Below are 132,779 nucleotides of genomic sequence, written 5' to 3'. Positions count from 1 at the left end.
AAGACCAAATATCATATATTTCATTATTTAACTGACGTCATCTTCCACCTCGATGAAATATTCTTGTGTTGAATTTCTTCTATTACTCATTTATCCATCAATTGCATAAACATGTGGTATTAGTCGTACTTGTATCAAATAAAATATTATCTTCATTTTTTTATTCATTATTAGTTGCTTATATTCTTTTTTTATTTTGAGAAACTATTATTTTAATTTTTAGTAGCTAGTTAATAGTTGAAAGGGATGTTAATTACAAAACACCCAATTCAGAGCTTTAAAGGTTTTCATCGGCAATTGATATTCTCTTTAAAAAATATCAGTGTAATAAAAGTTTTCTTATCAATTTCGTTCTACTTGATTAGTAATTATATTTTACCATTAATTTATGAGATTTTTGTGCTACAATGACCTTATTCTAAAATTTGCTTTCAGGAATAATGGGTCATATATTAAGTTAGGGGAATTTAAATTTCAAAATTGAATATCCCATCAAACAGAACAACAGTTTTATTAGGTAAAAATCAATAAAAATTATAATGGTAATATTTAAATATTACATTTTGTTTAACTAAATTATTGTAGGAAGTAGGAATTGAGATATGTTCGCTTTAATGTTAAAACTTAAGGTGCCTTTGATCTTTACAATGTAACAATAAAATAATCCTACATGAGGCTTCTTTGTTTGTTTTGTATTGCTAAATGTTGTATCTATGAAATGTAGGAGTGGAAAGATTGAGTTAGGGTACTCTATTGTGATATAAGTAAAAAAGTAAACTATGAAAATGATATAATTCCACTTGCTTTTATTTATTGAAAATATTAATCTTTATAAGATGACAAGTATATATACTTTGCTACTAAACTTTATCATCTTATATTAATAACTTAACATTGAGATGGAGATGAAATGTTTTTTTTTTTTCTATAAGATTTTTGAAGACAATTATCTACAGTATCTACTACTTTTTATTTTTTGAATCAAATTGTTCAAATAATAAAAAATATTATTTTCTTTAATTTTGTAATATAAGAAGTTTTTTCACCAAATACGGATATTTAAATATAAACAATAAAATAATTAAAATGAAAATGAAATTATATATTTTTAATTATGAATAATAATTTAATTAATTTGCATTTCATTATATTTTTAAGCATTATCAATTTTATATCCTTAAGCCTAGTAAAGTGTTTATTTTTCAAGACTTTCTATCATTTGTAAAGTTAAATGCATTATTTTCAAGTTTAAATTTGTTAATTACACAAAATTTGAAAACAGTTTATAAAGAGACCGATAATCCATTTTCACTTAAAAATTCAAAAAATAAGAAATTTAATATTTTTGAATAATATTTTTATATTTTGTTCATATATTTATTTAAAATTTAATATCATTTTATAATTATAATTATAATTTCAAAATAAATAAATTAATTAATTCATACATCGTACGGGTCACAAACTTGTTTTTTTTATAAAAAAATCACTATAAGATAATAAAATAAAAGTGATTATAGATATTGAATTTAAATTTTAAATTTATTGAATGACATTTATTAATGATAATTATATGAATAAATTTTTATTCATTTTAAGTAATCTCATAATAAAAAAATTATAAATATTGAAATTGAAATTTTTTATTTATTATTGCATGAATAAATTTTTATTAATTTAGTTAATTTAGTTGGAAAATGGACAATTAATCTCTTAACATCTTTTTGGTGATTTTCCTCTTACATCAATAATTCAATATCAATGATGAAACCAACGATGATCGCTCGCTTTCTACACCCACAACGCTCTCCAAATTATTGGTGGCTATTAACATTGGATCAATTGCCATTATAAAGTTTTTTTTTTTTTTTCACTGAAATTTGAATTTGATTCTTTTAATATCTTTAAGTCAGCAGTTCCAGTTCTTCTACTCTAACGATAATGAATTTAATCTTGCACTTTTATTAAAGGCTAATTTAAAAATAATTGATAATAATATTAAACTTTACAATTTAATTGAATCAAGTAATACTTTTTTTGTGACATGACATACCAATTAAAATTTTTTTATCATGCATTACATATTAGTATAAAAGCTTTTTTAGAATTTAAAAATATTAATTATTATTTAATTATAATAATAAAACATATTTTTTAAGATATGTTTAAAAGCTTATTTACCTTAGTTTTTGAGGCCATCACAACAGTGTCATATCATTCAAGTTATAGATAAAATTTTAATACTATCTTCAATTATTCTTAAATCAAATTTTAATAAAAATGCAGATTAAATTTATTAAAATTGAGATAAAAGTATTAAAATCATTTAAATATTAAAATTTAAAAACCAAATTCAAATTGACTTTTTAATATAATATTACGCGCATAAATAACTTGAAACTCGTAATTTTTATATATTAATTTTAATATTATATTAAATTGATCTAAGATAAACCTACTTATAACACATTTCTTATATTTTATTTTATAGATAACTTTCCTTACCAAAATTTTTTGAATTCTCACAATGGATGTAGCCAAACTCTTGAATATGATGACAAAACCATTGTCTACCAAAGTTAAAGTGAAGCAACAAAACAATCGTTTGCCTTGTCTTTGGGATTTTCTGGTGAAGTGTTACATTGCAAACTGAGGTTGCTCGTTATCCTTCTTTTCAAACCCATTCTTTCTGGAAAAAAAAAAAATGTACCTTGCATTAGTTGGATTTGGAAGTGTATCGATATGGGTAGATTTGGCAATTCGAGTACACGAATCGTATAAAACTTGATAATTTATGTTTTTATATTATATGTTATAATTTATATTGATATAAAAATATAAATTTTTTTTTATTTTATCAAATTTCTATATATATAATTTTGTTAAAATTTTAATTCATATCATTTTTTCATATCATATTTTAAATTATTAAATTTAAATATTAACTTTTGTTAAAATTATCTATGTATACTGATTTGTATTTCATTTTAGTGAATAATTCAATTTACTTTGGGTTATTTAAGATCCAATTATAAAACATAAATTCTGATATGGTAAAAGGATTTTCACCGCATATTCAAATCAAGCTTTAAAAATTATTCTTTTTTACATTGACAAATGTGACGATAAAAATATTTTTAACTTCACAAATAAATTCATATAATTCGGACACATTTATTTTTTATTTTATTTATAATCAATAGATATTTGATAATCTTATAAATTCATTTGTTAGGTTTAAAAATTTGATATGTACACCAACATTTTTCAAAGTGTTGATAGGATTTGATAAACTTGAACTACTATATTACGAAATTGTTAAAATAAAATGACCCATATGAATTATATTATAGCGATTAAATGAACTTCGAACAAGCAAAGAGATTAATTGCATAATCCGACCAAAATTTTATTATTCGTCAGGCCTATTGACACAAACCAAACAAAATATATACATATGAATATGATAGAAGAACAAAACAAAACAGGTAGCAGACTTTGTGATCTTCAGTCTACTTCCCACATCCTTCAGTCATGGGTTAAATCAATCTCAACCAGGAGGATATTTGATTTCAATGTGTATCTAACGAGCCATGAAATATTAAAACACTGTGAGAGAAATCATCTAAATTGTTGATACTTGAAAATGAAACGCTTCAAAAATATATTCATGACTCATCATCACACTCTACCTACGTACAGATCCCAATTCCAAGTATTAAACAAGAAATTTTGAAAAAAAAAAAAAGGACCCAATAAGAGAATTTTAGAGGTAACATACCCATTTTAGAGTTTTTGCAGAACTATCCTCTTGACTGGAGTGAAGATGAAGAAAACAATGAAGACACAGCAGCAATAACAGTCACCAAAGAAAGCAGTACTGGAAAGAAACCTATCAGATTATCGTATCCCTACGTCATTGGAGCGGTAAAAAGGTAGTGATTTTCAGGAGATTCAAGGATAACCTCACTGTCTATGTCGTTGCTTGTGTTCCTTTAACTGCAATAAGCTTTAGGTAAGACCAGAGAAACTGAAAAATAATCTGCCCAAGAATGCTCGGATACATTTCAAATAAGTTCGTATACAGTTCTTGCAACAGTGTTATCAGAACTCTCTTCATCATAAAAACCTTTTAAACATGTCAAATTTCGACACGAGACGCACTTACCCACAAGGAAAAAATGGTGTCCTCTTCTGAACATGGATGGTGCTTGTCGCTCAGAAAAATATGATTGACACACCCACTGTGAAGCATCCTACAGCCACCCAAGGACTTAAAGGTTCACCGGATTCAAGAAACATACATGTTAGTCCCACAGGTCGTGAACTGTAATGCATTGCTGATAAAAGGGTAACAGCAAGCTAATTTTGATTTTTTTTTTTCACTTGCCTAACATTCCAAAGTGGTTCTACATCATTTTTGTGCATGGATTCTCCGATCTTTCAGCATATAGATTACCTATCTTTGGGTTTTTTTCCGCAAGTCCCTTCGGTCTCCCTATAGCTCTGGTGGGCGTGGTTCAGTAGTTCTACTACAGAAAGACTACTGAAGCAACTTTACTACTTCTAGTCCGGAAATGAAAAATATATCTTCCGTTTTTGGCAAGAATTATGAGGTACAAAAGAAATATTTGGCCCACATAAATATTGACATTAATATTTATGTGTTCATGAAATAAAATGGCAGAATGCAACCCCATTACACAAATAGAACAGGAGAGCCCCGCTGGCTCAAATATGCAACATATTTCATCGTGGATTTCCAGCAAACAAAATCTGATATCAATTATTATAACAATCCTTGTTCATTCACACCAAATAAGGCTCTAACCTCGGAGTCAATGACATATCAGTTGGTATATATAACTAACACATGGTAAATGATTCAGTTGCTTCTGGCTAATGCAGCACCCAAGCATGCTATGCAACAAAGATGGAGCATTGTAGATGATAATGAATAATAAATAAACAGATATTTGTTATTATCCAATCCGTTCATGATAAATTCGGATAGTTAAAAACAGATAATTAATATATTTAAATAAAAAATTTATTATCCGTAATAGATTCAAAATGAATATAAATAGTATAATTGGATATTCAATATCCGAATTCATTTAAATTTTAATAAATAGTAATAAATATCTGAATCTATTATCCTTTTACATATGTAAAATATATAAAATTTTAAATTTGTAGAAGGTTTTGAACTTGAAAAATAACCGTTATTTATTATTAATTAAGATTAAACTTGAATTTTAAATTAAATTTTTATTTATTTTATATTTTAACAAAAAATTTAAATAAACAGATATTTTAATAAATTCAAATATTTAAATAATTAATGTTTATTTAATCGGATTCAAATTTGGATACTGATAATAAACTTAATCAAATGTACTGTATCTCTTGGTCTAATAACTAAGAAAGCTTTATGAAAACATAAATATTCTGTTTTCGAGTCAGAATCTCTTTTTCTCTTTTTTTTTTTTCTTGTAAAGATTATGCCCTCTTTTAAATAAATAAATAAATAAACTTAAACGAATATTTAAATATATTCAAATATTATAAATATTAAACAAAATCAAATATAAATATCTCAAAATAATAAATATTCACTTTGTTATCATTTCTAAGCATTAACATTCCTATTCTTAAGCTAAATACTCAATTTATAAATGAATAAACCAAAGCAGTGGGAATTCCTAGTTCTGTTCAAAGATTGTTGAAAATTGCATCTTTAAGTAATTGCAGGAGCAAATACCCAATAGCATTACTGTTAAGAATGAATGGAAATTAAAGTGCAGATTGAAATTTCAACTTATTCGAAAAATTAAAATAAGAAGAAGAAAGCAGCTATTTCTCAAACTTGGAAATTTTGAAAGTTGGGTTTTTTCTACCATGTTTTGGGATCGATTTATTGATTGTCCCACTTACAGACCAAAAAAAATCCTTTTGGTATGGTAGAAAATCATTTTTTTAGAGAGAGAAAAAGGATGTACTAATTTTTCGAATCAATATCTTCTGAAAGCCACTGACACACACTGGCATCAAGAAGAGGATGAAAATCCCGGTAAAACTCATGCGTTCCTTGCTAGGTTTCAATGGAAGCCATACCGTGAGAATTCACCTTCTGTACGATCTGGTGTGTCCAATTGTCAGCTCTATCCGACAAAAAAGGTACAAAATATCTGTTTTCTCTGGTGGATGGATCAACCTTATTATTTGCAGCAACTTTAATGTTGATGGCGACTCAAGCTGTACAAAGTGCAAGAATGAAGAGGGCACGTTCTGGATTCCTTGCAATTCTTTATGCCGTTATAGTAGATGTTGCCAAACGAAGGCCCCGCTTGGATGCAATCTCATCCACAGTGAGTGCTGATTGTATCATTTAATCTCATTGAAAATTTGTTTGAAAAACATAGCAGTGGTGTCATTAAATGTTCTCACTGCATTGGAGATTTTGTTTTTTTTTCACCGGAAGAAACAGTGGAGAGCAATGGAGGAATGGTGGGAACTTTAAATTTTTTTTTTTTTTTTTTGCTTTTACATTTGTATTATATTACAAAGATAATAATATTTTTATAATTTAATTTTTTCTTTTTTTATTTTTATTTTTATTTAAAAATTATAAAATATTTTTATTAGTTTAATATAATAATTATTTTATTAATTTTTAACACTATTTTTTGTTTTTAATTTTTATTAGCAAAACTATTACTTTATTTAAAAATAAATTAATATTTTTTAATAATTTATTAATTTTATAAATATTAAATAATATATTATTTTATTAATATAATTTTTACTCTATTATCTTTAATGATTATTTTTTTATTATAATTCATCTCATTATCACCATTGCTTTTACATCCAAAAATATTTCATTATTAATTTTAATTTTATCATTATAATATCTAATTTCGTTATCACAATAATTAATCTCACCGTTAGTATTATTTTTAATCTTATCGAAATTAATCTCATCAATCATCTGAACCTATTAAAGTATCTGTGAGGCCCACTATCTTTTTGGGCTCCTTGAGGCATCTGGTGTGACAGTTAGACCCAGATGCCTTCGAGTAGCCCTTCGGAGTTGTATTATGAAGTTTTATCACTTTTATTCTTTTTTTTAATCAATAATCTCTTATCTTTATATTTATTTTGATAAAGAGAAAATTACGTTTATAAAGTTTTTTTAAATTTTAAATTTTCAAGAATCAATTCCAACGTCATGCAAACTTGTTTTTTCACGTTATTTGATTGTATTACTTGCCACTATCATTGTATTATGGATTAAAAAAAAAAAAAAAAAAAAGAAAGAAATGTGGACTGAAATTTAAATTACAAGAATTTATATAGCTTACATATGGTCTCTTATAAGCATTTTAGAAACGGTTGAATTTTGAGCAAAAACTTGGGCCTAATTGAGAAGACTTTTTAGGGGAATGAATAGTTAATCTTGACAACCTTGCAAAATTTACTATGGCAAAAAAACGGAGAGCCCTTGCAAAAATCAATAGAACTTTGAACTTCCTACACCACCATGTTTTCGAACAGACAAAAACAAACGTATCTTCTTATGTTCCAATTCTTTCAAGATTCTCAGAAACAGTTTTCATCCTTGGTCGAATCTCAGGGTCTGCTTCAGTGCATGCAAGAGCTACGTGAAAAACTGCCAACACTTCCTTCTTGGCATGCACTTCTTGTAGCAACACTGGATCTACCATGTCTGGCAACGGGTTTTCTTCTTCAAATCCTTTCCTCACCCACCTTACAAGGTCTAGGACTGCCGTGGAAGTCGATATGGTTGGTAATAGCTCAGGAGACTTCCCAGTGAGCAGTTCAAGCAAGACGACTCCAAATGAATAGACATCACATTTTTGGGTTGGTCGGTTGTCAGGGACTCGAGCCTCTGGTGCTCGATAATTGTTGGTTCGATCCGTTTGCTTTGATTTGTAAGGGAGTCCCCCAATAAAGCCACCTGATGAATCGGGGTTATTACCCGTGATGTTAACGAGTCTGTTGAGGCCCAAATCAGAAATGTAAGGTTGGAACTCCTTGTCGAGGAGAATGTTTGATGGTTTGACATCTCCATGTACAAATTTTCTTGGACTGCATTCATGAATATAGGCCAAGCCACGGGCTGCTCCCTTTGCAATTTTCAGCCTTGTCGACCATGAGAGGCTCGTTGACGATTGACCATTTCTGCCTGTAAAAACAATTTTATTAGCTATAAACTACATAATTTCTGAGTTCAAGTGTTCGCAAAGATGAACATGGAAAACTATCACCCAAATGAAACTCTAAACGAGTTGATGTCAATAATTGTGCAAGATCTACCACTTTCATGTTATAGGGTTATTCCCCTGACCGTTCATAGCAAAGAAAAAAAGACTACTAAATAATGAATTTGCCAACAATTTTAAAGAACTAGTACTAGAATCAAGTGGCAATTGCAACCATTTGGGGTTAATGTACAAAGTTTGCATCAAAAGAGTTAGTACGAACTCTGTATTTTCAGCTCTCAGCAATGGCTGTGTTTTAGTCTTTCAGGCTAAACAGATAGGGTGCTAAATCCATTCTTCACAATCTTCCACTTTAGTAGTCAAATGTTCAATGCACTATGTGAGCACGGGGGGGAGACAAGAGTGCAGTAACAAGAAGACCAAAAGGTCCCCACCAGAGTGGTTTTTACAGAACAAAACAGTGGACCTTCATCTGGAAGAAAGCCAGGTACCCTTTTTGTTTGAGATAAAGAAAGGAGGAGAAAATGAACATGAAAATGGAATCAAAAGCAAAGTTTTTTTTGCCAAAAGTCTGTCTATGTTTTAAAGTCAAGGAGAAAGAAAACTATAGAGGTAGATACCCAGACCAAAGCCACATTAAGTAAAGTGTTAAATTGTTAGAAGACTGTTGTCGATCTAACAAGGCTGAAACCATTAGATGCTCAAAGTAAAAACTTACTTTAGATTAATATATTAAATGGTCACAAGCTCAAAGCATGCAAAGGAAAGCTCAGCATTTATTTTGATCAAAACTCAAATCCAAACTAAGATCGAGTGAGTCATGTTCTCGAGTTGTGACCCATCACCTTGAGATTGAAACCTTGAAATGCTCAAAGCCAAAATTATTTCCTCCCCATTACCTGTCAATGCTCTTTTTCTTTTCTTTTTTAATCATATGATGCATGACCAATTGTGAGGGACCTACCATCTGGTAGTACTCATTTAAAAGCAATAGAACCAACCTACTAGATAAGCCACTACAAACCTCTCTACCCCACAACAATTAGCCATTTTTTCACTCTCAGTAGAAATTCTACTGTGATTTACCACTAAATTTGTGTTAAACCGTAACTTTAGGATCAAAATCATCATCCTCTTGGGCTATTTCTTTTGTTTCTTTTCGATGGAAGTGACAAAATAACTACAGAAAAGTGAAGACTCTAACAAAAGTTCCGGCACTTCCACAGTACAAGGAAAGGGACTTCACTGTCAAGTGGCCAGGCCTAATGAATGCCCGTGTGGGCGTAATTGCAGTCGTAGTGGGTTGCCTACTTTGGACCACTTAATTTCTACATCATCATAAATATGATCAACGTCAGATTATTGCCATTTATGCTTCTAAAACTGCTACTTGAGGCAAAAAGAGAAGAAATTCTAAAGCTTGTTAACAAAATGACGACACGTTTGAAAGAAGAAAATGCTGCAAATAATGCGAGGAATGAACAGATTGAACATTCAACATCATATCCACATAAAAGATATCAAAAGCAGTAACTTGGATGAAATAATAATTAAAAAATAATAATAAAAAAAAACATTCCTACTATCTTCTCACTACTTGTTATCTTCATTTTTTTTTTTAATATTCTTTCTGTAATCATATTTGACTAAAATGACTGCTGAATGAATCGTGAGTGTGATGCTTGCTAGAATGATCCAAGCAGGAAATAGTAAAGTTGCAGAAGAAAGAAACTAACCTCGCATGGCATTGGCCAAATTGCCACCGGAGATAAAATCACTGATGAGAAGCTTCTCATCAGGAGCCCAATAGTAAGCTCTCAACTTCACAACATTGGGATGCTTAACCTTCCCAATAGCTTGAACTTCAGCCGCAAACTCCTTACACCTCTGCTCTCCACCCTCACCTAATCTCCGTACAGCTACCGGCACCCCATTTCCAAGCAGCACTTTGTACACTATCCCAAGCCCGCTCTTTCCCTGCACATAAGCTGAGGCTCTAAGCAGCTCGTCCAGCTCAAAGCTGAAGCCTTTATCGATGGCAACTAGCTCTCCTTCTCCTTTCCCTGATCCCTCTCCCTTTTCATGGTATTCGAATTCGGAGTCTTCGTTTCGAAACCCGTTGATGCAGGCACAGGAACATAGAGAACACAGCTTCCCTGTGTCGTTATGACCAAACTCGCCTTTTCCAGTGCAACTACAACTATTTGAAGAATCTTTCTTTTTCCAATAAATATAAACTATAATCAATCCTACCAAAGCTACACCAGCGGCATCAGCCGCAGATATTAATATAATTAACCCAGGGTTAAGCCCTTTTTTCTGGCTTTCAGCAGAATTTGGACCCGAATTTTGACTTCTTGAAGGACTTATATTGGAGTTTTTACAGGATTTTTGAAGAGGAAACCCACATAAAAGAGGATTGTTTAGAAATGCTGTTGGTCCTTGATTAGCAAACGACCCCGTTTCAGGTATTTCCCCACTTAAATTGTTGTTTCTAAGATCAAAACTGACAGTAACTGGCAAGTCACTTAAACTTTTCGGGAGCTTACCGGACAAGTGATTGTAAGATAAATTGAGAGCACCCGACAATGAGTTTAACTTTCCAATGGTACTAGGAATCGATCCGTTGAATTCATTGGAGGAAAGATCGAGTTGAACCAAGTTATCCAATTCCGGCCAAATTCCATCAGGAATTTCACCAGAAAACTTGTTTTGAGTTAGAATCAGCCTCTGTAACTGCTTGCAATTCTTAAGATTCTCAGGCAAAGGACCTGCCAGCGAATTGTTGGAGAGATCAAGGTTTTGTAACCTTGGAAGATTGCAGATCGACGGAGGCAGCAAGCCGGATAGATTGTTACCGTACAAAAACAAGCTGTGAAGTGATGTGGCATTGAACAGTTGGTCTGGTATTGAACCGTAAAAGTTGTTGTTGTGAAGATTTAACCTTCGGAGATAGCTTAATGTCCCAAGCTCTGACGGAATATAGCCCCGGAGATTCTTTCCGGAAACTGCGATCCCAATAACACGTGGGTCGGGGAAACCTGTTATGTTCATACAGGATATGCCGGACCAAGCACACGGCGTCGTGTCATTCTCGTTCCAGTCGGCTAACGCTGACTGGCCAGAAGGTTGGTCGACGGCGGACTTTAAAGAGAGAAGAGAAAGGCCATCAGGGGAAATAAAAAGGGCGGGTTTCAGGTTCTGGAAGAGAAGGAAGAGTAGAAAGAGAGCCAGCTTCTTCATGGTGAATAAAGGAAAGACTCTTTCTTTCTTTCTTTTCCTTTTTCGTGAGAATTAAAAATGTGAGTTTTAAAGAGAAGAGGGCAGAGTTGAGAAATGAGAAAGGATTTGTACGTTTAATGCTTTTTATTTTTTTTCTTTTTGCTGTTTTTGTTCTTACACTGAAGAGAAAGCAGCAGTGTTGTTGTGTGGAGACGAGGTATACATGGGAAAGAGGCTTGAGAAAGACGAAATTTGATTCGGATGCGATACATTTTAAAATAATATACAGTCATAGGATATAAAAATAATTATAAATATATATATAAAGGTCGCATCCGTTAATACAATAATATAAAAATTTTAACAAATTTTTTTATATCGATATAAATTATATTATATAATTTTTATATAAAATAAAATATAAATATAAAAATTATGAATATTTTATACTTTACACATATATGCATTATAAGATTTACATGCAACTTAAAAAAAAAAAGAGAGAACGGAGGTGAGACGAGGAGTTGTAAAAGAAAAGCAAAGTTGAAGGGAAGAACATGTGAAAATGGAATAGAAAAAAAAAACCAATTTATGGGCTTTGATGGTGATTTTTTTTTTTTTTGGCAAGAAAAAGGAAAGATTTAATTATAAAATAAAATGATACATAACATTGCCAATTTTATTAGCAATGACCAAACCTTTAACAAAAGAAGGAGATTTAATAAATATCACATAGTTGACCTTGTAACAATTAGAACTATTACAACAACTATTACTATCAAACCAGGCAAGAGTGTTAGCACACCTATTCCATTCTCTAAACACATACAGCATACGTTGATCTTCAAGATTTTTCATCAATTTCTTGCAATCAGAAACTAGAGGGAGTAACACGAGATTAGTCACCCGATGATTCTTAATCATGAAGATAACAGTAGTGGCCTCAAGTTCAATTTCTAACTTGTGGATGTTAAGCTTCTTCGCCAAAAATAATCCATCTTTAAGAGCCCACAACTCAGTCAAAATATTTGAACACACCCTAATATATCTAAAGGAACCAGCAATCCATTTGTCCTCACAATATCAAATAATGGTTCCAACTCTTACTTTCTCAGGGTTACCTAATGCCGAGCCATCTACGTTTAATTTATACCATCCCTTATTATAAAGGTTCCACCTGATAGAAACAAAAGACTGCAACGAAGCCTAAACTCTTCTCTGGTTCATTGTAAAAAATTCAACGGTCTTCGCAGTTACCAATTTCACCAAGTCAATGGTCTCACCATTTTGTCTAAAAATCTTCCTATTCTTTTCAAGCCAAATCTCCCATAAAGTATGGATAAACAACAGGTACCAAAGGATACCTTGCATGGATCGATGCTTGTTCAAAGCATTTTCTTTTATCTATAGTTTATAGTCTAGGATTTGATAGGATAAAGGCAGAAAGGCTCTTCATAAGACAGCCTATATGTTTCTAGTCCACTGACAATTGTAAAATAAGTGTGCCAAATTCTCCACATCATGCATGCAAAACACACAAGTAGTCGGGACATTTAACATTCTTCTAGTAAGCTCATTACGTGTAGGCAAGATACAGTGCATGTATTACCAGATGAAAAACTTATTTTTTGGCAGAGCCTGTAACTTCCATATCCACTCCCGTTGACCCTTATCCCCTTTCAGACTAATTCTTTTAGCAAGGTCATATGCAAATTGGATAGTGAATACCCCACTAAAAGATGCAGATCAGTATATACTATCTTGTCCCTATCCTACCAGTTGAGTAGGAATAGCATTTTTCTTATCTAAAACATCATCATTGAGTTGAAAAGAAATTAGAAGAGGTTGATTAGTTTTTATTGCATTCAGACACTGACTCACTGAAACTTGATCTTTTTGTTAATTAAAAGGGCCATGAATAGCATCTTTCAAACTCTTAGACCCCAACCAATTATCATACCAAAAGCTCATAGATGAGCCATCACCAATCACTTAGCCAATACATTTTTTAACAATTGAACCTGCCTATCTCATGGCTTTTCATGTTGTCGACACTTTAGAAGCTTTCCTCACAGTGCCATTTTCCTAGAGAAACTTCCCTTTCAATGTTTTAACCCACAAAGCATCTTTTTTATGAAGAAATCTCCAAACAAACTTAGCTAACCGTGTTTAGTTTTGTGCTTGAGTCTCTCTCAAATCCAGTCCACCTTCACTTTTTTTCTTAGTCACTTCACTCCAGTTAAGCAGGTGCAGTATCTTCTTATCCCCATTTTTTCTTCATAAAAAATTTATATTAACCCTATTCAACTCATTTAAAATGCTTACTAGAAGGGCTCTACTTTGCATATAATAACTGATGATACTTTTTATAGGAAACTTGATCAGCACCATTCTTTCTGCAAGAGAAAACAGATTTGCCTTCCAACCAACTAATTTTGTTCTAATCTTATTGACAATGAAAGCATAATCATTCTTACTAACTCTCCCTTTATAGATAGAAAACTCAGGTATCTTCCGAGATCAAGGGTTTCGTTAATGCCTTAAAGGTTAGTAATATCCCTTTTGTATACTTGTCTAGTGTTGGCAAAAAAAAAAAAACTCTACATTTTTTCAGATTGATGGTCTGTCCAAACTCACTACAAAATCTCATGAGTACCTTCTGTGATTTAGCAATTTTTTCTTCTGCTTTACCTAGAAGAATAATGTCATCCACGAATATGACATAAGATAGCACAAGGCCATTTTGTGAATTTTTAATAGGCTGTCATTTACGGTCTTCCACAGCTTCAAGAATTTTTAGACTTAAAAATTTCATGCACAAAATAAAAAGGTAAAGGGACAAAGGATCATCTTGTCTCAAACATCTAGAAAACTTGAATTTTTTTAACATTCCTCTATTTATCAAAATGAAAATAGATAAGGATGAGACACAACTCATGATTAGGAAAATCCAAGACTTTGGTAGATTGAAAAAAAAAGCATCTTCTTAATGATACCCCATTCAAGCTTATCATAGGCTTTTTTCAGGTCCAATTTGACTACATATATCTCAATCCTCTTTTCTTAGTTTTAAATGAGTGGACAACTTCCTAAATGATAATGCAGTTATCACATCCGTTTCTACCAGGAACAAAGCTAGCTTGGAGAGGTGAAATCAACTTGTTTAGAAAGGGCTTAGTCTCTGAACCATGATCTTTGAGATAACTTTATAGGGTATGTTACAAAAACTTATAGGCTTGAACTAGTCTATCCGAGAGGGATTAATACAATTGGGAACCAAGGAAATCAACATCTCATTCAAATCTTCAAGCATGGACACCACTTCAAAAATATGTTTGATAGTGGCATAAATTTTATCTTTCACAATAGTCCAGCAACGATGGCAGAAAAAAAGGTGGAGACCATCTAGGTCAGGTGTTTTGAAGAACTTGAAGCTCCAAAATATTTTTTTAAATCTTCAAATCTGAGATAGTTTTCAATAAATCATGTTGATCTTGTGTGCTAAGCTTAGCCCCAAATCGAGGCTCGGGAGTGACAAAACGGGAGCTTTGAGAGAATGAATAAGTATAAAGCTTCATGAAATGATCTTGGACCACTAGGCCAAGATCTCTAGGGTGAGTAATCCACACTCCATCTTTCATTAGGCTAGAAATTCTGTTATAACACCTCCGTAAATTGGTAAAGACATGAAAAAGTTGAGCATTTATTTCTCATTTAATAAGCCAGTTCACCCTAGACTTAAGAATCCAAATATCCTCTTCAGCTTTGAGGATGCCATTAAACTCCTCTAAAAAGGTTCTTTGAAGGTTCAAGAAAGATTGGTTCGGTGAATTTTCCAAGGTTTTCTCAATGCCCGACAATCGAGCAAGAATTCTTTTCTTCTTCCATAAAATACTACCAAAAGAGTTCAAGTTCCATTCATACATGTCCTTTCTCAAAGTTAGCAGAGATTAAGCTAATAATTCTTGGCCCTTAATCCAACTGTTGTGGATAAGGGGTAAAAACTTGGGGTGGTCAAACCATATCTTTTGAAGGCGAAAGGTTTAAGACCTACCCTAGGAACTATGTTTTACAAAAACAGTAAAATGGGGTAGTGATCAGAACAAGTTTTTGGCAAATGAGACACCCTTGCTTCAGGAAACTTAAGGCACCAAGCGGGGTTGGCAAAAACAAGGTCAATCCGTTCTTGGATCAAGTCCAACACATTCCTATTATTAAACCAAGTAAACCTAGGTTCAGAAAATCTAAGGTCCAAGGTGATGGTGATTGTTTTATTCGTCTCAATGTTGTTGTAATCTGAGAAACTCTAAAAAAAAAAGTTTCCCTTCTTGTTGGAGTCAAGTGTTTAAACTTGTTTTGTTGACATTTATGGACCATAGCTCCCAAAAGGCATCTGATTTCTTTCTTATTGGGCAAAAGAAAAATGAAATTATACTATAAATTTCCATTAAAAAAGAAAACACTTTATTTTTTAAGACATGTTTGATTTACAAATTTTAAATTTTTGAAAAAAAAAATATTTGAAAATGAATGATTTTTGTGTTTTATCGACAATATAAAAATATAAATTTTCTATATTTGGTTAGAAGAATATAATATTATCTAGTGAATCTTTTATTATACTATATTTAATTATACATGAAAAACACATTGCAAACATGAAAATATAAAAATAACACATGTTCTATAATTATATTTAAATGATTTTATTTATTTAACATGTTAAATTATTTATTTTATTTTATTTAGAGAGCAAATAATTTATATAATATTTTTGTCAAGTTAAAAAAATAGAAATTACTAAAATTGTTTATATGTTTCAAATAATACTTTCATAAATAATTATTGTCAAAATATTTATATATATATATATATATATATTCTATTAAGTTGCATGAAACCTAATTATTATCTTAACGTTAATTGTCTTCGTACACAGTAAACATGCAGATCAAGGGAGTGGTAAACCTTTTCCTAGGGATTTCAAGAGGTGAAGCCCTTATAACAAATTTTATAAGTAATAATATTAAGTAAAGGTATTTTAAGTTTTATATGTTATAATATTAAGTAAATGTATTTATGGTTTTATTTTGATTTTACTATGAGTAGCAAAAAGGAAATTTTTTTTTATTTTAAAAACAATGCATTTGTTGAAATTATAGAATTTTGAAGCAATAAGAATTAAATTTTAAAAAATAATTTATTATAATATATTTTTAGCAAGCATTACGTTTTTATCTTAAAACATAATCTTTATTGAAATTATAGAATTCATTTTTTATATAATATATTTTTAAAATGTACTATATTTTTTATCTTAAGAATATAAAATAGATATGTCGATTTATATATTTATGTCATATAAAATATTAAAATTTATATATTTATATTATATTTTATATAAAAATTACGTATCATAATTCGTGTCGACACGAAAATATAATATATAATTTTTTTTATTTTATTAAACATATTTATAGTTATTAATATAATTTTAAGTCATATTATTTTTATATTTTATTTGCGTATCATATTAATATCGTGTCATTATGTTATATTTTAAATTATTAAATTGATCAGATAAGATAATTTTTATTAATTCATTAAATAGAATGTAAATAAATGTGTGTGAATGAGTTCAAGAGAGCATACTTCACTTTTCCCATAAGCCCTTACCGCCAACCAAAAAACTATATATTATGTAAGAAATGAACCACAAACAATCCCTAGTTCCTAACTAGGCCATAATAGTTTGTTTATGGTTTGCTTGGATTAGCAATTAACAGTACTTAAGTAATTTTTACATCCCTAAATTAATTATACTGTTTTTTTTCACTGTGAAAGTAGAAAAGTTACAGCTCAAAATCTAGAATTTTTACCACAAACCGCAAAGCTAGGCCTTAGGCTAAGACCAAAATCCAGAACATATCAACCTGATGGAAAAGACAAAGGTCTCGTTTTTTCATATATATTTTCTTGAGACAAGCAAGTTTTTAATTGGTTTATTAATAATGGAGAATCTATTTGAGGATTAAAAATTTCAGTCATAAAATGTATATTTTAAAGCAGTGAGAGTCCTGTAATCGGGCTAGCAGATGGACCAAAAATCTAAGCAAAATTCTTGACATTGTCAAGTATTTAATGAAAGATGTTAACACTATAACTTATTGATAGCTTTCTGGGCTTTCATTGATTCATGATGGGAGCTGAAAATTGGAATTATAAGATTTACGAGTATTGATTATTAAGTGATTGATATTATTTTATATATATTTATAATTTTTATAATTAATAAATTTTTTTAATTTGTAAATGTAAATTAACTATATTAAATCACGTTAAATTATTATTTTTTATATAATTTTTTTATTACTCAATTTTTTTTACTGATATGATTGAATTAGAATTTCTTGATCTAACAATTTTTTGTTATAAAAACTTATAAAAAATTCAAGATTTTGTCAAAGTGGATATTTACATTTTTTTCAAGAAATTTTGAATGTATGATTATACATAAATCAAAATTAAATTTCACTTAACATCTTGAAAAATGTGAGATTAAAGGGAAATTATCTTCAATGTTGGATAAGGGATGTAGCTAGCCATGTCCACATCATTGTAGCAAGGACAGAGACATTGAACTCCTGTCTTCTTTTTTTTTGTTTGTTTGTTTGTTTAGGTATTCAAAGTTTCCAACGAATTTTCTTGCATTGTTTAGTGGGAAATATGGTGAATGGTGATGATCATATCTCACTTTCAATCATGAAAACATTCTTAGAAGCCAACAAAAGGATGAGAGAGAGAGAGAGAGAGATTTATTTTCTAGCTGCCATCATTGTTTGGTTTTTTATGTTTCCTTCTGTTTCGTTCCGTAGCAGTAGAAATGATTTCCTGATATTCTATCAGCTCTCCGTACTCATACTCCCATCAGACTTTCCTTATAATACGTACCTTCATATTCATATGAACAGGAAATAATAACAACATGAAATTACATAAAGTTATTTGTGCATGTCTGCTTTGAAAATGAGAAAAGTTGAGATAATTCATAATTTCGCATCGAATCTATTTTATATTAAATACATATAAAATATAAAAAAATATTATATTATAATTTATGTTAATATTTTTTATTGTGTCATATCTAATATTAGTCAAGTAAAAAAAATTAATTTTTTTGTTATAAAAATAATATAAAGAAATCTTTGCTTAATGAGAAATAGATATATTTTATGTTCTTTAACTTCTTGATCTACTGATTAAAAAGCTCAAAGACAGATTTTAATTTCAAAACAGAACCTCCACTCATCTTTCTTGACTCATGGGCTATATCCACCCTGTATATAAAATGGGTTGTAGTTTGTTTATTCAACTTTTCTCATGAGCACATGGGCCGATGTAACTCAAAATTCTATTTCAATTCCATTTTTTTTTTTTTTCCTTTCGGGGCATATCAAGTCTCACTTCCCATGTCATTGTTGGTTTTAAGTTTTAACTGTTCAGAAACGTTGAACCGATACATACAACAAACATCTACTCTCCAATTGAACTGGGTAAATGGGCTTAAAATATGGGATCACCTGTTAAAATCCATCTTCATCACCATAAGTAGCCCATTGCAATTGAAACCTTGCTTTCCTCGCTTGATTGATTCCGCAGTCCACTCATGGATTACAACTTGCTTAAGTAAGCTCTTACCGAGCTGATGACGAAGTACATGCATTCCTCCTTTTTTCACATTTTGCAGGGAACCAAACTTCGATGGGAAGTGGAAATACCACTAACCCATTTCCTAGCCAAATGACTTGTGGAGTAAGATCTGTAATCGTAATTCGTTACCATAATGCCAGACCCTAGAGAAAAAATAATTCAACATTTGGGGTAGCTAAAAGTAGAGATTCATTAAAAATTTTCAACATCGACAATGACAAACAGATGAAATGATCGAAATGATGGGAAGCATTCTTATAACATTAACTTGAACCCAGGTCTATCAGTAAAATTTCAGGCTAATTTCAAAGTAAATAGACGAAACTCTGTTTCATAGTATCAGAATCTATCCCATTGATTGATCTATGAATGAAAACACCTCAACTAGGTCTAGGTTGAGCAGACTCCTATGCCCCAGCTATTTCAACCATTTCCTGTTCTACCGTGCTTGGCATCACTGGATAGTATTTGTAGTGAAGTTCTCCAACATCATCTCCAGATAGCTTCTTCCAGCCATTTGGTCCCACATGGTAAACTGATTAAAAAGAAAAGTCATTAAAAGTAGTATACACACGTACATAAAACAGAATCATCTAGAGAATTTATTTTTTAAGACTTGAGAAAGAGACAGGGAGTACCGCTAGCAACACCACCACTGGCTCCATCTCGGAATGTGGCATGATAAATAGCTCTTCTGGCCAACTCTGCCGCTTCTTCAACTGACATATCATACCGATAGCTAGCACCAATGCCATCCAGAATAGAAATTATTAATTATGGATACATAGAGCTAAGCATAGTATAAGACAAAAACAGAAAGGTAAAGCATAATCTAATAAAATGGGCATGGAAGAAGAGAAAATCTTTTGATTTACTTGATAGGAGCCAAGCAAGTTGAAGTAAGACACAGTTTTAGAATTAGTGACAGGAACAGTGATGTTATCTTTGACTATGCCAATCAAAAAGAATCAATTGAGACAGAGTTACATTACAGATAAAGCTTTGATTAGGCAGCAAAGTATGCTTATTATCAAACCACAGACAAGACAACCAACGTTTTCAACCACAAGAATTGGAAGTAAATAGAGCCAGAACACAAATATAAAGCATTTAACAGGTTTCCTCTACATGTTCCTCCTCCATTGGTGTGTATGTTTCTTAATGTCTATTGAATGAACTTATTCTTAAATCTAACTTTACAAGGAGGAGACCATGATAACTTTTACATCATAATATTTGCATTTATCAAAGGAACAATTTCTATGAAAGAAAAGGGAGAAAAATGCATACCCATTATCCAGCACACCATATGCATATGGTGAACCAGATCCAACAGAGAAACGCATTCCCTTTAACCTTCCCCCTTCACTGTCCACATAGTACAGTCCAGGACCCTAGAATCCAAATTATGCAGCACGTCAAAACATGCAGGCATAAGCATAGAATGCAAGGGGGAAAAAGGAAAGGAAGGCAGGAAAATAGAGTAAAATTTAGTTTCGAATACCGTTTCATCCCATCCGGCAATCATGGTTCCAATTGACAGTCCCATTCCTCGGTAAGAATAGAGAATGTTTGCCAACAGTTTTGATGCCCCTGTAACAGAAATTCTACGCTTGTTTGCCAATTCATGCAGCCGGCACTAGATCATAACAAATGATTATCCATTAGCACTTCATATATGTAAGGGAAATTGGAAAATCACAATCATGGGGCATACGAGATTTTTAAGATAAACGAAAGTGAGGAAGGTTGTGCATTGTCTTGTGATATTGGCACCAAAGATAAGGCACACATCAGAATAACACCCGAGTGCTCCATTTTCTTTTCTAATTTGATAGCTAGGCAATTAGGCAAATAGAACGCATTAAATTTAACCACCTAATCAATCAGGAAGAATGCCTGAACTCATTTTAACAAACTTCATCCTCCAAAGTTTGTTTTAATAACTAGGGAAAAGACCTAATATTAGAAATCTACATTCACTTAGGCTACGAGTGCTCAAGTGCAAACACATATAGTCACAGTCATAGTCATAGATATCAATATCATGCATAAAAGTTTGCTTAGTTAGAACTTAAAAGGGTTAATCTCTATGTGCAAGTCACATTTAAAAAGGATGTTGAAACCAATTAGCCATTACTAGGCATTACTCTTTTATCAACTTCATTTGTTCTCATACATGTGTTTTAGGAAAAGCAGGACATCTGTAGTTTGATTTTAGAGCCAACGAAAATAATCATCTTAAGCCTTTGAAATGCAGGCTTACTCTCGCTATCCATGTTTTAGAAAAACTGCAATACACAAGTATCAATGAAAAAAGCAAGAATAGAATGTCAATATAGCCCATTCTGCATAAAGCCACCAATAGGCTACTTTTTCTCTATAATTCCTTACACAACAAGCAAATGCAAAAATACAAAAGTATATAGCAAACAATATGCACCTAACACAAAAAAAGAACCTAGACGGAGCCCACTGACAAGAGGGAAATTCTTTATTTCATTACCCTGATGCCTAAATTTCTGTGCCAAAACTGGCAGTCAGCAGCTCCACCAGCCATTGTGCCAAGCATGTAAGGATTGATTTCAATAATTTTCTTCACTGACTGTGATGCTGCCAACAATTAGGGGGGAAAATGGTAATCACAATTCAATATTAACATTGGAAAACAACGAAAAGAAATAGAAGATTGCAAAATATCTAGAAATTTTTAATTTCAAGGTTTAATCACAATGACCATAAATAAATTTTCCCTACAATGAAATTTCTGAACCAAAAAGATCCACCACGCAATTCAATTCAATAATTCTTGCAAATTAGTCATAACCAAAGTTAAAAAAAAAAAGATATACAGATATAGCCTCCCATGCTAGCTCTAGAATCAGCAGCAACCATGACACCTTCCTTAAAAATGAAGGCAAGCGTGGTGGTACCCTTAGCAGGTTTCACCATCTTAATAGCTTCTTTCTGAAAACCATCAAACTGCAATACAACAACCAAACATAAAAAAAGCCGTAAAGCTCCGTCTTTCTCTCAGAAAAAAAAAATAATACTACCAATTACAAGAGGATTTAACTCACATCAGTGGTATTTGGGACCTCGAACGCCGGAGCAGCCGAAAACCCATCAACAAGCTCATTAGGAGCACCCCAGACAGGCGCAGCCAATTCTAGACCGCTTGTGTCAAGCTTCATCTTTAGTTCTTAATAAAAAAACAATTCTACAGAACAGAGAGATTGAATTAGGAAATTCTATGAGTTTTATGATAATTAAACCCTAGGGTAGAAAAACATGCCCTGTCAAAACATTAATACCCAAAAAAAAAAATTTGCGATACAAGAAGATTACCTTCACTATCAGATTGCCGATGATCGGAAAACGAAAAAACAGAAGAAAGATCGAGTGAGATGCAGACGGAAAAATGTGCAGGACGAGAATTGGAGTTTTCTTTTGCGAATGGAAAGTGTGATTGGGTCGTCCCAGATGGGCCGAGATCCAATCCAAGAACCCTAAACTGAGATTGAAGTTTCTCCTTCCAAAGCCAGAGGGATCATCACCTTTCACCTATGAGCCACCAAGAGCAAATTGGGTTAAATGGACTGGGCTTTCAATTGGGTTAATCAATCTAATGATATGAATTAATATAAGCGTTTTTTTTTATCCCAAATTGTTTGAAATTCTTCAATTTTTACGGAATTTAAGAAAAAAAAATTAATGTGACGATTTGCTCTAATTCTTATACGCTTATATCAATCTATAGAATTTGATCTGTTAATCAGGTTAATAGATTAAAAAATTTTAAAAATATATTAAATGAATTAATTGATTTAATCAAGCTTACTTTTGAACTAAACCAAATTTCTCCGATTAATTTGGTTAATTCCGTTTTAACGAAATTGCCACCGCATTGTCTCATTAGTTGGTTTAAGATCATTCACTTGAGATGATTATGTCACCGGATCAAGGTTAAATATAGTAAATAAAAGTATTGGATTGAATGGTTATCGCAATAGCACACAAAAATTCGTCTATAATACTCTTGTTATCAGTGGAATTTTGTAGAAATTTCATAAAAATTAATGCATCAAAAGTACTAAAATGATGTCAAATTTTATCGATAGAATTCAGTTCCATTGATAAATTTTGACGTAATTGCCAAATGGGATTCCATTGAAATCTTCAAATTTTTTATTTCTCTTTTTCCGTTGAAATTTCATCAGTAAAAATGGGTTTTTAGTGACAAGACGTTAAACAGTTGTTTTCTTGTAATGTTTTATGAAATTAATTGCCATAAAGTAACCAAAAGTTAAATAGTTTTTGTTCCTTGTAACATTTGAATTTGAGATATTTTTAGTTATTACGTGGATTTTTATTTTGAAAAAGACTTTTGGTTATGGTTTTGGGGACAAAAGTTGGGGGTTTCTCTTATGATTTCCATTTCTTCAATCAATAGACCCAACTAAAAATCATCCCTCTTGAATCCTTGGAATGAGTGTGAGGTTTGAACGTTGAAAAAGAACCAATTAAACCAAACGAGAGTTATTCTTTTTTGGTCCAACTACGAACTTGCCCTTACAAACAGGACAGACAGGGCGGCCGAATTGAAGAAACAAAGCCTTTTAATCAGCCTCAGCCCTCCAAATCAAAGCAATGGAGGTTTTAAATGCTAAAGTAGTTTTCATGCAAAGAACGTGGACGATGCAACCAACATTTCCAGAACCACATGCAGCAGGTGATCACTGACCTACATAATCCCACTTTATCATTGCCTTGCATTGTTTGTACACAACCCATCCACTACCCTACCCTATAATCCATCGACACAGCTTGTTTCCAGCTTTATATTTGTTACCAGAAAAGCTTTTAAACAGAGATATGTGGTTAAAAAAAAAAAAAAAAAACCAACCGAACTATGTTTTACTTCGGGGAGTAAATCAGGGTTGCCCCAGACAATGTAATCATGAGAAAAACCAAACGGTAACTTGTTCCAAAATAAAGTAACTTAATACCCCTTGGTTGATGCAGATTGGTGAACCAGATTAGTTGAGGTCCCGCCTAATGATTTTGATTTTGAAGGCAGCTACAGAAAATTTAATAATGCTTGGCTGTGAATTCTTTCGAGGATACTCTTTTGCATGGTGTGGATTGTTTTAAATTCTTGGGGGAGAAATGAATAGTTATGATAATTTTTTTGTGTAAAAGAAAATCTACTGTCATTTTAAAATAACATCTTGATTAATTTTTGAATCAATTATTATATTATTAAAATTAATATTTAAAAATTATAGGTTCGAGAGAATTGAGATACATGATGTACTCTTTATCAAAATATATAATGTAAAATATTTAAGAATATATTAAAAATTTAAAAAAAATTACCGTCATGTCATTTTAATAATATTTTAAAATCTCTAAATTAAAATATCAAATTCTATTAACTATGATATAAATGTGTCTCGAGGACATTTTATTTTTTTCATTAATTAATGTGTTCAACTAAAGTTTTTTTTTTTTTTAATTTAGAGTTTCATTGTAATGGAGTTTGGTTTAGTACTCAAATCTAATAATGTGTACTGCTTCTTTGTTCGGGCCGATTAAAAATAACCATTAAACAAGTTTAGTTCATAAACAAAGAGTTTCGTTTATCAGAATTAAAATATTTTTAATATAATTTAAAAGATATATGATTTCATTTGTTTGTTGTTGGTCCAATAATTGTATGTATAAATTTTTCAAATAAAAAGTGGGAAAATGGGTTTAAAAGTGTGGACTCTTAAGTTTATTTTCTAAGAAATTAAATTATTAATATGATCTTATTAATACATATTTTTATTCTATAATTTTATTTTTTATTAATTCATTGATTGAGTTGATATCATTTAACTTATAACCTTTACATTGTTTTTGCTAGTTATTAATGATTCATTTATGCTTCAAATTCACCTAGAAGAATTAACAAATCAAAGCACCAAACAACATTATGAAAAACACAATAATTAGCTGGAATGGGTTGTTTCCTATTAATAATTCCAATCTAACTATAGAATGAAAAAAAAAAAAAAAAAGACATTTTGGATTAATCCTTTTAAGGACAGGGCCATCCCTTTCAATGTCACTTCAAAAGTTTCAAACCCTTGAATTTAAACAATTTGTTATCTAGCTCTTGGACCCAAGCGAATGTTTCATTTTCTTGCTCAAGAAAAAATAATCAAAATTTATTTCTTTTTTAAAGTCATAGTAGAACTCTTCAATGTCACAGTATCTATCTAATTAAATTTAAAGGTTCATTCAAATTTTAAGAAAGTTTAGATAAAAAAATTAAGGTACATTAAATAAATTTAAATATAATTTTTAGATTTACTTAAATTTCATATCAAATTTAGACAACAAAAATTCGCACCAACTCGAATAAAATATATATAATTAAAATATTATAATTATATAGTATATATATGTAAATTTTTATTTAAATATTATATTAAAAAATTTTTATTTTTTATTATACAAATTAAAATTAATGAGTGGATTAATTTATAATTTATTTTTTCACCTTTAATCAATTTGAAAAAATTTTAAAAATCAAAATATCATATTGAATTGAATCTTAACAAGTATATAAACTATTACTATAAAGTATGAATCAAACCCAATTTGACTTTGTTTATAAACACTTCTAAATCATAGGAATTAGTATTTACTACTTGGGTTATTATTTTATACCTCAGTTTTTATTTTTGAATATCACAAATAAAATTAGAGAGTTAACATATATTTTATTAGGTACATTTATAAAAATTAATTATTGAATAAATCTAGTTAATTTATATAATCACTTTAAAAAAATTATATATAATAAAATTATTTTTACAATCAATTTTTTTTTATTCATACATTACGATTTCCTAAAAATATATTGATCTTTTCAGTAAAAAAAATTTAAGATGAGAGGAGATTTTTTAAGTTTAAGATTAAAAGACTTTCATTAAATTTACAAATCATCTATAAAAAAGAACTATAAGCAATAGGATTCAAATTTAAATTTTATAAATAAAATATTGAAATCTTATCAACCAATTCAAATTTGTTGACATGTGAATAATAATAATAATAATAATTAATGGGCTTAATTTATATTTAAAAATTGAAAATATGAGAGATCACATCTCGCCTTATATCACGGGGCAAGAAATTATGGAGCCGCCCATTAAGATGCCTATTTTTCCCCGTAAGAAAATAATAAATAAAATCTGACTTTTGACCCAAAACACCTTTGATTTCCTTGTGCTTCCTTCGGCTCATACCATTGGTATCGGTCAAGACATACGTAGGCCGACAATTTAATCCATTTTCAATGGTTTTTGATTCGATATGACTTTACGGGATATTTTTTATTTGAAATTCAGATTTTTGGTTAAATCGAATTGAGTTCGAGTTTTAAGTAAATATGATTCGATCCGATATTATATAAAAAATTATTTTTTAATTAATTATTTAATTTTTTATTTATATATATTTATATAATAATTTTTTAAAATATTTATATTTAAAAAATAATATTTTATTAATTTCGAATCGAGCTGAATATGATTTATATAATATCTGATCGATGTTGGGTATAAAAAATAAAAAAAAAATTTAAATAAAATTGAGTTCAAATTTGATAACACATGTAGTCGGATTGAGTTCGAGACAAACAAAACATGTCCCGAACTCGACCCGATGACAGCTCTAGATATATGTGCCTTGGATTTCAAAATATATCCATTATAACAATTATATATTTAGTACAATTGATTAATTATAAATTAAAATTATATAAAATTTTATCAAAACTTTATATAAAATTTATATTTAGAAGTAATGATTTTAGTGGATTTTTATATAAATCTTTATTCTAATTAAATAATTATAATATTATAATAAAAAAATTATAAATAAAATGCTCCCATTTTGACCCTAGTTTTTTCTGAACTGTTAGATCAAATCCTTTGATTCTAGTGGAGTCAGATTTTTTTATGTATGTGTATAAAATTTGTATAATTATTATATGATATTTTTTCATTGAAAATTAGTGTTTCACAAACTTAATTTTAGGTGGTTTTTCTTTTATATAATTATAGAATTTAACTGCTGCCACTTTCCTTTATTGCTATATATAGTATGGAGCTACTTATTACTTTTATCTAAACCTTTTTATATTATGTGTTTAATCATATTTTTATTTTTATATTTCTTATAAAGTAAGATTATATATACATTTATTTGAGACTATTAAAAATTAAACGTTGATCAATAAAATTATGGGTCCAAATCTCTTTTCTTTGTTTATGAGAATAATATTTATTATTACTATTTACTATTTGATCTTATCAATTGGTTGACAATTTTTTTTAGCAGTAAGGGATCTTAGGTTTTATCCAGTACATTTTTTTCTCAAATCGTTCCAATCAAATTTATTTTCGTTAAATTTACGTAATTTTTTTAATTGAATATATAATAAGATAGGGGGTTTGAGAGTAAATTTAAAACTTAAAAAAAAAAATTGGATAATGTTTTGTTTTGCCGTTTGACATAATTAGAATATGATCATGATTAGAGTTGTAATCGAGTCGAATCAAGTCGATACAGTGAGAAGTTTGAGCTCGAGTTCGGCTCTCAACTCGATACTCGACTTGAACTCGATCGAGTTTCATTTTTTTACCTCGAGCTCGATTCGTGATCGAAAGCGAATTACTCGTACTCGTTCGATTAAACTCGATTAATATGTTAAAATAAGCTCGATTCTTATATTCGACAAGAGTTCGATTATTTGTGCTCGAGTTCGAACTCGAATTCGATATATTTTATTAATTAAAATAATAAAAAATTTTAAATATAAAAGCTTAATTAGACTCGCAAGCTACTTGAGTCGGGTATCAGAATACTCAAAGTCAGTTTGATCGATAAGTCGAGCTACTCAAGCTCGAGCTCGACTCGATAATAATCGAATCGAATTCGAGTTTTATTCGAATCGAACCTGAATAGCTTACGAGTACTAATATATCATTTACACCCCTAATCATGACAAATGAAATTTTCAAAGTTTCTTGACACACATTTGTTTGTGTCCCATTTTAAAGAAAAAATAAAAATAAAGTAGCCAGCATTAACGTTGTTGGGAGATAGATGTGCTCCATTTGCTTTGCAAATTGCAACAATATTTCTCATTTTCTTAGTTAAAATGTTTTTAAAAAATATAAAAGTTTTAATTTCGAACCAAAACTTTTTTTCTATTTCATGGATTATGCGCATTTTATATATTAAAATAAAAAAATTGCAACAATATATAGAGAGAGGTTTTTTAATCTTATTTATAAAATTTAAATATTTTACGATAATTAATGAAATAATTTTATTTATATATCAACCTCATTGATCGGAATAAAAAATTTTCATAGCTTTTCACGTCCAAAAGCATACTTCCCTCCAATTATATTAAATTGCATTGTAACTTTTGATCTACATTTAATTTCTCCGACCTATATTACCATTAAAATATTTGTGGCAAAAAAATTACCATTAAAAAACCTAAAGAACACAAACAAACATAGCATTTTCAATTTCCATTGAATAAATCACCCCTATGGCTAGTGAATAAGTTACATCTTCACCTTTGAACTACAAATAACTTATAAATTTTTTTTTTTGTTAATGTCATCAATAATCTTTAAATTATAGTAAAATATTTAATATGATATATAAATTTTAAAAATTTTTAATATGATACTTAAATTATAAATATATTAATTAATATAATACTCATATCTAACGTGACTGATTTCAAATAATAAAAATAATTATTCAAATGTCACATTAATTAATAGATTCATAATTTAAATATTACATTATATATTTATAAAATTCATATACTATATTGATTATTTCATTATAATTTAAAAATAATTTATGATATTAATATTATTTTTTTAATAATACATTCAAAATATTCTCGTGTATATATATATATATATTATATAGACTTAATTAACCTTTCAAACGTCTGAGTTTATTAATTTATAATTGAGTTCGACCATTGGCTTGAGGATCAGCTCGAGTTTATCGAAAAATTGCTCGATAATAATAATGCATTTTATGTTTTTCACACACACATATATATTTATTTATTTATTTTAAAAATAATATATACCTTGCATGGATAAAACATGAAAAGGAAAGCACCCAAAGAGTTCGATCTCAACTGTTATTTTTTAACGAGATGATTGGCTTCAAGCATAAGATGGAAAGCCCAAACTATCACAATAATATTTGTTCCACGTGGTAATTGCGTTTAATTATTAGCTTTTCAACTTCTTGGATCAAAGTTATAACAACTTTACTCCAAAATGAACATTGCGTAAACAATATATTTAGTGCGTCGAATTCAAAACACGTATTAAATATGCTAAAATCAACCAAAAATTCATAAGCGACCATCAATAAATATTTTTATTATAAAACTTTTAATGAAAAAAAAAAAGTCTACTATAGTTGTCATTTAAATTTAATGAAATGATGTGATTGAGACAAATATATCTGACTTCGCTTTTTAATGAACTAAGATTGGACAAGACGAAGATGGTGCATGGTTCGAATTTTCAACCAAAGAAATAAAGAAACTCCGTTGACAGGACTATTTCTGCACGAGGACAAGGCAGATGATAGACAATCCGATAATGGGTCGTGAACAGCACGCTCCTCGAAGTTAAAGCGAGGGCATGGGAAACTTGGCAACAGGTGGCGTGAATTGCTCGTCTGATTGGACGTCGTTCTGTTTTTATGAGAATAATAATGGGATGACGGTTTTTTCTCCGTTGATTGGGCAGCGATGCAAAACTGGAAAAACCAACAGCGAATTCACTGACTGTCGGATCTGTGGGTAAATAATTTTGGGGGCCGGCAGTTAAAATTGGTGGTTAAAACATACCCACTTGGATAGTTGGGCGGGCTCATGTTATTATAATCAGAACATAATAAGAGATTCCCGCCTCCGTGCTCCTGCATTGAAACATACTGCCGCCAATGAAATCAAAGTTAGTTTCCTTTTTCCCCGAAATGCGCTCGCAATGCCTTTTTTTGTGTTGGTTTGTTTCTATTGTATCTTTGGGGCACATGGTTGCATAGGTTTATCAGAGGCTTAACGCCAAAAAGCACATGCTCTGCTTAGGGGTTTAAAGGAAAATAAAAATAAAAATGAAAGGTCAAAAATGTCATTCAATTATAACTTAATATATATTTAATTTTTTAATATTTTATTACAATTATTCAAACTTTTAATTTTTTATTTCTATTCAATTAAATTTTTAAATAAACAAAATTTAATTCCACCAATTTTCAAATTACAATCAATTAAATTTTTATAGAAACCTTGAAAAGAGAGAAATAAATAAAATAGATAAAAAAAATTTATTTATTTAATTTTCTTACATATTAAACTTCTTTTTATTTTATGTACGTCACATAAAATTTTCTCTTAATTAATAAAAAATTAATGATGTTAATTTTTTAATTTAAATAAAATTTTAATTAAATATAAATAAATATTGACGAAATTGATTGATTGTAATAAAAAAATTTTGAATAATTTTTTTATTATAATTTAGAGATTTTTTTATACTCTTTAATCAAAAATTTATTTTTTGAACTACAATTAAGTTCAAACTCAAATCATTCAATTCTAAAATCAATTCCAGCACTGTTAAATTAACCTCACATTGATAAAAGAAAAGATAATTATTAACTCTTCTTTCATCCTAGCTATATTTTAGCTTAAGATGTGAAGTATTTAATTAAATATTATTATTCCATATTTAAATACATTTTAAATGACTATATCAGCCTTTTAATTTTGCTAGTAGAGTTTATGAGATAATTCTTTTAATTAATTTAGCCAATAAAATCTTTATAACTAAATATTATAAACTAATTAAAAGAAACTAAACTAGTTATTCCCAATAAAGAAATTGATGACACCATGAGTTTTTAAGAAAGGAAGGAGAAAAAGAAACTTATATAGTCTTCATCATTGTCAGTAAAGGATCTTGACATTTAATTTTGATGGGTTAAATAATATTTTACAATAATAAATTTTTAAAATATATCAAATCTATTAATAATAGAAAAATAATTTAAATGTAAAATATTATAACAAAAGTTATAATTATAAATATGCTAATATATAAATATATATATATCAAAATAAATATATTAAGTAGTTGGTTTTACAATTTATACTTATGAATCATTAGCAATATTATTTATAAAAATAAAATTATTATTTTTACATCGTTAACACATTATCTTATCATATTTAATATTTTAATTATTAAAGTAAAAAAATGTAAAAGCCTTTTTTAAATAAAAAATTATTCAGAATAATAAAGTAAAGATTTTGATAGAATAAATTTAAACCTTTTAATTTTTTATATGGTATTTTTACATTATGAAAAATGAAAAGAAACTTAAGGTAATTATATTAATTATTTTAGCATGTAACCATTTTCAAAGAAAATAAGCATGCAAAATATAATAAGAAAAAAATATTGATTGAAAAAAAATGATTATAATTATATATTTGTCAATTCAATTTTAGTTATTATAATTCTTTTATACATGTTAAACTTAAATCTACTTGTTTTGTGAAAATATAATAATGACAAATTTATTCATTTTAAATTGAAAATAATTTATAATAAATAAATCCAAATTAAAAAGTTGTAGCATTTAGATATTAATAATTTTGTTGTTATATATCCAATATAAATATATGGAATAAAGAATGATTCATAATAACATAATAAATTTAAAATTGAAGGGCCAAACTAATGTTTTTATAAAAAAATCAAAATTATTAAAAAATTATATGTATAAAAAAATTCAAAATTTTTGGAGGTCCATGGCCTCCTAAGCTCCAAAGATGATCTATCATTCACCATCACTTTATTTTTAAATCCAAATTTTAATTTAGTTAGTTTATACAATCATCTTTAAGAATATAATATCTAATAGATTTAAAAATTAAATCCCGACATCTACCACCTAATTTTCTATTTTTTGATTGCTACTTTTTTTTTTTGTCAAAACTTTCATATTGCTATAAAAAACAATCACTTTATATCATTTTAGTTTATCAAACTAAAATAAGTTGTTTTTAAAAATTGTCAAATTTGTTCATTTATGAAGTTAAGTTAAAGATATTAATTTTATCCAAATCCAATGGAAATAAGATATTTTACCCAAATAAAGATTATGATGTGTATTAGATTTTAGGGATAGAGACACTGATAGGTATAGTTTTAAATTTTTAATTAGGTCTGAGCATGGAGATAAGTAATATAGCATTCGTTTCGTACTTTAAATATATTTATATATTTAATAAATTTAATTTTTATTTAATAATAAAATTTTTATTTTAGATTTAGTAAAATTAATATATTTATATTTTAAAAATACATATTTATAAAAAAAATTATTTAAATGTGGAAGATAAAAATAAAAAACAAAAAAAAATTATATATATTTTAAAAAGCTTTAAGTATGAGTATTACATCTACCAATTAAATACCCATGTGATATAGATGTGGATAAATTTAAAATATCAATTGAATATAAGTATGAAGATAGTATAATATAAAAAATTAAAATAAGGATGAGGAATGCTTTTCTCAATGCATACCCTACTCGTTGACACCCTTATGAACCTATAACAATTAAGCTTTATTGAATAATAATAAAAAAAAATAAAACATCATTTAAGTTTTTTTTTTTTATGAATACTTAAGCATATTAAAGGAAAAAATAAAAATTATATTGCATAATATATAACCTTTATTAATTTCCTCAAGTCAATTAAGAAATTAAATAAATTTTATTAAATAGACTATAAACTAATTATTTTTATTTTATTTTTTTGCCAAGAATAAAAGAATTTTGTATTCATGAAAAAATGATAAAAGATGTTTGAAATATAATATACTTCAAAATGATTTGAATGAAACTCATCAAATTTTTTATTTTTTAAAATTTGCAACATTTATATGTTATCATTGTTTCTGTTTGATTCTTTAATTTTAAAATCATTTACTAGAATTCACATTTTTAGATTAATAATTATTTATTGATTCTCTCTTATTTTTGGAGTTAGAATCATAACAGTTAATGTCAAAATCTAAATATAATTTCAAAATTTAATTTAATTGATTTAATATAATTATTTAAAAAATAATAATTAATAAATTTAAATTTTAATTCATAGTTTTTCTATTTTTAAATTATAATTTTTATGACAAAATATTATAATGTGAATTTAAGTGAGATGACGACAAAACAATATAGAAGTCAAAGAAGAAAAAGGTTAGTTGTTGTGGATAAAATTTAAATGGAAGTTTTAAGTGAAATTTATGAAATTATTTTAAAAAAATGAGTTAATAAAAAATACAAATTGAGAGATTAATAAAATTTAATGTAAAAATTAATAACATGTAAAAAATATTAAAAATATTATTTTTAATTCAAATAATTTATATTTATTAAATGATAAATATTTTATTGATATAAAAATTAGAAATATTTATTTAAAAAAAATAAAAATTTTAAAAAATTTTAAATTTAATTTATGTAATAAAATATTTTAATTTATTTAATTATTTATAATAAAAAACTTTACAAACTAAAAAAAAACCAGTTCTGAAACTTTCCCTTGTTATTTTTATGATCACAAAGGGACAATCGAGTCATTTGATAGAATTTATGGTCGGATTCGCTACCGACAAACAAGGAGGTCGGCAACTGTCGGCCGTCGAGCAAGGGGAGACATAAACAAGAAATTCAAAGACCCCCCAAATTTCAAAAAACCATTTTTTAATGTCTTCTAATTAAACAAATTTTTTTTTTTTTGAGAAACTAATTAAACAATTGTTAAATACTAATACTTTGTCTCTCCAAAAACTCATTCCACTCTCGCAGTTGTTATTTTATTTCCCAATTTTCCTTCCCATTTACCCCACTTTCAGAAACCAAACACCAAATCTTCCTCTCTCTGGATTCCTTCTTACTATCTACTCTGAGAAATTCGCTACTTCGGACAACAAAATTTCGAATCCAAAAACCTAACTGAACAATGGGATGGGATCATCGGAATCCTAATTCCCTCTTTGGCCCTTCATTTTTTCTCTAAATGATCTTTTATATGAAGCCTCCCTGGCTACCTCCGTTTTTCCGGGTATGTTTTTTTTTGGAACGCTGACTTAGATTCAATTGCATTTTAATTTTTCTTCAAAAAGATTTTTTTTTTTCTGTACGTGAGTTTGAAAATAGGAAGGATTTTGTTTTTGTAATTCCGTGTTTGGTGCGTTTCTGTTTTTTCTGTTTTTTTGCAATCTCCGCCGGAAAATCCGCGTTCCGTTATAGGTTGTTTTACTTTGCTTAGTCTTTTATTTGTTACTATGTTTTTTGGGTTTCTGGTTTTTGCCTGTTTTGGAATATCAATTGAAGCTGCTGTTGATTCTCGTGTCTTGTCTCGGTTAAGATCTCTGGGCTTTTACAAAATCATTTTCCAAACAATCTTAGATTCTGTCTTTAACTGTTTCTTTACTTCTTTGAGATTCTCGAATATTTCCGTTGTTTAATGAATTGTAAGTTAAATTGTTTCTTCTTTCTTAAAACCAATCATAAGTTTTCGTTTCTTATTGGAAATCTTCTTTCCAGGTTTCATCTTCCAGTGTTTGATGAAATGTCTAAATCAAAATCAAATTTCTGCAATACTATTTTTCTTGCATGTATAATTTTGTTTGCTAATGTCCAGATCGTTTGCTTATTCAAGAATGCTCATATTGCCTAGTGTATTTCTTTTATGTGGAGGTCTTTTCATTGTCCATTTCACGTATGTGATCTTTTATTTTTCATAGTACGAAAGTGTGAATTTTTTCTGAATAATAGTTCTATTGTTTATATATATATATCGCTAAGGAACCATTGAAGAGAGACTAGGAAGTCATTTGCTTTATTGAGGTGCGTCTTTTAGGAAAACTGAAATGCACAAAGCTTGATTTTGTTCAACGCAACCAAAGACGGGGTTGAGAAAATTTTTTATTGGTGTTCATGATGCATGGTTGGTCATGAATTTTTTTGCCAAAGAGAAATAAAATGAATTTTCCAGATTTTTATGTTAGCTAAGAGGATGGAACTTTAAAGTTGTCCATGTCATTTGAACATTTTGTTGTGTTGTTTTTGAAATAAAATTTAACAGTTAGAGTTTAACCTATCTGACTCTGTTCTATTTTCCTCTTGCATTTCAGTTGATATAGATTTGCATTTTAGTGGTTTCCTGCAGTGAACGCTAAAATAATGGATATTTCTGAGGTTGAAGAGAACCTATTTGCAGCTAGTGATGCCAAGGTACGAATTTGATAGCATTTGGATATGTTAACTTTGAAGAATTGGAACTGCCATTTTCTTCACGTGCTGTTTTTTTAATTCTAGTTAACTTCACAAAAATGGGGATATGCCCACTGGTTACTTCTTTTATTTTGTGAATGTACTTTTTACATAATCCTTTTGTTGGCATCAATCCATCTCTTAAGTTTATATTTTTTAACTTGTTTTCTTAAAATCAAAAGCCTTTTGTTTTGGGCCGCAGTAACGGTTGAATCTTGTTTCATTTGTTATTTTAGGAGAAAGAAGGCAAACTGTGCTTAATGTTAACAGTTTTCTTACTTCTATTCTGAATTTCTTCTTATGCAGTTACATGGAGATATGTGCAAGACACTTTCAGCAATTTATTGCAAAGCCTTGTCCATATTCCCTTCCTTGGAAGCAGCACGGCCTAGGAGCAAATCTGGCATTCAGGCTTTATGCTCATTGCATATAGCCCTAGAGAAGGCCAAAAATGTTCTTCAACACTGTTCAACTTGTAGTAAACTTTACTTGGTAAATGTTTCTTTTGTGCACACAAAAACACACACAGAGGATATATACATGCATAATTGTGTATGTACTCGTGTATTCTTACAGTATTGGTTTTTACTTTTGTTTGATACATTCACAAAATGATTTTTCAATGTTATAGTTGTTTTCCACCATGTTTTTTCTCTCATAGATAATGGTTACTAATGGTATTGTTCTTCTCATGTAGGCTATTACTGGAGATTCTGTTCTTGTAAAATTTGAGAAGGCAAAATATGCTCTTATTGATAGTCTTAAGCGAGTAGAAGATATAGTTCCAGAGTCCATTGGATGTCAGGTAATGATTCCCCCTTCCTGGTTTGAGACTGCAAAGATTATTTAATTTTTTGAGTATTTAAAAAAATAAGCAAGCAGTTTCATTACTTGTTGTTTGCCCGCTGGTGTTTTATCCCAATTATCTCAGTGCATTTTATAACTCCTAATTCTTATTCAAATTAAGAAGATCTTTTTTTTTAAGGAAATATGCTGTGTCATGGTTGTATTGCAGTTACCTGCAATATGATCCTTCCTATGTGACACCCTGTAGTAGCTGTTGCTCTTGTCTGTATACTCACAGTATTCCTGATTACTTGATTGGCTTCAGATTTTAGAGATTGTCAGTGAACTTGAGGGGACTCTTTTCTCACTTGATCCATCTGAGAAGCAAGTTGGTGATGAAATAATTGCATTACTCCAGCATGGGAGAAAATTTGATGACTGTAATGACAACCATGAGCTTGAGTCTTTTCACCAGGCTGCTACTAGACTTGGTATCACTTCTTCTAGAGCAGCCCTAACTGAAAGAAGGTCTCTCAAGAAGCTGATAGAAAGAGCTCGTGCAGAGGAAGACAAGAGGAAGGAATCTATTGTGGCTTATCTTTTACATCTCATGAGAAAATACTCGAAGTTATTTCGAAGTGAGGTTTCAGATGATAATGATTCGCAGGGTTCAACACCTTGTTCCCCCACTGTCCTGGGTTCTCTTGAGGATGGAGGGGCTGGTGGTAATGGCCAGGCATTTGAGCGGCATCTATCAAAGCTCAGTTCTTTCAGTTTCAAGCCAAATATTAGGAGATCTGCCCAGATATCCCTTCCACCTGAAGAATTACGATGTCCAATATCATTGCAGCTTATGCATGACCCAGTCATAATTGCTTCTGGACAGACATATGAAAGGATCTGCATTGAGAAATGGTTTTATGATGGGCACAACACCTGCCCAAAGACTCAACAGAAGCTCCCACATCTCTCTTTGACTCCTAATTACTGTGTTAAGGGTCTCATTGCTAGCTGGTGTGAACAGAATGGAGTTCCTATTCCCAATGGTCCCCCAGAGTCTCTTGATCTTAACTACTGGAGACTGGCCTTGTCTGAGTCTGAGACTGCAAATTCAAGATCAATGGATAGTGTTGGTTCATGCAACTTAAAGGGGGCTAAGGTTGTTCCTTTAGAGGAGAGTGGTACCATTGAGGAAGTGGAAGGAAATGAAGCTGAAAATGAATCTCCATGTCCACAGGAGGAGGTTTCTGAGCTTAATGTGATAGAAAGATATCAGGATGTCCTATCTGTCCTGAATGAAGAAGAGAACTTGAGAAAAAGGTGCAAAGTTGTGGAACAAATAAGGCTTTTGCTGAAAGATGATGAGGAGGCCAGGATTTTTATGGGGGCTAATGGCCTTGTTGAGGGATTATTGCGATTTCTAGAGTCAGCTGTGCATGAAGGGGACACAATGGCTCAGGATAGTGGTGCAATGGCTCTCTTTAACCTTGCTGTCAACAATAACAGGTTTGTTACTTGTGCTTTATGCCTTTGCTTAGTTAGATCCAAACATGGATATTTGCACGCAATACAGGTTTTCTTTTCCTCCTAGGCTTAGCCTTTGGCAAAATGCTTTTACTCTTTGATTCATTGATGTAGGGTAAAGGATCCTAATGAATACGAGGGGGAAAGAACATTGTCATGTATTTCATTTTAAACACTGTTATTCCTTATGATTGATTGAAATTATATATATAATTATTAAGCTGAATCTTATTTAGTTTTCTTTCTCCTTTTTTTTTAAATAAAAAAAATCAGGAACAAGGAATTGATGTTAGCAGCTGGAGTGATTCAATTGCTGGAGAATATGCTTTGCAACTCCAATGCCCATGAATCAGCAACTGCTCTCTATCTTAATATGTCTTGCCTTGAGCAAGCCAAGTCTATCATAGGCTCAAGTAAGGCTGTCCCATTCTTTGTTCAGCTACTTGAAGGTGAAACTGATCCACAATGCAAGCTTGATGCCATTCACACTCTTTATAACCTCTCTACCTTGCACTCCAATATTCCGAGCCTTCTTTCTGCTGGCATAGTCAATGGCCTCCAGTCGCTTCTGGTCTCAGGTGACCATGCCTGGACAGAGAAATCCATTGCAGTTTTGCTAAATTTAGCTTCAAGTCAAGCAGGAAAAGATGAGATGGTATCAGCCTCTGGTCTCATAAGTGGTCTGGCATCAGTTCTGGATGCTGGGGAACCGATTGAGCAAGAGCAAGCTGTTTCATGCGTTCTACTTCTTTGTAATGGAAATGAGAAATGTAGTCAAATAGTCCTACAAGAAGGTGTGATTCCTGCATTGGTGTCAATTTCAGTAAATGGGACAACAAGAGGGAAGGAGAAAGCGCAAAAACTTCTGATGCTCTTTCGGGAGCAGCGGCAACGAGATCATCCGCCTGCAGACATAAACCAGCAAGTAGAAAGCACTCAAGATCCCATACCTGCTCCAGCCTCAGCTCCCGAATCCAAGCCATTCTGTAAATCGGTATCAAGAAGAAAAATGGGGAAAGCCTGGAGCTTTCTGTGGAAAAGCAAGAGCTACTCTGTTTGCCAGCATTAAAGTGTGACAAGCTATTGTAAATTTGCCTTGTATCTTCTTTTCTATTTCTCATGTCCTGTTCAAATGGACATAATTTATCTTTTTCTTTTTTTCCTTGTTGGTTATCATAGAGAAGCAGAAATGTACAGGTCCTCTGTAATTTATGGTTTTTTGCGTCTTCTCCATTTCTGGATAGGAATACATGTATTATGATGTGATAATGTAGGGTTAAATTCGTCTTCCAAAAACGTGGCAATTTCTTCAAGGAATATATTGGAAAATATTAGGCAAGAACCTCAACTTGCCCGTCTAGCTCAGTCGGTAGAGCGCAAGGCTCTTAACCTTGTGGTCGTGGGTTCGAGCCCCACGGTGGGCGTGCATTTGGATTTTTAAACCTTTACCGGTCTGTGATGTCAGAATTTTGCTCAAATGGCGTCTCTAGTTTCAGTTTGATTCCATCAAAGCAATGAGTGGAGTGGTGTTTGTTGTTTTTTCATATAGGAAGAATAAAAAGTAGCAAGTCATATGTTAATTCAATACGAAGTATCTTTTGCACCGGTTATATTAGTTGTAGAGAATGCATATAAGCATGCATTAAGAATCAAAGCACTAGACATTATCAAAGAGTTTTCAGTTATATTTAGGATATGTTTGTTTTGTGAAAAATAATTTTTATATTTTCATATCTTTATTTAACGAAAAATTAATTGAATCAACAAAAAATGACTTCATGATTAATGATAAATGAAATCATTTTTTTAAAAATTATCTTACAGATTTGAAAAGAAAAATATATTTTATGAAAAAAAATTATTTATGAGTTGAACTATTTATCAATATTTTTTAGCATAATTTTATTTATAAATAATATTATATAAATAAATAATATACTATTAATATAATATATTAATAAATAATATTAAATATTATTAATTTAATTAATGAATATTATAATAATATTATTAATAAATAATATAAAAATAATAAATAATTTTATTTTAAATAATTTTATATTTAACATAATATTTTAATATTAAATATTATTATTAATATATAATTATTTTTTAATATTAATAATTTTAATATATTTTAATAATAAATAATTTTTAATATTTTAATAGTTATATTAATAATATTTGAATAAAAATTTTTCAAAAAACAACCAAACAACAAAAAACATTTTTTTATTAACTCATTCAAATAACAAAAAATCTTTTTCAATTTAAAAAATGTAAACAATTTTTAAAAATTATTTTTGAAAAGTTATTTTTTGCGAAACAAAAAAAGCCTTAGCTTCTAACCATTTATAAAAGGCAGAAAATGCGGAACAGGAATGTAAAAGTTCAACCAGAATACAAAAATTGAATAATTTAGTGAACGTTATATCAACATCATAAGCTCATGTTCAAGAAAGCAGCGAAATCTGTACTGCAACTTATGAACTAGGTTAGACAACTTAGGGAAATTAGAGCGCCAAGAATGATCACTTCTCGTAGAGGTTTTTCATTGTTTGAACTATGCGCGTAGCATCACCACCAACAACTTCATCCTCTTTTTTGCCTTCTTTAAAGAAATGGAAAGTCGGCTGCAGCCAAAGATGAAAATTTAGTGAAGCAGGAAAGAATTGTGTTTGTGTTCATTAAAGAATAGAAAAAACTCTTAAAAACTTAATATACCATACTAAAAAGTATCTTATCTGAATATTAAAATTGCAATGGCAGGTAGAGAACAAGTGTCATGGGTCAAGACTCAACCTTCAAGTTTGCACGACTCTAGGATCCGAATATGGATTCATCCAACGTCTCAGATCAACTTAATTGTTACGGTTCACACCCTTGTGAGGTGTTGTCCGCTTCAACCCACTTGACTTCACAATTTTATCCCACAAAAGACACCTCACAAAGAGAAGGTGGTGTGAATCCTTATATCCCATGATCAACTCTAGTGCATAGTTGATGTGAGATTCATGGCTCTTCCTTAAGACCATAACATCCTCTCCATTCCAACGAGAACCCACCATCCTCAATGGCATATCTCTAGTACCCCTAGAGCTGGCTTTGATACCCTTGTCACAGGTCAAGACTCAACCTCCAGGCCTGCGTGACTTTAGGACCCGAGCATAGACTCATCCAGCATCCTAAATTAGCCTAACTATTACGATTCACACATTTATGAAGTATTATCTGCTTCAATCCTTAGAGCTGGTCTGATATCAATTATCACAGATCGAGACTTAACCTCAAAGCCGCGCAACTTTAGAACCCGAGCATAGACTCATCCAATGTCCCAGATCAACCTAATTGTTACGGTTTACACCCTTGTGAGGTATTATCCACTTCGATCCCCTTGACCTCACGATTTTATCCTAAAAAAGGCACCTTACAAAGAATGTGGTGTAACCCTTATATCCCATGATCAACTCGAGTATACAGACTGTGACACAAGTACTTGCAATAATTTCTCAATTGATATACTCAAAATGCTTCATAAAGTTAAGAAAATGAAACTTATATATGACCGCTGATATAACCAATAATTATAATGCATACAGACATCTTATACAATTACTAACTACTATACTAATCATAACTATAAAAAGAACTTAAACTTACTGCAAAACCAAAACTAAGATTTTAAACTGAAACTAGAAATAGAAATCATACTTATTCAACAACTGCTTAACTAGTTTCTCACCATTTGAAGAACACGAAAATAGTCGCAAAAACTGAATTATTTAACAATCAAAATTCAAATAAATGTCAAATAAAAAGAATGAAATTATTTACCACAGCTGTAACATTTAGAGTTTTCAATTTGCTTGCAAGGGCTTCCTGCATCATGTCAACAATATTAGCTCCAGCTAAGAACACTTATTGTCAGAATAGTACTTCTCAAATGCACAAAAATAAAGAACAAAAATTTTAGCTTCTAATTATAATCAGCAATAAAAGTAAACCAAAAGTGAAGAGCACAAAATAATGCATTGTTCATGACATTCAAAAGCTTTCTCAGGTATCACTATGCAATTTACATATAAAAATGACATCAAAAAATTCAGTCAGTAAAATTTATAACTTTTCTCAAGAAAACTTAACATGAAAATCTCTAAGATATGCCCTTGTATTATCAAACATTTCAATCTCAAACATGAAACAGAATCATACTATTTCCTTTCCAAAAAATACTCCCGTATAAATCATCGTGATCAAATAAGTGAAAAGCTGAAATTTATAGATTCACGTTACAACAAGGAAGTCAATTCAAAGTGAAACTACTTTGAATGACACACAATGAACCCTACAACAGAAACATTTTCAATTTAAAGCCAATGGAAGAATACCCAAATCTAGAACTGATAATACATTATTATTCTAAGTTCCATATAAAAGGCAATCAGTGATGATATATTCAATCAACATAAAAAAAAGAAAGAATCATTTTTGACCTCATCGATATCCAACTTATACGTTGTTACATGAGGGTTTCTCCGAGCCAACTCGTCCACGACCGGAGCGATGAATCGGCCTGCAAAGAGATGGAACACAACAAATGTTAATGAAACAAAGTCAATGCCTTTGTCCTTTGATATTAGAAAATAAAAAATAAAAAATAAAAACTAAGAGTTAGAAAAACTTACAAGGGGCGCACCATGTAGCAGTGAAGTAGAAAACAGCCGGCATGGATTCGCCTTCAGCTTTGCTAAGTGCAGTATCGAACTCTTCTTCTGACTTAACGGGGACAACATTCGGTGGAACTGAAATTAAAGAACCAAATTATATACTAAAAAAACATTTTTTACTCTTTTTTTTTTCGATGTTCGAAGCAAAAATCTAACAATGGCAAAAAATAAAATAAAAATTTAGCTAGCGGCGATTCGGATTCGGATGGGGGTGGTGAGTAGAAATCAGCGGGTGAGTCCGAGAAGGGTCTGAAGAGAGTAAGGTTTTGAGAGGTGAAAGAGGTGAAAACTGGAATGGGTTTTATGGGGATTGAAGGATTTGTTTTTGGGGTTGAAAGTAGGTAATTCTGGTTCAAAGGAAACCGAGAAAAAGAAGAAGAAATCGATCGGATATTGCAGGCACGACGAAGAAGAAACGGATTGATAATCGATTTCCCTCTCATTTTTTTTTCTTTCTCAGTATCTCTTTCGTTTCTAACCGGAAGCGGAAGTCGTAGTTCCCGAGTGAGTCCGGTTTGTAGTTTCTAATTTCCAGGTTGGCGCGGGAAGCGACTACGGGGCTTTGTTTTGGGCTTTTTCCGGGCCTTTCTTATAAACTTTAATTGAGAGTTGGAAAGGCCTGGTTTAGGCATTTTCAAAGCCCAAACATAATTTGGTCAAGTATAGGGTAATACCGTTGTGGTCTGGATTAAATTCCATTTTTCGGATACTAAATTAAATTATATTTTTAAAATTTTGATTTAAATTTCAATAGAATTTTCATATGATTTTAATTAGATTTGATTTATTAATTTTTAAATTTTAATTTTTTATGTATTATTTTAATATAATTTTTAATATATTTAAATAAATTTGGATTTCTTTTTCCATATGGTTCCTGACACAACATCGGATGAAGTAACAGGCAGATTGAAATCAGCTTGGGAGCAAAATTCATTGACTGCTCTCAAACTTGTGTGCAACTTGAGAGGTGTAAGAGGAACCGGAAAGTCAGACAGAGACGGGTTTTATGCATCAGCTTTGTGGCTTTTTGAAAATCACCCCAAAACACTAGCTTTTAATGTTGATTCAGTTGCGAAGTTTGGTTCTTTAAGGGACTTTACCAAAATGTTCCATAGACTACAGCATGGTCTTATGTCCGGGAAAATTCGCAGAAAGAGAGGAAGAGATATTTAATTGCACGCATGAAAAGCAAGCTGACGAATGTGCCAAAAACTTCAAGAAAGGAAAATTTACTTGCAGCGGCCAGAAAAGGTATTGATCGGTTCAACAATGAAACAGCTTATCGGTTTCTACATGATAGGATATCAGATATTTTAACAAAGCATTTACTATCTGATATAGAAAACTTAAATTCTGGTAGACTGAATTGAAGAGGGAAACATGACAAAGAAGGGTTCGAGGGCTACCTGGCGAGTGTCAAGAAGGGGAAGGCCAAAATAGCATCTGTTGCATTGCTTCCACACTAGATCATAGAATCGCTGAGAGATGGCACAGGAGGTGAAGTGGCTGTTCTACAATGGAAGAGAATGGTGGACTATCTTTCTGTTAAGGGAAAACTGAAAAATTGCCTTGCTATCTGCGATGTTTTCCGGAATTATGTGTGGTAGGTACACCTTTATATGTAAGGATGGCACTTGGACTCCTGGTTTCAGATTTGAGTGAAGAACCTCGGAAGGGGAAACTTATTACATTCAGCGAAGACCCTCAACAACAAATTATTGATGGTGATGATCTTTGTTCCAAAATTGTATGCATAGCGGAGATGGATTGGATGCTGAACACCGACTTTCAGAAGGTGTTTGACAGAATTTTGGAAGTTGCCAAGCGACAGAATTTTACAGAAGATCAGATGATTAGGAGGCTATTTGTGTTCAGCGACATGGAATTTGACAAGGCATCCCCTCAAATTCTTGGGAAACTGATTGCCAAGCAATAACAAGAAAGTTTCATGACAGTGGGTACTCATCCGTGCCAGAGATAGTGTTCTGGAACCTTAGAAACTCGAAATCCACCCCAGTTCCAAGCCATCAGAAAGCAGTGACATTAGAAAGTGGCTTCTCCAAGACTTTGCTCAAACTGTTTCTAGAGGAAGGTGGACTCTTGGACCCCGAGGGTACCATGAAATCTGCTAAGCAGGCAAGGAATTCGAGCTACTTCTTGTTGTTGATTGATTCAGGAATATGTTGCCATGTCTTTTTTTATTTTCCAATTCTAGACTCCTAGCCAGACTCAGTAGGAGGTAGTTTGTAAATGGAGATCTAAAATGCCTCCAAATTTATCATTTGCAAGGCCGATGTTTAATGTTAAGACATTGCAAACCTTCCTTCGTTTACCGGTTGAAGAGAGTGATAGACAAATTTCTACCTCATCGCAAGCCCTTAGGACCTTGGTATTTGGCATTGTACCTCTTACTTATTCATCACTTTGAAAAAATAATGAATATTTCTTCATTCTTTTTTTCTCATTTGGCCGATCATAAAATAAACATACACAGCCAAGCTAATGTTTTTATTGTATATTTAGTATTTCCCAACAAAACACTGTGGTATTCATTGTTCAAGAGACAAACGACGATGCCAAGGAAAAGGCAAATCTTTCGAATGCTTGGGGCTTAAGGCACAAATTTTTCATCACATTGTGATAAGATTCTTGAACAAATGCATGTATGATGTATCCTTTGTACAAAAAACTGTATTCGAATCTTCCTTCCCCCGCCCAAAAGAGAAAAAAAGAAGGGAAAAGGAGAGGCTGGTGGGAATACCTTCTCCTTTGCATTATCTCCATTTTATTTGCAGACAAGACAGATGGCATAGACAACAGGAGTTCTAGTTTCTAATATTTGTATGCCGATTCTTGCTCTACTCCAACAAAACTCAATCACATGATACACCAGCCTATAATCATGTGCATATATACAAAAACATGTTCAGACAAGAAGGGGGGAGGGGGGTCCTACTCACCATCCTTACATATCTCTCTGAGTAGCTGATATCTAACAACTTTCCGACCTCCCTTTCCCATTCTCATCCAATTGGGAGCTTTTGAAGTGGGAGAATCCCGGGAGGTGTCGATAATGACTGAGTTGATGGGTGAATCCAATTCATCAAGCTCATCTTCACTAGTGTATGATTTTCTAAGCACTGATGACCTACTCCATTGCAAGGCTTCACTTCCGACCTCTCTTATGATGCTTGTCGCGGAAGGCGTTGAATAGACTATAGAAGTAGCCATACATGGAAAGTTTGTTATAGACTCTTCCCCAGCCTCAGAAACGTTCTAAATAAGAGAAAAAATATCAGTTAGGAAAACTAAAGATGGGTACCATTAACTTGCACCAGTGCAGTGCAGGGCAATAAGTGAAGTGGAAATTTTATTTCAAGCAAGCTTTGTTGTTTTATGACGTGACAAACCTCATTCAATGCTTCAAAAACTGCATTTGAAACAGGGTTAGGGTTGAACTCGTCAGGTACAAAATTGTTAAGAACCCTGCTGATCAGTGGTGCACTAAACGTGGGGCATACCTTCAACAATAAAATTTGAAGGGAAGATGGGATTAACAGACTGGAATACGGAAGATATATATATATATATATATATATACACGTATATAGATAGCTTATTTTATATATATATATATATATAGCTTACTGAAATTAAAACAATAATACTAATAATTCCGGAAATATACCTCTTTCCTCGTGGACCTATCCGCAAGCATCTCAGATGGAAGCATCATGAGATCACTCAATTCATTTAGGAGATGGAAAGCCTTGAAGGAAGCCTCACATTCAGCATTTTTGTCATCACCAACTTCATTGCTATCTTCAACACCTCCATTATCATCAATACCAAATAGATCTGTTAACCATCTTGACCAGTTCCCAATCTGGTAACACAAGGTCCACAGAAAAGGATCCTTTTTATTAGATGCTATACACGTTATAAACTTTTGTGTTCTTCTGTCATTATTGAAGCAACTTCTGTGAAGCAATTTCAAAGCCTAGTCTCAATCTTATATTATCTGTTGGCATAACATTTGGGAGAAGAAACCACAAGGTGCAAGCATTTAGCTTCTTTTAGGTGAATTAATTTTCTGTTACTGTCAAACAAAATCAGATATGTTAAAAAGGAAAATCAAAAGGAAGGTAAAGCATATTAATAGGCCAAATTTGCAGGTACAGTCAATTGTCTCCAGCAAATCAGTTTTACACCTAAGGTCCCTAAATGCATATTTTTTATGTACATATAAAAGTATTAAAATCGAACCCAGAGCATTGCTCAATTTGTTCATACTGTCATCCTTAAAGGTGGCATCCAGCAGATCTGGGGTTCAAATCCCAGCATTTGCAATCACTTTCTCTGTCCACAGGCCATGGCTCCTTTGTACCAAAAAAATAAAAGTATAACATAAGGTGGGAGGGGTGGGGTTAGGATTTCCCTATGAATTTATGAAAACAGGTTCAGATCTTGCGCATCAGGGAGGCAATTAAGCTTTAAAGTAGCTCAACAGAAAGAGGAACCCATTACTCACAGCATTTTTTAGTTGTAGACCTGCCCCAAAGCTTGATTTGCCTGCAGGAATAGGAAGAACCTTTGAATCTCTTATTGGGTCAGAAACAGAATCTGTTGGCATTTCTTCAGCTGATTCATGAAGAATAGCATTGAATATTGCAACATCTAATCTACCCACCAATTGCTCCATGACCTAATGATGGAACAGGAAACAATGTTTCTGTAAAATTTGCATTTCAACAGCATTATCAATTAGATGATTAAAATCATAGAAATAAGGACATGGCCTGATCATTTTACAAAGAGACATTATGGACATATAGAAGAATAAGATCCAAGGGACATGTTTTTTATGCATACATGAAAAGAAACTATAATATATCATAATACCAATTTAGCCAGCACAACTAAGCAGCCACACTCATGCCCACATGCTCGAATGGGGCAAAGCCTCTCACAGATATCTTTAAAAGCCTTCTTCCAAAGCTCAACTGAAAAATTCCCCTGTTCTTGAACACCTAATTCATATCTTCGGGTCAAGGATTTCCTTGAGTTTGAGCTCTTTGCAGCAGCAGACTGCATATGTGGAGTCAAAGTCTGACAAGTATACAGAGGGAAATATTGTCAGGTATAACCTCTGAAGACATTATGCTGTAAGCTTTAAAAGAAAGGATTCACCTGCCGCCAGACGGACTCTATTATTCTGGAGAAGATCCAAGCTTCAAACTTTTCCAATGCAAGTAAAAATGTCTGAGGGTCCACCCAGTCATCAAAACTTTCTGTTGAATTGCTTTCCTCTTTATCCTGGGGAGAGGTATCCTCCAACATTATTCCCCCACAACTAAAATTTAAGCACAGTCCAGAAAATAGTTGCATTTCCTCAATAGCGTGGCTAACAATTGCTCTCAGTACAATTGAATTTGACAACCAGAAGGTTAACCTATGAATAATTGGAAAGGCATGATCAAATGTATGTCAGGTAAAAGAAGGGCACATACACAGAGAGAAGCATTTCAATAAATAAAGAGGAAAATTATAAGGAAACAAATAAGCAAATAGGCATGAGAACATGAATACATTTATCTGCAGTCTGAATGTCAACTTAGTGCCACAGATGAGATAACTGATTTTTGTTTTCTACAACATGCAAACCAAATTAACATCTTTGACTATCTGCCAGATTCATTTCCTAAAAAGAAAAAATTACAAAAAGTGTTAGCGCACACCTTGGAACATCACTTCCACATGCTTTAGAGACTAAAACCAATCCTGAAACAGCAGCCCTTGCTGCGCTTGCCCTCTTATCTTGGGTACTTGCTTTACAAGCATGAAGATAGAATCTAGAAAGTCGTCTAGCTGGAGCATGAACCTTGTTTGTAGAACTCCCATGCTCTGCAACAACAGAATAAAGACTAGCCTCAACAACAGCAGCTTCTCTCAATTCTTCTTCAAGCATTTCGATTTTGGATTCTAATTCAACTTTGCCGTTGGAAAAGCTGTTTGCTGATTCTGATCCATTCTGTAGTCAATACCGACTTTCTATTAAACATTCAGAAATACTAGCTTTGCTAGGATGACAGCCACCAAATTAATCAGAACTACTACAGTCCTCCTAGAATAGGATCATGCTGGTAAAGGCCCCAAGCTGAAATCCCCTTCCCCAAATTAAATATACAATGAGAAAACGAAAATAAAGAACAAAGATCCTGGCAATTTTTTAGCTTTAAGTGTTCAAATAGATGCATGCGCATGGTAAATGCAATTTCAAATAACACCACCAACAGCAGCAGATAGGAGTGTGAAAGCATGAATGTTTCTTAGTTGCATTGTGTTGTAGTCCTACAAAACTTTACTTATGGCAATGCTTAAAGATCCCAAGTCTGCCAAGTCAATTTCAAAAATCCTAAACCCAACCTAATTGTAAACCCCTAATTCAATGAAAATGGAAACAAAGAACAAAAGAAGAGTGATGAAGTTAAGTACCTTGTCGTGTTGACTATGTGACTCTCTAGGAGGATCAAAAACAGATGAAGAAATAGTCTGGAATGAATATGAGAAAAGATCATCATCAACAGTAAAAGAGGGAATCTCAGTTTCCTCATCCTTTGCTTCATTTATCGAATCGGAAACAGATTCACCGCCATCCTTGTCTAGTGACACTTCTTTTGACAAGCTGCCTATTGTTGATGAGCTGGAGCTATCTTTATCAAATGGCTGGATATTAAGATAAAGAACTGGCTGTTCTCTGTTCCTTGAACTCTTCTTCAAGTTAATAGGAGTGATAATGTTTATAGTTTCCTTGATAATCCCATAATCTGCAAGGTTTACAACAGCAGATCCTAAAACTTGACCTTTTGCCACCATGTCTTTCCGAGGTTCATACAAGTAAAACTCTAAACAGTTCTTCTGGAAACTATCACGGTTTGTGCTCTTACGGGATGCTTCCTGACATAAAGTTACTGGAAGACTGAAAGATTTGCTGAACTCAATTTTTCCATTCCCAATGCTAGAAGTTAAGGACCCAGAACTCTGATCACCATTCTCCCATTGAAGCAAAACAGATCGAGATGATAGCGAAGAATACAATGGTGTCCAAGGATTAATCTCCTTTACAAAAACAATGTAATCAACCTGAAATGAGTTGCCTTTTTTGTTCTTAGTTCTTAGGCCAAGAACCATTGCTCCAACTTGAAAGAAATACTGGTTTCACTCTTTATCGATATGATCAGTCAAAATGCCTTCATGTTTATGAAAACAAAACAAAATCAGAAATAGTATATATTGAAAGAGATTGAACAAAAACTACAATGTTCCATAACAGGAAAGCAAATGAAATTGAAATGAAAAATCTTCAGACTTTGCCAGGAAACGACTAGTTAACAACCAAAGCAGAAAAAACGAATCAAATTGGAAACAGAAGGTGGGTCCATATATAATCTTTAGAAAATATACCATGCACTATCAAGTTCATGTAACCATTGTAAAACTCAAAATACAAAAATTAAAAACAAATTTTAAAAAAAAATCATAAAAAAAGGACAAATAAAACAAGAGTGCAAATTTACTTACAGGAGAAAGAGTAACAGTAGACAAAGTTTAGGCTGTGGGTAGTTTTTCCCTGTTTCCTTTTAAAGAAATTACTAGTTTTTTTTTTTTTCATTAAAAGCAAATTAATCTCGGGTTAGTTATATTTTATCATTTGCTAAATTTTTTTTATTAAAAGATTTAGGTGAGAACAGCTTATCTCGTTTTAGGTCAGGATATATGTTATAGGTTTTATCAAGAATTTAAATTAGATTTACAGATAATTTATAAATAAGAATTGTTAACAGTAAAAATTTAATCTAAATCTTAAAAACAAAATATCCAATTATTATTAATTTTTTTTAAAAAAGATTTCCTTTAAAAAGTATCTGATTTTTATTTGCTCCGTGATTTGAAATTAAACAAAATAGACAGACAGACATGACCCTAGAAATTGTTGGTATAATAAGTATAGTTTTATTCTCAAAATTTTTGGTTTTTTATATTGTTTTAAGAGAATGCTTTCAAATTGTTACCCAAAAATTAAAAAAGAAAGATTTTTTTAATTTAATTAAATTTGGTTTTTAATACCTGTGCTACCTTGTTTAATTACCATGAAACTGGATCTTCTCAAATTGTAATTCTTGTTTATTTAAATCTTCATTACTATATACTTAATCTGTTTAATCACAATTTTCCTATTCAACTTTTCAATTTATATTATAGTCAATTATAAAAAGGAACATTCATTATCAAACAAAAAGGAAGACTCTCTTTTGGGCATAAAAATTCAATAGACTTGAATGAAACTACAGCTTGAGAGCTTGCTCAGGGAGGTTGAGCTCAATCCTGGTCCCAATCTTAGGCCTGATGCACCCATTCAAGCTATTTTGATGCTGTACATTTTTAGTCTATTCATATCAGTTCCCTAAGCATCTCCTGTCAATATCTGCATTGGACAACTTTTATTTCAATTATCTGGTAACATTTTCTATCCTTTTGCTAGGTACCAGAAAAATAACATCTATGACATAGCAAAATACAGATATCATTAACAATATTCCTCAAATGGACCAAAAAAGAAGATGTTGTGGATGCTATGAGAAACAAGCATCCCCGCCAAGACATTAGAGACATTAATTATTTTCTCAAACAGTGAATTGTTGTTAATACAGCTTAGAAAAAAAATAAACAAAACAGTAACAGACAACCAGATGCCTGAGTCACCTATCCTCCGAGTTTCAGGTACTTCAATTTTTATTTCCAGAATAGCTACTCGCACAGGAAATTTCCTACATAGCACGAGACAACCCGTCAAAAATCTTTAGATGCTAACCGCATGAGTGCTGTGGAAAGGATTGACATGCCGTAAGAATATGCAAAAGGTATGAGAAAGAGCAAAGCAAATGTTATGCTTGTAAGACTAAAGGATGAACTGCCAAATCTTTAGATACTAACTGAATGGATGCTGTGGAACCGATTGATATTTAAGAATATGCAAAGGATAAGAACACAGGTGACGCATTTGCTATGCTACTTATGTCCATGTGAGAAAGAGCAAAGCCAATGTTATGCATATAAGACTTAAGGATGCACTGCCTCATTACTTGTGTCTCTATAAGCCACTTTCCCCTTGAAAATGACTAAAACAATTGGGGTATCATATGCCTCTTTCCTTTCCCATTTCTTCTAACTCATTTCTTTTACATTCTTTTAACAGAAACATGATCCAGAGAACTAGAAATACCAGAAACTAATTAATAAAGAATATTATATATATATATATATATAGAGAGAGAGAGAGAGAGAGAGTTAGTTTTTTTTTTTTTTTTAGGGGAGAAAAAAAGGCAACTAGTGGTTTGGTAGGGTACCAGATCATATGAAGGGAAAAACAAAATAAACATTAGAAGAAATAAGTTAAATCCCAATCCTTCAACTGCATGCATTTTAGAAATATGGCATCATTCTTCCTTCTCATGAAATCAGTCATGCTTACCTGTGTATGCTATGTGGTACAAGTATGCATATTGTGCATGACAGACTAAAAAGATGGACAGCAGATTACATAAGTCAATAGAAGGCAAACATCTTTACATAACAAATGGAAATTAATAACTATAAATGCCAAATCAAGATTACTTCATATTTTAGAAGAAAAAAAAAGGCACCAAAAAATCAAAAGCAAAGAAGGTGCCAGAAGCAACCTGAGCAGTAATTAAGCAGAAGCCTCCAGCAACTCCCTTTCTGCACGCTCTCTAATCCTTCTCTCCAGCTCTGGCCTAAAATGCCGTATAAGACCCTGCACAGGCCAAGCTGCTGCATCACCCAAAGCGCAGATTGTGTGCCCTTCAATCTGCTTCGTCACCTCCTGAAGCATGTCAATCTCTTCCAACTTTGCATTCCCAACTTTCAATCTTTCCATGATCATCCATAGCCATCCAGTCCCTTCCCTGCAGGGCGTGCACTGTCCACAACTCTCATGCTTGTAGAAGTAAGAGAGCCTTGCAATTGCATCTACAACATCAGTTGATTTATCCATCACAATAACTGCTGCAGTTCCCAGTCCTGACTGGACAGCCTTAAGTGCATCATAATCCATCAAGACATCATCACATATGTGCTTGGGTAAAAGTGGAACAGATGAACCTCCCGGTATTACTGCAAGTAAATTGTTCCATCCACCTCTCACACCTCCACAGTGCCTCTCTATCAACTCCTTAAGTGGTATACTCATCTCCTCCTCAACTGTGCAAGGCTTGTTGACATGACCTGAGATACAAAACAATTTGGTCCCGGAATTATTCTTCCTCCCAAAACTGGCAAACCAATCTGGACCACGTCTCAATATTGTAGGAGAAACAGCCACTGTTTCCACATTTGTGACAGTGGTGGGACAGCCATACAATCCTGCATTAGCAGGGAAAGGAGGCTTCAATCTAGGTTTCCCTTGTTTCCCTTCAAGGCTCTCCAAAAGTGCTGTTTCTTCACCACAAATATAAGCACCAGCACCATAATGGATGTGAACATCAAAATCATAACCAGAACCACAGGCATTTTTACCCAACAGTCCAGCTTCATAAGCTTCTTTTCTAGCTCTTTCAAGGTTTATACGTTCATTCACATATTCACCCCTTATGTAGATGTAAGCAGCTGTAGCTCTCATCCCCACCCCAGCAATCAAGCAGCCCTCCAATAATTTGTGTGGATCATGCCGCATGATTTCCCTGTCCTTACAGGTTCCAGGTTCACTTTCATCAGCATTGACAACAAGATAAGAAGGCCGGCCATCAGATACTTTTGGCATGAAAGACCATTTGAGGCCTGATGGAAATCCAGCACCACCACGTCCACGGAGTCCAGATTTCTTCACTTCATTGACAATCCAATCAGCACCCTTGAGTACTAAATCCTTGGTTCTATACCAGTCACCACGTTTCATGGCACCTTTGAGAAAAGGGTCATGCAACCCATATAAGTTGGTGAAAATACGGTCTTCATCTTTTAGACCACCAAAATGGGTTTTCTCTGGTGGTGGAGGAGGGGGAGGCTGTGGAGCACCGGCAGTTGTTGCTCCTTGAGTACTAAATGATCTAATTCCTAGACCCCACCTCTCACTGCTATTCCTGAACAAAGCAGCCCTTTGCAGGGAAAGAATGCCCTTTATGGGTGCCTATGCAAAGAAAGAACAATTATCAATATCCTCTTTATTCTTTTTCCACTGAATATTTTCCCCAAAGACTTTGGGATAGAAACTAATCAATTTTTTAGCTTCCAAGAAATTATTTACTTATCATAAATAAATCTAACAATAACTCAAAAAAAAAAAAAAAAGAGAAGAAAACAATAGCAAAGTTTAAGCACCAGTCATGTTTGCATGATGCAACTGACATCAGAAAAGGCTATAAAAACAGTTCAAGTGGAACACTCAAAGGACCATTGGATGCCCAATTAGTGATAACTCATAACAAATGAAATGATTGGCAATAATATGGGTTAATGTACTGCGGCCAGTGGCAACCAAAAGAAAGGGAAGAAAATAACAAAACACCATCAAATTGTCAGTCTATCTAATCTTAAGTCCACTTCTATCCGAATTCTGAATTAACTAAACCATCCTTCTGAGAATTAAACGTAGAAATCACTTGATGCGAAAATATCAGCCACATCCAATTTTGAAGCAATTAACAAAATTATTGATTCCTCAATAATCGCCTAAAGTGCCTTTCACTGAGGTATTTCAAATGAACGATAACATATTAAAATCTAGCACTCCCAAAAATTAATTTTATAACCCTAGAACAACAATCTAACTTCACTAAGCTTAGTTTATCGCAACTAGAACCAAATCAACACGCACTATCAGAACTAAAATTTTCTTTTCTGTGCACTCAATTTCCGCTAGCTTCATCGCATCCAAACGGAAAATAACGGAGTTAAAAAATCAATAGATTGGATCTAGAACTAAACGCAAAACAACATTTCATGATCAAACAATTGCATGAATCGAAGAGAAACCCTAAGTCAATGAAAAAAGAAAAAAAAATAATATATAGCGAAGTGAAAGAATTAATGAGGTGAGAGAGATGAGAAATGGAGCGTACCATAGCATGAAATGTCGCTGATGAGCCTTGATGCTTCGCGATTCGGCTTGACTACAAATTCAGACAATACAATGGAGGAGAAAAAGGGAAGAGCAATTCGAAGTTGGGGAATAATTGAGTAAGCGAGCTAATGATCCAGATGTTTTAGAGATTTGTGATGGTTTTGGATGATACGTAGAGATGTTTGAGCCACCAATCAACGGCTATGATTAATCGGCCACGTCTACCATTCCATTTATGGGTTGTGCTGATGGATTGGGGCTTCTTTTTGTTATTCGTAGTTTGAGTCTGCAAAGTTCAGGGTTCAGGGCCAAGTTTAGTTCTGATATAACCTTTTTTTAGCCCAAGTGGTATATCTATCGATAAACCAAACCCAAATCCAAGCCGAGCCTGTTAGGTATTATTTTAATAATTCTTTAATATTAATTTTTATATTTCATTCATCTTAAAATCAATTTTTAATAAAAATATATTATTTATTAATATCACAAATTATTTTAAAATTCGAACCTAAAAATTAAAATTCCATTTAAAAAACTTTATGTTGAAATATTTTAAAAATATTGGTGGAGTTTTAAAAATATTTTTTAAAATTTTATTTGTCATATCATTTATACATAAGGGTAGAATTTTCATTTATTTGTATAATTGAATGCATATAATGTAAAAAATTATATAATAATGTAGTTTCTAAATTAATAAAAATTTAAATCTTTCATTTTGTTTATATTCTTGCATTTCACTTTATTTAATATATTTTTTTGAATTTATTCTTAATTAGTTGGCATGGTATTAAAATTTGCATTTACATGTTCGATAAATGTCATAACGTATAAATCTATGAATTTATTATTAGATATAAACTTAAAGAGTCATCACTAATCTTTTTTATTCATGTGCAATTGGGTACTTAACTGAATTTATTTTATTTTAAAAAGATGTCCTAAAATTGACTTAGATATTTTTAAAAAGTATATTATAGTTTACAAAATCACGATTAGATCCAGAAGTTTGGTTACGTATGAGAAAGATTATAATACCCTCATAATACCCATCAAATGATGGTAACAATTTAATTTTGCATTATCCATTGAGTCTTAAAAAATCTTACAAAATAATTAATTATTAAAATTTATTTTTAATTAACTTCAATACTTTTAACAAAAAATTAAGAGAATTCTCTTATCTCAAGAGTATACAAGAAAATTATCATTTCTCTTGTAGAGGCACCGTCGTCAGATTATTTAATATTTATTTGAAAATTTTCAATTTTCACGAAAAAATTGATACTTTCACTTTTTTCAAATAAATTTTTTATTCATTTTAGGAAAAATTAGTGCTTTATTTAGGTAAAAATTGATATTTTTGATTTTTTCCTTAAATATTTTTAAAATATATTTTTAAGAAAAATTGATATTTTAACTTTTCTTCAAACATTTTTTATATTATTTTTTTTATTTAAAAAAAATTGATACTTCAATTTTTTTCAAAAACAAAATTGAAATATTTTTTATTATTTAAGAAAAATCGATATTTTAACTTTTTCTTAAAAATATTTTTTGAAATATATATTTTTTTAAAAATTTGATACTTCAACTTTTTATTAAAAAATATTTTCTAAAATATATTTTTTTTAAATTGATATTTCAACTTTTCCTCAAAATAAAATTTTGAAATATTTTTATTTAAGAAATTTTGATGTTTCAATTTTTCCTCAAAAGTTTTTTTTTTTGGAAATACCTTTTTTTATTTAAGCAAATTTGATATTTCAACTTTTCCTTAAAATATTTTTTAAATACCCTATTTTATTTAAGAAAAATTAATACTTCAGCTTTTTCTCAAAATATTTTTAAAATATTTTTTATTTGAAAAAATTGATACTTTATCTTTTTCTTAAAAATATATTTTTTAAAAATATTTTTTATTTTTAAAAAAATTGATACTTCAACTTTTCTTCAAATATTTTTTTGAAATATTTTTTTATATATTTTTATTTAAAAAATGATATTTCAACTTTTTCTCAAACATTTTTTGAAATAATTTTTTTAAAATTTTTTAATAGCTCTTCAAATTTTGAAGCTGTTATTTTTCATTTCAAAAAATTAATATTTAAACTTTTTATTAAATTTCTAAACATTTCAAATACTTATTAAAAAATAATCAATAAATTATATTAATTTAACAAATAAATCAAATAAAAGGGGAAAGCAAAAAAACCATAATTAGTTGGCATGATATTAAAATTTGTACTTACACGTTTGATAAGTGTCATAACGTATAGATATATGAATCTATCACTAAACATAAACTTAAAGAGTTACCATCAATTTTTTTTATTTATGTACGATTGGGTACTTAACTGAATTTATCCCATTTTTTAAATATGTCATAAAATTAACTTATATATCTTTAAAAAGTAGATTCTAATCTACAAAATCATAACGATGTTTGGGAGTTTCAGTTACATGTGAATAAAATTATAGCTCTCTCATAATGTCCATCAAAAGATGATACCAGTTTTATTTCGCATTATCCATTAAGCCTTAAAAATCTTACCAGATAGTTAATTATTAGAAACTATTTTTTATTGACTTTAATATTTTTAGCAAAAATTAAAAAAATTCTTTCACCTAAAAAGTATACAAGAAAACTATTGTTTCTCTTGTAGAAGCTTCATTATTAGATTATTTAACATTTATTTGAAAATTTTCAATTTTAAGAAAAAATTAATACTTCAAATTTTTTCAAATAATTCTTTTTTTATTCATTTTAGGAAAAATTGTGCTTTATTTAGGAAAAAATTGATGCTTTCGACTATTTTTCTTAAATAGTTTTAAAATATTTTTTTATTCAAAAAAATTGATACTTTAACATTTTCTCAAACATTTATATATTATTGTTTGTACTTAAGAAAAATCAATACTTCAATTTTTTCTTAAAAAAAATATTTTTTGAAAATTTTTTATTATTTAAAAAAAATCGATACTTTAACTTTTCTTTAAAAACATTTTTTGAAATATATATATTTTTAGAAGAAAATCAATAGTTCAACTTGTCTTTAAAAAAAATTTTTTGAAATCTTTTTTTTGGAAGAAAATTGATATTTCAACTTTTTTCCTAAATAATTTTTTAAAATATTTTTATTTATGAAAAATTGATACTTCAATTTTTTCTCAAAAATAATATTTTAAAAATACCTTTTTTTATTGAAGAGAAATTGATATTTCAACTTTTTTTTTTAAATATGTTTTGAATTACCCTTTTTTTATTTAAGAAAATTTGATACTTCAACTTTTTCTCAAAATATTTTTTAAATATTTTTTTATTTAAGAAAATTTGATATTTCAACTTTTTCTCAAAATTTTTTTAAAAATATTTTTTATTTAAATAAAACTGATATTTCAAGTTTTCCTCAAATCTTTTTTTGAAATATTTTTTATATATTTTTATTTTAAAAAAATTGATACTTTAGTTTTTCCTTAAACATTTTTTGAAATAAATTTTTTTAACTTTTTAATAGCTCTTCAATTTTTGAAGCTGTTATTTTCATTTTAAAAAATTAATATTTTAACTTTTTATTAAATTTCTAAACATTTAAAATACTTATTCAAAAATAAATCAATAAATAAAACAAAATAAGAAAGCAAAAAAAAATCAAATATCATCTCAACTCGGAGCTCAGCTTGGATCAGTAAGCTCTTGACACAATAACGGCTCAAAAGGCACAGTGGCTTGGATTATGGCTTAGGTGACTCAACACAAACAAAAGACACGAGTCTTGGGCTAAACAAAACAAGTTAGGTTGGTCCCTTGGTGAAATGCATCGATCATAGTATTTTATGACTCCAAAACGACGTCGTTTAGTTCAGGGTTTATAAGGCCTTAATTACTTTTTTTTTTTTTTATAACCTCTTTTCATTTTCTTTCTCTCTCTAGATAAAAGACCCAGTGGTCAAGTTCTACAAACTTGGTTGGACATCCATCGAGATTTGAAAACTTTACTAGTTTCTTAAAAACTGACTAGAAAGTAACTGAAAATTGGGTATTTTCGCCAAAAAATGGTCAAAAACTTCAAATCAAGCCGAAAATTTTAATTATTTTCAAGAATTTTCAAAATTTTCATAAAAAATACAAAAAAAAAAGGCCAAATCAACTTTCTATATCCTAGGATCTTTAAAACACTACTTAGGGTTAACCAAATTCTTAAAACTATAACTAAAAAAAAAAATACTTCTTTTAAAATCTCTTCCAAAAAAATAATTCTAATCACTTTGAAAATTTTTTTTATCTCTTTGATTACTATGTTTCTATTGTGTGTTATTCTCTTTACTTGTGTGATCAGTAGGGTTTATAGAATAATCTAACAATAAGATTAGGCATAAGATCAATTAAAAAAATTCAAAAATTTAAAAATCCTCTTTTTCAAAATAACCCTATCCCATTCATCTATTTTATCTTGGTTTCAGGGAATCCTCATATCAACATAATTTCAAAATTCAACCCTGTTTATCTTAGAGTTTTATTAGGATTAGTCTTCTACTTTTATTTTTCAATATCTTTATCTGAAACACAACAATAGGAAACATGTCAAATGAAATGATCCATCAGACCATAATCCATAGATCAAAATCCAAAGCTTGACTTAAAAAATGGGTGTTTACAATAAGAGCTTACAACCATATAAGTATAAGAATAGGTGTTATAGCCAAATTTTTTTAGTTTAAAAATACCTTTTTAAAAGATTATTTAATTAAATTTTGGTAAGTTAAATTTTACTCCTTCATACATCTATTTTTAGAAAATTTTAGATATGAAAATTCATAAATTCCTTGAAATTTGGGGAAAAACATTTATGTCATTCATGATTTTCACGCAAAAAAAATTTCAAAACACAATATTTTTCATATATAAAATGTTAACAAAAATCAAAAGGTTGATTTTTTGACTTGATTAAGTCTGAAAATTGTGATTATATGGTTTGATTGAAGGTTTTAGGCTTACTTCTTCATACATTTATTTTTTAAAAGCTTATGGATTTACGTATCTATAAGCTTTTAAGAATTTACAGATATACAAATTCGTAAACCTTTGAAATTTATAGAAATGTATTTTCATTATTCACAATTTCACGAAAAAGAATTCCATGCACTAGATTTTAATTTACCAAAAAAATGACACAAAAAAAAACCAAAAATCAAAAGCTTGATATTTAGGGCTGATTAAATTAAAAAATTGTGATTGTAGAGTTTGATTAAAGGTTTTTAATTTGATTTTAGTTTAGGGTTTGAATAAAATGGAGATTGAATCTAAGAAATGAGAAGAAATATAAGAAAATGGGTGTGAAGGGTTTTTAAGGAAATAAGATAATAAAAATTTATATTTATATTTTAAACGTGGGATGTAAATAAAAATGGTGTTTTTAAATACACCATAATTTTTTTAGAAATTATATTTACTATTTTAACTTTAATTTAATTAGGGTTTCATAAGATTTTATTTATTCTGTAAGATGAAATTAGTAGAATTAATTTTTTTTATTAATTTTATAATTTACAAAATTTTAATAATTATTTTTTCATTTATTAAAATTTTTTAATAAAATTATCTTTTTTGTAATTTTTTTAAAAAATTTGACTTCCTCATTTTAAAGAAATGAATTTTCAGTAAGTTTATAATATTTTAAAAATAGATTTTCAAAAAATCATAAAATTTATTGAATATAGATATTTAAAAACTTATGAGAAGTGTAATTAAGTAATTTTACTTACAAAAATTCTTTTTGAAATTAAGGGGTGTACAGAACAAAAATGGTGGGGCATTTAGCAGCACATTTCATATATTCCTTTAAATTTAGGAAAAAATATTTCTGTCATTTATGATTATCATGCAAAAATTATTTAAAAACACAGCATTTTCCATATACGAAATGTTAACAAAATCAAAGGCTTGATTTTTAGACTTGATTGAGTTTGAAATTTGTGATTATATGGTTTGATTAAAGGTTTTAGGCTTACTTTCTTCATACAAAAAATTTTTAAAAGCTTCTAAAAGATTACGGATATGCAAATTTGTACAATTTTGAAATTTACAAAAAAGTATTTCCTTTATTTATGATTTCATGAAAAAAAATTCAATATACTAGATTTCAATTTACCAAATTTTAACAAAAATAAAAAATTTTGATATTTAGGCTTGATCAAATTCAAAAGTTGTGACTTAAAGTTTGATTCAAGGTTTTAAATTTGATTTTGGATTAGGGTTTGGATAAAATGGAGAATGAATCTAAGAAATGAGAAAAAAAAAAATAGGTGTGAAAGGGTTTAGAGAAATGAGAATAATAAAAAATTAGATTTATATTTTAAGTTTGGAATGTAAATAAAAAGGGGGCTTCTAAATGCATCACAATTTTTGTTCTTTATATCTTTTTTTTTATTTTTTTTTTTTGTAAATAAAATTATTTAATTACTTTTTCCTAAGTTTTTTGGGATATCAATATGCTAAGTTTTATGATTTTTCAAAATGTTAAATAATTTTTCGAAAATGGATTTTAGCTTTAAAATTTTAAGCAAAATTACAAAAAGAATTTAATTAAAATTTTTTTATTAATTAGTATAATGAAAAAAAATGTTATTATTAAGAAAAAATCATAAATTTGAAAATTAAAAAATAATTAATTTTATTATTTTGATATTAAAAAAAATCTTACGAGATTTTAATTAAATATTTCATATATTGATGTTACGAACGATGATAAAAACACTATCAAGTCTGAATAATTAATATGTAAGAGTTGAAAGTTTTTGAAAACTATACAAGTAATACTATAGAATATTAAATAATTTTGTCAAAATTTAATATGCTAACGGAAAAAATTTTATTATGATAAGTAAATAAAAATATTTATTTAAAAAATTCAGTTTAGTTAGAATTATTATAAAATTTTAATAAACAATAAGAAAAAAATTTATTAAAAAACTAATAAATTTTAAATTTATAAAAAATTACATTTATTATTTTATCTTTAATTTAATTAGAATCTTATAAAATTTTATTTTTTCTCTAAGATGAAAATAATAAAATAAATTTTTTATTAATTTTAAAAATTATAAAATTTTTAATAATAATTTTTTATTACACTCATTATTAAAAAATTTAATAAAATTCTTTTTTTGTAATTTTTTTAAATTTCAAAATCTATTTGAAAATCTATTTTCAATAAATTATATAATATTTTGGAAAAGAATTTTCTAAGAATTGTAAAACTTACTGAATATGGAGATTAAAAAACTTATAAAAAAGATAATTAAGTAATTTTATTTATAAAAAATAAAAAAAGGGATGTAAAGAGAAAAATTATGATGCATTTAGAAGCATCCAAATAAAAAATGTGTGTAAAGAGTAATATTTTTTTTTATGTAAATAGAATTTCTCTTAAAAAATATTTTTCATTTTTTCCATATTGTTCTTTATTATTATTTGAAATTAACAAAAATAATTTTTCTTGTTCATGTTTTAAACGAAATCCACTTTTCAAATATACAAAAAAACGCTCCGAAGAAAATTTCTTAAAACCCTAAAATTTTGATCAAATTGAAAAAAAAAAACCAAATTGCTGTATCTAATCAATGGCGAATCTTCCAATCGTGCAATTCGAGAAGAAAATCATAGAAACAGTGGAGCAGAATCTAGTGGTGGTGATAATAGGAGAGACCGGTTCGGGAAAGAGCACTCAGCTCTCTCAGATGCTCCACCGAAAAGGCTACACCGATTCCGGAATCGTCGCAGTCACTCAGCCCCGCCGCGTGGCTGCCGTCTCCGTTTCCAGGTACAGTTCCAACTCAAACTGTCTCTTCTTCTTCTTCTTCTTCTTTTGGGGTTTATTTTGCTTCGCAATAAGAAAAAAAAGTGAGGGAGAGAGAATAAAAACTAGGTACTGAAATGCTTTAGGAATTTCAGACTATGTAAATGTTTGCTGATAACGTGTCGTTTGTCATTGGAGGAAACTGAATCAATCCTTTTCTTCTAACTTTTTTATGCTGTGTAGGCGAGTTGCGCAGGAGCTTGGTGTTAGGCTTGGGGAAGAAGTAGGTTATGCTATTCGGTTTGAAGATAGGACTTCGGAAAGAACACAAATCAAGTAATCCGTTTTGGCTCAATTAGTCTAATTTTCGATTTCAGTTTTTGTATTATTGTTGTTATGAGTTGCCGAGTCTAATGGTTTCTTAACTATGGGTTTATGAAAACTGCATAGATACCTTACTGATGGAGTGCTCCTTCGTGAAAGTCTGTCGAATCCGGAACTTAATCAGTATTCTGTTATTATTTTGGATGAAGCCCACGAGAGGAGTCTGAACACGTAAGCTTTACTTTCTATGCTGTTTCTTTTATGTATATTTTGATTGTATCATTTTTCATTTGGGTTATGCTATAGTTATAGTATCATTCATTTCTCAGGGATATTTTGCTGGGGTTGATGAAACGTTTGGTTAAAAGACGCGCCTCCAATTTAAAAGTTCTGATCACATCTGCAACCCTTGACGGTGAGAAAGTGTCCAAATTCTTTTCAGATTGTCCCTTGTTGACTGTCCCGGGAAAATTATTTCCTGTGGAAATATTCTACAGCAAGGAGCGCCCTGCCAGCTATCTTGAGTCTTCACTAAAAACAGCTCTTGGTATGGTGGGAGTTTATCATTTACCACATATTCTGCTGTTACAAGCTTTTATTATGCATATATGGTAGCAATTTCTTGTTGTTTAACAAGGCTTGCGCCATTGTTTTCTGCATCTAGATCTGCTTAATTACATGGTTAATGTACAAAGAAATACTAAGATTTTTGGTTTCTTGTACAGTGACTGTTATCCTCCACTAAGCATATGTTGATTAATAGCACTATTGGTGCATCCAAGTCAATTGACTACGTGTGCCTAGGTGTTAATGCACAGTGCATATCGACTACATCTTAATCTTGATTTGTAGGGAAAATTTTAGGTTTCTGAAATTTTCCTGGCAATCATATTTTGATCTTGTGATGTCTTACTAAGTAATTGGTTTTGTCAGATATACATGTTCGGGAACCAGAGGGTGACATCTTAATATTCATGACTGGACAGGCAAGATCTCTCTCTCTCTCTCTCTCTCTTTCTCTTCCTTGGGGATGCTGATTTAACTTGTAACTTCCGCTTGGTTATACCATTGATTCACTGATGATTTTACTGATTTTTTTACAATTATTCTATCGCTTATTAAAGTTGAGTGGCCATTTATAGGATGATATAGAGAAGTTGGTATCAAAGCTGGAGGAGAGAGTTCGGAGTCTAGAGGAAGGCTCCTGCATGGATGCCATAATCCTTCCTCTCCATGGTTCCTTGCCACCTGAAATGCAGGTATGCTTTCTGTCTCAGCTTTTCTTTTCTCCACTAGGACAGTGTTTTCTCAATTTTTATCAACAATTTTGGCACAATCGTGTCTCCTTTGTACCATTGGAAATGAAATTAACTTAAGCTAGATGGTTTTCAGATGCAGATTTTAGTGATTTTGAATTTGCATAATTTTGTGGTTGACATATTTGGGTTTGCTGTGACCCAACAGGTGCGTGTATTCAGTCCTCCACCTCCAAACTGTAGGCGTTTTATTGTTGCCACAAACATAGCTGAAACTTCTTTGACAGTTGATGGTGTTGTGTAAGCAAACTTGATACTTGTAAAATGTTGCTTGTTAGTGCTTGTATTTGTTTTGTTAATTTAAATTTCCACGATGTGACCTCTCTCCTTGCCAAAATTACTTGTTTCTACCCTAATTCTTCTTCTTTTGCATTTTAATGGGCTTGATAAGGGTCAAAATTTGTTAACATGCAGAGAATTTTAAAATGCACTGTTTTCAATCTCTACCTTTTTATGTGTAGCTTGCACTGATAAGTTGGCAAAGTTGGCAATGTAGTGATGAAATGTCCATAGAATCATTGCCAACATCAGTGACTTTTTATCTGTTAAAACACTTTTGAATGATTCTTCTATAGAGATGTAGGGCTTAGCACAACACAAAAGGCAAGAGCATTAGGTTCAGATTGTTGTCAGCCCTGCTTTTCTTTTCTTTTTTTCTCCTGAATAGAGGATAGTGTAGGAAATGAATTGCATGAGTGCTACTAATGTGTCCAAAAGATCATTAATTTTGGTCCTTATGAACCAATAATTTTCCTGCTTAATTTCCCAATATTATGTGAATGTTTCTGATCTTGGCAAAGCAACTACTATTAAGTCATGATTATGTTTTGAAATAAAAATGAAGTTAATAAAATTGTCAAATATAAACCAAGACGCGATGTAATCCTTGGTCACTATGTACAAATAAATATAGTACAATTTAGACATAGCAGAGACAAGGCTACTCTAAAAATCTAGTGGAGGACTTTTGTATTATATATGTAATGATATAAAGGCATGATCAAACATATCAATAGAAGAGTGTTTCTTCTTCTTAATGAGAACACAAATTTATAGTTTGGTTTACTATCTTGCTTCCATTTGTTTCTTAATTTCACTGTCTTCAATTTTCTACCTGAGGAAGGTACTAAGATTTGTTCCTAAAGGATCCTGATAAGTGAAAAGCTTATATATAGCCAATAATGAATATATTATTATGATAAACTGTACTTTGTATCTAATTCTACCAGCTTCTTTTACAAGATCAATTGCATGGATACTTTAATTGGCTTCTCTCTACACTAATTATCTGTATATTGATAGGTATGTTGTTGATTCTGGTTATGTAAAGCAACGGCAATACAACCCATCAACTGGAATGTATTCCCTTGATGTTGTTCAAATTAGCAAGTAAGTAGATAACTTAATGTTTCTTTCTGCTTTTGCAGCATATTCACGTGTTCCAAGTAGCACAACTTACAGTTTTGATCGTATTTTGGTCTTTATTTGTTTGCAAGTTCACTTTCCTTTATATGCATGATTTTGCTCTTATTTTGCATCAACAAATTCTATGTTCTTGTCTTTCTTCTGTCACTTCAGTGACTGATTGTTAGTATTCTTCCAAATGATTTGGCTTTTCTTTCCCTCCTTTCTTTTTGACATCACTTTTTGTTTGTATGATTGGAGGGTACAAGCTAATCAACGTGCAGGACGAGCTGGAAGAACACGTCCTGGGAAGTGTTACCGTTTATACCCATCCAGGGTTTATAACGATGAATTCCTTGATGTAACAGTTCCTGAAATACAGCGATCTTCTCTTGCTGGCAGTGTTCTTTATCTAAAGTCGTTGGATCTCCCTGATATCGATATTCTAAAGTTTGATTTTCTCGATCCCCCTTCTAGTAAGAATGCATTCTTATTGTGCTCATTTTTTATTTGGGCAGAAAGAAAGAACAAGCAACTGAGTTGTCGCTTTAAAATTTTCATTCTTTCAATATCTAAATTTGCAGTTTCTACCAATGTTTAGATTTTGGATATTGATTAAGTTTGATTGGTGTAACTGTAGCTGAGTCATTAGAAGATGCTTTAAAGCAACTCTATCTGATTGATGCTATTGATGAAAATGGATCAATCACAAGCATTGGGCGAACAATGGCCGGTAAGGATTCATCTTGCTTACCCAGTATTACCATGCTAACAGACGTGTTGCCATTAGTTGATAAATGCATGCATAACGTGGTAGATGTTGCTAGTATTTTTTTTTTTATTTTTTTTATGCATCACAGGATCATGCTTATGATATCTATGGATTTGTGAAACCTGAAACTGGGGCCTTGGAAGACATGGATTTGGGTGCAGTCAACTTCCTGATAACTAATTACCAACCCTTTTCATGAGACCAAACTCAGAATAGCCACCATAGATTCCAATTTAACTCACGTCTAGAACTGCCAAGCATGAGTTACTGTCTATTGTAATGTAAAAGAATTTTATTTACCTATAATTACTATTTCTCTTTTGGAGTTAAATTTCTACTCTTTATGGTGTTTATCGCAGCTACTTATATACATATATAGTTTCATTAATTGATTTTTTGTCAGAAACTGAACCACTTTGTAGATGAGCTCACTGCATGACTTTGTATTTGCATGCAGAGCTCCCATTGGAACCTTCACTTTCGAGAACCTTAATTGAGGCAAATGAATATGGTTGCTTATCCCAGGCTCTTACTGTTGCTGCCATGTTATCAGCAGAAACAAATTTGCTTCCTGGTCGAAGGTTATGTCATAAAAGTCTTTATGAGATTGTCCTCTATAAGGATGCTGCCTATGCTTTTCCCTTTATCTTTGATTTTACGAGCAACTAGTTGAACTTGTTTCCTAAACAATGCACACTATAATTTAAAGTTCCTACCGCATGCTCATTAATACCTTGTTTGGTGAAACCAAAAACCTTTTAGATGTTTCAACTAAATGTCAATACTCTATGTTCTTATGTGTTTGGTCTAATATGCTTATGTTCTTCAAGTTTTCTCTAAGGCACATTGGATTTACTGAAAAGGAAACTGAAATTGTTTCACTTATTTTGTGGGAGACAGACTTGATTTTAGGGGATGGTAAGGTTGGGGGCTAATGATATCCAATTCCATCAATGAAAATGAAGCCTCTATTTCTGTATCTGCAAAGTTGTTTTTTTCACTACTGAATGCTTGGTGATAGATTGTAATAATAAATAACATAAATTTTCTCTAACTGCAGCAAGAGTAATGAGAAGAAAAGGAAACACTCTCCTTTGGACCTTCCTGATGGTTCTGGTTTTGGTGATCACATCCAGTTGTTACAGATCTTTGAATGCTGGGATGAAAATGACTATGATATTCGCTGGTGCAAAGATTATGACTTGCAGGTACCTTCCTATATTCCAATTGAGAAAGCATGTATTTAGAAACTGTAAGACATTAGACATGTCATTTGTATTGTTTAATGCTAAACTCTGTAAAGTCACCACATAAAGTGATGTTATTGCCATAAATTTGGCTAGCCTTGTGACTTTTTCCATGTACATGAAGGCATTAATTGCTTTTGTTGGAACAAATAATAGAAATCTGCCTCAAGTACTTGATGTGTGCACATACCCTGTCAAGTTTCAGATGGATCTTTCTCCGATGAGCAGAAGTGCCCTGGATTTTGTGAATACGTTATGTATCTTTGATCATATTCTCATGCTAAAGGTGAATAACATTTGCCAAACTTGATATTTGCAGGTGCGAGGAATGACATTTGTCAAAGAAGTTCGAAAGCAGTTATCTCAGATAATGCAGAAGATAGCAAAGGGTTAGCATTGATTTGACTAAGTGGGGATTTCTGGAAGTTTTTCTTTTGTTAATTTGACTTGGCTTTACTGTGCATATTTATAACTCACATATTCAACAAGAAGTAGATGTGTTTGATATGTTTGCCCTTCTGCACCATAAGTCTGGTTCCAGAAAAATGATATCTACTTTAAATAATAGTTTGAGGCATAGTAGCCTTAGCTTCTCAATCCTGGTACTGAATATACATTAGATGAAACTTCCTTCATATTACTTGCATTTTCTGTGGCATTGGTAAGTGGAATGCATGCTTCAGAAATCTTGCAGTTAATAACCCAGTCTTCTACCATCCTGCCTTTGTCAATTTCCTTCTGTGTAGATGTTGCTTACTTTTTTATTGCAATAATGATATATGTATCTGGAAAACAGGGTCTTCAGATGTTCAAGCAAATCAAAATCAGAAAGGACACCAGAATTATAGGAATTTGAGGAAGGCATTGTGCATAGGCTATGCAAGTCAGCTTGCTGAGCGGATGAGGCATCATAATGGCTATCGAACACTGGGTTTTAAGTCCCAACTAGTGCAGGTATCAACTTTTAGTAGTTTAGTCCGGTAGTTTTATATCTTTCTTTTGTTGAGTTTCAGCCTATGGGAGCAGTATGTATATTAGGTGGCTACAATTCCTTGGTTTAAAATTGAGTTTGAAGACTTACATAGTCACCAAAGAATTTTTGAAAGTTAATCTGTTATGTATTATAAAAGCAATACCATTGACTATTAAAGTTCAAAACCATTGTTGATTCTTGATTTTACAAGTCTATTGTTGTTTGAAAAATCCCTAAAAGCAACTGCTGTTGATATTAGGTACATCCTTCCTCTGTGCTAAGGCCAGATGACGATGGATTATATGCAAATTATGTTGTCTACCATGAACTTATTGCTACTTCACGCCCATACATGCGCAATGCGTGTGCTGTGGAGAGGCAATGGGTGATACCGATTTTAGAGAAGCTTGAGAAACTTAATGTCAGTAAATTAAGGTAAATCAGATTTCGAGACTTATATCAAGGCAATGGTTCTGTTCTCTGATTTAATATTTAGTGTGGACAGATTTGAGCTTACCCCTTTTCTGTTTGTTGTGAAGTGGTGGTGGATTGGGTCATGTAGAAGAGGGAACTGAAGGAAACATGTTAGACTTGCCGAAAGGGAAAGCTGATATTGTTACAGCTCCTGAAGATCGCGAAAGTAAAATTCAGGCAGCTAGGGAACGCTTTCTTGCTCGCAAGGGAAAGAAATGAGCTTGGATATTGTGTTACCGCTGCAGTGGCTGCTTGGTTACTCATGGGGCCTGCCAATTTTGAAAAAGGCTGACGAGAAGGAGAATCATGTTTGCTTTCTCTCTCGGTTCCTAATATTTATTCGTTTGAACTCTGCCAATTGCATGCAAACCGTATACTCCTTTCGTCCCATTTTAAGTGTTCACTTTTCTTTTCTGGGAGGTCCCAAAATGAAGTCTTTTTTCCATGATTAGGCACCGGTAAATGAGAGTTCGGCGCACTGCTTACAGCATGCTGCTGGAGGTAACTTTAAACTGTATTTTGATTACTTCGGGTGAAGCTGCAAATTTTATTCCTTCACACAAAATCACAAGAGTTTGGATATAAGCTGATGGTGGGATTACCTCTACTGTTGATGTGATTCTTGTTTAATATACCCTATAATTGTAACAAATTTCTTTGCATCCACAGATGAAATGAAGATGGGATAAAGGCTAAGTTTACCGTCACTTTTTTCCTTTCATTGAACCGAGTTCCATTAATTTGCTCCGAAGGAGATGGAGAAATGTCAGCATTAGGTCACCCCAAGACGATAGGATTTGTTAAATTTGCCTGGGATGCTAAAAGATCAGGTTGACACTCCAATGCCAGGTAGTGGGCCTTGCTTTAAGGAAATAGGAAATGGGAATTTCAGAGGGGATCTAATCACACAATCGAATGTCTTGAATTTTCCATCATAGTCCATAGAAGGTTTTCTATCTAGCCCCTGACCGAAAAGAGTAATTTGCATCGAAATCCACCAATGTTTTATCTGACAAAAATCCAGAGCACCTAGGTTAACGGGCTTGGTTGGGCCAAGGAAATGTAAAGGATGAGTGGCTCAACTTGGATAGTTATGATTGGGTTTAGCTCATATGATTCGAACCCATTTATATGTTTTGCAAACTTTCTTTTCTTTTTTTAAATCTTGAGCAATGAAATAATTAGATCCGATGACATAATGAAAAAATAATGTAAAAAATACACAAATAAATATAATTTAAATTTTAATAAAAAATTTATAAAAATAAAATATATTTTTTGCTTTATTTATTTACACAAATTGTGATAAAATAAATTTTATGTTTTAAGTATATTAAGCACAAAATAAAAATAAAATACATGAATTGTGAATGTAAAAATAGATTTAAAGATTCATGTATTTATATTATGTAAAACATTCTTATTATGTTTTACATGAAAATTATATATCATAATTTATATTATTATGAAAATATGAAATATATAATTAGATTTTTTTAAATTAATATATAATTATTATTAAAATTTTAAACTATGTAAAATGCTATTAGTATTATATTTCTAATTTTATTATTATTTTATAATTATTATTTTATTAATTTTGTTATTTGAAGGATTAATTTTTTTGATATTTCGTGAGGTTGTCTGCTAAACGGCCTGCGCTGGATTCAAACATTTCCGGATTAAAAAAAAGAAAATTGTCAAAAATGTACTCTTTAAGTCCCCAAACGAAGCGAGGGCAAGGCAGGGGCAAAGGACGAAAAGAGGGTAAAACGAACAAAACAAAAAGAGTGGGAACTGGGAGGGAGAAACAGAGAGTGCTCCAACGCCCAAGAAGGCAACTAACAACATCAACATTCAGCACCAGCAATACCAACCCACCAGACCAACCACTACCTCACTTAACTTCACTTAACCCAAAATTGAAGATACAAACAGGACACCTTACACGGTTCCACCTACCCTCCCCTTCATATAAAATCTCTCTCCATATACATCACTTTGGTTTTTCTTACTTTAATTAACATTTTTTTTTCAGAAAGAAATGGCGACTTCTGCAGTCGCTTTGGAGGATGTTCCTTCCGTTGATATAATGACTGAACTCCTTCGTCGCTTCAAATGCTCCTCCAAGCCTGACAAACGCCTCATTCTCATTGGTTCGTTTCTTGGGGCTGTTTTATTTTCTAGTGTTATTATTTTTTATAAAGTTTTGTTCTTAGTGTTTTGAAGGTTTAATTTTTTTTTTTTTGGTGGTAGGCTTATTGAAAAATGTGTATTTATAGAACTTTGTTATGGGGTTCTAGTAATGTTTAGCTGAATTTTATGTGTGTTACTATTTATGATTATTGGACCCGTTTATTGTTTGTTTTGGATCTGGCTTTAGTTACTGACTGTAGTTCAGTTCAAACCTTTTTTTGTGTATTCTTTTGTGTTCAATTTGTACGAGGCTATGAAGTTTCACTTCTCTAGCTTAATACTACCAATTAGTTAATTTTTAAAGGGACTAGAGTTGACCCTTTAGCCACAATTAGATTTCTATGGAACAAACATACCAAATGATATGCAAAGATCAGTGCACTTTTTTTTTGGAAGGGGGAGGTGTTTTGGGTGATTGAACTGACAAAATTTGATGAACTGCAGGTCCCCCTGGATCCGGAAAGGGTAGACAGTCACCCATGATTAAGTATGACTACTGCTTGTGCCATTTAGCCACAGGCGATATGCTCAGAGCTGCAGTCACTGCCAAAACACCTCTTGGGATTAAGGCCAAAGAAGCTATGAATAAAGTAAATCCTTTTTCTTCTCATTGTCTAATTCCTATAGGCTTGTGACTTGTTGTCTGTTCATCTAATTGCAGATTGTAATATTAGTCCATCCGTTTTGTTCATGTAGGGGGAGCTTGTCCCGGATGATTTGGTGGTTGGGATAATTGATGAAGCCATGAAGAAACCCTCATGCCAAAAGGGTTTTATTTAGATGGTTTTCCAAGGACTGTGGTTCAGGCTTAGAAGGTGGTTTTGCTTTTTATGTCATATAGTAATTTCCCTTTGTTGTTGTTTTTTTTTTCTTTAATTTTGTTCTGGCTTTGATACTCTGTCAGTCTCTAACCATGTTTGTTATCTTTGATACAGCTTGATGAGATGCTTCAAAAGCAGGGAACTAAGATTGACAAGGTGTTGAGCTTTGCAATTGATGATTCTATATTGGAGGAGAGGATCACCGGTCATTGGATACATCCTTCCAGTGGTCAAACCTACCATACTAAATTTGCACCTCCCAAAGTTCCTGGTTCTGATGATGTAGGTGTTTTTTAATATCCTTTTGATTTATCTTTTCTATTATAAAATGATTATAGACATTGATTGAATCTGCAAGCTCTATTACTTTAGAAACCTCGACTCAACTCACTGTCACATTTATCTTGTCCTTATACTTTTGCCTGTCCTGCAAACAATTTTGAGTTCATTAAGCAAAAAAACAGTATAACATGCATTCTCTTGAATACACTCAAAATTCTTGCTTAAGTCTATTGGGATTGATGCAAGGCAATTTACCTCCTTTGATTTGCTTTCATACTGGGGCAAGATCTTGGGATCAATCTCTTAAGATCTTGGGATCAATCTCTTAAATAATTTCTTTAAAAAATTCCGAGAATTTTTATCCCATATCTAAGATGAATATGCAGATTCTATGGTTGTCTTTTGAGATATGATAATGCACTCTCTAAGAATGGGGTGGGGGATGAAAACTTTGGACCTTCTAAAGCCTCTGGACCTAGGAATCAATTGCATAGATCTGTGTACTTTACTGGACCTACTGGACCTAGGAATCAATGGCATAGATCTGTGTACTTTACAACTTGAATATTCATATTTGATCACCATATTTGTCCAAACTTTGTGATATTATATATACTGCTAGTCACTGGTTCTGGTTGCTTGCACCCTTTATCTCATCTTGTTCTTACCGTTCACTGAAGGTCACTGGAGAGCCTTTGATTCAAAGAAAAGATGATACCCCAGCGGTTCTCAAGTCAAGGCTGGACGCTTTTCATAGGCAGACTGAACCAGTATGCTCTATTCCCTTGTGGAATAACGATAGAATTCATTCACTCTTTATGTTTTTTTTGGACAAAGGAAAATGGAATTCATTGACTCTTTAGTCATTGCAATTTTACCTTTTTCTGTGGCTCATCATTTTTGTTTTACTGTATGTCCATGTATTCAGGCCCTAGGTGTTCTAGAGTTTTCATAATTTACCTGCATACTGAATTCTCATAGTGGAGCTTCCAAGTATTTTATCTGAAGCAAATTTGTTTCAAGACTTAACGTTATATGGTATCAATGGTTTTTTGAAGTCACTGATTTTAGATGGTCTTTGTTTACTTTATCCAACTCATACCTTTTCCAATTTCTCTAGGGATTTTTTTTGTCCTTTTATAGACAATTAGTAACTGCATTCTAGAATTAGAGCTTCTATCTTGTGTTATATTTGTGATAAAAAAAATCAAAATTTGAGCTCATCAAGTATCATGATCTTGTAAATTACTGATTTAGATGGCCTTTGGGCCCCCTTTATTCAATTTCAGGTTTTCTGCACTTTTTTAGGGTTGTATTTAGGATTTTTTTCATCCTTTCTCCCTTTCTCAAGATGATTTTATAAACAAATCCCTATTGTTTGACGAGCAGGTTATTGATTATTATGGTAGCAAAGGTATTCTTGCCAATCTTCCTGCAGAGAAACCCCCAAAAGAGGTCACCTCTGAGGTTCAGAAGGTTCTCTCCTCATATGACCTGATCATCATCTTTCACTCTCTCCAATTTTTATTTTTTGTTAACCTGCTCAAATTAATCCAATGCATTGTCGGATCGGCAAATCAGCAGTTTTCATTTCAAGACTTTGAGCATCTGCTGGTTTTGTGAGCCAAAGAGGTGTTTTTGGTACAAAATAATAGTTACTACAGATTTTGTAGTAAGAGTCTGACGTGATAATTTTCTGATATATGGTCATTGGCCTTATTTTCTCAGTTCTTCTTTCAAAGTGATTACTTTCTGAATTTTGTTCCCCATTTTGTTGTTTTTTTATGGGATCAAATTATCCTATTCACTGAGTTTTTGGGCCAAAACCGCCCCACGCCTTTATAGTTTAACATTCTTTATTGTTTTACCATTTAGTCATCTGCTCCTACAAATTACAGAGAGTTGGTAGATACAGAATATGAGTGGTATTGTTCCAATGGTTTATTTATTTTTTAATAGGACATGAGAGTATAGAACTTGAACTTACTCTTAACTCTTTGCCTTACTCTTCCACTCGAGGCAAGCCCAAGTAGCAATGGCCAAATTCTTCCCTAACCAATCATGGTTCAAATATTCACATCTTGTGTTGAGCTTATACAGTTTCATTTATTTTTATATTTGGGCCATCGATCGAATATCATTGAAATTAAGAGTTCAGAATTAGCGTTGGAAAAAATCTCAGTTGCCAGTAGTTGGGTCAAATCAACCATCTACAGAAATTGTTGAAAATGTTCAACAATTTCTCTGCTAAAATAGGGGAAACAAATAGAGGAAACCATAAATAAAAGAAACAAGAAGGATATCCGCCTTATAAACAAGCAGGCATTCCTGTCTGATGAATTGCGCGTGTATTAAGGCCTTAATAAGTGTCTTTTATTTATGTTTCTGCTATCGTTAGTGCACCATTTTCTTTGTGCAGAGCTCAGAATCAGAAGCAAACTTGTAAATTGCAATTATCCCCACAAAACATTTTGAAGCAAATTCATATTTTATTAACTGAAAATTCATATTATATATATATATATATATATATATATATATATATATATAAACTGCATTAATCTTCTCTGTTATTTGAAAGTAAAAAATGCCAACAAAGTAACCCAATGAACTAATTCACTTACCTCTGCTCTGCCATTGACTTTGATGAAACTCAAGAGATGGTGACGGTTGTTGAAGGCAACATCTCAACACATCATTTAGCTGACTGAGACGACCATCCATAGTTGCTATTTCTAGTTTTTTTTATTTTATTTTATAATTTTTATTAGTCACTTCCTTTGTTTAACGCAGCAAAATTTAGCGATAACTCTTCATTTTCTTTCCTTCGTTTTCTTTCATTAGTCAGATAGAGCAATGAAATGTGGTTCATGATGAGAGAACGAAGGAGAATTACATCATCTAAAAATTAAAAATAGTATAAATATTCTGTATATTCCTATTATTTTAAGAGCAAATTTGCAAAATTTATTTTGATTATTTGTAATTATATGTAAAAATTTTTCAGTTATACAAAATACATAAACAAGAAGTCAACAACATATAGCAATTTTTCTATCATTAGCACTTACAAAATGGCAGAATTCTACAACTTGGAGGTAGGACTTGATAATTTGATCATCAACTCCTTCCTCAGCACCTTACCTGAGGCATTCTTTGGCAATGAATCAATGAAAGTTACTCTTCGTATTCTCTTGTATGGAGAAACCTGAGATCAAATGTTTGAGAATGGTAAAAAGAAAAAAAATGATGAAAAACAAGTGGTTTGATTAGAAGCAAAGGATGTTCTTCATTTCAGACCTGTTGAGCAACAAAATCCTTGATTGTTGATTCATCAATGTTGCTGCCTGATTTTCTTACTACAAAGGCCACTGGTACCTGACCCGCTTCCTCATCCGGAAACCTGTTAGTAATTTGGAGTGTCAAATCAAATGTTGGCACGTTAAAAGATTTATCTGAATTGCCGACAAAATTAGTTCCGATCAAATTAAAAATAATGATAGCGATAAAATTTAATACTGTAAAGTGAAATTAAAATCAATGATGAGAATATATGTTTGAATGTAAATGCAACAGTGACTGAAATTTTCTATTTTACTTTTACATTAAGACAATCGATTGTCTTATCTAGGGTCAGTTATTCACCAAGCCCTTTCTCTTCCAGTCACAAACTGAAAGGTAACGGGCAACTGCACCGTGGTGCTATCCAAATGCAGGCCACGATGCAGTTAGAGCTGAATTTCACGGCACCATAGCGGTGAAATTCAAAGGAACCCTGAGTCAAGTTTGGTGGAAAGCATGATAACTAAAGTCACATACGGAACAACAGCAGCCTCGACGACATCTGGATGCGAATTAAGCAGATGCTCCAGTTCAGCTGGGGCAACCTGTTCCATTGACAAAGCAAGAACATTGAAGACCAGAAAATTGAATCAAGCTTTTTGGAATTGAAGAGCTCAGGAACCAACCTGGTAGCCTTTGTATTTGATCAACTCCTTTATCCTATCCACAAAAAACAGGAAACCATCATTGTTGATATAGCAAAGATCACCAGTTCTTAACCATCCCTCTGAATCCAAAACCGCAGCAGTAGCCTCTTCATCATCAACGTAGCCTGAATCTCCAAACAAAAATGTATAAAGAGTAATCCACAACAGATTCTCCTTTATTTCTTGCAAGTTAATCAAGACTAAGTCAAGTTTTGGGTTCGACTCATTCATTGTTACTCGAATAGCGAGTCGAACTGAGCTCAAGTAGATTAATACACGACTGAAGAGATTCGCAAATCTAATCAAATACTTAGTAAATGATAAAATATAATATTTAATATTAATATTTACAATTTTACTGTACCTAATGAAGTCCGAATGACTCAATTAAATTAAATTATGAGCCAAATTCGAGCATGAAAAAAAAAAAAAGTTTGGTCAAGCTCACATCGAATTTGGAGCTTTGAATTTTCGAGTCAAGCCAAATTAGAGCCGGACAGTGTACCGTTCCACTTGATTATACTCCTAAATCAAGATATATATATTATAGAGAAAGTAGTAATTACCCTTCATTACATTAGCTCCTCTAACCCAAAGCTCTCCAGGCTTGGAAGGAGGCAAAGCAGAACCAGTATCAGGATCGACAACTTTGGCTTCACAGTTTGCCATAAGCTTCCCCGTCGCACCTTCTATTCGGCTTTCGTCGGGTTCCATGGTGGCAAACACTCGCCCCGTTGTTTCAGTTAGCCCATATGACTTCATCCACAAAAAGCAAGAAGTTCATTCATCAAAGCTCATCATATTAATGGATTAGCACTCTAATTAAGTGTTACCTGCGCCAGCTGAACTTTAGGCAGACGTTTTTTGAACCTCTCGATCATACTCTTACTCAAGTGAGCTCCTCCGCATATGATGACTTCAAGCGACCTCAAATCATAGCCATCCATTATATCAGCATCTCTCACCATTGTCACAACCAAAGGTGGAGCCAGCGCCAAATGGCTGACCCTATATTCCTCGACGACTCTGTACATTTTTCTCACATCAAATTTCCCACCTCCTCCCATTATCACCACGCAGTCCCCCGACGCCACAGTCCTCAAACTGACCGCTAACCCATACGCATGAAATAACGGAACCGTACAAAAAGTAACCATGGGGAACTTCCTCCCCGGACTCATTCCTCCGGCAATATTCGTTGCCCAGTTACGGTGAGTCAACGCAACTCCTTTTACCCGACCGGTTGTGCCGGAAGAGTAGAGAATCGTGGCCACATCTGATTGGTTCACTTTGAATCCTTCTTGTTCCTTTTTCTCATTTTGACATTCCATTAACGACTCGAATTCAACCGAATCTATAGTAACGACTCCATATTTAAGCGAAGGGATTTTATGAACTGAACTCGACGAGGCAAAAGCGATTACCGGTTTCGAAAGTCGGATTTGGTGGTGAATCTCGGGGATTGTGGCAGCTGGGTTGACGGGAGAGATGACGATGCCGAGAGAGAGGAGAGACAAGTAAAGAATGGGAGTGTAAATATTGTTAGGGGAGAAGACAAAAGCACAGTCGCCTTTGGAGAGGCCAAAGTGATTGCGGAGAGAGGCGACTAGGTTTTCGAAACGGGAGATAAGTTCGGGGTAGAGAATACGTTGACGCGTGGTGGCGTCGATGAGAGCGACAGCGTTGGGGGAGGGATGATACGAGTTGAGCAGAGAGAAGATGAAGTCGGTAAGTGAAAGGGGTGCGGATTCGGGTGGAAGTGAAACGGGAGGTCGAAGGCTGTGGAACGTCATGGTTTTGGAGCAAAGGCCGGAGTTTATGTCGACGAAGTTTGCCATCGTAAATTGGAACGGAGAGCAGACATGCAAGGATGGAGTTTGGACTGTTTTATAAGCTTTTGCTTTTCCAGATGATGTATCATTTTATGTATTTTTAATTTCCAATTGGAGAGCGGCAGCTGACCGTCCATACGGATTCATAAAAAAATTATCCATATGCAGTCGGATACCGTTAGAGTTTGACTTTACTTTTTTAGCAAAATCTTGGCATATTTGCCTCACGAGTCATGCCCCTAAAAAATTCATTTTTACATTCTTCTATTTTTATTTTAAATTTTTAATTAATTTTTGTATATAAGATTATATGATTTTTTATTCAAACATTCTCAAACAAAAACTTCCCAAATTTCTAAAAAACTCTACCCTCTTTTTTTTCTTTTATAAAGAAGACCACAACGGACAATAAAAAAACACATAAGATTAAATTTAAATTCTAAATTTATATTCATCTTTTAAAAATAATAATATAAACCAATTGAAATAAATTCTAGTTCTTACATAATTATTGCCTCTTTCTCTCCACTTCTTTTCTTCACATAATAATATAAACCCTAAAGATAAAGAATTAAACAAAGATGCAATTAAAATTTTTTTGTTAGAAATCTCAACTAGAACAAATAAATTAGGCAATACATAAAGTTTTTCATAAGCGATTTTTAATTATAAACAAATGTTTCGCGGACGTTATATCTTATTAAAATTTGCGATTAAATCTCTCACAAAGAAGTGATAACAATGTTTTTTTTTTTTTTTTTGAGTAAGACACATTCCTTGACCTTCAATTTCATTAATTCATTATACTGTTAAGATTTTGATTTCACCGGATTAGATCCGAGTAGTTTATATATTATTATTATGTGGGTCAAAGCCATCGGTCGAAATATGTAAACCTTTGTGATGGAGAATTTTACAACCAATGTCACGAAATATAATTCTAAGAACAGATTTCTATCAGTTGGGGTCTTTAATGTTGAGGATAAGGCAGCATTGGTTTTAGCCAAAAACTCCTTTTTTATTATTTTTTTATTTTATTTTGGCATTCGATGGTGTAAAGCCTCTATCTCGAACATGGGAGCGTTTTCACAAGTTTTCATTTCCACAATCGTTCTGTTGGGGGAGGAGAATAAGTAGAGCTTCTATCAAGTTTTTCTGATTTGTTTAGACGAACAAGAATTGATGTGCACTCTGAAGTTCTTAATAAAACTGCAGACAGAAATGCAACTAGCGGAGGAATACAATAAACAAAAATAGTGACAAACTCAAGTTAACATTCAATATCTCAAAACAGGATAGAACATATGCTGCAGCATCCTTGTCTCAAGAGGACAACACAATTTACCAAAACATACTTTCATGGAATGACACGGCATCAATTACATGTGAAAGGAGTTCATAACATGAAACAATAGAGCCTAAATTACCTAAATGCAAACTTGTCCTAAGGTTGAAGCGAACATGTAGTAAATGGATGCCCAAAAAAATAGTAAAATCCTGTTAGCAAGAGACTTGGTATATGCAAATTACTAATGTACATGTATTTATTACACCATGCAGCATCAGAAGCACAGGAATATATTAACCATGTTTAAAAGAATTTCATAACCCCAAAAGTAAATTACAATTATTGGTTGGTAGAATTTTTTTCATCCAAGAACGTTACTTAAAGCGGCAACCACGCGTTGCCAGTGACCAGTACCGTCATATGAAACAGATAAAATAGTTATTAAAGGCTATTGTCTCCATTATACATGATCCTGAAATATGCCAATAAACATAAATTATGCATTCATAAATTGTTAGGTTTGTACAAGTAAGAGCACTCTGTTTAATAAACCAGCTAGTGGAAGTAAAAAATGGTAACAAGGGCAGATGTTAGTTCTCGGGAGAGACTAGTGAAATACTCTCAATTGCCCTAAGCTAATTGGAAATACTCTCCCTCTTATCCTTCAGCATCCTCCTAAAATTTTGTACACCAACTAATTTAGAACAATCTCAATACCATTTGCCCCCACAAATTCTTCTACATCAATCACCCCCAGCACTAATCACTGTTGCTCATTCATGAATTACAACAAAGTATTTTAGTAGAATGTATAAACTCTATGAATATATATATCTAGAAAACTTGGGTTCACAAGAGAATCTCCTATTTATGCACTAATTAAACATTCAAATTCCATACTAGAAACTATCACATAGATCAATTTGAAATTAAAGTATTCTAAGTATTAAGGCATTCAAAAGAAAACACTTCTAGTACAGCCAAGGTAGCCACAGCAACGATAATACTAAATGAAAATCTAGCAATCAATACAGTCACATCTAACATTCCAACTATTAGGAACATAGAGAATGGGAGGTTAGAGGAGAACATATCTAAGAAACAACTTTAACCTGACTGTTCCATAAGGTTAAGACAAACTTCTAAGGAAAGCTAAGAAAGTTCATTCTTTCTTCATTCACTTATATAATGCCTTTCATTACAATTACATAGAATCAAATGCATCTTAACGATACCATTACATAAAACGATGAAAAATGCTAGTATAACAGAAAAGATAGAGATATTGAAGTGAACAAGTTAACAGAAAAGATAGAAATATTGAAGTGAACAAGTTAACTGAAGAGAAATATTATTAAAGTGAAAAAGTTAATCTTAAGATACTGTAACAGACTAAAGTTTGTATGGTACCTCTACAGAGCCTGAAGGAACAACTAATTGGAAGTTAGATAAAATCCACAATATGCAGGTGACCTCCTCAACCTGCTTGCTTTGAGACTGCAGTGACATTTGCAGACATGTCATAAAAGATTCCAGAGCTAATTACAGCTTGAATCTCTTAGACCATAATTGAAACATGATAAAAATAGAAACAGCAAATTATATGTTAACTTTGATGTCTTCAGGAGATGTTCCAATTGCTGACTTACACTCAACAGGTAAACTAAATCAATGGAGTAAAAAAAAGAGGGCTTGAGAATAAATAAGAGAAAATTAACTAAAGGTTAAAAATCATTTAAGTTTAAAATTAGAAACATAATACAACTCAACCAAACTCATTAACAACCTTAGTGAATTCCAAGTATTTACAAAAGCCTAAATTGAAAGAAATTAGCATGCTTAAAACAACTCATTTACTTCTCTAATTTAAGTCCCTTTCATCAGTGGCCGTGGTTAGAGGGAATAGGTATCAAAATTCATATACAACAACAACAAACTAAGCCTCATATCCCATAACTCTAAGGTTGGCTGTATGAAAAACAAAATGAGAATCAAAATTCATATATTTTTACAAAAAAAAAAAAAAAAACTAAGGCCAACTTAAGCACCAAAACTAGTCAAATTGATCATCCAAGGAAAAGCACAAGCTCTACATTTTGGTATGATCAGATAAAATGAAGATAAAATAAACTATATGTTCTTTGACTTAATTAGTGATGGATACCTTCTTCCCCTGATAACTTGTCCACAGTTTCAGACAAACAGTCACAAACTGTTAAACTGGTATGCCATCAATAAACAAATAAAGAATTTATGAAAAACAGTTAAGAAACCAATTCCCCTATTTGACAATAATAAATTGGGTTTTATACCCTTTTTCCCCATGAATGCACACAACCACAAAATAACAAATCTCGAACATCTCCATAGGGAAGAGACGAATCATTTGCAATATCTCAACTCTTCAAATTTTCTTTTCAACTCAGAAAAACAGTCCTACAAAACCATATACATAACAGTTGTCCTAGAAGCAATTTTAGATCTTGGCAATTCTCCTCTGCATCTCCAAAAAAGTTACAAATAATTACCCTATAAAATTAGGAAATGAAAAAAAAAAGAAAAAAAAAACCCACTAAAATAGGTAAGTTGGCACCACAATTTTCATACTGCAGAGGCAATTCCTCATGGATGGACAATATATAACTAACCCCATAAAGCATTCCATAGCTATTGGATTAATAAATTACCTTTGATGTACAATGGTTACTGTCAATTTCTTCATCAATGAAAAGCAAAGAACGTCCCCTCCACTTCACACCAATCATCTCTTGCAAACACAATGTCAATATTAAAAAGGATGGAACTGATAGTTGGAAGAAATCCATATTGTTTTTATATTCAAAACCAGCTATAAAGGGAATGTTTACATCATTGTTCCAATAAAAATGTTACACAATTTCAGCTGAAACTGATTTCTAAAAGAAGAAAGGCTGATATGCCACACCTTGCGATGCAAGCTGTCAGATGCATTTTTATATGATGACCAAAGCTGGAAAACAAAATAACCTGCAAAACATCTGGTTCACAGGAAGAGGCAAACAATATCTCTAGCCAAATCATCATCAATGCCTGTTAAAAAAAGCAAGAATGATCGTCTGACAAACAAAGTTTGCAACTTCCGTTGAATACATGTCTCTCACCTCAATCATGGCCATCTACCAATAATGTGAAAATCTAAAACATGAAGATCAAATGGCACTGATGGATGAACTTTCTCTCAGCCAAACAAACCACCAGTCCCCAATTGCCCTTGCTGCAACTCCTTTCTACGTTGCTCTTCCAAAGGATCTGGACTCTTCAACATTTTTCTCATGCGCCTAAGCATGATAACAAAAGACCTTATTTAAAACTTAAATAATAGATTAAAACCCAAATTTACTAAAATAAAACAGAACTTGTGATGTTTTCTTGTTTCAGTGGCTCAATACCTGTCTTGAGCATGTTGGGCAGGGAAAGTGGGCATGAAAGCTTTAGTCTTGGGAAGAGGAACTTCACGAAACCACTCATGGTTAAAAGCAGCTTCAGCTGTTATACGCTGAAGGTGACACCACAAGACTCAAAAAATCATCCACATATATACGACAAGGTAACCAAAATGTTTATGCAAGCCAAGTTATTTACCTTCTCCGGATCATAAGTAAGAAGTTTATTCAACAAGTCAAATCCCGCATCAGAGAGAACAGGTGTTCCAGTGAATGATGTCACTGGAAATTTCTTGCGCAACAGATTATACCTGAAAGGAAAATATCAGTAATTAATACAAACAAAAATAAATGCTGTGTTACTGAACTGTCACCAATGGAGGCCAGAAAGCCAGACCAGAATCACCCAAAGCTGGAAGCCTGGGAAAACAGTGGGAAAAATAAGAAGACCTGATATTACACTCAACTGAATCTAAAATCAATTTATAAAAGATCAAATACTTACTGATGCTTGACAAAATTGACCTTGACTCCAGGCAACGTGGAAAAACTGGGCCATATTGTCTCATTTGGAGTGCCGAGGGTTTTGAAAATCTGCAACCATTAAAACCCGCACAACAAATCCAAGATCATTAACCACCATGGGAAGATTGAACTGCTCCAGCAATAGCAAGGCCAAATGATAATGATTAATGAAATGTGAGGCCAACTAATTCAATTCACCTTGTCAAGTTGATCAAATTCAGTTTTCCCATTGAAAAGTGGTTCTTTCGACAGTAGTTCAGCCATAATACAACCCAGAGACCACATGTCAATTGCAGTGGAATATTGTCTTGCTCCCAAAAGAAGTTCAGGTGCCCTGCAAAACCAGCATGAAAAGTCTTAACTACTTGAATCCCAAAAAATTTAAATGCTCAGATAATTAATCAGGCAAACTTAAGACAAGTTAACAGTGAAAAGAAAAGGCTTAATCCTAAAGCTTACAAACAGTAAAAACAGGCTAGAACCCTACAGCATATAGGATTTACACTTTTCATTAACCAAAAAAAGAGAAGTCCAAATCATAGTTTATCAAGTCATGCTCATACTTCATCAAAGGCTTCTCCATGGAACTATGAACTCAAGGTTTTAGAGGTATTACTATTCAACATTGAATAAAAAAAAAAAAGGAAAATTTAACTACGTAGGGATGTTTCTGCCAGTATTCAACAGTAGACAACCCAAATGCAGAATTCAGAATTATTTTCCAAACATGGCATCACAAACAGAAAATGAAAATTAAAAAATGGGAGAAGAAAATCTCCCATATAATTTATTTCAATGGAAAATAAGAAACTTTAACCGTGACATTCAGGAAAGCAATTGATGGCATGCATAACTCACCTGTACCAAAGAGTAACAACCAAATGAGTATATGGTTTTAATGGGCTTCCATATTGACGAGCCAACCCAAAATCACAAATCTTCAGTTCACCTTGGTTATTTAAAAGCAGATTAGATGTCTTCAAATCTCGATGGAGAACCCAGTTATCATGAAGATACTTGACACCCTCCAGCAGTTGAAGCATCAGGCATTTAACCTCACTTTGGCTGAATGGTTGTTTCATTGTCTCCATCAGCCCCTTCAAATCATGTTCCATGTATTCCATCACCATAAAAATACTATCAAGGTTACCCCCTACAACTACTTCTTTAACATCTACAATCGATGGGTGATGAAATGAAAGAAGAATGTTTATTTCCCTCAGAGAGGTCAGAGGAAATCCTTCCCTTTCTTTCTCCATCTTTACCTTCTTCAACGCCACAATTTCCCCGGTCTTCTTGTCCCTAGCTCTAAATACAACACCGTAAGTACCTTCATCTATCTTATTTAGTCTCTCGAATTCGTCAACGCTTCTACATCCCTGAAGCATGTTTACACTTCTTAAAGGATAAGCTGGAGGTTCTGGTGTCCCACGTGAATCATTCTCATTCTCAGAATCTGTATCAGACTGGCTAACACTACTGTCATTTCTATCACGTTCAATGTCAATCTCCATGTAATCATCCTTCTCTGAATCATTATCATGGTAATCATCCTCACTTCCAGACTTGGAACGGTCACCTCGTTCATCAGATTCAAATGATCTGGCTCTAATTCCCTCAGACCCCTCCCTCTTAAGCTCCCCAAGCTCTGGAGTTGCTGACTTATTCCGTAATCGGTTATGGGATGATTCTGAAAGAGGCAACTTTTTCCTCCTTTTAGGCATTTCCTCATCTTCTAAAATTTCACCTTCATCACCAGGAGAACTATCACCTGCTGCCCATCTTGAGGAAGATATATGTCGAAATGGTGCATAATCTTCATCTTCTAGCTGCCTAGAATCCTGATCATTAACCTGATCTTTTGGTGGTGACAAATCCAAATCCTCTGAAGACTGTAGTGTAGAGTATCCAACAGCTTCAGCAGCTGCAATTGGTGAAGGAGACTGTGATTTCTGGCTTTTACTTTCCCTAACAGGAGATATCTGTACAGCCCCACCAGGAATGATGTTAGGTGACTTGAAGTGAGCATCGGGCAGTGTTGGTGGAGCTGGAGGGACAGTGACTGCTGGTGAATTCCTACTTTTGGAATAATTACTTAACTCCTTGTCGCCTCTATCCCAAACTATAGGTGAAAACTTCCTCTTCCTTCCCACAGGAGAACGAATCCCATTCTCCATTACCTTCGCAACCTCACTATCTTTAACCATTGACTCAGACTCAATGGCATCTTCTGACCCACTCTCACTAGACAACTCACCAGGCTCCTTATCTACCACCCTATGAGAGAACTCACATCGAATAGGCCCATGATTACCTCCGCCACCACTACTGCCACCAGAATCACTTCTACTTGAAGAGGAACGATACCCACCATTTACCACTTCCCTCTCCTTAATATCCTTTTGTCTAACCCTAACTCTATCCCTAGCTTCCGGTACTCGACTCCTTTCAGTATCATGGCTACCATTCCTAGATGGCTCATAATCTTTAGAAGAAGCAAATTCCCGCCTTGTCACCTCAAAATCAGACTCTCTGTCTCTAAACTCATAATCACTATAACCCCCATGCCTCCCAGCAGCCATGTGTAAATTTAAAAAATCCGAAAGCCTAATTCCCAATTCAAGAAATTCCCGCTAAATTGTTTACTTAAAAACCCTGAACCCTCGAAAACAACCAAGTTAAAGCCCAATTTTTTTCCAATTTTTGAGAAAAATAAAAGCCCAAATTCTAGGGTAATAAATACGAAATTAACCAATAAAAGCAGTTAAAATAACCAAACAAAAGAAAGTATCAGATCTTTGAATTTCGCACTGTGTAGCTCGACAATTTTAGGAGGAAATAATTGGATTATTGTGGAAATTAAAGCAAAAGACGAAGAGGATAAACCCTAGAAATATTGGTGAAAAATTGAGCGATGCATGGAATTTCTCAATCTCAAGACGAAATTAAGAAAGTAAAGAGAACTGAGAGTGGCGAGAGCTTACCGATTAAGACGGAAAGAAAACACGGACACAAGGGTAAAAGTCGGCGATCGCTGTTTAGAGAGAGAGAGAAACGGATAAAAATAATTCAAGAGTGGGTAGAAATAAAGCCTTCGGAATCGTGGGATAGCTAGCAGATAACTCTTTTTAAACCGAAACGTTGTGTTTTATTCTTTGGATATGCGATCGCGATTCGCAAAAAAAAAAAAAATATATATATATATATATATATTAAAAAAATAAGAACATTAAAGTTTTTTAATTTTATTTTTAATCATTTATTTTATTAAAAAATTAAAATAAATTAATCGCATCTTCTAAATTTATTAAAATCAATTAATAAATTTTACATTAATATAAATTAATTCCTTCTTAAAAACCAATCAATTCTCACTAGCTAGAAATACTTACCTTAATGAGGAAGAGATTAACCCTTGGACGACCCTACCAGTGCCAAATGCCTTACGCAGCTGACCCAAATTCTCGTCGGCCAAAATTTTTTTTTTTTCTTACTTTATTATTCGTATGGGGAGGGGATGACTAGAGTATTGTTATTTGCACTCCAATAATTATCCAACACGTCTCTTATTTTTAATGTTTTATTTTTCACTTAATACAATTCACACTCAAAGCATAAATTACCAAAAATTCAAATATTACATCTCTCTTTTTCTCATATCCTATCTCTTCTCTCTTTTCTTAATTGATTTTAAGCCCTAATTAAATTAAATTCCAAAAAAAAATTATCCATTTGAAATTAAAAAAACATAAAATTAGAGATAAATCATTGGTTTTTGTTGTTTTTTTATTTGTTTTGTGTTTAATTTCATAAAATTTCATGTTAAAATATTTAAATATGATTTAAAATTTTCAAAAATATATTTTTAAAAAATTTTAAAGATTTTCAAAAATAAATATTCGAACATTTTTAAAAACTTATAAAAATTTAAAGTTTTTGAAAATAAATATTAGAAAGTTTTTAAGAATTTTTGAAAATAAATTTTCAAAAATTTTAGTTGTAAATTTTGATAAAAAAATTGAGTTTTTAGTGGGAAGAAAAAAAAGTGAAAGCACCAAACACGTTTTTGGAGAGGAGAAAAAGAAAAAAAGGATGAAGAAGAAACAAGAAAAAGGGACTAATGAAGAAGGAAAAATCTGAGAAAGAATAAAAAAGAAGGACCCAATACGTTTATGGGAGGGAGATTAAAACGTAATTAATTTATAAATATTTAAGTAATTTTATTAAAACCTAAATTTGTAATAAAGACTTTTCGGATGCATTGAATAGTTTTTGGGTGCAAATAAAACCTCTCACGTGGATATTTAATCACTCAACCTGAAATTACACTTTTGCCCCCATTTACTAATTGCAAAATCTGAAAAGAAAAAACAAGTTTTTATTTTTTTCCCCCTTTCAATAAGTTTGTTACCATTAATACAGTTCAAATTCACCGTTAAATTTTTTGAATTTTTTAAGAGTTGGTTTAATATTGTTATTATGATTGAAATTTTTTAATTTAAAAAAAAAGTAGTAATAAAAGTGTGACTAAAATTTTAAGTATTTATATTACTGTGAAAAAATATTGTCAGTAATTAAAATAATTAAAAAAATATATAAAATGCTAAAATATTATAATATAAAAATAATATAGTAATTTGCTAATTTACCGTACCAAACATATATTTTTACTGCAAAAATACCTCATAAAAATTTTTAATTTAAACTTAAAAACCAAACATTTAGATTAAAAAAGTACATTCTTTTCTTGTTTAACATTGTCAAAAATAGGTTTTAAATACAGAAGATATTTTCAAAAAATACTAAATTAAACCCTAAAATATTTGGAGCCTACAAAGCATAGAAGCCCGTTGGCCGGGAGGAAAAGCCATCCAAATCGAGCTATATTTTCAATAATCATAATAATGAATATGAATGAGGGAGAGGGTCTTAATTCCCCAAGGTAGGACCCGATACAAACAGGAATAACAAACAAGAACTTGGCGATGGAGCAAAAACACGATCCCCCCCTCCCCCACCCCCCACTGCCTTTCACTAATATCAACCTAGAAGAAAAAATAATAAACAACTTTACAATTATGTCACCAACATCAGGTGGTGCTTCTTACAATCAATTTTCCAACCAAAGAAAACCAATTGCCAACAAATTCAAACAGCCTTTCAAACACAAAACTATTCAAATACAAACCAGCTGGTGGAGTACTGCGTGTTCGGTCTGAATGAAAGACTTAATCTCACATTATTGAGCAGTTGCACTTGGATTCTAGCTTCGGTGGCTTCATACTGTCCATCTTATTAGGAAGACCAACATTGCGAATTGAAGATTCATCAGCATTCTCATCATTTTCAGTCTTGGTAGATGGAGATTTTACATCGGTTTCTACCCGCCTCTGCCTGACTTTATGAGATTTTGAAGTCCGTCTACCAATAGTCCTCCCCCGTAGGTCCTTCCTGTCAGAAGTGGATTTCCCCAAGATCGTCACTGTTGGCCTGGAACCTTCCAATGGCACTGAAGTTTCCTTTTCAATGGCTATGGTTGCAGCCTGGTACGAAAGATCATGGACAATGGAACTGCAGAAAAGTATTGTCTCGGTCGCTTCTTCAAGTGTCAGGCTTCTAGCCTTACTTCCTCCACGACATTCTACCAAGACAGTTGACTCCTCTGTTAAAAAGCATAAAGGTTATCAGACACTAAACAAAATCTCACCGCCTGTCTGCCACTCATCAGAATCAAACTTTAACAAAGAATCATATACCGTGAGGCTGTAAGCACTACTACATATTTAAAAGTCATCAGCATCAAGAAAAAGAAAATATAATAGTTATGCAATCTACAAACTCGATCATATCATTTTTAACTCTAAACACGGTGGTCAAGTCCATTTTATTCTATAAGTATGACAAGAATTAAAATAATTGTAAATAAATTTTTTTTACTAGTTTGGCAGTGCACACACTGACGACAATAATAACATGGTGGCAAGAAGATCTAACATGATACCAAGACAAGTATATGATGATAAAAATGATTTAGTGAATAATGGTAACCTTCATTTACAAAATATTATTAGTGGTAACTGCCATATAAGTAATTTCTCCCAAGATCATGAAATGGTAACATATACTTTGGTCGTAAACTAAACTTAAAATGCTCCCAACTTCACATCTCTTATTGAAGCCGAAAAACCTCCATCCGAAACAAACAGGGCTTGGAAACAGGCTATCCTCACATCTATTATAAGAACAGTAATGGATTTATCCACAGCTTTCCAAAAATTGGTAAGCAATTGGCTGCTCCAAATTACACCTGTTCAAAAATGATGATAAATTTGATCTATCACCCTAAGTAAAGTGACAAATTTGGACCTTGCCCCAAAAGAAAAAGAAGAGTAAAAAGGCCATTGATTTCATTCCAATTCCGTCAAATTTCATCTTCACTTTTCTGATATCACAACACACAAAGTAGTATTAAACCTTTATATTTTGATATTTTTGATGCATTCACACATAAACTGGTAAGAGAAAAGGAAAAGTGATAAATTTATAGCTCTTATTGTTGCTATTTACTACTCTTATCAATAAAACTACAAGAAAGCAACAATAAGTGAAGAACAAATAGATATTGCTAACTTTTAAAATAAGTTGCATGGATAGTTATTGAAGGATTAAACATAGCTGTACCATACATTGTTTAACAAAATGGTAATTGACAAACCAAAAAAATTCCCATGAATGGAAGTGAAAGTTTACTTCAAGGAAAGTTGAAAGCCCTAAGTAGATGACAAGCCTCAATGAAATAATTAACATACCTGAAATGCCATCCGCATGATCTGATGCGTAATGCTCCTGACCAGAACCTGTAGTATCCACATCTGAAGGAATGGCAACTGACACGTCCATGGATCCCTTCTTGTTTCTCTCAGAGTTTGGAGACAAGCCATCAAGATTTGAACCACATGAACTCTGACAGGAATTCTCAATTTCTATTTCTGAGATTGCAGCCAAAGAGATGTGGCCAGCAGCCTTAGCAGCATCTACTTCATCAGGACTAGCACTCAGCATTCTATGTTCTTCAAGAGAAGGATCTAGAGTGATAGCTAATGATTCAACACCAGAGACAATCCTGGCATTACTTGGTAAGTCATCTCCATTTTTATATGCCACACAGTCTTCAGAGGGAGGAAATGTTGCTGCTGAATTGTCCTCTAACAGTTCTGATGTTGAAGTATCAATTGTTCCACTGATTTCATTCCACGCAATACCATCTTTTTTGGAAATGGCAGCATCAGTGAATGATGAATCCACTGAATTTTCTGAAGCTACCACTTTGGCTTGAGAAACTACAGCTATTTCCTCTTCTTCATCAAATTTCAGACTGCCAACAGAACCCTCAAAATTTTCTTCATTTGTGCTTGTTGCAAGACTTAAAGCTTGGTAATTATTGCTTGAACTTCGAGACAATGACAAAGCAAAGCTTTGAGCCTTCACATTCATGTCATATCTGTAATTCTCCAACTCATATTTTTTACCACTTAACTGCCGTTGCACACGTGTATCTGTCTGTCTAGATGAGCTAAAATCAACAGAGGATGATGCAGAGATACTGCCATGTCCAACAGAATTTCTGAAACTGTTAGAACTAACTCTTGCATAAGACAGATCTTCATAAGGTATGGTAGCAAAGGTCCTACCTAGAACAAAAGGACCCTTGCTGCTGCTTGACTTCTTCAACAGCACTGAAATGCCCGCAACTTCAGAGAACACCTTCAAGCCAGAAAGTTCATCAGAGTACTGCAACTGCTGAGCTCCAGTGTCCCTATCAGGTAGGGAATAACAAATGGTTGGTTGGTCCATCTCTTGCTGGTAACCGAGCTTCTGCTCACCTCCCTCTGCCAGAGAGCTTCCCAGAGAATTTTCTGGAGAGAAATTTTCACTTTGCTTAATATTTTCTTCATGCCAGGAAATGCGTGGTTCAACTGCATCAGAAACTTGCAACAATGAATCAGATGGAGGAACCAAGGTTTCCAATTCATGAAATGGTTTACCTTCAGAAATTTGCATGCACAACCCTGGGGAGTTCTCTGCAGTTACCATTGTCAGATCAGAAATATCACCAGCAAGAATATCATGTTGCCTACTGCAATCTGTGCAAAGACTGATTTCTTCTTCAACCTGCTCAATAACACGAAACCTGCAACCACATTTAGAACAAACTTTTGTATTTTCAAAACTATCAACTTCTGAAAGATCACCCCTGTCACATAGAGCATCAGAAGTTGAACTCATTTCCACTTCAAGACCATGGTAACTTAACTCCTCAGAGTGGTGAGGGTCACATTGAATTGCAGAGTCTCTATCAGCATCTTCAACAAGAATATTAAGCAAGCCATCACGTCTTTCAGAGCTAGCATCCTGGTTTAATACATCCATTTTATCAAAGGCAAAAACTTCTTTTTGAACATTGGCACAAGGTACCTTTCTGGATTCACTTGCCATATCATCATGTTGGTGGTCACTCCCTTCAGTATCAAGCACAGCACTTGTACCTTGATCAGAACTTGCATTACTGCTGGTGGTAACAGATGAGTTCCTTGACATCAAAGAACAATATGCAGAACTTCCCTTCCTAGCATAGAAAGTGGTACTTGGAACACTAGATAATAGAGGTCTGAACATATTTGGAGGACTCTTCCGATGATCCTGTATCAAAATGTTGATTATAATAAACTATACGAAGTATGTTGATGACAATGCACTTTTATTTGCATTAATTATGCATGAAAACTTCCAAATGAGAGCAAGTACACGTGTGAGAAGTAGAGAACAAGACACTACATGGATTTTGCCACAACTCACTTTAATTTCTTTTTGCTTATTAGTAAAGATAGACTATCCAGAATGCACTAAAATTTCCTTTTTCTTTTTGCTTTGACACATTAAAGAACATCAAAAGAATGCTTATTGATCAAAAGTTTATGTAAATATAAAATGTGATTTGTAGAATGAATTCACTAAATTAAACAGGAAGTTCTACAGTTTGAATTTCTTTCCCCTTTTAGATATGCCAAATTAATATTAAACATTGATTTTTCAATAGTTATCCAACCAAAAACTTCAGTCATATCAGATTTTAACAATAAGCATATCAAACACATCATTTGAAATTATACCATTGCAGTTGCCACCTATAGATATAGCATTGTATTCAAGCATTACATGGGAATTTGAGAATATTCTTCTGAGAGACTAACACTACATTCCAATGGAATGAAAAGACAGTTAAGTACTTATGTTGACCTTTAATATCTCTTCTTCCATTAATAACACCGACCACATCAATAATGTATTAACAAAAAGGATTGGAGGAGAAACACCTTGCTTTTTCTTAAATTTCCTTTTCTGGATGGCAGTCAGAATGGAATTAAATAAACTAATAGCAGACACTGAAGGGGAGGTTCATAATACAAAGCAATTGTTAGAGCAAACAAATTAACTACTTATATTTTAATATTATATAAGGATCCAAACTGCCATAACCAAAGCATGTTGACCTAAAGAAAAGTAATAAAATACCATTTGACGACGAGGAGAGTCAAAGGATTGTTTAGGAGCAGAACTTGGTGAGAACATTCTAGCTGATTTCTTGTTAAAGGTCCGAGCCTTGTTATTTGGAAATGGACCAAGCCTCCTTGAGACTGAATGGCTTGATCCACCAAGAGGAATAGATTGTAAGGAGTCTATGTCATCATCATGAGATGATGCTACAGAGCCTTTACTGTATGAACTAAATTGGTCTCTACCATGACTGTGTGATAAACTGGCACTTCTAGAGGCAGTCGGGGACATTGATTGCCTGCCAAATCTTGAGTCCCTGCCAATTCTAGATGCAGGTGAGGAACCCCTTACATACAATGCTGGTCGATCAGCCAGAGAAGTACGAAGATTAGGGGGTGCCTCTAAGGAGAAACCCGGGATATTTGACTGCCATGCCTTTATTTTTGGTGATGCAGAGTTTCCCCTACTTGTCCTTATAGGAGAAGTTCCCCTTACCGCTGACATGGCCACAGTCCCACTGGAGCCTGCACTTGTCCTTCGAGGAGTAGGTGTAGAAGACCTTCGAGCAGGTGTGGAACTTTTACTGGGGGGAGGAGATGGTCTCTGAGTTGGAGTAGCTGGCCGTATTGGACTGTGCTGAGGTGCTGAAAATGACCTTCCCCTAGAATGGAATGTGCTATTCCCAGACCGAGGTGACGGGCTTAAACGATTTGGACTTGCACTGACCCTACTGCTTCTGTGACTGTTGTCCATCTGCATATTGATGCATTAGGATATGGGGCAGGGATTTTGAAAGAGTAATCTATGAGTTTCAATAGGAAACCTAGAAGGAATATTAATGAACATAGTTATGTTTATACACATAGTTTCATTCCATAAGAGGGGCACGATAACCTACTGGGGATGATCTTGATATGGAAATGGGTTGACTTTGAGGTCTACCCCTGCGAGCAACATTAACTGGTGGTGGCTCATCGTCCAATGAAGGAAAAAGAGGGGTGTCAGGTGGAGTTAATAGCCTTCAAAATCACCAAGACAAACACTCTCTCAGAACCAAAAACTTGGACAAGTAGAAATAACAACTCAATAGCATGATAAATGAGATGAATGAAATAAAATGATCATATAATAAAAATTGCTTGCTTAGGCAATCGACAATGACTTTTCCAATCTACACTGAACATGGGCAGCACCAATTTACAAGAAGATTATGTTACTATTTCGGCTTAGTTCCCAACAAAAAAGTTTGTCGTGTTACAGTTCTAGAAACAAAAAGTTTGAAAATCTTGAAGAGGAACCATGACTTTACCATTCATAGTCATTTTTCTCCCCATCTGCATTAAGGAGTTCATTAGTCTCTCCTCGAACAGGAATGGAGATTCCAAGCTTGAAATCTGAAAAATGCTTCAGTTTTGCCGCTGCAAACAATAATTAAAAACCAAAGGAAACAAACAGTATTGTTAGTCTGCAGACGCTAATCTACATTCCTAAATTTACGGGCAAATAAACACAAAATAACTGAAATGAAAAGTCAAAGCAGAAAATTACAAAATGAGTCTTCAAAGTCATCCGAAGACTGAAGCAGGAAATTCTTCCTTTCTTTGGACTGCATTTCATTGAACAAAGCGAGGTCATCATCCTTTTCTCTTACAATCAAACCGCTCTCGAGACTACGCCCCCGTTTGTGGTTTTCCCCTCTCATCTCCCTTCCTGGAGAGTATCTCAACGCTGGAGAAGGAGGCATCTCTGCTGCCCTAATCTACTCTTCCAGCAACAATCACCTCAATCCCCCAACTTATCTAGAAATTAAGCAGCCATCCTGACCCATAACTTACTCCAAATTTGTTGCCTTTTCGTGTTTCCAACGAACTAATGCAGTCAACTTCCAAATAACATTAAACAAAGGCACAAAGCCTCTTTCTAAAATAAAATAATTGATAGAAAATCTTTATAAATAGTCAAAATTTTGAGAATAACTGAAATGGCCGTACATTCCAAAAGAAGAGCTACCAATAACTGAACAACAACCACCAAATTGAGATGCTCATAACGAACACAACTTCCGAAACCTAGATTTCCATCAATTTAACAGTGGAAATACCTTCAATGAACAAAACCCTAAATCAAAGCTCAAAATTTTCAACCACCAGTAACCGCTAAGCTAAGCCTCTCCACCGTTGCTCAAAATTAGAGTGCGGAAATTAATTAACCACTTTTAAAAAGTGCACGTGAAGTTCCTTTGACTTACCAAGGAATCCTAAGTCAAAAAATATCCTCCAGAGGAAAAAACGAAGCTCGTTTTGATTGCGATTGAGATCTCAAATTGGAAGAGAAAAAAATACTGAGCTTAAATGCCAATTACAATGCGACGAGTGTTGCATGAGACACCAGGATCTAATAGCATTTAATGCCTTATTCTTCTTTGAGAAAAATGAGAGTTACAAGACTCAGATCGGTGACATAAAGCAGAGACCGATCGGTTTCGAACCGAGACACCTCGAATTGTCTCGCATTTTTCTCTCCTCCGAAAAATGAGAGAAACTGGAATTTCGAAGAGAGTAAAATAACTAACTTCGGCTTTCTTCTTTTCTTTTCTTTTCTTTTTCTCCTTTTTGTTGGCTGTTTTTCAGATTTGCTTCTTTCCTCCGGAGCAAGCTTTCATTTTCGTTTTCATTTTCATTTTCTCTCTCTGCTCTGTGAAATTTTTTATAATCATTTCTTTCTCATTGTTTTGCTTGGTTTTTTCTTTTTCTTTTCTTCTTTTTTTAATCTTTTGCGATTTTAATTAACCTTTAATTAATTTTTGTTTTTACTGCTTCTGTTTACGCGAGTCGTAATTACTATTTACAGTGGACAAAAAACCACTGTAACTAGCCGTTGGAATTTGTGAACGATTCATACGGTTACTAATTACTTGGACTTCCGTTTATTTCTCATCGCAGCCATTAACCCAAAAATTATATATTTCAGTTTAATGTATTAAACTCAATATGTATTTAAAAAATATATAAAATCGTAATTTTTTTAATCAGATAAAAAAATTTTAAAAAATCCTCAAGCTATCTTTCCTCAATTGGATTTTTTTCTAATAAATCCTCACCTGCCCATCCAAACATAATTTTAGTACATGAAAAAGTTTGTTTCTTTATATAAATTATATACAATAAGTTAACACTTGCATAACAGTTGTATAATCGATTAGGAAAATGTTAAATTTTTAATTTTAATTATTAAAATTTAAAATTTGATAATTTTAAATATATAAAAAAAAATAGAAACAACAAAAAAATATAGGCAACAAGTAGCCATTACAGGCAAAATATGATGATTAGCCAATGTACAAACATGAAAAGATTTAGATTTAGAGTCAGAATGATGTCGTTGTTATTGGTAGGTGGAGGAGAAAACTTGAAAGGCTTTCCTCACTATTGAATCCAATGATAACTACTCTTTTTCTATCCATCAAAGGGACTGCTTTCCAATATTTATATATAGCATTTGCCATTAAAATAACGCATGAAAGTGTTATGTCACTTCTCAAAGTGCTTTTGAGCTCACTCATGTTAGATACACAGATATGCATTCTCTATGTCTTATCATAGTGTGTTAGTAGGCTTTATTTGTTTGTCAAACTCATCATTTGGAATTTTGAGATTTGTTTTTTTTTTTTTTTTTTTTTTGGTTAGGGTTCATGAACAATCCATCTATGGATTAAATATTAACTATTAAATTAGGTTTACTATCAATTATGGGTCTAGGATTTGATATTCCCTCTCACTATTAAATTTCACATAAAAATTTCACAAGGTAGTTGCTTTATTTTTTCACATAAAATTAAAATGAAGTTATTTAAAAATTTAAATTTATTAAATGTTATTTTTTAATAAAAATTACGTTAATCGATTAAATTAAATTTAAAGATTTTTTTTAGTTACATCATTAGTATATAAATAATAAGTAGTATATCTATATGGATTTGATACATTAAAAAATCATCACTAGTTGTCAAAGGTTTTTTATTTATATATATATTTTTACATTATTAGGGAATCTAAGAAAAAGTCAAAAAGACGGAAGTAGTTATCTTAGGTTTGTTTATTATTAAAATTTTTAAATATAACATTAATCATTTTATAAAAAACGAATGTATTATCTTAATCATGAGTTTAACATTATCTTAATCTGTTTTAACTGTTCAATTTGCATTTCCTAAAGAAAATATTTAATATATGATTTAGTCTTTAAATTATATCATTTTTTTATTATTTTGTGCGTTAAAAAAAATCACATTTAGCTATCTAAATTTTGTTTTCATCAAAAATTTTGCCTCACGCATTAATTTTGGCAACGACAAATTAAGGTCACCAAAAAAATCAATAATATCATGATACATTTATTAATTAATATTTATCACATCAGTATTTTAATTAATAATATTAATATATAAAATATTTGGTAGAAACAAATTGAATACTTAAACATACTTTTTTTATAAGTATTAAATCATTAAAAATAATATAATTCTAAAATCAAATTACAAATTAAAAAAATCATTTACAAGTATTACACTTGTTTAAATTTTGGATTTAAATCAAAATAACTATTTTAAATTTTAATTTTTTTATTAAAAATAAAAAATATAACACTTATGCTAATGCAATGGGATCTACAACGAAAAAAATGTAATATATATACTAGAAATTAGAATTATCTTGTCTCATTGAATTATCCAGTTTGCTTTTGGTGGTGCACGTGAGGCTCGTGGGTTTCCGTTCATCTAATTACAGCTGCCAGAAAGAGAGGATGGACTTAAGTCTCACTTCCAACACACGTGGCGTAGGAGTGACCGTTCTTTCATTAGGTCGTACTTTAATGTAGATCCGACGGTAATATTAAACTATCAATCATGTCGGAGTTTAGCTGTTGAAGGTGGGATGTCAGGGGAAAATCTGAATACACATTACCAACGGTTGACTATAGTCTTTACACCTGTCATTCTCTCAGAAGCTATCCTAACCCTGAGCCCTGAGGTGCGAAACACCTTATTCCATTTCATCATCGACTCCAAAACGCTCCCGTTGCAACATCGCTTTAGGAGCAATAACTAAGACGACGTCGTGACGTTGCTTTAGGCAATGAATGAAAGTGGAAACTCGGCGAAGTGGTGATTCAGTTGGGAAATAGTAAAGTTCAGGGGTTGTGATCTGATGTGGGTCGCTTTAAGATCCCGATATCTGCATCTATCAGGAACATCGTTGCCTTCGTCCTTTCTCACTAATCCATAGTGGAAGCTAGTGTTTTCAGGTTTCAATCAGATGTTCTCTTTCATCCAGTGTGGAGAGCGGTAGCAAAGAGTTGCTGAGCCTGCAAGAGGTGGAGAAGGTTCTAAGCGATGTAAGAGCAGATGGCGTGGCGGTGATTCCGGTTGGGAAGCAGTGCGATTGGGCCGATTTCATGGTGATTGCCACTGGTAGGTCCACGTGGCACGTCAAGAACATCGCCCAAGCCCTAATTTACAACATATAGGTGGTTAGCAGTTTCTGTTCTAGGAAAATCTTATAGAAAATAAAGTATCCAAATCTATATATTCTCACTATTTTCATGCAAATTCTGGGGTGTTTCTTTTCTTTAGGCAGAGTGGTAGTTCATGCTCTTGATGAGAAGGCAAGAGCTTATTACAATTTGGAAAATCTTTGGATTGTGTGGATGGTCCAGAAGGAACCAGCTGAGGTAAGCGTGTAAAATGAAGAACTTTAACTTTTGCTATCAATTTTTTCGTGAAACTGTTTAGGCCGCAGATGACCAGAGATAGTCAGGTTTAGCTTCTCTATCCGGTAGCCCCGATGCTTGTGTCGTGCAATTGTCTTTGTTTTGTGGTGTTATACCTTAGGAGAACATTCCAGAACCTTTCTTGATTACAGACAACAGTAGGTCATAGAATTCTAGCCCGACTTTGAGTATGACAGAGAATGTGTCAAGATTTCAATTGGTTCGTTGTGCCGGCAAATAGAAAGCATTTGATTGAACATGGCATATTTGACATTAAGGTGCACCAAAATAAAATTAGGGTCATTATTAAACTTACCACTTGTGTATGGACTATGGACATATAGAGTAGAGATATTCTATTCACTTAGTCCCAATAGCAAAATAATTGTCGTATTTGGTTCACAGTTCACCCGTAGGATTGTCAAAATGCACTTGATCTGTTAATTACCTAATCTTCATCTGGTTCATTTAACTGAGAAGAACTCCCAATCTCGAGCCCTCTCGTTCTTGCTTTTTGTAGCATTTTTTGTCAAATCTTTCCTGCAGATGCAAAATATCTTTTGGTTGTCAATCTCTTAAACTAATCTTTCCTTAGCGTTTGTTTCAGGAGTTAACAAAAGTTTTTGTAAAGGTTCGTCGAATTAGCAATTCCAAAAAGCCAGCCCAGAGAAGTGCTTTACCAACGAAGTTGTAGTTTGTTTGTACATGATAAAGTTCTTTTCTTCTTGTACTTGAAACTATAGATTGATACGTGATCAATGGTTCTTTTTTGAGCATGTGTTTGTGCTGCTATATTCAGCTTTCTGACGGCCTGTGCTCTGTTTATCAAGGAGAAGCCACCTTCCTTTGCTCCCCTTTTCTCTGGTCCCAATACTTGTGACTGACGGGCCCCCCCAGTACTTTAAGCCTTAGCCTTTAAACTTTCCCCTGCTTTTTGAAAGTGCAAATTGAGTTGCATGCAGGGACAGACTGTTCAATGATGCGGCATTTTTTCTGTTAATGTATTTAAAGGATAAGAAAAAAATAAATAAAAAATAAAAAATTGAAGCAAAATTGTAGTATTCTATTCGATTCGAATAAATTTGGTTCGGGAGTTTGTATTCCGAGTAAGTTTTTTGTATTTGGTTTGAAATAAGTTTAAATATTAGATATATATATATATGTATATTAGATTTGTAGCTGATTTTGGATGGAGATGTTAAAAATTATATATTTTTGTTTGTTTATATATATTTTAAAATTTTATAAAATAAAAAAACTATTTTATATTTAAATATATTAAAAGTCATATTAAAATAATATATAAAACAAAAAAATTTAAATTTTAAAAATTTATGAATCAAATTAAATCGATAGAATTTGGTTTGGATTAAATTAAGTTTAAATAAAAATTGATTTGAATTTGAATTAAATTTTAAAAATTTATAATATTATGTATTATTTTAAAAAATTAAATTGAATTTAATTAGAATTATTATTACTTTTAAATTATATTTTTATCGAATTTGTTTTATATTAAATATATGTAAAATCAAATTTCGTGACACTTGAAATATTAAATATATAATTTTTATTTTTATTAAATTTATATAAAAATTTTTATTAAAATTTTAAATTATGTTTTTTTATGTATTTTTCCTATTCTTATCATATTACCTAGTGGTTTACCGGTCGCTAGCTTACAGTTGAGCTGATTAACCTAATTTACCTCTAATTAATTCAGATTTACAATAAAATGCCGATAAACGTTCATTTTACTGCATTGCCATCCAGCCTATATTACCGCTCTATCTCCGGCAAGTCAACGGCATTGGTTTTCATTGTGATTTTCAGGGAAACAAAGACCCATTGCTGAACAATCATCAAATCCACCGACGAGGAAAACAGGTCCTACGAATTGAATAACAGCAGTCCACACTCGCTTCGTTGGCTTCGCCCACTCTTAACAGTCTCCGAACTTCCCAAAGCAATACAAAACCAAACGCCAATAAACATTTTTATCTCTCCTCTTTCGGCTTTATATATAAAGGCATCACAATCATTTTTCTCCGCTTCATTTCTGGCTACTCTCTTCGCTTCTCGTTCTTATTCTCTTCTTGCAGTTCGCGGATTCTACGGAGCTCCGATTCCGATGGCTGCTGTTGCTGGATCCAATGTCGTTGCCTTTAAATCCGCCGCTAAATTTGGTGATTTTTGTGACCGAAAAAATTTTCAGGTTCGGCAATGGTCTCCAATTTCTGGCGGAATCGGATCGGTTCAGGCTTGGCCGTGCATCGGACTCCAGCGCAGATCGAGGAGATCGTTTGCTTCCTCCGGTAATTGTTTTCTTTTGATTTTAAGCACTTGTTTTCATCTTTATGGGTTATTTTCTTCTCACTTCGCATAAAAGCTCAGCATGTTTGTGAATTAAGGATACTTAATTATAGTCAAATTTATTGTTGGAGCTTGTGGAGTTTGTTGTTTAACAAGTTTAACTGATAATAAGCCAAATTTTTTAGTAGTTTGAGAGATTATTGATAATTTACGAACGACATATTTCTAGTTAATTTGGCTTTTGATATTTTTTTGGTTGTTTTTTCCTTTTCCAGGTGTAAGAGCTCAGGTTGCCACTGTTGAACAAGCTAGCACTGAAGCAGCTCAAAAAGTGGAAGCTCCTGTAGCCATAGTTACTGGAGCTTCTAGAGGCATCGGTAAAGCGGTTGCACTGGCCTTAGGAAAAGCAGGTTGCAAGGTGTGTGAGTGTACCTTTTCAGGATCTTACTATATTTTCAAAGGGAAAAGTATTTCTCTCTTATTGTCATTACTCATTACCTTAAAATTTGAGGTAAAGCCATAGGATGAATGTTACTTGCCGCACCTGAAGTCTTGACTAAAACTACAAATCATATGATAACTTCATCATATGATGCTTAAAATCTATTGTTGAAATAATAATAATAATAACAGCTTTCGTTTGCAGTCCGTTCCATGTAGTTCTATATCTTGAATATGGAACTGGTTATCAATCTCATCAATTATTAAAAGTAAACTGCTAATGATTACCACAATCTAAAATAAATGAATTGTCAAATCTTGTTTAAACTTTAACCATGCTCCATTATGCACTGCATACTGGCCTGAAGCCTTTCATGTTTCTTTCCTAATAATAATTGCATCTCAAGTGTCCTTCAATTACTTTAAGAACAAATGTTTAAACAACACTATTTGTTTTGAAAATGATAGTTGTTGATGCCTTTGTGCTATTGCAGGTCCTAGTAAATTATGCCAGATCATCAAAGGAGGCTGAGGAAGTTTCAAAAGAGGTGAGCAATATGCCCTTGGAAGAAATTTATATGAACACTTGAGTGGGATTTTACTTCTTTTTTTACAGTTTTTGTTGCAGAATTTTTGTTATCTAATGCGTAAGAATTCATATTAGTAAGCTGCCATTATGTTTTCTAGAATGGAGTCTTTCGTTCTACTGACAGATGAGACTTTGTCAGCTGCCTAAAATCTAATTCTAGATTCCATATTTGCTCATTTTTGCATCTGCTCATATGCATCTCATTGAAAAAAAATTCACAAATATCTTTTTTCAGATATAATAATTGAATTTTTTATGCTTGACCTTTTGTCACCTTTAGTCTTTACTTAAATCTTGCTTTAACCTTTTACCAAAGTGCCTTTATGTTTTTTTTTTTTTGTTGGATATCTGTAATGGTCTTTAACAGTGATTAAATTATACCGCATGGTTTAAATGACTAATGTAAATAGTTTGTGTGACTGTTTTGCAGATTGAGTCGTATGGTGGTCAGGCTGTTACTTTTGGTGGAGATGTTTCAAAAGAAGCTGATGTGGAGGCAATGATAAAAACTGTGAGCGAATGTTCCCTGTTCATATTTTGTAATTTAATTGTAGATACATGTTTCATGACTTTATATGTGCAGGCTGTTGATGCATGGGGAACTGTTGATATATTGATAAACAATGCAGGTTATTGAAAATACTTTCTTTTTGCATTAGTTATTCAATTGTTGATTTCAATCTAGTCCCTTAATCTGATGACCATCATTTCAGGAATTACTAGGGATACTTTGTTGATGAGAATGAAGAAATCACAATGGCAGGAGGTTATTGATCTGAATCTTACAGGAGTGTTTCTTTGTACACAGGTTGGAATGCTGGACATCTGACTAATCATTCCAGTGGATGCTTGAGTCATTTATTGGAACTGACTTACTTTTCTCTTTGCAGGCAGCAGCCAAAATCATGATGAAGAAGAAAAAGGTAATAGGATATTTCTGATTTAAAGGTCATGGGTAGTATACTTGCTTTGTCAATTTGTTTGGAATTGAACTTTGTACATCCAAATTGAGAGATTGAGCTACAGCCTATAAACTTGAGCCTCAGTATTTTAACATGTCATAGCTTCAGAGATGCATCTTTCCTGTTGATACTTTCTCTTTTGTAGTGTCAGAAATAAAGTAAGAAAATTTTTTTATGCATGCTTCAAGACTGTTGTTTTAGAATATGTATCATGTCTCAATATATGTTCTAATTTCAGGGAAAAATAATTAATATAGCATCAGTTGTTGGTCTTGTTGGGAACATTGGGCAAGCCAACTATAGTGCTGCTAAAGCAGGAGTTATTGGCTTGACAAAGACTGTTGCAAGGGAATATGCCAGCAGAAACATTAATGTAAGTCCTCCAGAGTTATTCCACTTTCATTACTGTAATAAGAAAGATCCAGGGTTGTGTGTTTTGGAGTTATGTTGCGCACCTTTTTCAGGACGTAATACTCCAACTCTTTTCTTGTCTAAGATTTGCCCCTTCTCTTAAGAGGAAAAAGAATTAGAATATGCAATGTGGGATAAGGTAAAGAAAGATGAAAGTCAATGTCTTGAATATTCAGTTATTGATGTATTATGAAACATGAGGAAAAGAAACAATAAGGGACCGTCCTGATATGGAGCTGAGGGAGTAGGGTTTATGCTGCTAATGCTGGGTATGCTTACTCTGACAATGTTGTATAAAAATATTCTTCCAGGTCAATGCTGTTGCCCCAGGATTCATTGCATCTGATATGACTGCCAAGCTTGGGGAAGACATTGAGAAGAAAATCTTGGAAACAATTCCCTTAGGTGAGAGATGATTATAAAAAATCAAAGTTCGTAACTTCCATCTTTGTGGAATTCTTGTTAGTGCTTCTTAAATTGTTAGCTTTCTGAGCCCTAACAAAGTCACCAAATATTTGCTAGCTTTTGTTTGAAATGTCTGAGAGTTCTTATTGCTGCTAATCTTGCAATGTACCAAATAGTGCATCTTTGTTGATTCTTCTATACTCGTGCAACTTTCTTCCATTGCCTTTATTACTATAAACATTTTCCACTGATTCAAATTGGATGTTTTGAGTAGTAATGCTTAGTAATATTTGCAGCAATGTTAACTATTTCTATTATGGATACAGGTAGATATGGTCAACCAGAAGAAGTTGCCGGACTGGTGGAATTTTTGGCCCTAAATCCTGCTTCAAGTTACATCACAGGACAGGTTATAGATCTATTTTATCTTTATGCATTTTTGTATATTAATTTGTATGGTGGATTTGACGAACTCACAAGTATCCATGACTCCACTGGCTTTCTATAAATGATGCCTAAAGATTAACTAGGCTGAATGCTACAATGGATTGCATCTTGCCCTTGCATGCTTGTGTTGCACTTGCTTTCACTAATTTAACCTCAGGGCTTGGCCATGCATTCCGCGATATAACTTTGACTTGGGATTATGAATCTTTATTGGTTATTTCTATGCTTAGTGTTGCCTTGGCTGGGCTTCATAGTATTTTCTTCCCTTGCTACATGTTAGCATTACATGGTCTGGCTTTAATGATTTCCTTGTCTCTAACTTATTTGTGAGCTATACGCTAGGCCAAGCTTACTGAATATTTTTCTACTTGCATTCTTTTCTTGGCCTCGGCATTTGCTTGCTCTGGTATTGGCTTGCTTTTCTTGGTAATTAATGAGCTTCCACGAGGAGGATTGACCTCTATGGAAACACTAGGACAAAGACTTTGCCGACGTGCAAAATTACTGATTAAATCAATCCCTAGCCTTTGATGGTCAAACCACATCATGTCCCATGGTCATTTCTGACCTTGTCGTGGCGAGTGCTTTATCTTGTGATTTAGCTGATAGCCTGGGCATTGTTGTCATGCAGGTGTACACCATTGATGGTGGAATGGTCATGTAAAATTGCTATCACATCGTTTCAGCGGTTGGTTCTTAGCGACTACAGCTGGACTCTAAATTAATATAACCTTGTTTAGCGGATGCTTTTATTCGACAGTTCCTTTTTTTAGTTATTCTAATAAACAATAATTCCTGAATTTTGGCAGCATACAACATAAACATGTTGTAAACCAAACGATGAGTTATGTAATAGTTTGTAAGCTTCATTTGACTTGGCGGAAGCGTTGTTTATAAGCAGTTTGTCATCCTCATCCATGAAGTTTTAACATTTCAATCAAAGCATCAGAAAATTCTGTTATGGGGGTGGCTGTGTTTTTCTGGCCGGAATAGGGGCTCATATGACCATGGTTTTGGATTCTGGAACTTGGTTCCCTCAAAGTTGGATTCGTACTCCAATGGGCAAAATGATTCTAGCACAATTAAACCGAAATAGGTAACTTGGCCAAAAATTTTCATAGCAAGTATAAAGTGTTGTTGAAGAGCACGCTGGGATGGATGAAGGAAATCATAAAAAAACTTTCAGAGATACTTGTTCAAGTTAAAGAGGATAACTTTGTTACGGGAGCCTTACGGAGCCATTTTTATGGTTGGAAATGAAAGATGAGTACGAAAAAGGTAGAAACATTAAAATATCGGGATGGACGAATATTCTATGGGGCATAAAGGATAACATATTAACGTGTAATTGAAAAGATTTCTGATTTACTCGCAACATCTTTCGTGTAGATTTATTATATTTTTAAATAATTATATATTTGTATTTAAATTATCAAGTCTATCTTGATGTACTTAGTGTTGGGTAGAGACGTCAAGAAAAGTAACAAAGAACATAACTTTTCTTTGGATTTAAGTAAAACCTTTTTTTTTTGCCTTCGAAAACAATTTCTTTTCTTTTTTTATAGGGAAATTTTTTCTTTTTTGATAAAGAAAATAAAAGTTGACAAGAAACCACCGCTTTTCATCACCGTTAATTTCTTAGCCGCCTGTTACTTAATAATTGCCGGCTACTTATGAAAGGTTCCCAAGTAAGGATCCAAGTCCCCTCCTCAAAATTCCAGGCTTTCCCCCCTTCTTTTATTCCCCCTTCTTTTACTCCAAAACCAAAGCCAAAAACTGGGAGTAACAACCCTAACTTCAGTTTCACTCCCAAGCGCATCCCGGTTTCCTTTATAAGGGTAAGTCTTCTAACTCTTACCTTATTTCTATACTCTCAGAAGTCTCAGCAACTCAGGAACTTCAGCTATTTCTGCTAAGGAATTTCCATGGAGACCTTACCCCTTCACAGGCCAAATTTGCCGACGTTTTTCTTGTTGTTTCTGTCCATTTATATCTTTGCTTACCTTTTAATCTTCCGCAACTGGGGTCCCAAACATCGTTCTGAAGCTACAAGCTGCTTTATGTCCTTGGCTCATGGAACGCCTGCGGTTTTCATGGCTGTTAATGCGTTAATAAACACCCCATCCCCCCGTACTTTTGCTTCTCCAAACTCTGCTCTAGATAACATTGTACTTGAATACAGTATTTCGTACTTCTTGATGGACCTTTTCCATTATTTAGTCTTTTACCCTAATGATATTCTCTTCATTCTCCACCATTTAGCCACATTGTATGTGTTTTTCACATGTCGTTACATGGTTCATCATGGGGCATTTGCCCTTCTCGTCCTGCTTGTTCTTGCTGAAGTCACAAGCCCTTGTCAGAACGTCTGGTCTCTTGCCGGTATCCGAAGAGCTGATATACCTGCCGCTGCAAAATTGTACGAGCTTTTGTCTCCTCTGTTTTATGCTTTCTATTCTGTTGTTAGGGGGATTCTGGGGCCGTTCTTTGTGTATAAGATGGGGTTCTTCTATCTAAGTGGGGTGGCTGACAATTTGATTCCAAGATGGGCTTGGGCTTCTTGGTTGGTTGTGATTATCACAGCAATCTTGCTTAGCATAGTTTGGGTCTTTGATCACTGGACTCACTGGTATAAACGAAGAAACTATAAAGCTGTGAAGAAATCGGTCTAGAATTTGTGGGTGCTTCCAATTTTTTTTTGCTTGATGTGGTTGGGAGTTGAATCTTGGGATTTGAATCTCGATTATTTAAACTAAAAGTAGTCAGCATTATATCAACTGTTCATGCAATACGATTGTCGGATGGATGCTTCAGCCTTTGATAGAGTAGATACTCAGATGAAGATTATAGGTGATTTAAGGGGGTACCTGACAATGTAAAAAACTCAAATCAGTGGCAATGTGTACAGGAATTTGATGTACTTTCACCATTAAGTTTACGAGTTAATATAATCTAAAATTTAGAATCCTTCCTATGCTATAAGAATTCAGCTTATACCGTACCAAAATTTTTTTTTTCCTGCATCTTACTACTTTTGGAAACCTATGATGTGGAAATTGGCTGAGAACGTCGATTAGAATAGCACTTAATAGAGCCAATGAAGGTATTATTGGCTCTGACGAAGTGAAGATAATTTCACAAATAGATAGGAAAATACGTACCAATGGTTCTTCATCTGGTTTGAGCTAAGAGTACATGCCATAGTACGAGTATGATACAATTGACGGTTACATCATACATGAACATATATAAAATGTGGTAGGGACAAGTTACCATCTCATTCTCCTCTTCTGTCTCGTTCTGCAATTGATTTGCTTTATACTTAAGTACTTTGTAACTCGAATCTGTTAATCCACTATCCCTTCTTTGCTTCCCTGGGGCATATGATTCCAACCCGATGTGGTGGACCATTACCATTTCTCGAATCATCTTAAGAGGAAGACCACTTGTCTAAGGTATGGCTTGCATTAAGACAGTTCAAAACTCATATGCCAACAATTGAAGCATTGATCTTATCAGAACTCCCTTGGTATTTGAGCTCTACAAAGGTGCCTCCGCCTTCTCCCTTTGCCAGTCTTCCGGGATTAATACAAACGCATTTTTTCATTTGTTCTTCACCTTCACTTGTTCCCCCAAGAGATAACACCTGCAACCAGAGAGAATATGCAGGAGGCATGAGGATTACATTCTTTTATCATTTGTAGTAGTATATTTCAACATTTGTTGCAGAAAGTTAGATATTGGAGCCATGTTTTCTTCTTTTTGCTGTTTTCAATTGAAGTTGGAACTGAGCAGTTTGGCGTCAACGAGTTGTCACTAACCTTGACAAAGTATTTGATGTCTGAAGGTAAAATAAGAAGATCAGGAACTGAAGAAATATGAAGAGCTTCAGGAGCAAGGGACAAATCCAATGGGACACCTTCTGCTGGTGGATATAGCGGATAAAAGCTGTCTCACAAACATCAATATAGGTTAATACACATTATTTTAAGTATGAACCAACTAACAGATTATCAATTGAACGAGTTTCAACAAAGATGACTTTTTAAAAGATACCTGCGTTGGCTAAGAATATGACTGGCAAGTCTACTCAAGCGATCACTAGGTGTTCCATCCATTGAATGTCGTGACATCTCCTCCCCACTAAGATGTTTGAGAATATCTACTGTGCAGCAACCTATCTTGACCTGAGACTCGAAATTATTATGGAATAAACTGATACATGCTCTATCACTCCAGTTTAAACCATCTTGATTCGGCAAGTAGTTTAAAAGTGAAGGCATTGGTCAAGAACAAGCTGGACAGAGAGGTAAATATAGCGACAGAATAGATAGAAGTTGCATAAAGTTTGCCATTGCTTTACCTCATCTGCCTCAAAAATCCCTGGATTTTTTAGACTGGTTATCTGGACAAGAATGAAGAAACAAGATCATGTTAATTATGAAAGCAAATTGTGGAAACTAGTAGGAAGTCATCATTAGATCAACAGATGAACCGCTCATAGACTATTAGTACATATAATATACCTGATGTATATTGTTGAGAGAATCAAGATCAAATGCAGGCTGCACAAAGTTCAAATACAAATTTCAGCATTAGCTTTATTTCCAAATATCACCAAATCAAGCAGAGAAGTACAATTGATTTTATTTGGCAAAACAAGTGACCTGAGGGAAAACAAAATCATGATTAGCATCTCTTACAGATGGAATGGTAACCACCCGAGCATCGGGTCCCATATATTCCAAATAATCTTGCACCTGAAAATACCAATGAGACAAAATTCAATAAGCATAATTACTAATTTTTAGAATTGGAGTAAACTTTTGCTTTATACATACCCTTCTAAGAACCTCCATTTGGAATATTTCATCAAAACTCAAGTCAACAGTTCCTTTCTTGATCTGTGGATGTTCAGAATCGATAAAAGGTCCTAACTGAAAATTATCAATAAGTCAACAAAAAAAAGTCCCCTGGTTAGTCAAAACGGTAAAATTCTTGAAAAACATAGTAAAAAATGCAGTGAGTTCACACCAGTATAAGCAACTGCGGACACTTTTTGGTTGCATAGGCAAGCAGTTCTGTCAGAGGTTCGAATAACAAGTTGTCTGTAGTAGTGAATGGACCAGCAGCAATAACCTGTTCAAACATGCATCACATTCAAATAATCTGTTAAAAAAACAGAAACTTCAGAGAAGGGGAATCATCATTAAAAAGAATTCCAAATTGCCACGAGTGCTTGTGTCCAAAATTTAAAGCCTAAGATTCAATTGGTGGTGATGCAACTTTTGATGAGATGCAATTAACAGTGTATTCTAAGATCTTTATCTGATAAAGAAGATTATCCTACACACCATTGTTATCTCTGTGGGTGCGCAGGAAAGATTTGTTGCCTGAATCTCCTCATCTAAAGCTTGCTTCTTTGCACGAGGCAAATTCATATCAGCAGCAACAGATAAAGGAACAGAATCTACCAGCTCTGAAGCAATCAAACAATGCCCACTAGGATTGTGACCCTTGATGCCTACCACCTGAATAGAAGAAATATTTCCAGGCTGATCTGGGATTTTTCAACACAGCAAACAAGACCAATAATACTTTATAATGTTTATTACCTGGCCTGGAAAAACAGAAAAGTGGCTCAGCTTATTTAATTCTAGTCGAACATGTTGCCCTCCAGAATGCTCAACACTGTCAAAAGGGTAGGAGACTTAATCAAACATTAAGCAACATAAAAAAAGGTTAGAACAGCATAGGATAAATGCTACTTCCTAATGTGAAAAGTGTCAAGAGTAGTTGGGTCCTCCATCTACCAGGTGACGCTCTTAAATATAAACTAACATACACCAAAAATGCTTAGTACCTAATCTTGAGAAACTCAATAAACTGAGAAAGAGAAGACCTATCAGTCCTGATTTAGGTTGAGTAAAATTATTATGTCAGCTAAATTTGTCTCAGACTGCTTGGTAAGATAGTTCTATTAAAAATTTAATTACGTAGGCACACATGTTAAAATGCTTGATGATTCCTTTGTTATGTGGCTGAATCATCAATAATAAAATCCTCTGTGATCTTGACTACATCCACAAAAGTTAACACATCAAGAACACCTATTTGTTTCCATCCTAGTTGATTGATGTACATGGATACAACAAATGGAAGGCCCAGGACATTTTACCTGCTTTGCAACAAGATGGACTTATCATTTAAATGACCCTCACCATCACAGCAGATCATTCCAATGGCAAATATGCTCCTCTGAAGCAATAAATTTTTTTTAGATGGATGGATAATTACAGACTATCAGAAAGATGAAAGGCTGGTGAAGCAGCAAACTACCTGTGACGCAACTGATGGATCCATTGGTTCTTCGTAAAGCCTAGATGCAACAAGGGCAGCTGCATGCTTTCTAATACGGTTTTCAAGTGCATTGAACTGTACCAATGATATGCCATCTTAGTAAGATACATATTGCAGATAAAAACAACAAATGATTTATGCTATAATAACTGTCAGATACCCTGTCTTCAATCCTGTCATACATGAACCAGCAACCTGGTTCTGGCCCCGATCTGTGGACCACCAATGAACAGCTTTTATGAGGTCGAATCCTTTGAATAATGTCATCCTCAAGATTCTCATGATTGTGGATGCCATTCACAGTCTCCGTAGTAGGAAGATTATCAATGTTGAATTTCACCACAAATTTATTACTTCGCTTCCCAAATGGTGTCACTAGTTTTGATATCCTCCCAGAAGAATAAATGCTCCCATTTGTTTTATGTGCTGAGTCATAAACATCCAAATGAAGTTTCTCAGATTTGTCCGTTGGAGTTCCAAGAATAACTTCTTTTGTATCTTCATCTCCAGCATCTAAAATTCTGGGCAATCGCATCCCATTATTTAAAAACTACACTTACATCAGAAACTCTACAATATAATCCATAACACCGCACTTGAAGCCTGGTTATGCCCATTAAAGCAACATAATAGAATTACGCATTTAACAAGTTATCCTGCGACTTTTCCTTAAAAAAAGTTATCCTTGCCTATTCACCGATTTCATATAGACAGGCAGGTTCAAGCGCTTGCTGCATTTAAAATCACCAAACCAAATAGAAAAAATACGAAAAGGTAAACATCCACTAATGCCATATGAATTCTATTGGGGGATTCAACCACAAGGAGACACAAAATTTTTATCTTCTAATGCCCATTTGATCAAACAAGCAAGATGAGCAAGCAAATGCCTTTTTCCCTTTTCCAATTAACTTTATACAATTACAAAATACGCAGGTGAATAGATTGTGTACATAACAAGATAATAAGTAAAATGCTCACATTTCGACGTCTTTAAAAGAGTACATATGCAAACCGGGCTCCTTTTTAACAGCCGTCTCTACTTGTTCATTCTGCAAGTGACCTAAAAACCCATCCATTTCTGCATCCTTTACTACTGACTCATCAAGTTGTCTACACCAAAAGTAGCTTTTAATCAGATTATTACCACTTCTATAATAAAATTTCAAAGTTAAGCAAAATCAAAACCAAAAAAAAAAAAAAAAAACCCATATAAGAAATTACTCCCAAATTTCTCCCTGCACAGTAATTCTAACAAAAGAAAAGAGGGTTAGCTATATCAGTAAAATTACCGATTGAGATAATAAACCTCCCAGCTTGAGACGAGATCGGAAGGCTCGAGACTGTAATTTTGACAAAACGTAAGGCCTAACCCAAACAAAAGTTGAGATCTTTTCAGCATCAATTATTCAAAAATGAGAGTGAGAAGAGGGACAAAATTGAAATTAAAAAAAAAATTACATTTCTTGAGTATCTCTTCTTCGTCGTCAAGAGTGAACCCGATTTTCAAGAACTCTGCTTTGATCTCCTCTTCCATGGCTCAATCCTCCCTCTATCTCCCTCAGCCGATTTCTATCAATCTAGGCTTTCCTTTTTGCGGATGCGAGAAATGGCGGGAAATTTTTGCTTTGGAGAAGTAAATGGGGAGGGAGCTTTGCACTTTCGCGGGGTTTTCGTGTCTAATTTACTTTTACCCCCACCCTTTTCCTTTATTACAAAAATACCTCTACAAAATGGACCTGTTCTATGGCCCGAAAACTACAATAGGGATCCGTCCACCAGCCCAGACATTTTCTTCGCCTAAGCCCTCATTTTTGTTTTTTTTTTTTTTTTTTATGGAAACATTATAGGAAAATTTAAAAATTAATCTGAAATTAGAAATTGAAGAGTATTCTTTTATTTTGATAAATTCAATTAATGACTTCAAATTACAATCTTAATATACCTAAGAAAATCAAATATTAAAAGTATTTTAGATAAATTTGGGAGTTTCTAAAGATTGTCCGTAAGAACCACAAAGAATCAAATTCTAAGGAAAACTGCTGAATACAAATCAAATCAAAAGAAATCGATTACATTTTTGGATTTTGAAAAAATCAAGTAAGCTAATAAATGAACAAAAAAAAAAAAAAATCTGATACAACGTGCTAACAGAAACATGAAATAGCAAGAGGGGATAGAATTTCACGAGAAGAACTTGTAGTCCTTGGCTGAGATGATGATTGTCCTCAGCCCTCCAATTGGTGACAGAATCATCAGCAAAACACCAAGAATAATGCATACCTGAAATATTGCATTCATGAAAAACAAACAAACAAACCAAGTGTCTGGGTTGGAAGTTGAAATTTTAGAAAAGATGGTTGAATTTGTCAGTTACTTACCCAGTTTATTATCCAAGTTAAGCTGAATCTTTTGGGTTTGCAGATGATAAGCCAGATGATGCATGGGAGCTGCAAAGCAAGACGTTTATACAATTTTATACTCTAGTGGGGGAGTTGTGTTTGGTTTCAAGTTAACAGGACGAGCGAGTCAAGAAACAATTACATAATATGTTGTTGGTGCAAAAGCAAATCCTCCAAAGAAGCTGAGAAGACCTCCAAAGAATGGGAAGCATATCCCAACCAACATTGTGAATGCTGCAACATAGGAAGATTAATCATGGCAATATGACAGGGTAAAACTCAGATTCCGTGTAGGAGAAATGGAATGTTTGGGAATCCGGAGTATATCTTAGTTAGTTCATGCAAGCATCCAACAAATCTCGAGCTTAAATTTCTATACCTGCAACCTTTTCTCCTATTCCTAGATTACGACTTGTAAAATAAATGGAATGTATGGGAGTTGGGACTATTTACCAACATATAGAGTGCGACTGATCAAGCGAAGCCTTAAACAAGGTGTGAAACGCATTGTCTTGACCAAAAAACTCTCCATCATGTCAAACACTGGAATTGCATAAATCTGCAGTTTATCAGGTTAAAGGGAAATTCGGGGTTAGATACATTAGAAGAATGAAGAATGGGAAATTTGATAGAGGAGGTACCAAATTCTACCTGATAGCTACCAATGACATGGATGATTACAAACATGTTAGCTGTAGCAATAAGCCAGGTGGGTTTCTCCAATGACAAGAGGATGTTATCATCAATCATGTTTCCAAAAGCCCAGTAACCTAAAAAAGCAACAGGGAAGTAGCAGATTGCCACAATGAGATATGCAACAATGACACCCTTCCACATTGGGCCCTTGGAAGGTTTTTCAGGAGTGGAAGGAATTGTTGCTTGGATCTCCAAAACCACATTATGACCAGCATAGGCAAAAGCTACTTCACCCAATCCAGCGAGGAAGTTAAAGACTCTCCCGGGGCTGCTTGAAGCCTTGTATGAATAGTCCACATTTGGTTGAACACCCTTAGCAACAGAAGCTGTCCAGGCAATGGTAGAGTAACTGCATAGAAAAAGAAATAAACCTATCAATTGATGAAACAATATATAGCCAACAATTCGTGTGGTCTATTGGTAGAGTGATCAGATTCAGATCTTGGCAGCCTCAACTATATATAAAAAAAAAACAATAAATAGCGACAACTCACTGGAAATGCCCCTAACAATTTATGTGATGATATTTACCTCAATGACATAACTGCTGCAGCCAGTGAGACACCAGTTATAGAGTTGAAGTTGGGGAGATGGGAGAGAACGAAGTGGACAGAAGCGAAAATCATAATGAAATATGTGAGCTTGATGTCTTTACAGTTGGGGCAAACCAAATCATGAAATTTCTTCAACGACTGGCCTCCAGTGACCATGTAGACAATGTCGACACCAACTTCTACAGTTAATTGTTGGGGTACGATGATCCAGAGCCCAAGCTTTTCACCAAATGCATGCTGACCTAGCTCATGGTATCTATCGAAACGCTTACCAGGGACCATCTCGTGCATTTCAACCATTTGCCAAAGGGTGTATAATGTGATGATCCATGACAAAATCATTATAGTAACCCCAGGACCCCTGCAATTCATCCAAGTCAATAAGATGTATAAATCGGTCTCATATAATCTAATTGCTCTACTCTGCTCAAATTTAATGCAAAAGTTAGCTGATTCAGGAAGCACCAAAATCAATGCTGGAAAAACGCAAAACCCTTGATAACAACAAAAAAAAAAAAAAGAAAGAAAGAAACATACCATCCAAGCTCTGCCATGGCATATGGAAGGCTGAGAACACCAGCTCCAACCATAGCAGTGACATTGTGGAAAGCTGAGTACCACCATTTTGCATTCCTGGAGGAAGTGATGGGAAGCCAATCATCGATGGCCTTGTCATTGTCTCTTGTACTACTTTCTGACTTATCATACCCCATCTGTTTTAATTCTTCTCCTCAACGAATTCAAAAATGGGCAACCTCAAAACAAATCTGTGTGATCCTTAAGATGAAGAAACTATATACATATATATGCAGTGGGACTCACAGAAGTAGCCAGCATATTAGGGACAGTTGCCGAGCTTATGCGGTATGATATTAACAGTATGCAGATTTTACTAGGAATGTAATGTAAAGTTGACAGTTGTTTTCTTAAGCTGCCATTTCTCTTCGTAACTGAATCTTGAATCTTGTTACTTTGACAGGTTTGGGATGTCAATGGTTTGAATTGTCAAAATGGTATAATTTTTGGATTCTGTTCTGTCCCAAGACTCAAGGCAGTTTTATGGTAGATCTAGCGGAATGGATAACCGTATGAATGTATTATAGCTTCAGTAAATCTCTCTTTCTGGTAATGCATAAGTAAAATGTGTGGATTAATCAAACTTTACACTTCAACATTCTTCCAAAGGAATAACAATAATAAACCAAATCTAAGAAAAAAAGGTTAAAGAAAAATAGGGAGAACTCAAAGAATAGTAATTCCATGTGATCTTTTAGTAGAATATTAGACTTTTAATTTTAGAAATTAGAATCAATGCATGATAGTCTCAAGTAAAAAAAAATGAAAAACTGTTCGATCAACTTATGTGGTAAAATTAATTAATTAATACCATTAACTTGGTAAAATTTTAATAACATAATAAAACTTTTCATGGTTTTTGTATCCAATAAAACAAATGATTGGATTTCATTTTAAAAGTAAGCAACGTTCTGTGAGTTTCATGACTCCCTTAATACAAATGTGGCAAGGCAAAATAAATTTTTGAGGAATTCCTAGTTATATAAAGTACTATTTTTTTTTTCTTTTCAATGGTAATATTAAGTAAATTTGCTGATTGGTTCCTGAAATCTTCATTTTTATCAAACCTCACTCCAGTGGCAAGCACGTAGAATCTTGAAAAAAAATATAGATGAAATTTATTAGTAGTCATTAGTAGATATAAGCTTCACTTTCATGGGGGAAGTTATAAAAAGATCTTGTCTTGGATTGTATTCATGAAATTTAGAATCTTTCAACCGTTCGGAATATATGCTCTACAAAATACATTTTTTCTTAATTTTGAAATAAAATTAAGAGAATAAAAATAAATTAGATAATAATGCTTAAAAGAGAATAGATAAAGCAAATAAGAAATTTGATTTTGTTCTATTCTTTTCATACATTAGTTTCCAGGATTTTTTGGAGTAATAACGAGAAAAATCTGTCTTGCAATCAGACCAGACTAGAAAAATAATCTCATTAATTACTTTATTATTATACAAGTGATATTATTTAACCTTATGTTTTCGCAATTGTAGGCATTAATTTGTTTAAATAAAATTTTAAGCTATACACTATTACAAATCTACACAACTTTTGAGCTACATATCACAATCAGCAAAATAACATATGATACAACTCTGCCAGATCCAAAAACTTATGATACAGCTTGGATGTTTACAGATACTTAAAAAATCTGGCTTTTATTTTCAATATACGACTTGAATTTATTCAGATCTTTTATACATAGTTTATGCACTCAAACACTGGACATTCAAGATTAGGAAGCTCATAGAACAACAAAATCCTGGGCTGTTGGTGGTCTTTACTCAAAACTGCAATACTTCCATGAAGCTGCATCAAGCAACTAAAGAACTGACACTTTTAATGCTGTGATCCAGCCGTGTGTGGGTTCTACTATCTTCCACAGCTAGGCCTTGTGCTCCGAAACAGAAATACTGGTTCATCAACCTCTTATCCGGTGAAGTTTGCTTCTGATTTATTTGTGTTGTTTTACCATTAAATGATGGATTTGAGAAAGAATGTCCTGCATTTTGAACACCCTTTTGTTCATCCATTGAAATAAGTGAGGCCACAGAAGACCCCGAAAAAGGACTTGTTGGTGATTTAAAGGGAGCAGCCAAATGCGGTGCTGCCTGGATCACACCATGAGTTAACTCTGCAGCAAATTTCTTTCTGGTGGATCGGCTAGGAAGATCACTCCTGAGAGAAAATGTCCTCTTGTTGTTTGGAAGAAATGAAACTTTGGAGTATTTTTCACGAAGTGGAATATGACTCTCTGGCCAATTTCTACAAGTACTCATAGCCTCCATAGAATCTTCATCTGTTGATTCTGTGCTGGCAGCTTTTCTCTCCTTCTTCCTGGGCCATTGGAGAAAAAATTTTAGGCGCCTTGCAGTATGATTTATGGAGTTTGACTTCTTGCTACCTACTGAGTTACTTAAGTTCAAGTCATTTAGTTCACTCAGGCATGAACTATATTCCACACTATCTTGATCACAACCTGCATCATATGCATTCTCAGAACCGGCATACAAGAATATCTCTGCATCAGGAATTCTAAATGAAGTTCCAGGACTGGCACCTATGCCCTGCTCTCTTAGATGGGAAACAATGGCACTTCTTGCAACATTGTCCTGACAGTTGGAGATTCCTCCGGCTGCAATTAGTTTTTTGGTTAAAATTTCTGACGATACTGATTTAGGCTGTCTCTTGAGGAGATCTAATGGGGTCATGCCATCAGCATCACTGACATTCAAATCAATAGATGGCACAGTCATGAGTAGCTCCACCAGACTAGATTGAACATTCTCCGTTACAGCCATATGTAGAGCAGTTCTTCCATCCAAGTTTCTTACATTGATGATGTCTTGAATGTCGACAACTTCACCACTTACTAATTTCTTCATGAGCTCAATCTGCCGGTCTATTCTTCGGAAGCCTAGCGTTCTAAAACCAGCCACAGCTACATGAAGAAAAGTATTCCCATAGTCGTTCTTCACAGAGACCAAAGTTGGAGATGCGTGAATCAGTAACTCCACAACCATTAAATAACCCCAATAAGCCGCCACGTGCAATGCCGTGTTCCCTTGATTATCCATAGAGGTTATAATCTCAAACGATGCTACAAGATCCTTCACTACCTGCATCGAAAAAGACACGAAAAGAAACATGACAATTTCACAGGGCTACAGGGTAATTGCAGCTGCTGACAAAAAAAAGTGAATTAGGTTCATAAATGGGCCAATGAAGTTATCATCTTGAGCCTATCATACACCATTAATACAGAGAACTATACTTGGGCCCATCATGTTAAAGAGCCTGCATCCTGGGACTGGGGCATGCCTTTGAGAGATATCCAACTGTTTACAGCTGGACATCCATATGCCACCTAGGTTCTCTGAGAGATATATTGAATAAAAACCAATTTTTTGCAATTCAAGCAAACTTCAATTTGCCCTGACATAAAGTAATTGTTTACACATGGAGAGCATCATGTCAAAATGATGCCAATCACTGACTTTTTGGGAAAGGAATGGTAAACAATTTCTGGCATTCAGGACTTCTCTTTTTTAGCCTTTAACACCATCAAATCACAGAAAAACGTTATCTAAACTCTCACAAGATGCAAGCATTTTTTGAAATGTAAATAATATCTGCTAAAAAGCACAACTCCTAATTCATTTTCCATGGATTGCCTTTTTCAGCCCTCACGGGAATCAGTTTATACAGAGGAATGATGACTGTCAAATATAAATCACTACCTAAAATTGTTGAATGATTGTCCACTACTAGGTGAGGTTGAGTAGAAACAGCAGAGAAGTATGATTCAGCAATTGAACTTGAACTAAGACAAATAGACACAAGGATTTAGTGCCTTACCTCAGCCTGTCCTCTCCCAGAGGCTGTATGCAAGATAGTAGACCCCTGCGCATCTCTATAGGCCAAAACATCACTACAATCCCCAAGAATCTCCATTAAAATCTCCAAACTCCCACCTCTAGCTGCAGCATGAACCGCTCTATTCATCATTTCCCACTTAAAAACCAACCGAGTTTCACTCGACTCATCCTTTTCTTCTAGTTCACTGCTAAGGCAACTCCTGGACGACACAGCAAAATCTAGCACCATCCTGAAAAGGTCAGAGTTTTTGCTCCTAGCCGCTGCGTAAAATATATCAGTGACCCCATATTCTCCTTCTCCAAATACAAGAGGAGGGTCTCTCTCTAACAGTTCCATAACAAAATCCACATCACCAGCTGAGGCAGCAGTGTACAAAAGCCAGCCTCCATAGCCAGCTCTAATCAAGGTATTGTTGCCTTTCTTGGTCTCACATTCTTGAAGAAGTCTTTTTGCAACATGAGAGCGGCATTTTGCAACATCATCAAACTGAGCCTCATCGTCCCACACGGTTTCGAGACGGCGGATTCTGCGGAGAGAAGTGAGCTTGATGAGAAGATTGGTGTCAAGATGGAGAAGCTCAATGACCAGGTCGTAAAGGCCATTAGCAGCTGCCCAATCAATAGGTGACGCGTACCACCATTGGTCTCCAGTGCTTTCCCAGCGCAGAGGGAAGTAAGATGGCGGCATTGTAGTATTGGGTTCACTAAAATTATCAGCTCTTATAAGATTTCAGCGAAGACCCAACAGAGTTTTATGGAAAAAGGACAAATAACTCAAGAGTTCAAGTGGAAGTAGAAGCAAAGTGAAACGGGAAAGACAAAAGAAGATGGCAAGAATGCTTGAAACTGAAGATCAGCCATGCCATAATCACTAAAGATGAATCTGAACGTGGGAGGCGATGAAGCAGGTTCTTTAAAAGGGAAAGTTTGAGTCTGAATGGATAAACATAGAAACTCATAAGCTCTATAACTACTTACACTGTTTGCAGATGAAAACAAAACAGAAAAAAGACCAATTGAAGCATAGATTTTTGGTCAGGTTTTTATGGTGGAGGAAAAAGTAGCCAGGAAATTGCAAGGAAAATGTTTCCTTAGATTCCTCTTGTCTTGTCCGTGAAAGCCAAGTGAGCATGGAAAGAGAAAGATAGTAATTATGTAATAATGAACTTAAATCAGAAAAATTTCAGTTGCGGAATCTGATTTAAAACCAAGTCCCCATTGAGCTAATCATTTTCAATGCACCAAAACCGAGTAAATGTCACGTGGAATGGAAGTGGCTACCCCTTCAGCTATCAGGTCAGGGTATTAAAGTATTTGGCACCATGCCCCAATTGCAAAGCTGGTTGGTTATGAATTAAAGCTGCTGCCTTCCTCAATTGTGAGACATTGTTAGGGTTTTTTTCAATCTCTGGAAAATAGAGGTTGCAGAATTGAGCATGGACCTAAGAACATTCTGGGTGTATAGAGAGTGAGCTGGCAACTGGCTAGTAGTTGGACTGCAGGGATTGGGAGACCATTTTTATTGGTACAAAATCATGGCAGGCAATCACCTAATCAGAAGCATTTGAGGGTAGAATTATTTGTCTCTTTATCATTGATGAATGCAACCTTAGTTAACTAGCCATTGTTCTTTAGTAGGCTCATGATACCAATTCTTCATATTTCTAATTTTTTGGCCGTGAACGATCAGAAATCTATGGTGGGAAAGTAGTTTTAATTTGGTTGAGCCTACACGATACCAGTTAATACTCTTTCTTCCTTGTTGAATGGTTGGATTTAGTTCTAGTTCCCCTTAAACATAAGCCAAATATAAATAAAAATTAAAATAAATAATTGAAATAGTCAAACAATTCATCTTCTGCTAACACGCTTTGTAATAATCTTAACAGGTTACAGATATGATAATTAAATCGAAAATTATTACTATTTTCGTACACTTCAAAGAACTGCCGGCTCTTTGGCTAATATCACTGATTTTTAGCCTAATTGCACAACCTTGGACGTGCTGTTGCACCCATCTCTTGGCTGATTACTGGAATGCACATCATTGTTAAGCCTTTTTTTTTTGGCGATAATTTCATGGTAAACTAACAAAAATATCAGTTATCTATGCAAACAGATTAAAGCAAAATCTCTAACATCAAAACAATTTGAAAGGCATAAAGGACATATATTTACCTTGTTGGATTCCATATTGTCTTCACTATTCGGTATAATTTGACATCAAATATTACCTCTTTGGATCAGGTTGGGGAAAAAAAGTTGGGTTTGATATGACATTTTTTTTCTGTTCATCCAGCACAAGACTTTGGACAACTTCATGGGGAACGGGCTACGAAGGAAAAATGAAGGAACATAAAGGACAAGAAATTGGTCATTTGGTCGGTACTTCTTGAAAATCACCGATGATTAAGGGTTTATTTGGATGTAAGGCATGATGTTGCTTTATGATTAAATCTTAAAAATTTGATCATAAAACGCAACTATGACGCGAAATCCTTTCTGCTGTCAAAAATGAACATGAGGCATAGAGTATGCAATCTCAGTACACGGTAGGGAAGGCATGAAGGACGGCTGGGCCAAGAGCAGAGTTCTTTATTATATTTTATTCTACTTTTTTTTTGTTAGTAGTTGCAACATTGGATCACGAGGTTCTGATTTTCAGTAAAAAAGCTACTTTATTATCTAATAAAGACTCTGACAATGATCATGTGATGCTGCCTCCCCATTCACCAAAGAGTCAAATTTGACAGCCAAGAGGCAGGGAAAGAGAATGCAACCGAAACCTATGAGATCTAATTTTATAAATCACAATTCCATAATAGGTTAACCCCACCGCCATGAGACAAATTATGGTGATCTCAGCTTATTCTGCTAACATGTGCTCTCTGATCTTGGCGTTGGTCACAGTAGCTCTGTTTTGCAGTCATGGTAGCTAAAGATATCAATACAGTTTCTCACATAATCAAAAAGGGATAATATCCTATTTGATTCCTGAATTAGTATAATTTATTAGATTCGGTACCTAAACAAAATTTTTTTTTAATTAAGTACCTAAACTATATTTTTTTATGTTAATTTATCTCAATCATTAATACGATTAACTCTAAACGCGATATAAAAATATAATAAAATATTGACATGTGTAAAAAAAATTCAGTTAGCGCTACATCATTAATACAACATCAACATTAAAAGAATTTTTTCAAAAGAATCTAAAAAAGTTTTAAAAAATTAAAAAAAAAATCTATAAAACACAAGTTTTTAAAATTTATTCAAAACATTTTCTTTAAAAAAAACTTCAAACACTCTTAACCCCCAACAGCATTGACTATTCTTAAACCCAAAAATCATTGGCTATCCACTATATCGACCGTTGTCTATCGTCGCCAGCCGTTAATTTTCAATACTGATTTAAGCCCATATTTCACCTACTGATTCCTTTCGACCTCCTATTTCATGTTTCGGCCCTAGTGTTTTTCAAAAACAACCTCTAAAAGTTTAGATCTAACGACAAAAATTTGGCAAAATTTTCTTTTTGCTGATTTTTGCTTATCCGATGGCCCTTATCTTTTATCACGTTGTTTCTCTCCTTAAAACCCTCTTACTCTCTAAAGATCTAGCCTAACCATCCTAAACACCCAAATCTGAATCTTAGTTTCAGTGTTAAATTTTTTTGGTTCGACTACTGTTTTATGGTTCCCCTTTTGAGGATTTTTTTTTTTTTTATGTATGGAATGTATTATGAGTTATGACTTCTTTTGTTATATGTTAAGAACTCAAGATTAGATGTTACAAGTCACAAATTTTTTGAAAACTAAAAGGAAAGGCTAAAAAGGTACTAGAGATTGGCATTGGTGCATGACTTAATCTTGAACACTATATGCTAAGAATAGTGAGGTCCAAGTTTTTTGTGTGGATCCTAACAATAAGATGGAGAAGTATGATCAGGCAATAGCAACAGTTGGTTTGTGATCGAAGAATTTTCAATTCATAGAAACTGTTATGCCCCGAGATCGATACATAATATGGTCATATTACCTTAAAATAAAATCCCAAAAGTAATATAAAGCATTTTTTCTTAATTATTTTAAAATTTTTCAATAAAATAACCTGTTCAAAAAAATTTGTAACTTTAATCCAACTAATGATAAATCTCCATATCCCCTAATGCAAACTAATAAAAATACTAAACCACTTTATAAAATCTCACTAGCCAACAATGTCTCCAATGTCCGAGTAATCTTTCCAATATGATTTTTTAGCTTTTTAAATAACTAAGCAAACTTATCACTTATTCAAATGTAAAGAAAAAGTAAAAGAGGAATGGGCAAACTACAGTTCAACAAATATAGGCTCACACATCTTATCGGATCAAATATCGTTTTCATACATATTGTATAGACCATTTAAAACATTCGTCAAATCATAATATCAAAATATTTCAAAAATTATCGTTTTGTTAAATATTTCATAGATTATAAATCAATATCAAACATATTAATTTATAAATCATTTCAAAATATGCTATTATTCAAATAGTATGATCAAACCAAATCATTAATCAAATCATGGATTAATCTTTAGAAATCATCACAAATCGTTAGTTCATTATTAGCTATGGTCACTGCTATAACCCATGACATTGGTCATATTGACAATTTCATCATCATAATCATTGCTAACTATTATAACTTATTAGCCAAAGCATAATGCTAACTACTATAACCCATTAGCAGGGCCATATGATCATGGCTATGTTAACTACTATAAACCGTTAGCCAATGCCATAAAACTAGTTCTGGTATCATTGATCCCACTTTTCAATGATGTAAAAACGTAACTATCATAAAATCATTCCTTAAACATAAATCATTTTCTTATTTCATTAGTATGATCCATCTTTTACATAGCAAAAACACTAAGTAATCATATGCTTAATCTTATTTTCATATATCGAAAATATGAAATAAAATATTTACTCATTTAAAAACATACATATATATACATAAGTTGGAAAATAAGTAAAGTGTGTGCGATTCTATTTACTTTCTTTCGATTCTATCATTTAGTTTTTTTCTCAAAATAATTAACAACCTATTCATGATAATTTTAACATAATAGAAATTAATCAACTCATTTTGAGACAAATTATAGCAAAAACAATTAAGTTAAACAAAAATTAACTTAACTAATTAATAATGATGGCCTAAACTCCTTTCACTAAAACAACCATATCTCAAGACATTCAACTTAGAATTAAGATCTTTTTAATGTTTTAGAAATTAGACTTGATAAGACTTCTAACTAAGGATGGCATCGGGTCGGGTTCGGGGTGGGTTTTGCTTGCCCCGAACCTGACCCGATTTTATGCTTTACTAAACCCGAACCTAACCCGACCCGAAATTAATAAAAATATTATTTTTAAAATATAAAATATTATTTTTAAAATATAAAATATTATTTTTTAAATATAAATATTTAAAAATATCATTATATAAATATATATAAATAAATAATTAATTAATTAATTAAAAAATAATTTTTTAATAATGTCGGGTTGGATAAGGTCGGGTTTTAGGCATACCCGAACCCGACCCGACCCCGAATGTTACATAATTTTACCCGTCCGAAACTCGAAATTCAAAAAAAAAAACCCGACCCTATAGGGTCGGGTCGGGCCGAAACCCGTCGGGGACAGGCTTGATTGCCGTCCCTACTTCTAACCATATATGACCCATCTTGTGATTCCTTGTAGATTAATTATAATAATTTTTAAAATCCATATCATATATTGCTATCAAATAATGTGTATACCTTCTAATAAAAATTATACATTTATTCATAAGAAATTCTAAATTCAATTTTGCTTATTTAGTTGGAAAGTAGACTCAATAAACTTTTCAAACATATAGGGCTTAATCTATAATTTCTTGTATAAAAATTAAGAGGAATTTTGTAACTCTTTTCTCTTGCTGCTACTAGGTAGCCCACACATTTTTAAGTAAAAATTAAAATACTCTTCATAAAAAACTTAGAATTGACTTCTATTATTTCATTGGAAAGTAAATTCAACAAGCTTTCCAATGGTATGTAATAATCATAGCAATATTTTATCTCTTAATACAAAATATTATCTTAATCCACCACTTCAAATACTAAAGTTCATACTGAAATTTTCTTTCTAACCCATCAAATTTATGTTTCCTATTTTTACAGCAATAAAATCATATTACTAAACTTTTTCAATACTTTATTAGACCATAATTAAAGTCTAAATGATTTACCCAAACCAATCTTGAAGAGGGATAATAGATTTCCTAAAAATTAGAGTTTCTCGATTATAAGTGAAACCTCAAGACTTAACAATTAACATTATTGCTTCAAAATTGAAAAAAATTATTTACTCAGCCTATAACTATCAAAGTCGAATTGTGAGCCTATTAATGAAGCAAATTCAATGAAGCAACAATTGGTACCATAAAGAAGCAGCCATAAATTGAAGAGTCCTGACCAATTTGAAAGATCATTTAATGTATTTGAAATAACTGAATTTTGGGTTGTTCAATCAAGTAAGAAAAATTCAATGAATTCATAAAAGACAACTTTCCTTATAGATTTTGTTCTTACCCTTCACTTGAAATCTTTAAATTTGTTTGTTCTGTATAAAAAAAAAAAAAAGAAATAAGCTTTTATTTTCTTTCAATTAGTTGTCGATTAAAAATAATAGTATAAGTTAACCCTATTAAAATTGAGTTTTTTATTGATATGTCCTTTACCTTTCTAACTTCTTGCTAAAAACTCCCTTTACTTATAAAATACTTAAAATATTTTTTTTCGGGTATTACAAAAGCTATATGTATTGTTTCATGTCTGGCTTGTTATTGAAATTTATTTTACGATGATTGTTATTTCTGCTGCCTAGGAAAACAAAAACCCTTTCTCCACTACCTTTTTATAATACCAGATTTTGGATCATTATTCTATTGAAAGAGAATTTCAAGTTTGTTTTTACTTTCTTCACAATTATTATGCTTCTTTGTTTTAGAAAAAAAAATTGTTTCTTTTTCTGAATTCTGGACTGTTACATTTATCCAGGTTGTAGAGGCTATTTCATTAAATGATGCTTCTATTGATGCAATTGTTGGAACACTTGTGTTATGTTCTATTAAATAAGTTAATATGGCACTTAAGATAGTTTAGCACTTAGGTTTGTCTTCATCTAAGCTTTGTTAGTATGAATTTCTCTGGCAAGCATTCAATGAAAAATATTTCCTTAACTCATTTTCATCAAGAATTTTATAGAATTTTTTTTAGATTTTTTGAAAAAAATTTTTTAATGCTAATGTTGCATTGATAATATAACATTGATTGAACTTTTTTTACACGTGCCAATGTTTTATTAGATGTTCATGTTATGTCAGCATTTAAAGTTAATGGTTGAGGCAAATTAATACACAGAAATATAGTTTAGATACCTAATTAAAAAAAAATTTATTTAGATACCAAATCTAACAAATTATAATAATTTATGGATTAAATGGGACATTATCCCATTCAAAAAACATTAACATTTAAGCCACCGTAACTCTTAATTCTAACACAGAGATGAGAGAACAAATATAGGAATGACAGGAAACAACATGGTATTATGGAATCTACAGACCTATTAATCTGAGGTAGACTGAGTTGCTCCATTGGTTCATGAAGTCAATATTATAAAAACTAAAAATATGTACCGATATATGTTCATTTCAAATAAAGCCATAGCTTTCAAGCACATAGAAAGAAAATAACATAATTTAAAGTATCCAACCTAAACTATGAACTAAATACTTCAAGCTGAGACATGTTAAAATTGTCACATCCTAACTTTTGGAGAAACAACACCCAGATTTGAACTGAAGAAAAAAAAAAGAAAAAAAAAATCGCTCTCCTTCTAAAGCTTGCCCTGTTCATTATGCTCACAACAGTGAAATCAACACATCTGTTGTGTACGAGCATGTGCAAACACTCAGACATACGTATAAACACCATGTGGGTCATGATAGATGCAGGGTGTGTGGTCCATCATCAAGTTCAAGCTGATAAACCTTGAATGAATACATATGTAATCTGTGATTTCACCTTTTTCTTGTTCTTTTCCTTTATTTTTCAGTTAATATAACACATGTTAAACAAAAACCACCGAGGCTTCAGCCATAATAGCCTTATCATCACCAAACACAGACAATTCTAAGTGTATGTTTGGGGGATAGTGAAAAGCAGAGAACTTTTCATGGAGAATGGGATTAAATGCTCACCTGGCCAAGTATAATTTCTTCATGAAACCTTCAATTTTCTCAGCTGCATCATACATATTCTTCTCGTAGGCTTCATCTAAAAGCAAACGGCATGCTAATATTTTGGTGCTAGTAAGCCCACTCTCTTCTGTTTGATCTACAAAGTCCATGAATCAATAGTGAATTGGCTGAAATATCAAGACTAAGGTAATGCTTATTAACCATATCATTCAATAGTGTGCTCAACAGACTATCTTCCCAGTTTTAAAGCATGACTTCAGCAATGGATAATACGTCTGAACTTCAATTCAGGCTACCAAAATTTCAAATTCTCCATGTCCTGAAGATAAGTTAGGGCCCTCTGTTGCTGAGCATGATTGGCAAAGCATAGCAATCATGCAATTTCTACGTCCACGTACTGTTGGCAGTTTGGCGTCTCTACGGTTAGTACGAATTTCAATGATAGTTCGAGTATTTCTGCCAAGTATCCACATGGGCTAAGCGGTTAAAGGCGCTGGAACTTGATAGACCCCGTTAGTGAGGCCGAAGATAGATTGGACTCAAGCCCAACTATTTAAGCAATTAAGTCAAGCCCCATTAGATAGACCTTAAACTAAATAGAATATAATTCTAATTATCACATCCATAATATGAAAATATATTTTATAGTTTTTCATGACATATTCTTATTGATTGTGCAAGCACGCAATTTGAGCCAACGGATGAGCTTGAATTTTAGGTTTCAAGCCTGGACAAAACCCAACCTTGATTTGGCATTTGCAAACTTTTTCTTTTAAGTCGAGGATTTAAATGATTTAGTGGATATTCATTTATTAATTTTATTAATTTAGTGAAAAGTTTTTAGTAATTTATATTTTATTATTATTTATCTTTTTCTATTTGCCTTTTATTATTAATAGCACATGCTTCATAAGCCGGCAGTGTGCAAGAGTTGATTTGAGTTCAATAATACCAAACGAAGAAATTATAAGTCACGCAAAAGCAATAAGAGAATGCATCACATTTGATGTATGCACACCATCTACTCCATAGTATTAAACTGGTCGATATCAAAAAGAGCAAAACCATTGAAAAGACTGATTGCTTTTATGTGAAAACGCAGAAATGGAAACAGCCAAGAAGGTAAATCTCAGGTTTATTCCAAAGTACCAAGCAGCTTTCAAACACTTGCCATCTTAAAACCAGAACACCAAATCGGATTGGCTTAACTTCAACAAGATGCCATGTGAACAATCAAGTCAATTACACGAGAACTGCAAGAAGACAGGGCCAGTCCAGGAGTGTCATATAGCCACGATTTAAAAGGCCATGGATCCCAAAGAAAATAAAGAAAAAGCCTGAATTACCTGTAACCCCATTCGTTGTCATACCAGGTGACAAGTTTCACGAATTTCTCATTCAGAGCAATACCAGCCTTGGCATCAAATATGCTCGACCTGTATACAGGGAAAAAAAAAAAGAAGAAAACCACATAAAGATCAACATCGGACATCAGGACAACTTTGTAAGTTAGGATCACCAATGCCTATCTAGCAGATATATCAAAGATCAACATCGGACGTTAGGACAACTTTGCAAGCTAGGATCACCAATGCCTATCTAGCAGAAATATAAAAGGATAAAGTCACAAATAGTCCTTCAACTATAATAAAATATTTAACTAATCACAAATTATCCTTCAACTATAATAAAATATTTAACTAATATAATACTTAGGTTATTTGTCAGGTATCATTAAGAGAACTTAAAAATTTTAAAAGTGAATACCACAGTAGCTGTTAAAATTAATAAATTCATAATTCAAATTTCACATTAATATTTTACTATAATTCAACAACTATTCATAACATTAGCCTAATATAAATGCAAAACGTAGATATTACAAAATAAATTATAAATTTGAACTTGAAAAAACCAACAAAATCATTTTAACTTGCCTGCTGTCAGCAACAAAGTCTGTGGAGACAACATCTTCTTCGATGTAACCCAAAATGCCCTTGAGCTTGCCCTCAGACTCCTCCCTGCAATCATCAGAATCATGGATGAGAAATCAAATACTGATAGCATAAAGACAATAGATCAGGAAATGGTATACATTATAAGAAGACATACTTAACGGCTGCTTTGATCTCTTCATAAGATGCAGGCTTCTCAAGCCTAACAGTGAGGTCCACAACTGATACATCGACTGTAGGAACTCGGAAGGCCATTCCAGTCAGTTTACCATTAAGGGCAGGCAGAACCTTTCCAACAGCCTACATATTCACAATATCATCGAATATATACATATAAGAATAGAGTTGAACCGCTGAATCAGTTAAACTAGCATACCAAGTTCCGTAAGTATTGCAAAATAAGAAGGAAATAATCAAATCAAATAGAACTTATACCTTGGCAGCACCGGTGCTGCTAGGAATGATGTTGAAGGAAGCAGCTCTACCACCTCTCCAGTCCTTCATTGATGGACCATCAACAGTTTTCTGTGTGGCTGTAGCCCAAGAGAATTAAACAAAAACTTTTACTTAACCCTTTAATCCATTAAAAAAGAGTAAAAAAAAAAAAGTTATCACTTACCAGTGATGGAGTGAACGGTAGTCATGAGACCCTCAACAATTCCAAATCTGTCATTGATAACCTTGGCAAGGGGAGCAAGACAGTTGGTAGTGCAGCTAGCATTAGAAACAATGTCAAGCTCTGGCTTGTAATCGTGCTCGTTCACACCAACTACAAACATGGGTGCATCTTTGCTTGGAGCAGAGATCACAACCTTCTTAGCACCACCCTGTAAACAAAGAGCAGCAACAATATTCCAGTCAAATTTCAATCTACTAATAAAAAAAAAAAAACCCAACAAAATTACAAGAAACAGACCTTCAAGTGAGCGGCAGCCTTGTCCTTGTCAGTGAACACTCCGGTTGACTCAACAACGAACTCAGCTCCGGTCTCAGCCCATGGAATCTCCTCAGGATTCCTAAACCATCGCACAAAATAATTAAAACCGAAAAAAAAAAAAAACGCAGCTTAGAAATGGGATTTCTTTTTGTTATAGAATATTTTTTTTACCTGATTCCGAAAACAGTGACTGGTTTTTCACCGAAGAGTAGGGTTTTAGAGTCTTTGACCTTAACATCATGGTGCTTCCATTGACCGTGAACACTGTCGTATTTGAACATGTATGTCTGCATTTTCCCCGCCAATAATTAAAAATAAATCCCGACTAAAAGTTAAACACAGATTTTAAAACTTTAACCACCGGTGTTATTACCATGTAATCAGTGCTAATGAAGGGATCGTTGACAGCAACGAGCTCAACGTCGTTCCTCTGAAGAGCAACTCTGGCAACCAAACGTCCGATTCTTCCAAACCCTGCCGCATTTCCAATTTTCTCAAGTTTAGCATCTCATGTTTAGCAAAAGCGATTTAACCTTAGTAAAATTACTAGATCGGATGATTACCGTTAATCCCGATCTTAATCTTCTTATCTGAAGCTGCTTAAATCAAGTCAAACGAAAGGTAAAAACAATTAAATTAATGAAGAAAAACGTATTAACATGAGAAATGAACAGAAAAAATTGATTGGAAATGAAGTGAATTACCCATTGGCGATATTGACGAGGAAAATTCGAGGGTGAAGATTTGTGACTTTTGAGATAATCCGAGGGTTTTAGAGTGAGATTTGACGCAAAGAGGCAGAGGGGTGGTATTTAAAGGGAAAAGGAAGAAATAAGGTGAGTTGTTTTAAATATTCCTTGGGGAAAAGGAAAAGCGGAAAGGTAAATAGAGCCGCTGTTTTCTATTAGCTGCTGGATTTACTAAGGATTTAGGAACGGTTATGTCCACGCGCAGTATGGGGATCTGATTTTCACTGTTATTGAATGGAGAGAAGCTTGAGGGGGACGGAAATAATCACTTGCTTGATTGAGAGTGATCCGAATTTTCTCCTTTTAACATTCAGCGGCTCACAGCCGTTGGGTTAGAGGAGTCTGAAAGAAGAAGATTTGAATGTTCATCAATGGGAGTTTTGCATGGTTGGTGGCTCACGTGAGCCTCACCCTGCGCGAAAATTTAGGTATTCTGTACTCTTTTGGTATAAATCTTAGGGTAAAATACACAATTGTTGTCTAATTTTACGTGACATTTTTACTTTGTTCATTCAATTTTAAAAATTTATGATTTGAGTATTAATATTTGAATTGATTTTTTTCATATAATTTATGTTTTAATCAGTAATGTTTGAATAATTATTTTTTATCATCTAACTATTAATTTCTTACCAAATATTGATAGGACACATCATATACATATTATATTACAATATATAAAAATATATGATAAAATGCTTAGATGAATTTTTTTTTTACACATAGACAATATTTATTATACATTATTTAAATTTAAATATAAAAATTTTTAAAAATAAAATTTTATCTAAAATATATATGATTAATTCTCTATATTTTTTAAATAAAAAATCTTAATAAATTGTAATAAAAATATAAAACTTTAAAAAATTAATCTTATTTTATATCTCTTTTTAAATTTAAAATTTTCAAATGGATATTTTTATTTTGGTGACTCTTTTTTTATAATACTTTAGCCTTTTTTTTTAATTTATAAACACAAATATCTCTTATTATATATAGTTTTTAATTTTAAAAAATTATAATCAATTTATTATGTTTTGATATCTTAATTATAATATATATTATATATTTTTTAAATATGTAAATGATTAAATGATTTTAATTTATATTTTTACATATTTGAATAAATAAAGATAATTTATATATTATACGAGTAGCAAGCTAATTATATATAATGTTAGTAATTATATGGCATGACCATATTAATAAACAAACACACATAGTAATGTTGACGTTGCATATGTATATACACCACATTGTTATGTAATTTTTTTTAATTTTATAAATGAAATTAATATAATAATAAATATTTTATAAGATATATTTAAAAAATTAAAAATTAAAAAAATAAATAAAATATATGTCACCTTTTTAATTTTATTTATGAAATTAAAAAATTTTATTTTCAATATATTAAATAATTTCTCCACATATAATATAAAATCATAATATTTCTTTTTCTACTCTCATTAATCTAAATCTGCTTCCTTCAAATGCAAACCTATTCTATGACAACCCTAAATCTAAATTTCCATCAATCGCGTCGCCTTTCCATCTACTGCCGCTTTTTCTTCTTTAAAATGATTAAGTTATAAGGTTTGAATTTCCTCACCTCCACCTAAATTTCATTGCGTGTGAAAGAAAAATTATTAATTCAATGAACATGTCTCACAAAAGTATACAATTGCTCGTAATGTTTTTCATTTCAATACATATACGTATATCCTGCAATTTTAGTACAAAATAAAATTAAGGTTTTGCTTTATAAAAAGATAGAAATAAGTAAGAACGAAAAATTTATTAATTCAATAATTAAAATTTATATCTATTTGTCTATTCTATAATTTAATCATTAAATTAAAAAAAAATTATTCTTATCTATTTCTATCTTTCTATTTAATTTTTTATTAATGAAATTATATGTAACGTAAGAATTATTAAAAGTTATAATTATAATTAAATATTATTATATTT

At 32.6% G+C, this 132,779-nt stretch overlaps 15 protein-coding genes, 1 non-coding gene and 4 pseudogenes across 47 annotated transcripts; 8 read left to right on the top strand and 12 right to left on the bottom strand.

Moving 5' to 3' along the window:
• Window positions 1-7,315: 7,315 nt before the first annotated feature.
• Window positions 7,316-11,663, bottom strand: LOC111288145 (receptor protein kinase-like protein ZAR1). Its single transcript, XM_022878916.2, has 2 exons — window positions 9,986-11,663; window positions 7,316-8,212 (listed from the first exon to the last, which is right to left on the bottom strand). The coding sequence occupies exons 1-2, from the start codon at window positions 11,490-11,492 to the stop codon at window positions 7,581-7,583; spliced, it is 2,139 nt and encodes a 712-aa protein (XP_022734651.2). The 5' UTR covers window positions 11,493-11,663; the 3' UTR covers window positions 7,316-7,580.
• Window positions 11,664-19,353: 7,690 nt separating this feature from the next.
• On the bottom strand, window positions 19,354-22,703 carry LOC111288211 (proteasome subunit beta type-5). Its single transcript, XM_022878997.2, has 8 exons — window positions 22,530-22,703; window positions 22,262-22,401; window positions 22,034-22,163; window positions 21,688-21,794; window positions 20,686-20,820; window positions 20,472-20,575; window positions 19,820-19,920; window positions 19,354-19,716 (listed from the first exon to the last, which is right to left on the bottom strand). The coding sequence occupies exons 2-8, from the start codon at window positions 22,373-22,375 to the stop codon at window positions 19,589-19,591; spliced, it is 819 nt and encodes a 272-aa protein (XP_022734732.2). The 5' UTR covers window positions 22,376-22,401; window positions 22,530-22,703; the 3' UTR covers window positions 19,354-19,588.
• An 11,463-nt stretch (window positions 22,704-34,166) lies between these two features.
• Window positions 34,167-39,176, top strand: LOC111287877 (U-box domain-containing protein 6-like). 3 transcript variants are annotated; one of them, XM_089759983.1, is made up of 6 exons: window positions 34,167-34,437; window positions 35,548-35,612; window positions 35,958-36,143; window positions 36,349-36,456; window positions 36,763-37,943; window positions 38,235-39,176. In XM_089759983.1, the coding sequence occupies exons 2-6, from the start codon at window positions 35,562-35,564 to the stop codon at window positions 39,028-39,030; spliced, it is 2,322 nt and encodes a 773-aa protein (XP_089616109.1). In that variant the 5' UTR covers window positions 34,167-34,437; window positions 35,548-35,561; the 3' UTR covers window positions 39,031-39,176. The 3 variants fall into 3 exon arrangements, with proteins under 3 accessions (XP_089616109.1, XP_022734285.2, XP_022734286.2); XM_022878550.2 differs by having other exon boundaries at window positions 35,535-35,612; XM_022878551.2 differs by having other exon boundaries at window positions 35,513-35,612.
• A 136-nt stretch (window positions 39,177-39,312) lies between these two features.
• TRNAK-CUU (transfer RNA lysine (anticodon CUU)) lies at window positions 39,313-39,385 on the top strand. Its single transcript has one exon. It is a non-coding gene; the product is annotated as a tRNA-Lys (tRNA).
• A 966-nt stretch (window positions 39,386-40,351) lies between these two features.
• Window positions 40,352-43,206, bottom strand: LOC111287581 (thioredoxin O2, mitochondrial-like). Of its 2 annotated transcripts, XM_089759981.1 has the most exons (5): window positions 42,875-43,205; window positions 42,647-42,765; window positions 42,455-42,534; window positions 41,796-41,840; window positions 40,352-40,594 (listed from the first exon to the last, which is right to left on the bottom strand). In XM_089759981.1, exons 1-5 carry the CDS (start codon window positions 43,129-43,131, stop codon window positions 40,493-40,495), a joined length of 603 nt encoding a protein of 200 aa, XP_089616107.1. In that variant the 5' UTR covers window positions 43,132-43,205; the 3' UTR covers window positions 40,352-40,492. The 2 variants fall into 2 exon arrangements, with proteins under 2 accessions (XP_089616107.1, XP_089616108.1); XM_089759982.1 differs by lacking the exon at window positions 41,796-41,840 and having other exon boundaries at window positions 42,875-43,206.
• A 666-nt stretch (window positions 43,207-43,872) lies between these two features.
• LOC111289018 (uncharacterized) lies at window positions 43,873-45,131 on the top strand (annotated as a pseudogene).
• LOC111288514 (uncharacterized) lies at window positions 45,131-50,338 on the bottom strand. Its single transcript, XM_022879432.2, has 8 exons — window positions 49,187-50,338; window positions 48,430-48,722; window positions 47,882-48,143; window positions 47,594-47,800; window positions 47,223-47,396; window positions 46,380-46,577; window positions 46,102-46,212; window positions 45,131-45,967 (listed from the first exon to the last, which is right to left on the bottom strand). The coding sequence occupies exons 1-8, from the start codon at window positions 49,880-49,882 to the stop codon at window positions 45,644-45,646; spliced, it is 2,265 nt and encodes a 754-aa protein (XP_022735167.2). The 5' UTR covers window positions 49,883-50,338; the 3' UTR covers window positions 45,131-45,643.
• A 921-nt stretch (window positions 50,339-51,259) lies between these two features.
• LOC111287576 (NADH dehydrogenase [ubiquinone] flavoprotein 1, mitochondrial-like) lies at window positions 51,260-54,965 on the bottom strand. 2 transcript variants are annotated; one of them, XM_022878206.2, is made up of 3 exons: window positions 54,829-54,965; window positions 52,432-53,897; window positions 51,260-51,573 (listed from the first exon to the last, which is right to left on the bottom strand). In XM_022878206.2, exons 1-2 carry the CDS (start codon window positions 54,829-54,831, stop codon window positions 52,443-52,445), a joined length of 1,458 nt encoding a protein of 485 aa, XP_022733941.2. In that variant the 5' UTR covers window positions 54,832-54,965; the 3' UTR covers window positions 51,260-51,573; window positions 52,432-52,442. The 2 variants fall into 2 exon arrangements, with proteins under 2 accessions (XP_022733941.2, XP_022733940.2); XM_022878205.2 differs by having other exon boundaries at window positions 51,260-51,519.
• A 7,321-nt stretch (window positions 54,966-62,286) lies between these two features.
• On the top strand, window positions 62,287-70,302 carry LOC111287259 (RNA helicase family protein). 7 transcript variants are annotated; one of them, XR_002689959.2, is made up of 18 exons: window positions 62,307-62,653; window positions 62,873-62,965; window positions 63,080-63,184; window positions 63,283-63,500; window positions 63,887-63,939; window positions 64,096-64,212; window positions 64,418-64,509; window positions 65,572-65,658; window positions 65,935-66,149; window positions 66,314-66,406; window positions 66,903-67,026; window positions 67,506-67,653; window positions 68,012-68,081; window positions 68,489-68,646; window positions 68,925-69,100; window positions 69,205-69,447; window positions 69,592-69,640; window positions 69,809-70,302. XR_002689959.2 is itself a non-coding variant. In XM_022877665.2 (16 exons), exons 1-16 carry the CDS (start codon window positions 62,454-62,456, stop codon window positions 69,356-69,358), a joined length of 2,103 nt encoding a protein of 700 aa, XP_022733400.2. In that variant the 5' UTR covers window positions 62,307-62,453; the 3' UTR covers window positions 69,359-69,718. The 7 variants fall into 7 exon arrangements, 2 of the variants coding, with proteins under 2 accessions (XP_089616106.1, XP_022733400.2); XR_002689958.2 differs by having other exon boundaries at window positions 69,205-69,510; XR_002689957.2 differs by having other exon boundaries at window positions 69,205-69,640.
• A 280-nt stretch (window positions 70,303-70,582) lies between these two features.
• LOC111287594 (adenylate kinase 4-like) lies at window positions 70,583-74,165 on the top strand (annotated as a pseudogene). The gene is made up of 7 exons (XR_016341732.1): window positions 70,583-71,090; window positions 71,178-71,295; window positions 71,780-71,925; window positions 72,032-72,150; window positions 72,271-72,438; window positions 73,119-73,208; window positions 73,828-74,165. The product of XR_016341732.1 is annotated as an adenylate kinase 4-like (transcript).
• Window positions 74,166-75,388: 1,223 nt separating this feature from the next.
• LOC111288411 (4-coumarate--CoA ligase-like 9) lies at window positions 75,389-78,413 on the bottom strand. Its single transcript, XM_022879293.2, has 6 exons — window positions 77,261-78,413; window positions 76,994-77,183; window positions 76,407-76,552; window positions 76,258-76,325; window positions 75,739-75,841; window positions 75,389-75,646 (listed from the first exon to the last, which is right to left on the bottom strand). Exons 1-6 carry the CDS (start codon window positions 78,263-78,265, stop codon window positions 75,524-75,526), a joined length of 1,635 nt encoding a protein of 544 aa, XP_022735028.2. The 5' UTR covers window positions 78,266-78,413; the 3' UTR covers window positions 75,389-75,523.
• Window positions 78,414-79,020: 607 nt separating this feature from the next.
• On the bottom strand, window positions 79,021-86,596 carry LOC111288408 (cyclin-dependent kinase G-2-like). 15 transcript variants are annotated; one of them, XM_089759978.1, is made up of 12 exons: window positions 86,479-86,596; window positions 84,353-86,149; window positions 83,693-83,828; window positions 83,475-83,563; window positions 83,367-83,389; window positions 83,169-83,280; window positions 82,976-83,082; window positions 82,688-82,864; window positions 82,492-82,616; window positions 82,235-82,314; window positions 80,958-81,044; window positions 79,021-79,468 (listed from the first exon to the last, which is right to left on the bottom strand). In XM_089759978.1, the coding sequence occupies exons 2-6, from the start codon at window positions 86,074-86,076 to the stop codon at window positions 83,249-83,251; spliced, it is 2,004 nt and encodes a 667-aa protein (XP_089616104.1). In that variant the 5' UTR covers window positions 86,077-86,149; window positions 86,479-86,596; the 3' UTR covers window positions 79,021-79,468; window positions 80,958-81,044; window positions 82,235-82,314; window positions 82,492-82,616; window positions 82,688-82,864; window positions 82,976-83,082; window positions 83,169-83,248. The 15 variants fall into 15 exon arrangements, with proteins under 15 accessions (XP_089616104.1, XP_089616100.1, XP_089616097.1 ...); XM_089759974.1 differs by having other exon boundaries at window positions 79,301-79,468; window positions 83,338-83,389; XM_089759973.1 differs by lacking the exon at window positions 79,021-79,468 and adding an exon at window positions 80,028-80,313 and having other exon boundaries at window positions 83,338-83,389.
• A 1,763-nt stretch (window positions 86,597-88,359) lies between these two features.
• LOC111288236 (uncharacterized) lies at window positions 88,360-95,774 on the bottom strand. Of its 2 annotated transcripts, XM_022879038.2 has the most exons (7): window positions 94,598-95,774; window positions 94,359-94,467; window positions 93,948-94,068; window positions 93,068-93,802; window positions 91,540-92,194; window positions 90,304-91,470; window positions 88,360-89,156 (listed from the first exon to the last, which is right to left on the bottom strand). In XM_022879038.2, exons 1-7 carry the CDS (start codon window positions 94,791-94,793, stop codon window positions 88,729-88,731), a joined length of 3,411 nt encoding a protein of 1,136 aa, XP_022734773.2. In that variant the 5' UTR covers window positions 94,794-95,774; the 3' UTR covers window positions 88,360-88,728. The 2 variants fall into 2 exon arrangements, with proteins under 2 accessions (XP_022734773.2, XP_022734772.2); XM_022879037.2 differs by having other exon boundaries at window positions 90,304-92,194.
• A 2,348-nt stretch (window positions 95,775-98,122) lies between these two features.
• LOC149519348 (protein Iojap-related, mitochondrial-like) lies at window positions 98,123-99,594 on the top strand (annotated as a pseudogene). The gene is made up of 2 exons (XR_016341730.1): window positions 98,123-98,779; window positions 99,426-99,594. The product of XR_016341730.1 is annotated as a protein Iojap-related, mitochondrial-like (transcript).
• Window positions 99,595-100,514: 920 nt separating this feature from the next.
• Window positions 100,515-105,347, top strand: LOC111288313 (3-oxoacyl-[acyl-carrier-protein] reductase 4-like). The gene is made up of 11 exons (XM_022879148.2): window positions 100,515-101,133; window positions 101,407-101,549; window positions 102,067-102,120; window positions 102,592-102,672; window positions 102,745-102,790; window positions 102,875-102,969; window positions 103,052-103,084; window positions 103,362-103,496; window positions 103,846-103,939; window positions 104,266-104,348; window positions 105,018-105,347. The coding sequence occupies exons 1-11, from the start codon at window positions 100,950-100,952 to the stop codon at window positions 105,048-105,050; spliced, it is 981 nt and encodes a 326-aa protein (XP_022734883.1). The 5' UTR covers window positions 100,515-100,949; the 3' UTR covers window positions 105,051-105,347.
• A 490-nt stretch (window positions 105,348-105,837) lies between these two features.
• Window positions 105,838-107,354, top strand: LOC111288314 (TLC domain-containing protein At5g14285 pseudogene; annotated as a pseudogene). The gene has a single exon (XR_016341729.1). The product of XR_016341729.1 is annotated as a TLC domain-containing protein At5g14285 pseudogene (transcript).
• A 188-nt stretch (window positions 107,355-107,542) lies between these two features.
• Window positions 107,543-112,413, bottom strand: LOC111288311 (uncharacterized). Of its 3 annotated transcripts, none has more exons than XM_022879143.2 (16): window positions 112,208-112,413; window positions 112,039-112,114; window positions 111,728-111,859; window positions 110,907-111,267; window positions 110,726-110,821; window positions 110,565-110,644; window positions 110,002-110,077; window positions 109,741-109,917; window positions 109,421-109,525; window positions 109,228-109,323; window positions 109,054-109,146; window positions 108,913-108,951; window positions 108,750-108,791; window positions 108,443-108,573; window positions 108,208-108,334; window positions 107,543-108,032 (listed from the first exon to the last, which is right to left on the bottom strand). In XM_022879143.2, the coding sequence occupies exons 1-16, from the start codon at window positions 112,281-112,283 to the stop codon at window positions 107,871-107,873; spliced, it is 1,869 nt and encodes a 622-aa protein (XP_022734878.2). In that variant the 5' UTR covers window positions 112,284-112,413; the 3' UTR covers window positions 107,543-107,870. The 3 variants fall into 3 exon arrangements, with proteins under 3 accessions (XP_022734878.2, XP_089616090.1, XP_022734880.1); XM_089759964.1 differs by having other exon boundaries at window positions 107,737-108,032; window positions 109,090-109,146; XM_022879145.2 differs by lacking the exon at window positions 111,728-111,859 and having other exon boundaries at window positions 107,737-108,032.
• A 236-nt stretch (window positions 112,414-112,649) lies between these two features.
• On the bottom strand, window positions 112,650-115,166 carry LOC111287833 (lysine histidine transporter-like 2). Its single transcript, XM_022878501.2, has 7 exons — window positions 114,936-115,166; window positions 114,376-114,759; window positions 113,800-114,193; window positions 113,602-113,707; window positions 113,291-113,382; window positions 113,128-113,196; window positions 112,650-113,029 (listed from the first exon to the last, which is right to left on the bottom strand). Exons 1-7 carry the CDS (start codon window positions 115,109-115,111, stop codon window positions 112,931-112,933), a joined length of 1,320 nt encoding a protein of 439 aa, XP_022734236.1. The 5' UTR covers window positions 115,112-115,166; the 3' UTR covers window positions 112,650-112,930.
• Window positions 115,167-116,549: 1,383 nt separating this feature from the next.
• On the bottom strand, window positions 116,550-127,908 carry LOC111287011 (uncharacterized). 2 transcript variants are annotated; one of them, XM_022877148.2, is made up of 4 exons: window positions 127,162-127,908; window positions 121,037-121,773; window positions 118,839-120,890; window positions 116,550-118,099 (listed from the first exon to the last, which is right to left on the bottom strand). In XM_022877148.2, exons 3-4 carry the CDS (start codon window positions 119,544-119,546, stop codon window positions 116,795-116,797), a joined length of 2,013 nt encoding a protein of 670 aa, XP_022732883.2. In that variant the 5' UTR covers window positions 119,547-120,890; window positions 121,037-121,773; window positions 127,162-127,908; the 3' UTR covers window positions 116,550-116,794. The 2 variants fall into 2 exon arrangements, with proteins under 2 accessions (XP_022732883.2, XP_022732884.2); XM_022877149.2 differs by lacking the exon at window positions 121,037-121,773.
• A 238-nt stretch (window positions 127,909-128,146) lies between these two features.
• On the bottom strand, window positions 128,147-130,839 carry LOC111287013 (glyceraldehyde-3-phosphate dehydrogenase, cytosolic). The gene is made up of 11 exons (XM_022877150.2): window positions 130,758-130,839; window positions 130,617-130,649; window positions 130,427-130,527; window positions 130,225-130,340; window positions 130,033-130,132; window positions 129,736-129,943; window positions 129,552-129,649; window positions 129,274-129,416; window positions 129,099-129,182; window positions 128,508-128,597; window positions 128,147-128,414 (listed from the first exon to the last, which is right to left on the bottom strand). The coding sequence occupies exons 1-11, from the start codon at window positions 130,759-130,761 to the stop codon at window positions 128,372-128,374; spliced, it is 1,020 nt and encodes a 339-aa protein (XP_022732885.2). The 5' UTR covers window positions 130,762-130,839; the 3' UTR covers window positions 128,147-128,371.
• Window positions 130,840-132,779: the final 1,940 nt, after the last annotated feature.

The sequence above is a fragment of the Durio zibethinus genome, chromosome 4 (genome assembly GCF_047325235.1).
Source record: "Durio zibethinus cultivar Kanyao isolate XHJ-2024 chromosome 4, ASM4732523v1, whole genome shotgun sequence".
Classification (NCBI taxonomy): domain Eukaryota; kingdom Viridiplantae; phylum Streptophyta; class Magnoliopsida; order Malvales; family Malvaceae; genus Durio; species Durio zibethinus.
The sequence above is the reverse complement of the archived record's forward strand: the minus strand, read 5'-3'. Positions and strand labels throughout refer to the sequence as shown.

What these genes read in the sequence shown, in the direction of transcription:
- LOC111288145 (XM_022878916.2), bottom strand. Translation starts at nt 11,492, where the DNA reads ATGAAGAAGCTGGCTCTCTTTCTACTCTTCCTTCTCTTCCAGAACCTG. An exon ending in TTTGGCCAATGCCATGCGAG is followed by an intron (nt 8,213 to 9,985) that starts GTTAGTTTCTTT and finishes TTGTTTTTACAG; the next exon opens with GCAGAAATGGTCAATCGTCA.
- LOC111288211 (XM_022878997.2), bottom strand. Translation starts at nt 22,375, where the DNA reads ATGAAGCTTGACACAAGCGGTCTAGAATTGGCTGCGCCTGTCTGGGGT. An exon ending in AGGTCCCAAATACCACTGAT is followed by an intron (nt 22,164 to 22,261) that starts GTGAGTTAAATC and finishes GTTGTATTGCAG; the next exon opens with TTTGATGGTTTTCAGAAAGA. An exon ending in TTGCCGGATGGGATGAAACG is followed by an intron (nt 20,576 to 20,685) that starts GTATTCGAAACT and finishes TTTGGATTCTAG; the next exon opens with GGTCCTGGACTGTACTATGT.
- LOC111287877 (XM_022878550.2), top strand. Translation starts at nt 34,393, where the DNA reads ATGATCTTTTATATGAAGCCTCCCTGGCTACCTCCGTTTTTCCGG. An exon ending in GGCTACCTCCGTTTTTCCGG is followed by an intron (nt 34,438 to 35,534) that starts GTATGTTTTTTT and finishes TTTGCATTTTAG; the next exon opens with TGGTTTCCTGCAGTGAACGC. An exon ending in TTGCAGCTAGTGATGCCAAG is followed by an intron (nt 35,613 to 35,957) that starts GTACGAATTTGA and finishes CTTCTTATGCAG; the next exon opens with TTACATGGAGATATGTGCAA.
- LOC111287581 (XM_089759981.1), bottom strand. Translation starts at nt 43,131, where the DNA reads ATGAGAGGGAAATCGATTATCAATCCGTTTCTTCTTCGTCGTGCCTGC. An exon ending in TCCGAATCCGAATCGCCGCT is followed by an intron (nt 42,766 to 42,874) that starts AGCTAAATTTTT and finishes TTCTTTAATTTC; the next exon opens with AGTTCCACCGAATGTTGTCC. An exon ending in ATAAGTTGGATATCGATGAG is followed by an intron (nt 41,841 to 42,454) that starts GTCAAAAATGAT and finishes GACATGATGCAG; the next exon opens with GAAGCCCTTGCAAGCAAATT.
- LOC111288514 (XM_022879432.2), bottom strand. Translation starts at nt 49,882, where the DNA reads ATGGTTCTTGGCCTAAGAACTAAGAACAAAAAAGGCAACTCATTTCAG. An exon ending in CACATAGTCAACACGACAAG is followed by an intron (nt 48,723 to 49,186) that starts GTACTTAACTTC and finishes TATTGACTACAG; the next exon opens with AATGGATCAGAATCAGCAAA. An exon ending in TGTGGAAGTGATGTTCCAAG is followed by an intron (nt 48,144 to 48,429) that starts GTGTGCGCTAAC and finishes AATTATTCATAG; the next exon opens with GTTAACCTTCTGGTTGTCAA.
- LOC111287259 (XM_022877665.2), top strand. Translation starts at nt 62,454, where the DNA reads ATGGCGAATCTTCCAATCGTGCAATTCGAGAAGAAAATCATAGAAACA. An exon ending in TCGGAAAGAACACAAATCAA is followed by an intron (nt 62,966 to 63,079) that starts GTAATCCGTTTT and finishes AAAACTGCATAG; the next exon opens with ATACCTTACTGATGGAGTGC. An exon ending in CATTGGGCGAACAATGGCCG is followed by an intron (nt 66,407 to 66,902) that starts GTAAGGATTCAT and finishes ATTTGCATGCAG; the next exon opens with AGCTCCCATTGGAACCTTCA.
- LOC111288411 (XM_022879293.2), bottom strand. Translation starts at nt 78,265, where the DNA reads ATGGCAAACTTCGTCGACATAAACTCCGGCCTTTGCTCCAAAACCATG. An exon ending in AGGAGCTAATGTAATGAAGG is followed by an intron (nt 76,553 to 76,993) that starts GTAATTACTACT and finishes TTGGAGATTCAG; the next exon opens with GCTACGTTGATGATGAAGAG. An exon ending in TCAAATACAAAGGCTACCAG is followed by an intron (nt 76,326 to 76,406) that starts GTTGGTTCCTGA and finishes TCAATGGAACAG; the next exon opens with GTTGCCCCAGCTGAACTGGA.
- LOC111288408 (XM_089759971.1), bottom strand. Translation starts at nt 86,076, where the DNA reads ATGGCTGCTGGGAGGCATGGGGGTTATAGTGATTATGAGTTTAGAGAC. An exon ending in AATTTGATCAACTTGACAAG is followed by an intron (nt 83,564 to 83,692) that starts GTGAATTGAATT and finishes TAATGGTTGCAG; the next exon opens with ATTTTCAAAACCCTCGGCAC. An exon ending in GTCAATTTTGTCAAGCATCA is followed by an intron (nt 83,281 to 83,474) that starts GTAAGTATTTGA and finishes TTTTCCTTTCAG; the next exon opens with GTATAATCTGTTGCGCAAGA.
- LOC111288236 (XM_022879037.2), bottom strand. Translation starts at nt 94,793, where the DNA reads ATGCCTCCTTCTCCAGCGTTGAGATACTCTCCAGGAAGGGAGATGAGA. An exon ending in GAGAAAAATGACTATGAATG is followed by an intron (nt 94,069 to 94,358) that starts GTAAAGTCATGG and finishes GTGATTTTGAAG; the next exon opens with GCTATTAACTCCACCTGACA. An exon ending in CCATATCAAGATCATCCCCA is followed by an intron (nt 93,803 to 93,947) that starts GTAGGTTATCGT and finishes ATCAATATGCAG; the next exon opens with ATGGACAACAGTCACAGAAG.
- LOC111288313 (XM_022879148.2), top strand. Translation starts at nt 100,950, where the DNA reads ATGGCTGCTGTTGCTGGATCCAATGTCGTTGCCTTTAAATCCGCCGCT. An exon ending in CTGAGGAAGTTTCAAAAGAG is followed by an intron (nt 102,121 to 102,591) that starts GTGAGCAATATG and finishes ACTGTTTTGCAG; the next exon opens with ATTGAGTCGTATGGTGGTCA. An exon ending in GAGTGTTTCTTTGTACACAG is followed by an intron (nt 102,970 to 103,051) that starts GTTGGAATGCTG and finishes TTCTCTTTGCAG; the next exon opens with GCAGCAGCCAAAATCATGAT.
- LOC111288311 (XM_022879143.2), bottom strand. Translation starts at nt 112,283, where the DNA reads ATGGAAGAGGAGATCAAAGCAGAGTTCTTGAAAATCGGGTTCACTCTT. An exon ending in TCTTTTAAAGACGTCGAAAT is followed by an intron (nt 111,268 to 111,727) that starts GTGAGCATTTTA and finishes GCGATTGCCCAG; the next exon opens with AATTTTAGATGCTGGAGATG. An exon ending in GGATTTTTGAGGCAGATGAG is followed by an intron (nt 108,574 to 108,749) that starts GTAAAGCAATGG and finishes TTCGAGTCTCAG; the next exon opens with GTCAAGATAGGTTGCTGCAC.
- LOC111287833 (XM_022878501.2), bottom strand. Translation starts at nt 115,111, where the DNA reads ATGGGGTATGATAAGTCAGAAAGTAGTACAAGAGACAATGACAAGGCC. An exon ending in ATGTCATTGGTAGCTATCAG is followed by an intron (nt 113,708 to 113,799) that starts GTAGAATTTGGT and finishes GATAAACTGCAG; the next exon opens with ATTTATGCAATTCCAGTGTT. An exon ending in TTGCACCAACAACATATTAT is followed by an intron (nt 113,197 to 113,290) that starts GTAATTGTTTCT and finishes CTTGCTTTGCAG; the next exon opens with CTCCCATGCATCATCTGGCT.
- LOC111287011 (XM_022877148.2), bottom strand. Translation starts at nt 119,546, where the DNA reads ATGCCGCCATCTTACTTCCCTCTGCGCTGGGAAAGCACTGGAGACCAA. An exon ending in CTGGGAGAGGACAGGCTGAG is followed by an intron (nt 118,100 to 118,838) that starts GTAAGGCACTAA and finishes TTTTCGATGCAG; the next exon opens with GTAGTGAAGGATCTTGTAGC.
- LOC111287013 (XM_022877150.2), bottom strand. An exon ending in AGGCTGCCGCTCACTTGAAG is followed by an intron (nt 129,944 to 130,032) that starts GTCTGTTTCTTG and finishes CTTTGTTTACAG; the next exon opens with GGTGGTGCTAAGAAGGTTGT. An exon ending in GACTTTGTTGCTGACAGCAG is followed by an intron (nt 128,598 to 129,098) that starts GCAAGTTAAAAT and finishes CCCTGTATACAG; the next exon opens with GTCGAGCATATTTGATGCCA.